General features: G+C 40.9%; 3 protein-coding genes across 5 annotated transcripts; 1 reads left to right on the top strand and 2 right to left on the bottom strand.

The window, feature by feature from the left end:
* Positions 1 to 11,093: 11,093 nt before the first annotated feature.
* sec14l1 (SEC14-like lipid binding 1) lies at positions 11,094 to 19,486 on the bottom strand. The gene is made up of 16 exons (XM_010739271.3): positions 19,313 to 19,486; positions 18,917 to 19,015; positions 16,426 to 16,575; positions 16,127 to 16,258; positions 15,652 to 15,780; positions 15,344 to 15,557; positions 14,960 to 15,069; positions 14,537 to 14,726; positions 13,956 to 14,044; positions 13,794 to 13,864; positions 13,529 to 13,700; positions 12,872 to 13,006; positions 12,566 to 12,700; positions 12,104 to 12,355; positions 11,828 to 12,006; positions 11,094 to 11,634 (listed from the first exon to the last, which is right to left on the bottom strand). Exons 2-16 carry the CDS (start codon positions 18,977 to 18,979, stop codon positions 11,529 to 11,531), a joined length of 2,127 nt encoding a protein of 708 aa, XP_010737573.2. The 5' UTR covers positions 18,980 to 19,015; positions 19,313 to 19,486; the 3' UTR covers positions 11,094 to 11,528.
* Positions 19,487 to 34,833: 15,347 nt separating this feature from the next.
* mgat5b (alpha-1,6-mannosylglycoprotein 6-beta-N-acetylglucosaminyltransferase B) lies at positions 34,834 to 93,332 on the bottom strand. Of its 3 annotated transcripts, none has more exons than XM_019262846.2 (19): positions 93,312 to 93,332; positions 89,472 to 89,793; positions 87,358 to 87,470; positions 77,076 to 77,220; positions 72,849 to 72,958; positions 71,313 to 71,386; positions 69,947 to 70,114; positions 68,462 to 68,626; positions 63,593 to 63,762; positions 51,714 to 51,845; positions 50,252 to 50,385; positions 49,431 to 49,561; positions 46,699 to 46,704; positions 45,579 to 45,734; positions 45,335 to 45,481; positions 45,099 to 45,215; positions 41,415 to 41,489; positions 36,343 to 36,614; positions 35,102 to 35,850 (listed from the first exon to the last, which is right to left on the bottom strand). In XM_019262846.2, exons 2-19 carry the CDS (start codon positions 89,537 to 89,539, stop codon positions 35,652 to 35,654), a joined length of 2,382 nt encoding a protein of 793 aa, XP_019118391.2. In that variant the 5' UTR covers positions 89,540 to 89,793; positions 93,312 to 93,332; the 3' UTR covers positions 35,102 to 35,651. The 3 variants fall into 3 exon arrangements, with proteins under 3 accessions (XP_027141762.1, XP_019118391.2, XP_010737572.3); XM_010739270.3 differs by lacking the exon at positions 93,312 to 93,332 and adding an exon at positions 92,532 to 92,782; XM_027285961.1 differs by lacking the exons at positions 46,699 to 46,704; positions 93,312 to 93,332 and having other exon boundaries at positions 34,834 to 35,850; positions 89,472 to 89,907.
* A 3,231-nt stretch (positions 93,333 to 96,563) lies between these two features.
* On the top strand, positions 96,564 to 99,132 carry LOC104925610 (uncharacterized). Its single transcript, XM_010739268.3, has 4 exons — positions 96,564 to 96,651; positions 96,744 to 96,825; positions 97,505 to 97,822; positions 97,898 to 99,132. Exons 1-4 carry the CDS (start codon positions 96,649 to 96,651, stop codon positions 98,260 to 98,262), a joined length of 768 nt encoding a protein of 255 aa, XP_010737570.3. The 5' UTR covers positions 96,564 to 96,648; the 3' UTR covers positions 98,263 to 99,132.
* Positions 99,133 to 106,250: the final 7,118 nt, after the last annotated feature.

The following is a 106,250-nucleotide window of genomic DNA, read 5'->3' as shown; positions in this document are numbered from 1 at the left end:
GAGCAGAGCTAAAATGAATGGCTCATCAATACATTTTTAGGTAGAGTAGTGTGGATCAGGACTACACCTTTTCAACAAAATTAGCTCTGGTTCTTGAAGCGTTTCTGTTCAGGTTTCAACAACAGTCAGTCTAAACAAATGATCTTATCAGGAATAAACCTGCCATCTTCATCTGCATGGCCTATATACACTACTTCATTTTAACGTCTACCTTAATGGTGGTACATGGGAAGCCTAATGTTTTCTGAGGCGGTACATGGTGTAAAAAGGTGGAGAAACTCTGCGTGAAACCGTATTTACTTTATAGTTTCCACAAATTTCAGTTCTGTACCCTGTCGGTCCCCAATATCAACAAAGAGTATAATTTATTTCTCCTTTCCTCTAAAATGTCCAATTGTTATTCCCTTGTGCCTCATAGTCTTGGTTTTTCTTCCACTGTGCCTACATTTAAGTGCCAGCAGGGACCACCGTGGACTTTATTGGTACTTGATTCATATAATGTAATAAAATGTTACAAAATGTGATGTGAAAACATCAATCAAAGTTTGTTCAATTGTAAAGTTCAATATGTTATTAATTAGGACTAAATGGTCTGGGTGTTATACCTTAAAGCAGAAAACACTGATGTTCAGTCACTCCAGGAAACCTGCGTAGGCATTCAGAGCACATGTTATATTTTATGAGACACTTGGGAAAGGAAAAACGCAAAGCAGAAGTAAACATTGCAAAACATTTACATTATAGAACACAACAACACAAAATCATCTCTCAGTTTGAATTAGAAATGGACTTGCACTCATGCAAGTCAAATCAAAAGCAACATTTTGTCGACTTAGTTGTAGCAAATGGCAATCTGCTGGTGTTAATCGCTCCAAGAAGCAACGTCTTACATAAGAAATGCTTTGAGTCGTATGGCTGAGAATCCCTTGCTGTTGTCTTCCTCACAACAAAACATGACAGCGGCAGCACGTGCTTTAATTGATTCGGTAAGGTGTAGACACGTGTACCGCAGAAAGTCCTCTGTTCCAGTTGACATCAAACAACTTTATGAAAGTGATATTTTTATAACACGGCAGCGATCTGAACAGGTTCAGTGTCACAGCAATATGTGGCTCGTTCTTATCAAACATGGCAGGCAAACAAAACGCTGCGGTGCAACCAAACACAACACAAGACATAATTGAGAAAACGCCGCCCGAGTCACATGTAACGGCGGAGTCACATCTTTCAGCATAAGGCAAAAAAAAACAACCTTGCAGCCCTCTGGAAAACTATTCAAAGTGATATTACATTTTAGTGGTGGAGCTCCTGGGAGGGTGAGAATGAAATTCTGCACATATCAAGCTCTCACCTAAGGCGAAACACTGTAATGAATTTTTATTGCTGCACAGGCAATGAGTGCTGAATTGAGAGAAGATACGAGCGGTTAAAACCCTAATGGGTAATTTCCAAATGTGTCAGAGAAGTGGGAAAGGTGAGAGAGGAGGTGTGTGGGGGGTCAAGCTTAAATGATCACAGGATGGAAGGATCATGAAAGGCATCAAATCACAGGTGCAATTGCGCTGACAGAATCAAGTGGTGCAACTTTGCAAATAATTTAATGTTAAGTAGACATCTAGTTTATCGTACACCAGATATTCAGTTAACGAGAAGCTGCCTTTTCAACACTCCGAGGTCTTCCTCTGTGACCCGGATCGGTCTGAGATAGTTGTTGCTTAAGTTCAAGGCCTCTAGATTCTTTTGTTACACCACTCCCAGCTGAATAACGCCGTCTCAGTCAGGAACCTTTGATCCACTGGCAGAAAGGGAATCTAAATTAAAATGTAAGAAAGTGTTTGATCCGGACATGATGACTCCTTTACTGCAGCTGACAGCGTGATCTGATCAGGTAGAGGCAAAGGGTGGAACAAAGGACTATCAACTCATGACACTGTATGATAACCGTCACTTTACAAGACACCTTACACATTTTGTGCTACCCAGGAGAGTTAAATAGACCTGAAGGCGCGGTTTAAAATATAATTATCATTTTAACGGCATGTCATCAGAGTTTACAGGGGTTGAGAACTACTCAATCAGCTCTACTGGGTGATCGGACGGACTTAAGGTCATCCTCTCATCGTGCTCTCACTCTTCCCCTCTCACATGTACTTTAAATAATAGAGCATGGCAGAATGTATCTGTTCAAATTAAGGTTATACAAAACAATATATATAATAATATTATTGTAATATCAGTCTTATATTACTGGCTGTAAATGTTTTAACTGCCATCTGTATTGTTTTGCAATTTGTGTGCCGTTCTTGCTCCTGTCTGTATGCTAAAATTTTAAAACTGGCACAGCTGCATTGTGGGAAATTGTTCTGTAAATAGTGTCATTAAGAAATGATGTTTTATATTTTGGATACCAGAAACACGAGTTGAGACACATAACAAGCACATCTCCATAGCTCAGTAATTCACGGGTGGCAACACACTGGAAGTTAAAATGCAGATGCAGATTGAAAAGGGAAGATTCTAAAAATGTCGAGAGGAACAGATAATATTATGTTTATGAATAAACTTCTCAAATGCACGGAAATAAATGTGGGGAAAAGGATTTAAAATCATAAGAGTAAGACTCTTTACAGCCTTCTGTAATATTTATGACAAGAACACGTTTGCGAGCCAAAAGTCATTAAACACAACAAAGGCACAACAAACTTGTCTTATAATAAATAAGATGCATCCTGAGAATTTAGCCGACGAGCCATTCCCACTTCTAACATAATACTCTGACTGTTATACCGCTGTTCGGACCGCATGTACTGAATAAGACATAAACAACAACAGATGCAAAACTCTGCAGGATTCCTTGTTTGATCATAGGACATGGCTCCAACTATACAAATAAAAGCACCGCCTCCACATATGGTGACTGCCACATACACCCACACACACACACACACACACACACACACACACACACACACACACCCACACACACGCACACACACACACACACACACACACACACCGATGTCTAAAACAAGTCAAGTTAGATACACATTACTAGCAAGTAAACATTTACTACACTCCAGCAGGTTGTATTTACTGCAGGGCCTAAAAAATATACAGCATGTTTTTTCTGTGTATTGTCTCGCTGCTAGTTCACATCTGCGTTGTTGTGGCAACAGAGCAGGGAGCAGCCTATCAATACTTTTTTTGAGAATAACCTCCAAGCATCCAAAGTGGATATGAGTGTCTCTAAAGCACCTTGTCTAGTTTCTGTCCTGTCTGGCAATCAAAGGATGTACAGTTGTGACGTTTTAGAGATGTCATACAAGTCTAAAAATATCCAAAACCTTCAGGTATTTTAGTAAAAACAAAACAAAACAGGACAACCAGACGATGGTTGACTGTGTCACAAATACAGCATGTCAGAACTTTCATTTATGTACAAGGTCACCGCTCACAGCTGTTTGAAACACGGGATCTTTACAAGCCAGTTCGCTATAGGTTTAATGCACTTGTAACCCCTGTCGGCTCTCTCTAACATTACTTCATGAGGAGAAGTTAAACTGACAAACCCACAGCTTCTTTACTAGGCTAATGATGGACTGCACATTTAACTGTGAATTGCCTCACACCAAGACGCCATAAATCTTGTGGGTGTACAAGGTAATGATGGGATGCCTTTAATGAACGTTGGTTCTTCAGGATTTTAATTACCGGTAGCTGAGGATATTTGTAACCGTGTCATGTTCTGTTTATCTTGTGAAAGACATTGTTCACTCACTGAATACCATCTAAGCCTACAAGCGTGTCAGTCTTTAGATGAGCTGTCTGAAGTGGGCAGGGAAACTGTCCAAACATATCCATCACCAGATTTTATCACAATGGATCAACCATCAGCCCTGTGTTTTTCCTAAATCCTACAATATTTATCCCCTGAACCATATGATCTACTTCTGTTGGTCTGAGAGTTTACTTTGAAAATATTTCTTAATAAAAGTGCCTGCAGCTTCAAAGTGGATGCATCTTCTGACACATCAGCTGTATTTCAATCCCACTAGTTTTAGTTGTTTGCCTGATCCTGCCCAGTAAGACCATTTCCACAACCGACTGGTTTTGACAATCAAAGACTTTTGAATTCATTGGATTGTCTTTTCTGTATTGAAGTGCTAATGATCCACAGAACAAAAGACTTGCACTATATTTCAGCACAGACGGGATGCGGTGATGCCAAAGCAAGTGGCACAAATTGGCTCTCACACAGTCCGCTTTCATCCACACAGGATTGTGGGTCTTCACGCAACAAGTATGTAATAGGCTTACCAGATCACAGCTGAAAGATCCTTGGTCTTCAGCTTAAGCCAGTCTTGAATGCAATTATAACCACAATGCCTTCACACCACGCAGCAGGAGGACAGACAGAAGATGAGCCATGGGCGGGGGGGAGTGACGGTAAAAGCCTTCATAGCTGTCACAAATTCTCTGGGACTCGCTGCGACTGTCAGCCTCATGTGACTGCGGTGATGGGAGATTGTTCCTTTCAATACCCAAACAAGGAATTGAAAGGCAACAAACATGGCTAACACACCAGCCTATAGCAATTTTGGCCCTGACAGGTGATGTGTTTCCCTCAGGTACATACAATAGGCACACCTGTCAAGGTCCATATCCCATCTCTGCTGCCTGTCAAAAACATTTTCCCCAACTGCCCAGCAGGAGAGTCAAAAACATTTTCTGCATCTGCATGTAGCACAGACCTGTCCCTAGAAATGGAAAACTGACTGCAGCAGCACAGTACACTGGGAGGCAGCCAGTAATAGTTGGGACATATATAGGTTTGATAAAGGAATAGTTCAAGAATTTGGGAAATCGAGCTTGATGAGATAACGCGGTGTAAACATGTCTGTACAGTGAACATGCAGGGGAAGCCAGCAGTTGTTTAGCTTTGCATCACGGTTATCTTGCCAAGAAATAGTCAGTCAGTTACACTTTGTTGTACAAATGAACAAAGGAGATATGACGTGTGAATTAAGAGGATGCTGGGAGATGTATTTTGTTTTCTCTGGACAGAGGCAGTTTAACCTTTTCTCCCTGTTCCCAGATCACACTTTAATCAGCACTGATGATATGTGGAAATAGCACATTTTGAGACTTTATATGGTCGTCATCTCCTGCACCATCCACACAGCATCTTTGTTGCAGGAGCTTTCCATTTTCTTCAATACTCGAGCCACACAGAGTTAAAGTGTGCCATTCGGTCTCCTCCACCAGCTTTAATGTTCTGCAATCAGACTCAACATGATAATGAACTTACTGTCAGCAGAGAGCAGAGGTATCCCTTTACGGTGAGAATAGTTTACTTTACACAGTGCAATGAGGCAGGTAGTTCAAACAAGGCGCAAAGACTCAGAGGCTACAAACAGAGTGGTGCAGTGCCAGCATGCATCTGGGGATCGCTTATGGGCCTGGCTTACAGTAACTACCTCATAATGTTAGAGACAGAAAGAGAGAGAGCAGCAGATAGCAGTGCCAGAAAAGGTCTTACACACACACACACACACACACACACACACACACACACACAGTTTGGCTGTGTTTCATCTGCTCCTGTTCTCTGCTTCACTGCATCAGTAAAAGATTATATAAAACAACAAGAGGCACAGACCAGGCTTGTTCTGGGTAGTAGGGATCATTTTTTAAATGCAGGACACGCCTGAATATCATCACTCCACTCAAATGCAAAATAAATCTACATTTATCAATTTTAGATGTTAAAATTTGGATATTTATCTTTATTATCTGCTGATGAAAATGACCACAACAGTCAATTTATTGATTAACGACTGACAGACTGGCAATTATTCTGATAAATGATTGACTCTTTAAATCATTTATCCAGCCATAAAACAAAACATTTTCTTTATTGTCTTTATCTTATTTGATAGCAGGTTTTTAAGTGCTTAAGGAAAAAACAGTAAGCTGGTGTCATCACCTTAGGTCTTGAATTGGATGGCGTGAAGAAACATGCAATGGAATTTTTCAGTATTTTATGACCTTTTACAATCTAAATGACTAACTGAGGAATCCCTAAAGTTAATTGTTAAAAATAAGATAACAGCAGGTGAGTAAGGCTGCATTACTGCCTGTTCTGTCTTATTTAAATAAGTACTGCAGTGGGAATTAAAGAGTTTTTGGGGCAAAGGGGCTCTGAAGCAGTTGCCTGATGGGAGCAGCTGAAAGGAGTGTGAATGGTCCTTAGTGATGCAGTCTGCCTTTCTTTTCTTGCTGCAGTTGGATCTGGTGATTTTGGTTGTATGCTGGATGATTCTTGTGAGTTTTATTTCTTGCTTTTCTCTGTGAGGAATAAAATGTTGAACCTTACATTAAAGCCTTTCAGCCACCCGAGGAGAAACATGCATTGTTTGACCTTTCTGTTGACCTGCACTTACAAATCAGCATGCAGTGTGAGGGATAGCTGGTGGGCGAGCTCAGTGCCTTATGGAGATGAAGGCCTGAAGTCTTTTATCGCTTCCAGGCAACACAATTTCTTCCAGGCCACTGTGATGCCTTCAACTTGCTTACCAACAGTCCAAAACTTTAATATATTGAATAAAATGTACTATATGACAACGAAAACAGCAAATTTGAGATGCTAAAACCAGAGATTGTTTTGCACTTTCGCTTGAGAAGTGCAGCTGTAGCATGCGAATACATGGAAAGGTGGCAGGATGGAGACAATGTTACACAGATACCAGTGCAAGACAGACACTAACAGCCCCCGCACACTTGAGTATACACACTCCTCTTCAGACTTTGAGTGGATGAAAAGGGACTAGCAGGCAAGATGGCAGACAGTCCCATGGGAAACCCAGGCGTGCTTCAAAATCTACACTTGCCTTCATCGCCCTACTCCACTTGTCCCTAATCTTACCTCTATGCCTTTATCTCACCCTCTCTACCTGTCCATGTCTCTCACACTCACTCTGCTCTTTATTCAGCAGACATCCACATCATTGAAGCAGATAGGGGACTCCTCCCAGCCCATCTGCCTGACAATAAGGCAAACCTGAGTTTATTGAGGGGTGGTGACACTTGGCAGATAGGAGGAGTAAAGATGGATTCTTGAAATGCCATGCTAAAATCTCTGCTGCAGAAACAGTCCTCAAACTTCCTGCATCTAACCTGAGCTAACAGACCCTTTTTTTTCACAGCAGACATTTTGACACAAAATAGCTGCTGTAGGTCTATACTGAGGCGGACCAGCAGGCAGGAGGAAGGTGTTACCTGTCACCCAGTATGTGGATGTGACAGTGTTTTTATAGAGTGGTTTAAATAAACAGTAATGAGCCTTTTTTCCACAGTAGATATTTGGAGTCATCATAGCAAAAAAGGTGCAGGTGCAACTAATACCATTAACTCCGGTCCATTAATCAGTCAGTCAGTGAGCCAAGGAGCACAATGGCAAGACCCTGAAACTGGTAAAGCCAAATGGAGAAGCAGATCTCATTAATGTTATTAATTTCATCTGAGCTTTTCCATGGGGAGCACAACTCTGCGGGTGAAAGGCCTGCCATGGAAAAGGTCCATTATTGGACTGTGTGAAAAATGTCATACACTGCCAACAAAAGAACAACATGGACTAAAATGGGCAGCCAAGCAATAAGCAGCTCTCTGTACACTCTGTTTGGTAAAGCTTGCATCTATTGTCATTGCATTAAGCATTTAGCATTTAATTTGGCCAGGTAAATACCTAGACAGCTACATCCTGTTTGTTTGTCATCTTTGTCATCAGCATTAGTGCCGCCAGCGACAGGTTTTTCTACAGGAAACGCCGCTTTGAAGCTGAAAATCTGTGACCACCTTGTTAATTCTGCATAACTTTAAGCCTTAATATAATTTGAAGGATGAGTTAAAAAATAAAAATCACAGTACAGTTGTCATGAATGGTGAAAGTAGCTGTTAAGACACAAACCGTTTTAGTTATTTCTGCTGTGGAGATGGATGTTTTAATACAGCGCTTATGGAGGTCCACTTGTTCTGTAGCTAGCCTCAAGCAACCGCTTGTGGAATTAAGAGTTTTTGACACTTCTGCATTGGCTTCACTTCCCAGACATAGATGTTACAGCTTAATGTTGGCTCACTGCAAAGGGTCTGCTGCAATAAAGGGAACTGAACCTATAACCTTTTTATCCTTATTAATCTTATCCAATAATTTAAACATTTAAACACACAGACCTTTTTGTGTGTTTGGCAGGCCGTGCATACAGAGTCAGATCCTTACAGAAACGTTACCCTCTGACAGTTTTGTATTTTTGTTTTCCCGTGAGAAATCTTGATTACAATAGAAACACTTGCATTCGGCAAAGTTTGGTATTCTGTCCAAATGACCCCGTGGATAAAAATGTAGTCCCAGTGTAACATTTAAGGAGGGCAGGATCAATTTGATCTGCACAGTTCAGTGCACATTTAGAGTGAGAGGAATGGAAATGTCAACTGTAGAAGTCAGCCAACCAACACCAGAGGAAAAAAAAAAAAAACAGGTCTGATGTTCAGGAAAAACCTGATGAAAACGACATACGACTTAAGCAGAACCTTGACAGTTCATTGCAAATGAGGGCAGTGCTCAGAAATTGGCCTAAATTGAAGCTAGATTGATGGTCTCTCTTGATGCAGAGAAAATCAATGTTAGAAAAGATATGAGAGCTAGTGTGAAGCATCAGAGATAAATAGACGTGACTGTATCTATTTGTTTGTGGACATATTAATCAGGCCCAGAAGTATATCAAGTCAGAAAATGAATTTCAACCTAGCCGATATGAGATTAGTTTAACAGACAGGTCCACAACTCAGATGGAAGAGGTATTAAACATTTACTGGTTTTCAGGTAGCAGCAGCACGGTAAAAGAAGGACTCGACTCAAGCTGCACATTTGTACACACAAACAATCTCGGACAAAGTTTCTCCTCCAGTGTGTCAAGCCTCTTAAAAATAATTTAGTGCACACTAATCTAGAGCTCTCCTTTTCAATTAGTGAGAAGGTCAGGATTGTCAGAAGGAAGTAAATGAAACGCAAGCTTAGGTTATAATGAGGATCTCCACTGCTGTGAGACTCAAGGATTTTCTTACTGTGAACAAATCAAGTTAGAAAAAAACTTTATTGCAGGATTTCAAGAGTAAATAGATGGTGTATAGTTTGTATTGTGTTAGGTGTAAACGACCTCTCTAGCTTTTTCCTTTTTATGAGATGTAAATTCAAAGACGCAATGCCACCAAAAATCAGCCCCATGCTGACTATTCCTGTGTTTGCCTGTGCTATTATTGAGAGAAGATGATTCATTATCATGTATTGCCAATGAAAGCTGGGTTGTTTATATCTGTAACAAGATGTCTGAGACTATTTCTGCAGCATATTATCAATGCAGCCCTCCTCCTTTGCTTCTTTGTCTGCTGTGCTCACCAAAGCGATCAACTCTTCCTGGTTGCACTATTACTGGAAATGGGATTTTAATTTGGATGTTCCTCCATCACTAGGTTAAAGAAAGAGATCAATTTCTTACAGGGACACAACTGGGATTGAATCTTCACGCCTGGTTCTTTTGAGACGGATTCAATTTTAATGTTGTTGTTATATCGTTGATACTCAGTGCAACCAAAGAAACCAGAATTGCAAATGATGAGTCTGGACGGAGATCATTTATTTTTCATTATTTGTGGTAAGCAACCCGAAATGTGACTTTTTAGAAGGTTAGAAATATTATGCAACAAAATGTAATCCACACAACTCTCATTAAACCAACCTGTGCACTATGTAGCAGGTTTTAAACAGGTTTGTCAAAGTAACACGAGGGTACATCCAGCTATTACAGCTCTAATGAGATGGTCTGTTATACTACTATCCACTAAGGAGAGAAAACTTGTCTAAACATAAGAAAAAAGTGTGAAAAACAAAGTCATTCGTGGTCCCCAGATGATGAATCTTAATGACTTAATCCTCTAAACTTTTCATCCAACATGTATACATGTCACAACTTCTATTGGACTGCAGGACGGAGCAGAATTGTAACAACCTTCAACTGTAACCTAGCTCCATCATCATCAGGTTGCAATTTCACACCAACATGTTCGATACTTTGGCTCATGACTAACTTCCTGACCATGGTTAATGTTACACTGCATGTTTGTAAGCTCTGTGCTGATGTTAGCTTTCATATTAAAGCACTGCTGTGCCTACATATCCGATGTTATTCTTATAACCGTTAATGATCTCAAAGCCTCCTTCACATGGTTGTCAGGTCAACTAAACAGGTGCATAGATTATAATGCCATACATTGTTAAGGAGTGTTCCATTTACTTACCAAACTAATGTTACCTGTGTAATAAACCTTGTGTTTTCGAGTCAATAAATGCCAATAAAATAACTCAGCCCTAAATCACATAACTGCTCACAAAGAAGAGGTTTTAGTAGCAAATTAGCCATATCCAGAAGAAAGAGGAGCTGCTGCTTGTGCGGACAATGTGTGTCTTGGGAGGTCATTAGAGCAAGCTGAGTAATTCAGTAAATAAGCTTCTGGCAAAGTCAGTACACTTCCTCTTTCTAACAACCCTGTCATGCCAGCAGGAAGTCAATCTTGTTCAATCAACCCCCTCAGAAAACTCAGTGCACCTGACTTTGAATTGTGCTGGGACGTGCAGCAACATGACATAAGTTTGTAAACAGAGAAAAAGAAAGAAAAAGAAACAACGCAGGGAAATTCGATTAAGTGTTAGCTGGAAGCATCTGATAAGTTTATGTAAATGAAAGTTTTATGTAAATCCGTTGTCTGCCTGGCCCTGCGCCAGATCACAAGGGGCCGCACTATATTGCATTCAAATTAGCTGCCTCGAAAAACTCAGCAGCTATGCCTAACAAGCCCAAAATCAACATGACATGAAATCTAGGGAGTGCGTTGCATATTTAAAAAAGAGATTTCACATTATCTTCTCACATATTGCCCTAAAAATGATTAATAATCTATGTCTACAATTACTACTCCTCTACTACTACAGTCACTGTTTTCTCGAAAATTCAGGATAAAGACACACAGGAGTCACATCAATATTAATTCTTGTGATAAAATCTTTATTTAAACTATTCTCCCTTCAGTTTCTTTGAAGGCCAGACAAAGTGTGTGAGTGAAACGGTGAGTGCTCGCAGATCTGAGAGCAGTTACAGTCACAGAGTACACTGACATCTTGTGGACGGTGAAAGCAACTTTCAGGGAAAGAAGCCACGTGTGCTGTGCATTCATTTAACCTCATGTAAAAACTACTCCTCTGTAATGGCACTTAAGGATACACATCTATTAAATGAGATTACTGTTATTAAAAAGAAAACATCACATGTGCAGGAAACAGACACTTTAAGTACAGAAACAAACATCAAATTTAAGTGTAAGAGTACAAACAGCTTCTTCTTGAAAGCATAAGGCACGGCTGGAGCAAAACGTCACTAGGTTTTAGGTCACTGCTGCTTGTGACACCTGCTGACCAGATGCTATCTTGAGATGGTGGAGCTGGCGTGTGATTGGCTAGAGGAAGTAGTGGCAGCACTGAGCTGAGAGAAACCACTATGACTGGACTCCAGGCTGGTCATGGATCCCCTGGAAATAACAGAAAAGACAAAAGAAGAAGAATTTCTCACATATGATTCCACAAAGTCCCGTAAAAACAAACATATGTGAAAAAAGATTGATTTTTCATAAACCCACACACTCTCTGAAAAAAACAGCTTCAGTAAGAAAACATGACACGTCCAGAGGTTCAAATAAGGCGCAGTGGAATAAATAAACTGACCTGAAGTCATGGGAGGCCAGCACCTCGGTGTAGTACATGATCTTACACTTGTGGGAGGAGACCTGGAGCGAGGCCAGCACGTCATCCACGCGAGGCAGGCTGGAGGCGGTGCAGGCCGGGGAGCTGTGAAAGCGCCATTGGAGGATGTAGAAGCCGTGCCAGCGTGTCACGTGGGAGCCCTGTTTGAACGGAGGGAATCCGCAGGATCAGTTCAACTGCTTTGACGCAACAGGCGGCAAACCGCAACAAAGTTTACTCAGCCGTCCTCTCTCTGACCTGCACGCTCTCTCCCTCCCTGCATGTGAGGGCTTTCTCCACCATGCTGTAGTCCTTCCCCAACACCCAGCTCTTGTCTATCAGCTGCGCGTTAACAACCCCGAGGGACGTGATGCCATGGGCTCCGAGAGCGTCTTTCTTGGGAGGCTGTGGGGCCCTTTTGGAGTGGTAGATTCTGAAAATCACATCTCCTTTAGACACGTCAAAGTCCCAGGTGATGACGGAGGACGCCTCTGTGATCTCAATTAACATCTGCAAGAGGATGTAGGGAGATTGGAAACACAGGAAGGTCATTAATCACTTTTCTCTCTTACTGCAATCTAGACTTCTCCCACCTGGTGGCACCCTAATCCACAATATGAAATCCAGCATAAGTTTATATTGGAAATTTAAATATTAACACATCATTAGCACAATGAAAGCAGCCTCACTCTTTGATACATAGATAAACAGATGCACTACCTCATACGGGGCTCCTTTGAAAATACTGGCACTCTTATAGATGGAGTCAGTCAACAGGCGGTTCTCCTCACTCTCCAGCTCCTCTGCAGTCCTGTACAGAGATTTGGGGACCGTACCTCCCTCAGGGATGTCGCACTGGAGAGAACAGAAGAAAAAAAAAATAAAGAAAAAAAGGCAACTCGCATGAATATATATATATATTTTTATGTGCTTATGTCTCTGCTTCTATGGGAACAGAAGTTCGGTACACAAACTAACATGAGAAATCAACACGTGCAAGTCGTACGCACAGGACTAAAACCTCACCATGCAGTCCCCGCCCAAGAAGTCGGGGATGATCTCTTTGTCAATGTAGTCCACCAGACCTCCTGGACCCTGGTAGTCATTTCCGGCGTAAACAAGGAACTTCTTACGGGTGTTCTCATCAATCAGGGGACTGACCTGATGACACCAAGAGTAATTAGAGAACATGAAAGGAACGACACGTTATGAAACGAAATGCACCAGAGAATATCTGAATTATTCATGTTTTAGGAAATAAACAGATTGGCTGGTTGACGGTGTTACTAAGCATCTGTATTTGCACTTTAGTGACATAATAACAGAATATTTTATTTGGATTAAACATCACAAGTAAAAGTTGTTGCAGCCCATTCTCACTGTGTACTGCTTTAATAACTTTTATTACTGTTTTGATTTATTTTCATATATTAGTGTACACATTACTACTTGTGTTTATTTCTTTGCTGAGTGCTATTACTCGCCTACAAACTACAGCATTGCATATTGCTGTAGCTGTAATCAAATTTCCCCCATGAGGATTTGCATATTGCATGGCTATGATTATCTTTTGCTCGTATTGATGATGTTGCATATTGTTTGTACAACTTAATCCATTCTTCCTCAATCAGATGATTAATTAAAGCCGCTTTAAAATGTAAGCGGCTGTTTTTTTTCTCTCACCAGCGTCCAGAGCACTGGAAAAACTCTGGGTGCCCTCAGGATGAGCAGGCGACCCAGAGTCTCGGGGTAGTTGGCCTCCACCACTTCGATGATCCTCAGCAGAGCCTTCACTCCTGGTCTCCACAGGTGACGCATGTTCAAACCCTCCAGATCCACCAGGCAAGTCCAGCAGCTGATGGACACATTGACATTAAACCATCACATGAATGCGTGTGACACACGTGACACACTGAAGAAGAAGATGGGTGAATTAATATTTGGGCACCTAATGGGTCGACCGAAGACTCTGGTGTTTTCCTCACAGCGCCTCAGTCCCTCCTCGTTGATGGACAGGACCTGAGTCATGTTCATGAAGTTAATGCATTAATGTAACTGAAAATATTTAAATGGGAATACTTATGAGTGTGTGTGTGTGTGTTCATGTCACCTGTCTCAGTAGCACCTCCTCTCCTAAGGCTCGTACCAAGCCCTTAGTGTCCATTTGTCCCAGACGCAAGATATACAGAGGACGGCCATCTAAACCACAAACACACACACAGAAATTTACATATTGTACAACACACACACAAGTACACAAGTAAAATCGACAGACAGAATGAGTCAGATCCATTTGTGGTGTCCCATTGCTTACATAAAGCTGGTATTTACCTCTATAACAGGTATTAAATTAAACTTTTTAACATTCAAATGTCACTTGCTCTGTTCAAGTTCTAATTCTCACCTGGCGGATCAGCTGTTAAAAGCAATGACTCATTTTTTCATACACGGGAGCTACGACAGATGGTGCTCAGACTTCACAGTCAATAATTAACAGGCCAGTTCAACCCGTGTGGACTTAAATATAGAAACCTAAACCCCCTCAGCCTCTTTATCTTCCCAGTCACTGATACGCTTTCGCTTTCACTGCAGACAAAGCACAGCACACTAACAGTAAGCAGTGAAATAAAGTGAAAATGAGATGAACTCGAGATAAAAACAGGCAGGTCGCCTGTATTACTCGTACACTACCTCTGTCATGGTGGTGCCAGCCGCCTGTGTAATAGTCCTGAAGCAGTTGTGGGCGCTCCCATGTGTCTAACAGGAAATCTACCTGGTGTTGCTTCCTCCAGGTAAGCGACTGGCACAAGAACTCCCTGGCCTTGTCAAGGTTGAAATCTCTGGCTCTCAGGAAACGCAGCACATGCTGATCCTTTGGAATCTGGACGACAACAAGCAGGGGTCAAAACTAAGCAGTTAAAGTTACTGATAAATAGTTTTAGCCAGTGAACGCTTGTTATTTTATATCTATAATCTACATTACATTACATGTATGCAGCAAACCCGACTTAAGTGTGGAAGCAAGACATGAGCAAAAGTCTATATTGTGCATCTAGAAATAAATATGCATTTTACGTAATTGTAGTGAAACAAAACTGTTAATATATATTCGACCTTGCCCTTGTGGTTTTCTTGGAGCCACTGGCGCAGTCGAATGAGACAGCTCTCCTGCAGAGGCGTTAAATCACCTAGGTAACGTCTGATGTAGTCGGCATCCAGCTTGTCTGCAGGCCAAAACATATGTACAGTGTAAAGTTAGCACGTACTGCATACATTAAACAGTGACATGAGCAAAGAATGACATATGTTGTTTGTTGCTTTCAACATTTGGCACTATTGTTGTTTTAAATCCTGCTAAAGCCGGTGCAATAAATATATATTTATCCTTTAAAATAGGAAAAGAATAATATGACTAATACACACTCTATCACTGCACTTTCATTTTGTGTGTTGGCTGCTATTCCACACAAAAAATGTGTTTAGTGGGTAAACACTGACCGTCAGGAGAGCCAACCACCAGCTCTGTGGGACCGGTTGGGTCTTTGCTGTCCAACCCATTCTTAGCACCTTTCAGTGGGATGGTTCTGGCAGTGGATGCCCGCAGCAGCTCAAGCCTAGAAGCACCAGAGGCAACCGGGGGTGTCCATCGAGGTATGTAAGTTACTCCTTCTTCCTCCAGTTCTCTGAGGTAGTACTCAATAATTTCTTTACCCTGCAACACAGGAAGGGGACAAGACTGTGGGTTAATGTGGCTGTGCATGTGACATCAATACATGTAAAGGAAGAACAGAAAGGAAGATACAAACCTTCTTAATGCTGCTGGCGTATTGTTTCATAGCTATCTTCTCTGCTGTGCTCTCGAATCCAAAGAAGGACTTCATATCGAGACTAGCTGTCTGCTCGAAGCACGTCCAGTCCTCGTTTTCCGGGTGAACCTATGAAAGGAGAAAATTAATCAAAATATATCTAAAGATTGTTCCACAACACTGAACTACTTTGAAATGACCCCGGCAAAGTAATGAAAGCATTTCATCAAAGTCACAATCAGATGTTCAGAGGGCATTAAGTACAAATGCTCTGGGTTGTTGCAAGTCAGGAAAAGTTTTAGTAAGGTAGATATTATTGGACTGAGACAAACTACAGTGACTTTAAAATCTGTGTGTATCACTTGAATGCACTGAATAGAGCAGTAGGAATGTTATCTGCGACTGTCTTACAGAAATAATAAAACAAGCACAACAACAAGGAAATAAAAAACTCTCACAGTGTTGTTGGACTCACCGTGTAATTGCAGCACTCGCGGACAATGACTCTGCTGGAAAAGGTCTCGTTGTGGACCTCAATGCGGAGCGTCCTGTCTCTGCGATTCAGAGTGTTCTTCTGGATAAAGTACAGGTAGTCTACACCGGCAATCTGCATGCAAAAAATAAACTTATTCAAGAAATCTAATGGAACATTGCCACAAAGTAGCACCTATAAAGTTGCCACTCTCTTGACAAACATTCCTCTTTCTACAGCCGATTGCTTCGATGCGTGTGTTTCATGGCCTTTGCTCCGTACAAAGTCAAAAGGAAAGTTACCCGCTTGAGAAGCCGCGGGGCATCGATGTCGATCACACAGCGCCTCTCAGTAACCAGCGTGGATCCATCCTGGCTTTGGTTCTCACTGATGATCTCACTGTCTACAAACACCGGGATGAGGGGGCACTTTGGGAACCTCCTCACGTAGGCCTGAAACCAACAAGAAAGAAATATATATAAGAAAGTGAATTTTCGTAGATTCTCTAGATTTGATGTTGGGGCAGGAAAGCTGCTTTGAATGGACCCATTACGAGAAGGTCACTTGAGAGTAAAATAAAACGAGAATAAACAGCGCAGCGTGTGATTTAGAGCACCTCATTTCTGTGTCAATAGCTTCAACACTTTATAAAAATGCATATCAAAATGTGATGTGTTTTTTTTGCACTGCAGTAGCCTGCAGCTGCGATAGCTTTTTACAAGCAGTAATTCCTTGTGTTTTACTGTCTATAACAACACCGTATGACCATCTGTCCAAGTTCCTTTCTCCGGGGCTCGCTTGTCAATATTGATTGAGTCGCTGAGTGTAGTTTCAGGATATGCAAAGAGCAGCACTGAGTTTTTTTTTTTTTTTGCTGATAAACTATTGACAGGTAACCAAGGGCACGGAAGGAACTAGACCATCGTGGTATAGACAGCTGCCCGTTAAAGACAAGATTCACACTTTAGGGCTTCACACACGCATCCTGCTCGTATTGATACAGCACAACACGAGTAGTCTGAATCAATAAGATGACATTATTCACTAAGTAAATTAATGGGAGAGCTTTCCTTCGGAAAATAAGCAGCATTGATTGATTTTCCGTTACCTAACAGGCACGCCGTGTAACAAAAACAACCTGTCTCACTGGCTGCAGACAAACTTAAATCGCTGTCCTGCCTTCTGCATAAAAACAGGTTTGAGCAGAGCTGTCAATGGCCAAAGACTTCACATTTCACATTAGTAAGCCAACAACAGCCCAATGACTCTGGAGCAAAAAGTGTTTTATTCATGTCCTTTGGGCAATACTGATTAAATGCAATTCTGCAGGTGTCAATCATGTGCAGGAGGCTCCGCGTATCTACATACAGCTGAACAAATCTATTACATAAACACCCAGGGAAGTCATAAAGACGTGTCATGAAAGGGACAACAATGAGATCACCGGTTAAACATTCAGTAATATCCAGGACATTAGCTGTACGTCAGTGGAGCGATCACCCGGGGACTAATGAGAAAGCACAGAGATAAATGGGAGCGGAGGAGGTGGCGGACTATTCACTCGAATCTCTCCTTTTTTGCTGTCGGGGCCTGAGATCTTTTCAGAGGGGCTGTTATTTATTTTTCACAAAAGGCTTATTTTTAAGATCCTTTTCAATAACGCGCAGCGATGCAAGAGAAATTTCTCCGAGCGATGTTTCATGTGGAAATGAAGCTTGTGTAGGTGTTGACTTGGAGTTAGGTGAAAGAGTTATGGTCTACAGAGCAAAAATCACTGCAGCATCACGGGCTTTAACCCCCGGTGAGGACATTGCATAAGGCTTTGGCTTAATATATAACTGCAGAGAACAAGAAAGAGACTGCAAAAGTGGGTGAAACCCCGCTGGTTCTCATGGAAATGCACACTTATTTTACTTTTGCCCTACTTTTACTTCACACACAGCTCCTGTCCTTATGTAAAGGCTAAGCATTGAGTTGTAGGCTGCAGGTGAAGAGAGTAATATATCAGCAGAATAAAGAGTTTTGCACTCAAGGGAAAAGCAAGTTAATCAAGTGGAAAGTAAATGCTTGGAAACTGGGCTCCCTGCTGCTAATTCAGTAGATTTCTCTGGTATGCATGCACGTACACAAATCTAAATATTGTGACGTCTAAATTCGGAAATATTGAGGAACAGTCAGCCTGAAGATCAAGTTTTATTACTAAGAACTCCTGACCTCTTCTAAGCATCGGATTATGCCGAAAAGTGGAAAAAACAGGACAATAGACACATTTCACGGGGGCTACAGATACTCCAATAATGTGTATATCTTTACCAATACTTTCTGCATAGATATCCAATATCTGGGCTAGTTAAATGGGCAGTCTGACTGCGAATAAAGTGGTTCTGCTAGGCGCTGTAGAAATGCAAAGTGTAATAAGCAGCTTTCTCACAGCAGATCACTGTATTTACCACAGCCTCAGCCGAGGAGACACATTTCTATATTTTGTCCAGACACTCAACAACATTCACTTTAGTTATATCAAGAGCGAGACAGACGACCCTGAGAGGCAGACAAAGCTACAGATGAGGTTTCTAAAAAGCAGCCGGTGTGATATCTTTGATTCTTTTCATGATTAATACTTTCATTTTTTCCCAACTAGAAGAGTGTGTTTAAAGAGTTCAAGGGGCAAAGCCACATAATGGAAACAGGCACACCTCGGTCACCACTTTGGTTATGTAAGATCCTACAAAGTACTCTGGATCATCACTTATCTTTATAATAGCACTGGACACACACACACACACTACTCACCGCCATTATTAACTCAAATGGATGCTTGTAGACCCGGACAGGGGACTGGTATTCCTGCACCATGGTTGATCCTGATCCACAGCCTCTACTTGCAAACCACTATCATGACACAGCAGAAAACACAGGGCAGCACTTCACATTGTGTTTGTGTGTCTCTATAGTAAAACCACACAGTGTGTCAGCTAAGCAAAGTGTCAACACCGGGGACAAATGCTGGTTAATCACACACTTTCACATGATTTGATGTTGTTAATCTTCATAATATTCATATATTTTTTTTTCCAGGAGTTGGCACTCTTACATAATTTCATCTGTTGATATAAAATGAGGTCATTGTTTGTTACATGTTGTTCCTTTTGGCCTAAACAGCGACAAAAGCAGAAAAGACGAACTTACAGCAGACTGTCTGTCCCTGCAGCTGTCAGACTGTCCGTGTGATGTCCATGCTGTCAGCTGACCGTGCAAACTTTCATTTCCCGCATGTTAAACTGTAAAAATAAAAACTAACAGCAGTGTCCGTCTCTCCGTCCGTCCGTCAGTCTCCTGCACACACACACTGTAAACTCCGCCTACTGCAGACAAACAGGAAGTCACTTCTTTTTTTTTTTTATTGTGAAAGGTCCACACACACACACACACACACACACACACACACACACACACACTATACACGCCTGTTTACATCCAGGAAAGACATTTAGGAAGTTTTTAATATGATCAGAATTAAATGCATTACATAATAAGTGTTTCTAATGAAGTGTTTATTTAATTCAGACTATAATAAACGATCTATCTAATGGCTCTTTTATATCTACAAGACAGTGAAAAACAGAGCATATACACACCACAGGCAGGCACAACACACACAAACAGATATAGGTGCACATATATAATAAATCAAAATAAACCAACATAAATTAAATAAAAATAAAATAGCTCAACATGTTTGATTTAAAGTCCAAATAATGCCAAGGAAGGCTCCTGTCCAGACTTCTCTGTGAACACCTGTTTATACACCATGTCACTGTCACAGTTTGACCATTGGACTCTTCAACAGATTATAACTGACAAAACTTATGATTAGTTGGAAAAGGTTTTTTTTTTTTAAATCGTCAGGCTCATTCCTCTAAAACACTGTACATTACCGCACAGAGCTCCAAACATTCTGAGCTCTGTAACATTGCATAGGTAGGTATGTTTCTGCATGTTTCTGCAGGTAATCTAAATACTGGTCTTTCAATCAGGGCAGTTATGCCACTAAATCCTACACACCGGCCCTTTAAAATAATTATTTTTATATGTTATTTTTAAACCCTATAGCAGTTTGCATAGAGGCTACAGTACACATGATAACTTAAAATTAGTAAAGCAATTTACAAAAAAACACATTTGAAAAATATGTTTGACAGCAGTTACCTCTGCTATAACCTGCATCAAAGGTTTATCTATGTCACATATAATATTTTGTATCGTCAAATAGAGTCACATTTATTTAAACAGCACAATAATAAATAGCACAATCTCCCTTAAGGGGCTTTACAATCTGACAAATAAACCGACAATCTGACAAAACTCACAGATCAAGATAAAGAAAAATGTGTCCTATTAAGGTTTGTATCATGAGGAAATGGTTGAGGCAGCCTCTCTACATTTTCACATTACTGAAGTCTAAATGTCATTTTAACAGCAGCATTGCACAGTTTCTGAAAAAGAGATAAAATATGTAACAGTAAGGTGAGCAGTGCTGTCTTCCAGCTATGGAGACGTTTCACATGTCTGTGCCCAGAGGCCCATTGTCTCATCATCTGTCCATGGACATCTTTAAAGAGACAGGCCCTTCCCTTTGTGCTACATTGTGTTAGTCATAGAATTACGTATTCCTACACAATGATGGCAAGGTAACGTGATGAGAATATGCTCACTATAACATTCACTTAAACACTATATTTTTGGACTTTTATTTGATAATGAATGTGTTCTGTCCTTCACCTTGCAGCTGCACTAACATAATGGCTTTCTTCTTTGCATCCTCTTTGTTCTTTGCCTGACTACGATCCTCTGTCATCAAAATGTTTTAGTCACTTTGTCACTGTTTTTCTTGCCATTCTGACCTTTACACAACGTTATTGTGAATACCGATAGACAGCATTGTAATACTGTACCAAGCTTCAACATTTTGTCAGTGTTCAGTGCCTCGCATTAGCTGTTCCAGGGAGATGCAGCTGGTCCCACATTGAGACTCTTGTCGCTGGCGTTGGTGGCATATTCAAAGCTTTTGGATCTGGCAGCCTATGAAAGGTACTGGAGTCCAGCAGGGGACATCCTGAGAGGGGGAAGTAGGGTTCAAAAAAGCTCTTTTTCTTAATCAGCCTCAGGCACAAAGACAAATGTTTCCATGAAGCAAGCTGCTCTCAGTCTATCCAGTTTTGTATATATATAAAAACAGACTTTTGTACATCATGCTGGTCTTTTGCTGAAAATATTACAAAAGTTTTAAAATTTTAGTTGAATATAGCTGCGACAAAAACCTTAGATAGATAGATAGATAGATAGATAGATAGATAGATAGATAGATAGATAGATAGATAGATAGATAGATAGATAGATAGATAGATAGATAGATAGTAGTCCAACAAAGTGAACGCTGAAGTTTAATGGCCGTCTCCTCTGAGCTTGGCTCATCACCTCTCTGACTGAGCTCATCATCCTTTTTATAAACCTCTTAGCTCTCATGTTTAATTAACTCTAATAATGACTAAAGCATATTGGATGCATTTTGCACCGAATTCACAGTGACTCCACACACCTCGGGCACTGTTGAGCTGAAACCTCTGGCAATAAATCTCTTGGAGTTTATGCAGCCAAACAGCAAGCTTTTTATTCATGCATTGGTATTCCAGAGCATAAATAAACCTCTTCATCAGCTGCCCAGATAAAGTAATAAAAGAATAATGTGAACAGACTGTACAATCAGTTAAATAATAAAAGACTGTGTGATCTCCAATCATTCCAAAATCAAGAAATATTACAGTTGTTTGTTTCCTCTTTGAATATGACTCTGAATTAAGGAGTAAAATGTGATGTTGTAATGCAGAAGAAACTTTTTTTTTCTCCTGCTCTGTCTCTTCAGGGCACAGGGGAGAGATTAGATCATTTAAAATTCAATTAAAGTCCATTGACCTATTCCTACCAACTTTCAGTAAAGTCTATGTGTGTGTGTGTGTGTGTCTGTGTGTGTGTCTGTGTGTGTGTGTGTGTGTGCTGTGCTGGTCCATTTATTCTGAGAAGATTACTGAAGGTTAGCCGGGACAGATTCCACCCAGGGCTAGATGTACTCCTGCAGTTACCAGAGGGTACAGTACAACTTGACTAAAGAGACCTAACACAGATTTACAAATTGTTATGGAGCTGATCGGAAAGATATAGTAATTTGACCATTGACCAGTTGTCACCTGTTGCAACTGATATTACAAACTAGCAAGAGTAGTAAACTAAAAGTAGGCTAATGGATGAAATGCTGTTATAGCTAAAGTTAAGGAAAAAACAGTCAAAATATTTAATATATTGAATATATGGTTGAAGCAGCGAGCTAAAACTAGGCCAATACCAGAAACACAAAAAAAAAGTCTTTCTTTTTTGTGTTTTTTTAGTTGTATCAGATTTCTTATTGTGTTAATATTAAATTGTCGCACTCACTCACAAAAAAAAAAAACATGACCAAAAAAATGAATAAATCTTTCATGCAACTATCTACAAAGAGAGAACCATCACATCTACCACTTCCAAGTTTTGGGCTTGGCTGATAAAAATAGATTGTTATTTGGTCTGGGCTTGCAGTAGATTCATGTTGGTGCAAGATAAATGTACTAATTTTTTGGTTAGGAAGAAATATCCTACTGTTTGTTTTACACAGGATACCCAGGCAGAACAGTAGAAAGAAGTTCATATAATCTCCAATAAGCTAACAAATGTGTCTACGTGTACAAAGAAAAGTATTGTAATAATGTGTTTTGTCTCGAAAGTGAAAAAAAAAGATGTCCAAAAAAATGAATAAATCTTTCATGCAACTATCTACAAAGAGAGAACCATCACATCTCCCACATGAAAACTCTCCCGTCTAATGAACGGTTGTTCTGAAGATTTGCCAGCTGGTCAGATGAGACACCAGCGACAGTGTAAAGGTCAAACTACAAGGAGCGAGAGGGGGGAGGCTTATTAGTGATTCAACCCCTGCAGCTCCTGTGAAGGATGGTTGGAAAATAGATCAGATGACAATGGCAGGGTAAGGTAAACACTATTAACAAGATACATAATGACTGATCTGTCAGATTCATTCAGATTCACATTTGTCTTTCTTATAAAGGGGTTGTTGTTCATTAACTGTCCACTTGAGGTCCTCAGTCCATTACCAATAACTGAAAAAATAAAAATAAAAACAGGATATGAAACATAATGTTATATGTGAAAATAACTTTTATTCAAAATGATGGGGGGCTGCTTTTACAAAATAAAATAGCTGACATGAACAGTGTCATATTGGTCAAAGCACACGAGCATTAAAGATGCCTTACATCTTATCTTCCCTCCCTGCAGGTGGGAATCAGCGCTGTAGGGCTGACACGCCAGACTAAAAACATCAACTCTTATGTTTCCTCCATGAATACAGTCAGCAGCTCCACCATGCTGTCCAACATCAGACTGAAATTAAAATTCAGAGCACCTCCAGAATGTCTGAAGTGCCATGTAGTGTAAGATACTGTGGTTACAGGTTCGGTTATTATTCAGGCAACCAGAGGGTGTAAAGACCTGTGGTAGATTGAAGGTCAAAACAAACCACTTAAACATTCATCGTATGTATATATGTTTGAATGAATCTGGAAAAATGAAAAAAATAAAAACGAATCAAACTATTCAATTCAACTGCAATACCCGAGATATTCTACTTGTGTGGTCTCCTCCACCCACACACACACTAACCCTGTGTATGTACCATGCTTTTTGCTCAGTACAGCAATGGCTCTAATATTAAAGCATGCTGGTTAGACAAACAGAGCAAGAAAGGAAAAACAAATCAGCATGAGGAGGAAGTTTTGGGCTTGGCTGATAAAAATAGATTGTTATTTGGTCTGGGCTTGCAGTAGATTCATGTTGGTGCAAGATAAATGTACTAATTTTTTGGTTAGGAAGAAATATCCTACTGTTTCTTTTACACAGGATACCCAGGCAGAACAGTAGAAAGAAGTTCATATAATCTCCAATAAGCTAACAAATGTGTCTACGTGTACAAAGAAAAGTATTGTAATAATGTGTTTTGTCTCGAAAGTGGCGTAATTGCTACCTCTTGTTGTCAGCTTGTGATAGTGTCAGATGTCCAGCGACGCCCCCCCAAAAAATCAGCTAGTCACGCTTTCCAATAACTGTGGCACTACAGCGCCCAATCAAAGGGTAATGAAATGCATCCCCTTTAACAAAAAAAAAACCCATCATGCAAGCGTCTAGTACACCCCTCAGGATCAAATTTGAAACAGAAGAAGAGAAATGAGGTGTGATTTATGAAATCCCATGCCTCTCATCTAAAAAGAAAAAGAGATTCTTGCAGCGCATACTCAAAGACACATCAAGCAGAGCCTGGGAACTTAAAATTAGCCTTCTAAAATCACAGTGAGACAGGAAAATCATGTTATTGCCTTGGAGCGGGGTAAAATAATTACATCTGAGAGCAATACATTCCAACATTGGATTAAAGGGGATATGGAGAACAGGAAACAGACCCAGCAGACAGTGAAACAAGATGAGGGAGGCGACTTGCTATAGCCCACACATACCACACTGTCCTGATAAAACTACAACAGATGCTATTTTCCAGCTGAGCAGGCATATTAACCCAGGAAGCATACTTCATCACAACACCTGTGACATGTTTAGCAAAAAAGGCTGCAGAGCTCAACGCACGGCCAAACTGTTGAGGTTACAAAATACTCCCCAGTTTGTCCACATAAAGCTGGCATGCTGCAATAGACACATGGCTAGAGGTGGGGTGCAGGTGTTGGCTTCAATCATAGAGGTGGTGTGCAGACAGCTGTGGCTGCCAAAAAAACACTCAGTAGCTATAGAGTAGACAGCTGCAGCCAGTTCTTATTCAGGTGTAATAATGAGATCAGAATGGCTAATTAGTAAATTTATAAGATGTTGGTCTTCTGATATCTAGACAGAGTGTAATGCTCTTGACTCTGAGGCAGGCACAATATTACAAATGATTTTTCCCACAATCTGCTCAGAATCAATCATCATGATGTATGCTACCAGTGCCCTTTCATATTCAAATGAGGAAGACTTTGGAGCGTACACAGTCCGGGCAGCTGTGGAAAGAACGAACCTATTCAGGAGATTTAAAGAAGGGATCATCTTCTCATATCAGTCATCTTGTCTTGGCTCTGTTGCTACGTCCCAATTCAGGCCCTCCGTACATTATCCAGTGTCAGTCAGTTGTTTTAAAGATTTTCAGCTTGTTAACTTGAGAAACATGATGTTAACATCATGTGGTCATGATCTGGTGGGCATCCGTTACTGGTCAGGAACAAGACTATCACAAGGTGTAATAAGTGATAACACCCTGGATGTCTTTATTAATGACATGGCATTATGGAGACATTTATTTAAAAATATAATTACAATTAGCCAGGAACCTTTTGGGAAATGTGCTTACTCGCTGTCTTGCAAGATTTAATAAGAAATTCCACATTGTTTGAATTGTACATCTTCGGCACTTCACAACAGAGTAACTACAGTGAGGTCATACTGTCAGTGATATCCAACTGCACATATGATAGGTAATAAGACGTTAACAAGATGAGAAGACTGATACCACTCTCATATCTGGGGAGACAGCCAGCAGCTGACAGATGAACTAAGTACAGAGAAGGTGAAAATAGCTAGCCTGCTCTGTCCAAGGTTTAACAAAAAACGCCTTCTAGTGCCTCTAAGGTTCACTGATTCCTGGGTTATAACTTTACTAGTAGTACGTAGTTGTTGTAGTCTTATAGGGGATTATGTGGTGGATCATTTCTTGGCTGCCCAAACCAACCTCCGTTCAAACTTTATGACTAAACGACTTAAAGATTGAATGTGAATTGTAGAAATTTGAGTTTGTTATGTGGAATTTCGAAAGCAGCTTTCTCTTACAACTGAACATAAATAATACAATTGTTGCATTATTTATTATATTAAATCGACTCACATTGAACTGAAAGACTGTGTACACAGACTTCTGTCTGTGTAAAGGCAATTTCAAGATTTCTTTCAAAATACATTAAATATGTTGGAAAATAGTTGCTGAAAAAAAGACTTTAAACGATATATTACTGAAATGTGGAGTCAGAGGTTAAAATAGTTTTTCACCAGTTTTCAGTCCAGAATTTTGTGGGCGGTCCTAAAGGGTGGCTCGATGACACGCTGAGGCCACCCTGAGCGTACCCCTGCCCCCCTAGCAGAGAGATAGAGATTAATTAATCTCTATCAGTGTTTCAAAGTTAGTCATGAAATTTTCTGAACTCATCTGACACGTTTCAGTCGCTTCAAAATTACTGCTTGACTCCTCGCATGAGTGGGCATGGCTTCAGCACATTCAGTGGACACACCCCCACAGTCCTGGAGCTGAGAGTACTGCTCATTTTTACCTGATTCTGACACCTAATATCATAAACTTGTCGATATTTTTAATCAGTCAAATTTGGCTGGGTGGTTAATAACACATTCTTCTTTGGTCTGATAAACTCAGAAGGCATATTGATTCTTACTTTACACCGAGGGTCTTGACATTATTATTCAGCTTCTCGACATGCATTTCTGGGTAGAAGTGTGTTTTATTCACTGTGTGGCGGCTTGAAAGCATCGCCTCCCCCATGACTGTGACTAGCAGGTTAACAGCCTTATTCTCTTTTCATACTCGGGCATTTTCACTAAAGATATCACCATGCATAATGTTGCATAAGACATCCACATATGCATCAACATTTATTCCTCTGTATGAACAAACAGCAGAGTGTGTGGGAGAAAATTCAACACGGCGTTCTGCCATCAAGCCTCAAGGTGATGTTAGACAAGAGAATACAGAAATCCACAGGTGTCCAGAAATTCACAAGTTCTCATTGTGTTGTGTTCCCAGAGGTAATTTGGTGTCACATGATGGCAGTGACATGTAATTAGTAAGCGGTGACACGTCAGGCAACAGCTGTGTCCATCAGCGCGGGGGGATGCCTTAACCAGCTCAAATGAGATCAATTGAGGCCACTCAAAGTGGGAGATTATAGCAGGGAGACGTGACAGCAACATGCCACTCTGATTTATTTTTTCACCCTGATGCTCTGCGAGCACCACACATGCACAAACACACTTATACACACACACACACACAAACCCCTGCATCATTTTAGTGTCACTCTGCGCTGCATTAAAGAACAATTATCTGGCCATTATGAAGATCTAGCAGCTCGGGAAAACAATTCTCCGTAATTATATTGTCGACCTGTATGAACTGATTTGTTTGTGCATTTGCTTAAGTGATTGGAATAAGTAACTCCTGCAGCTACAGCTAAAATAGCTGATACACCATGCAGATCATTTCTACCTGGCAAGACCTTTTTTTTTCCTCTTAAAGATGCAATACTGACAGAAAGTAAAATGAACTATGAGGAAGACCCAAAGAGATTAAAAATAATCACAAGTTCAACACTTTGCATGATATAGTGAGTCGAGAATCAATCCACAAAAACAAACAGGAAGTCAGAGGAACTGATTAGCCAAGTGTTGAATCATTTATCAAACATCGTCTTTCGCCTGCTAAACAGTGAGCTGAGGTACTCATCTGAAGCCTTCTAGGGATAAAGAACATCTTTAATCATGAATAAACATCTTAATGATTTACTACACAGGATGTGTTTTTTGGCACAAAGCCATTTACTGCTTAAAGGGATAGTTTAGGTATTTTAAAGTGTTGTTGTAAAGATACTTACCCATAATCAATGTGTTACAGTAGATGGCAGTCACCGTGCCCCCATGTTTGGAGAGGCAGGGACAGAAAAAAATCAACATCTGTTTAAGTGTATTGTTATGTATATATTAAGAATATTTCACCTGCTTTAACTTGACATCAGGCAGCCTTTTTCTTTTGCACTAGCTGTTTTCATTTCTAACTGATTTCAAAGTGTTTGGTTCAGAAAGTTGCAAGATCAGGCTGGAATCAAACTTCAGGTTTCTAAACTCTGTCCACAAATTCATCTTGTTAATCAGAATGTGACAGGTGGGTACCATTACAGGTGGCTTGTTTGAGCAACCAGGCGTCATCCAGCCCACGCCGGCTCCACCCACAAGGGCGTGCCCATTTTTAGATTAGCCGGAAGGCGGCAGATGCAGGACTGACAAGATGGCAGCAGTCAGATCCACCACACTCTGTCACAAATACGTGCATATTTTATACTGTCTATGATATCCACTGGCTACACTGGAAACCCTGAAACATTGGTCGTTACCCCCAGAGACTGAATCATCGTCAGACGATAACCAAAATTACCAGCTATGTTAAAAAACTGCATGTTTCAGGTTTTTTTTACCAATGGGAACATTTAAGCACAAACATTCGTAGACTTCACTTTTCTAGCTTCAGGGACAAACTACAACTTTAACTGCTAGTCCAGCAGTTTCTTAACTGTGTCTCTCTCTGCAGTTGATCACTAAGCACATACTGTACAGGACCTGTACTCCCACATTCGGTCTCTATCTTCTTCCCGTCTGCAGCCTTCTCACCTCCATACTTCACTAAATAACTCATAAGAACATACAGCATGCTGACTGTAAAACTGCAGGATACCTTTGATCTCTCCAAAGACTTTTACATCAAGGTCCTAACAACACTGATCCAAGAAAACATGTTTTTCTGTGATATCAGTTTGAGAGCTCTTACTGTATATCTTTGGTTCGGAGTTTGAAGAAGATCACTTTGAGGTTTCGCAGCGATGCCCTGATCTTAAAGGACACATATATCTCTCTCTCTCATTTCACTCCAGCCTCTAGCTTCAGATCCAACTGCTTCAATTCGTTTTCCCCCCTTTTAGTCTCATCTCTTCCCCTGCAAATTCCACTTCTCTCCTAGATGCCCAATTTCTCAATCACTTCTGTTACAGCTTGACAGTCCACTCAGACAACAGGGTAACCTTGGTGGATGGACTGTCTATAAGGGATGAGGGGATGAGGGGATGAGCCCCCCTACCTTATTTGTCAAGACTGAAGCCACCAAGCCTTTCTGATCTACCTAAAGGCTGTGCTGCAGACAGCCAGCCCGTCTCTTCTTTAAAAGCTGCTACTTCTTTTCCACACAAGACTGTGGAGGATTGGTTCATATATGTCTATTGTGCTACACACTGTATAGATTCAGCAATGGAGTGGCCATTGCAATTGTACAGAGGCTGACAGTGAGGCAGCTGTGACAGATGCAGTCTGGGTATCTGTTGCTGGAGCTGCCAGCTTTGCAGTGGGTGCCTTGGAAGAGGATGACTCGGTAACTGAGAGTGACTGCAGAGCAGCCTCTTGACTCCTCACTGTGCTCCAGACTGCCACACAGGGCATGCATTACTGTAGAAATACATACAGATAGGCTGAATGTGAAATGTGTGCATTTACTGTAAGAGGGTGGAATATCGAGCAGAATGAGGCGCGCTGCCTGGAGGCCATAACTCTGACAGCAGGAGGTTGCAAATGTAGCAGATACGGACATATGAAAAAATATTTCTCAGGACTCATAACTTTGACTCTCTTCACACTTGACAAAAAAATGAGTTTAAGTGGAACCATCACAGAATATTCTCCCACAAAATAAGTACCCTTGCCTGCTTTTCAGCCAAGCTTTGCTAGTGGAATAATTCAGCATTTTCAATTCATTGTCTTGCCAAGAGCTGGATAAGGAGGTCGACATCCGTTTCTGAAGAGCCGTTGAAGTTTAAAATGTGTGGCCACCACCGTGTTGTTTATTCCTGCTGTGAATTTGGACATCCTAATATGGGGGCTTATGGTGATTGACATGTTCTGTCGCCAGTTTCAAATGGCCATTTGAATAACTGCAAATGTTTTTACAGCCATGGAGGTTGCTGCTTGGGGAAAACATATCTCTAAAGCTAATACAATTAACATATATGTTATATATCATATATATCAAAACGCTGATTTTGTTTGTATAATCCAAACAAAAACCAACATCACTGCACCAGCCAACAAATAGTCCTGCAGCCTTATATTTACACATTCAGGTGTCCATCTTTTTTAGCTCCGTTTTGGGTCTCCACCAACTCCTAAAGGGGAATATCTGGCTGTTTTGCTGCTAAATGCTCCACTATATTCACTGGCCTGTTGGTATCTGTGTCTAGCTCACATTTGGTGCTGAGCAGGTACAGTGTACAGAGGATTTTTACAGCCTGAAACTCGCTATAAAGCTCCAAACGGGTGGATAAAACCTGAAGGTTTAAATAATTATGCCTACAGTTTGCACTAATGATGTGTTTTCTTTACCATCTTTTTTAGCGAGTGTACAGTGTATCAAGTAAAGCATGTGTGTGCTGGTTCTTCTCTGAGGGTGTGAAGCTGAAAACTCATGGACCTTTGTGATTCAGTATTTTCTCTGTTTGCGCTGCCCCCTCACACCTACCTGTGATGCCTCTGGTTGAGCTAAAATGAAGACGGGAGCGTCTTATCATACAGAGGCAGAGTTCTCTGTAAAGTGGTGAACAATCTGTTACCTCAGGCGCTGAATACTCATCCAACCCTGCAACACAGGCCTTGAGGAAGTTTCCATTGCACTTCTTCATTTTGTTGAAGTGCAATGGTAATATTAGCAGCAGTGATTGTTGTAGCTGAAGTGGGTTTTTGGCACTCGCCTCAAGTGGGTTTTAATTGACGCGGGGAATGTAAAAAGCACAAAAGAAGAGTGGAAATTGGGATTTTTTTTTAATACCAGCCAATTAATATGCATAATGAGCAAGAATGCAGTTACAAGAGCGTGTTTTCATAGAGTGAAGTGATAAGAAAACACAAGCAATCTGTTATCTTTAACGTCTGTTGAACTTTGCATTTTTGTTTTTATCCATATCTGATGAAGCTGAAAACAGGCAGAGATGGAGGAGGAGTGAAATAAACAGAAATTAGGTGGCAGACAGAGACATATGATCATTTTCTTCCCATCATTTCTAAGCTATCAAAAAAATGTATATATGACTGCATAGCTTTATTAGTAAGCTGCTGTAACTTCATCATTATAACTAATAAAACTACAGCATGTATTTGTAAAACCTACCCCGGATACACATCACTAACTCGGTGCACCAGAGTTTATAATAAAAGCTCTCTCACATTGACTAATGTATCTTCCTCTTTGCAGTTCTTTAGTAACATAACAGGCACACTCCATTAAATCCGCGAGACTGTCAGTTTTTCAGACACCTATTATTATTAGAGAAAGGCATCTGCATACAGTATGCACACATGCTCAAAGAGCAGGGCAGCGGAGTCATTATGTGATGCATTTATCTTTGTGGGAGGCAGTGGAGGGGAAGTGTGAGCATAAAGCAGCTAGCTTCCACTCTGTCACCCTAAGTAAAGACGCACAGCCGAACAAAAGAGAGGAGCGATTAGGACGGAGTATCAAATATACATCGTTAGCGTTAACGGTGGGTAATTGGTCATGGAGAAGTTTTCAGTACCTAAAAAAAAAAAGAGATTTAAAAGGAGAGAGAGGGAAAAGAAGGACCTGGATAAATTGAGAAACACTAGAGGGAGAGGCATTGAGGTGAGTGTGAGGCAGGGTGAATGAAGATGTCCATGTGGGGAAAAGTGATTAATCCTGGCCTGCATGACCGATCTCTTTCGAAAAAGGTGGCCTGCTGTGCGCCATGAATCACACTGTGTCCTGGGCACTGTCTAATTCACTAGTGAAGAAAACACTTTAACAGAGCTGTGAGAGTTGTTCTGTTGCAGGACTCATGGCAGGCACAAACAACACAGGCATACACACTGACGTTTGGGCGTGTTACATTAGGCAGCAAGTGAACATTTTGTCCTCAAAGTTGATGTTAAAAGCAGTCTGCAGTGGTCAATACCAATCGAAAGAACTGGGCGACATGGTCACGGACAACCAAGGCCCATTGACGCAGATCGTTGGTCCAGGCTGACCGTTGACTTGGCTTCCAATTCCCCAGATTTCAATTCAATCGAGCATATTTTGGATGTGCTGGACAAAAATCCAATCCATGGGGGTCCCACCGCACAACTTACAGGACTTAAAGGATCTCCTGCTACCAGAGCACACCTGCACAGGTATAGGAGTCTGTGTCTCGATGGGTCAGGGCTGTTTTAATGTTTTAATATGTACAATCCTTTCATTTATGTTAATGTGACCGGACCCAGTTATAATCCTGTTAAAAGCAGATTGTGTTAAGTGTCGTAGGATTGTTTAATGAAGCCCCACATTCAGTAGAAGGAAAATCAAAATAAATCTAATTAATCAGTTTTATTACCTGCAAAGTGAATTCTCAATACGCTGATGAATATGGTAAATTACAACCTGCAGCTTATTCTTAACTTTTGGCCATTATTCCTATTAGTAATTGCTGAGATCTGGGAACTTGGGAGAATCTTCACAACAAAGTATTTTTCGCCAATTAAAATAAAAACAAAATAAATAATAAAATCTCAAATAATTTGCATGTCACTGTGTTTTGCACACAATTACTGTGGTACGTTAGGTCGAAGATAATCCAGAAAGTTGGTCTGTTATCTGTGATTGATGTTTCTAATGAACTTCTTGGGTCATATAGTTAAAGTTTGGTTAATTGCTGTGTCTTGCACTGTCGGCCTTCTTTTTATATAACACAATTATCATCCCTGGTAAAGAACAATGGCTCCTGGCATTTTAAACTTTTAGGTTTTGAAACTCACTTCCTTTCTTTAGACTTTAGTGTTTGGCTAATATCAGGCAGGTGCAGGCGACCTCTCCAGAGGCTTTGACAGTACAAGAGTTCAGCAAAAGGCTGGGGAGTTTTGGTGTTCAATGCTGTACAGTGGTAAATCCTGAATCTCAGTCTGCATTGTCATTGTGGGAATGTTAGCACGATGATTTCGCTAAGTGCATAAGTACTCCATAAATACTCTTGCCATGCCCATCAGGTGTTGTAGGGACAATACCTGGACGAAGTTTCTTACATCTAGACGCTCTGATCACTCCTCCCCACAGTGGTGCTACATAAGAAGTTCGTCAGTGGGAACATGAACGTTGGTGGTAAATCTGCCAATAGTTGTCAGGACATTTCATCCCAAACCACCAAAGTTAAGTTGACGGTGGTGCTAGAGGAAAGGAATGTCAGTACCAAAGTCCACACCAATCCATCTAAAGACATTTCAATCTGGACCAAAGTGATTGACCAACTTACTGACATTGCAATAGAGCCATGCTGCTAAAGTGTTAAAAAACACATCCTACACTCATACAGCAGATTTTAGAGATGAGTTAAGTATAGCTGCAGTATTCCAAACGCCTGTGATAATAACTGTATAATTATAACACTTGCAGGCATAAAAAAATAATAAACTGGAGAGAAGTATCCAATTAAAACTGGTCACAGAAAGGAATCCTCTACTGGAACATTGGAAAGACTCAGCCGCTGCACACCAGACTGACTTCTGTCCTGCACATATAGGATCACTCTTTTCCTGTGAACCTTTATTTGTGTGCTATCTGCTATCTTTGGGCCAGTGCAGAGATAAAAGGGTTCCATAATAAACTTCCTTTCCACCTCAGTTCACTGCGTTACCTGAAATAGTCACAGCCGGACTGCGAGCTCGCAGGCAGGCAGTCTTTCTGGCACACAGAGTCCCAGATTGATCCACAGCAGGGTGTATGGAAGATCTATCTGAGGACGAAGTCAACAGGTTGTTCAGGACAAAACACACATTTTATCTGCAGGATGTAAAACCATTATTTCGTGGTCTCTGTAGTCTCTTGCTGTGGCACTTCTTTCTTGTCAGGAAATTAATTTAAAAAAAAAGAAAAACACTGTGGTGAAGAGCTAAAATGGAGGTAAGCTTTTTACTCTGTGTAACAGCAAAGTGGTGCAGTATCTCAGACAAATACCATTTTAAAAAACTGGTCTTATATTCCTCTTTCTGTATAACTTCATATCTCAATTGTTATTGTTCAACTGTTAAGCCCTCACCATTAAAGCCTCAAAAGATTCAAAGCCGTCCTCACGACTGCTGCCGGTTTTCCACAGATTTCTGAGAATCAAGAGAAAGTTCAATATTCGTTCAGAGATTATAAATTGGAGAGGAGAAATGGGCATATTGTGAAATGGTCCTTACTATCAGTCAAAGAGACACAAGCACCATCATTAAATGAAAACTGGCAAATTCCAACTCTGTCTTTTGACGATGTCTCATTAAAATCCTCTTATCTTGGCGGAGGAGTTTCGGCTTCAGTGGAGCAGCAGCGCTCGCGATAATGACTTTAGTGACATTGCAGCATATCTGCGCATATTATAAAGTCCATCTGTAAAGGTGATTTAAAATAGCTCTGAATATTCAGCTTCACTCAATGGTTTCATTCATGAAGCCCACACAAACAAAACCAAAGACGGGAGAGAAATGGATCACAGTGGAAATATACTTGGAAAGTTTTAATCTAAACTTAAAGAGTAGAACTGACACAACACACACACACACACACACACTCCATCTCACTTAAAGAAACTGGGAAGTTTACATACATATAAACTCATGAAGAGTGAGTACAGTGTGTGCTTTCACCAGCTGCTGGCAAAGGTCACTGTGCAGTAAATCTCTGCACCGTGCAGAAGGTTGAAAGTTTATCTTCATCGTGAAATAACAACACAGTGTGGGTTGGTGTGACGGTAAAAGAAAGTGCTGAAGAATATTGTATTATATATAAATATCTGCTTCCCGTAAGAATCTACAGAGTATTGTTATCTTGCATCCAAGGACTGTTGTATAAACTAATGAGTCTGAGTCATCACAGTTTGCATATAAATCACAGGCTGGATGAAGTCATTATGAGATTTCCCCACACGCTTTGTGAAATTAACCATAAATGATTGATTGGATCCTACTTTTTTAAAAGAAAATAAATAATTTCTACCCACATCCTGTTTTTTTTTTTTTGCCTCACCCGTGTTTTATTAAACAACACTTATGTACAAATATATTCATTACAGGACATGTAAAATAGTACATCTCAACATGGTGTAAATGGCTTTGGGTGCATCTAGTACAAATATCCAAACTCCACTATGATACTGTACATATTCACACAACACTAAGTAAACACACTTGTGAAATTCAAGCATCTGAAACATGTTTTTTTTTTGTTTTAAACAAAGCTTTCTCTTTGATTGCTTGTGATTTTTTATTTATTTTTATTTTTTTACTAATCTAACTGATCCATCACATGACACATTTCATCATGACCGTGTGGTCCTAAAGCAGCTTCAATCCCACCAGAATTCAAAGTACAATCATGCAGTTCCCTGAGAGGTAATACCAACTTTGGCAGCCAGTCCCTTGGTCAAAGGTAAGGGAGCTGAGTCACTGTGACAGCATTTCACTCTCCTTTTCAAAGAGAGTCTCATGGGACAGCCTGGATCTTGCCTTAGAAAAGAGTCTCGGTCCACAGGTCCTCCTCTGGTCATAGGCAGTCCCTGCACAGTGCCACCTGTCCGTTGCGATAGTCCCTGCAGGGACAAAGGCGTTGATATTTAGCACTGGAGCCGGCACAGCTGAACAGGAGCGGATCCTGCTGCAGGCCACATTCGGCATGCTCTGCCGAGAAAGCCGGGAAGAGGTGGTTCATCTCGGACTCCAATCCCTCACACTGGAAGTCCAGCCTAAAAAAACAGACGCAAATTTTAAGGGTATTAATTATTATCCTACTAAAACAACACACCAACATATTAAATATTAATGTAAGCAGGAGTGCCAGAGGGTATCAATGATTATTCCACTAATATATTCAATATTAATGTTACAGTGCTGCCTCTAGGACCTCAAGAAGTGAAATATTAAAAGGGAAAAGGTGAGCTGGTTTGTACTTTGTGCTGCTGAATAATTTTGAAACAAGTGCAGAGGAGGCACAACACTGCGGGGGGATAGTTAGTGAGTCAAATGTATTGGTGTTTCAAGATGAGCACCTTTGGGCTGCACGGTTCTGTTTTTAAGAAGGTCCTAACAAGGCATTTCACAAAATAATCAATAGTGTGGGTGGTGTATTGAGCAAGAATACAGTTCAGGTTTTGTATTTAAAGAAAGACAATGTAGTGGATATCACCACCATGAGTATAAAGTTGACATGCAATGTTCCCAATGAAGAATCATCTTACGCGCTGAAGGCCTCCTTAATGTTGATGAAACGATACAAGGCGGGTTCACAGATTAGTCCTGAACTCTGGCACGCCTCCACACACGACTGGCCCTCCAGTGAAGTCAAGAGCCTCAGTGCGCTGAGGGGCGGCCAGGACGTGTAGTAGCTGGCGTTGGAGGCCCAGGTTAGGATGCTGGAGTTGGGCAGGAGCATAAAAGGACTGGGAGGGCTGCCCAGCCAGGCCCCAGATGAGTTTACTGGAGGAAACGGAGCCTCGGGGGAACAAAAGTCCTGCAGGTGCACAGACAAAATGATCCACATCAGGAGTATTTTCAGTGCTGTAATGCAAACACTTTGACCTGTCAGCTAGAATAAATGCTCCACTGCAGAGCAGGGACAAATTATACATTCAGCAAAATATACAACATCTGGACCGCTGATACGGTGAGTTATAAAAGATCTGTTGCAATACAAAAGCTGCTCATCGGGACCGACAAATCCTCGTCAATCTTCCATGAAATAATATGAATGCAGTTATGCCACCCGATAACAAATGAGGTCTAGGAGCAGAATTAGACTCTGGTGAGAGCCCTGATTAGATTCCCCCTCCAGCTGGGGCTATTCATAAAACCCAGGTAATAAAATTTCTCTGACATGTCCCACTGGCCTCCAGACCCGTTTATTAAACTGGTTCCTTGTGCCCGGAGGCAATAACTAGGCTTCCAATCTCTCCATCTCAGCTGCACTTCCACTCCCAAACACAGACATCATGCGCGATACACACACACAAACACACACCTCATCGGTCATATAAGTAGATACGGAAAGAGACAGCAGAGTTGTGTCGAGATGCTACTATTTGTAATTATTTTATACTCAGTCAAACACTTTATTTTCATGTTTGCATGTATTTAGTTTTGAAAGTGACGGATTATGAGAAAATTCCCAGAATTCCTTGGTATATTTTTTTAACTTAAGAGCCACTGAAGTCACTGAAAAGAAATGTTACGGCATGTTATTTATGTTCTGATATCATTTATGTATAAAGTCAGTCTATGTGTTGAATAGTAAATGAAGCTCAGGTTATGTTTCTAGTTGCTGATGTTCTGTTTGGAGTTATTAAATACAGTTTGTTGCAGTTTATGAAGCAATTCTAATAAGCATGGTAATATATGCATAGAAGTCAGCAGAGTACCCGATCGTCAGTTTTTGACCATGTAAACCATGTGAAGTAGAGCATCAAGTGGGTAATGGGTTTGCATGACACTTAAAATAAATCATCGTTCAAGTTCCTTTCCTTGTTGCATCACGATTACACTGGGTTCAATTACAAGTCAAAATACTCTGCAGACTAAGTGGCCCTGGAACTTGGAGCTTGTGGTAAAACAGCCACTACAATCATCGTTGTTAAGGTACGTGTATTTCAGTATTAAGACCTTATGTGATTACTGCAACTTTAGAGATATGTCTTTTTGATTCTACCACTCATGTGTCATCAAAGTCAGAACATTCCCAATCCTACAGAGAGAGCATAAAAGAACATTTAAAATAAACCTGGCTGTTATTTATGTAGATTTCGCAGACTCATTAAATGTCAGAAAGAACTTTGTTTGACCCGGTCGTGCACTGTACACATTGCATACTTAGATTAGAACTTGCAGGAAAAAGTCTAAACTGAACTGTTTCATTAAAAAATGAGACCTTGCTGTGAACACATTTTCAATATAGTGACTATAATGAACTTTTTGAGTGTTTTCACTAGTTGTCTTCCAAACCTGGTTCAGACGACTGGATTAAACTGTTTATTTACAACCTGTGTGATCACCTGACCGGCCATGTTGCCTGACGTTGCTGCACTACCAGCTGTTGTTAAAGAAAGTTTCAGGAACACTACCACACCTTAACCGAGCCAAGTGTGACATTTCTATAAATACCCTCCTAACCCTCTCGTCTTCTTTTGCTCTCATATTCCGCACCTCACCTGCTCACCCAGTTTCCATCTCCAATATTTCTCCATCTCCTTCCTACTCTCCGTCACGATCCCCACCAAAGCTTCCCCACAACGCAGCACGAGAAGAAGTTCACTCTTCACTCACAATGTTTAGTTTTGTTAAATGATTAAAACGTATCTTGATGATGTTGTGATCCTCGCTAGTGAGTCACTAAAAATCAGCATTTCTCCTTTACATAACCTGGTTTCTAGACTCCATGAATCGTAGGTGGCTGTAGCGATTTATGTGTTTTGGTACTGACCTTCTCTGATGTGAGTTATTTAACAATCGCTGCATGTTCCAACAGTCTGAGCGATGTTAAATCAAGGTGTTACTAATAACATTAACAATGCTCTGTTCAGTTCAAGTGTCCCGGTGAAGCCGATGATAGTGAACCAGCATGCACAACACCAAGACCTGTGTTTTTCCTACTGTGACATGTTAAAATAAAATGTCCATTCAACCAGGTATCTCAGAGAAACTGCCACTCATTGTTTTATTATTTATTATATATGCACTACTCTGTATGATTAGTAGCCACAAAGTAAGAAACATCTCTGTAATGTTCCTCTAAATGTGTCTCTCTGTCGAGTGATCTTTCAGTTGAGTGCTCTAAATGTGTCTCTCTGTCGAGTGATCTTTCAGTTGAGTGCTTTCTACATAATTATACAGGATACAACAAAAATAATAACAGGACAGGTAAAAGTGTAAAAAAAATTACTTGTGCTTGGCTGTAACATCCCATCATACAATCTGACTGAAAATGTTCACAAGGGAAGAGACTCAGCTGCCAGTATATTGTATGAGAGGGTCACAGTGGAACTGGAGCTCTGACAGTGGACAGAGCCGAGAGGAAGATAACGAGGGAGAGAGACTCAGTCGGGGAGTAGAAAAAAAAAAAAAAACAAGTTGAGAAGTTGGAAATAAAATTGGAAAAGTCTGAAATGGGGGAAAAGAAGGTTAAGAAGAAAGTGGAAGAAAAGAAAGGGATGGAGAGTCTGATTGGGAGTCTGACCTTGTAGACGAAAGAAAGGGATGGAGAGTCTGATTGGGAGTCTGACCTTGTAGACGTCACGAGGGCAGTCACAGTCTCAGTTGGTCACGGCATGTTGAGAGAGAGAGAGAGTGTGTGTGTGTGTGTGTGTGTGTGTGTGTGTGTGTGTGTGTGTGTGACAGCCAGAGAGAGAGATGTGCCAGAGCAGAACATAGGCTTGTACATTTCCTTAACCCGCCACTACCACAGATTAAACCAACTCACAGCATGAAAGAAGTACTAGAGGATGACATGCATGTAAATATAGAGAGTATATTTATATGTGTATGTGTCGAGTGTTTAATTTTTCTGCCATTTCTTTTTTGGTTGTGTGTCCATGACAGCAATCCTGGATTTCATTTCAAATGAACAACAACAACAACATCTTCACTACTGATTGAATCTCATTTTGATGTGTTTTTAAGGCTAGAAAACAAGTTCATGAGTATTATTTTTCTCTTTGTTCACCGTCCTCCTCGAGGACAATCACTGAGAAATATTAGTCACTGTGCAAGTCTATTAAGCTTGCAGCTGGCGCCTGCTGCGAGTTTAATAGCTGACCCAGGCAGTGCACCCGAGAAATAAATATCGTGGCCAAGCAACTGAGAAATCCCAGAAAGGGAAATTCTTAAATAGAAGGTAAATGATTGTGCGGTTGGAGAAGTCCAATTGCTTGTGAAGAACCTTCTAACACATGATGAAATGAACACAGTCATCACCACACATATGACACAAAGATCGAGGTAAACAAGAGGAGGGACAAAGATTTAAACAAATATCGACTCGGAGCATGAAGACATGACACAATGTAGTTCAGGTGGTGTGCATCTGTTCCAAAAGAAAAAAAAAACTTCATAAACACTTGAAAATAAAATGAATTGGCGTCAGGAACAAGGCTCCAACATGCAACATAAAGCTCCTTCAAATCAGTTCAGTCTTCAGAAAAGAGCCAATTAAATCACCCCCCCACCACCACCTCCTTCCCGACCACCCTCCTGTCAACAAAGAAGCTCCGACGCCTCACAATGAAGACTGAGCTAATGAGCAGAGGCGACGTACACCTTTCCATTCTAATGCTGAGATGTTACGCCTCCTTCACACATTCATATTCTGTTGTGTTTGCAAGGCAGACACGTTCGTGAAATGAGGAGGCTGGAGGTGGTTGGAAAAGCTGATGTCTGCTTAGTGACCCGACCAGTTTCACCCGAAGTGTCTGAGCAACACTAGAAAGAGTCGAGGGAAGGAAGCCAGTACACCTTAAGGAAAAGAGTTTTAGGGAGATATTAGGAAAGAGATAGAGAGAGGAAGAGAGAGATAACCAACTTTTAAAAGCTGAAACTGCAGATGCATCACAATTTATTTAGATGAATACTCAAAGCAGAAGATATGATTTTATTATAAAACACTAAGCGCCCGAAAGCTTCCTCGAGAACCGTGCAGCTAAAGAATCTGCACAGCTTCCATTCGCCTCTAGTGTGGTCGCATTGCAAATGTTTAATTAAGAAAAAACTTTTTAGAGCTCAAGAACACACAATGCGTTATTGTTGAGCCACGCAGGAAAACACAGGTTACATTTGGCCAAACTCGACTCCACAGAGGCAGAGATGTTTGAACTTTTTTTAGTTAAAATGACTTGATCCTACATTTTCTACTCTGCAGCTCGATAGTATCTTCTTGTTATCCTCAGGATGCTGCTGAACTGTTTTCACATGCTGAGTAGTGTTTCTCGTCATGAGTAAACTGACTCTGATATTTCTTCAATTTGTCACGTGTACTACACACACAAGAAAAATTATGACAGTTAGAGGACACTAACCAACCAATGCAAGGTATATTAGATACTGTGATTGCCCCGCTCTATTATAAACACAGGCGTATGAGCTGCAGTAGTTTGAGCCAAAACAGGTTGAACAATTAATCTTACGGTTCCAGTTCACACTTACACCACTTACAAACTGTAACCGATCCAATCTGCTAGGAGACAACTCACGCACCAACAAATAACTTCTGTTACATCATAATGACCCTGACCAGCTGCCTGCTTTGAGTTTTTTGAGAGACACCCACCTGGTTCTGAATGTAGGCATTAACTCTTTCGAGCATCCCCTCGCAGGTGTACTCATAGGGCAGGAATGGCTCCACCTGCAAACACAGATGTGCACACAGATGAAGAAACAGTGTGGGGGGGTGTGTGTCCACAGAAGCCATTGTAATTACAGGAACTGAGCATCTGATAGTTAATCAAAGCTGACATATTCATTAGCGTAATTGTGAAAGGCTTATATCATGCCACAAGCCACACATTAAAATCAATGACCTAATACATCACAGGTGACAGCTTTGAAAAATTGATTTCATTATTTTTAGTGATGACCACATCAATATGTCAAACAATGGATTAAACTAACAGTGGAACCACCGGTCATCTAATCCTGAGGGGGCTCGTGTTTTTGTGCATTCTGGGTCCTTTGGGTGTAGTTATCGGTGTCGCTGTTTAAGCCCGGTCACTCATCGTTTGACTTTTGATGGATTAAAAACTCACTGACACAGATCACCGATCGATAGCTTCTCCTCTTCTTCTTTCTACGGTTTCGCACTAACAACAGCCTCGCCGAGAGCACGGCAGTGACAGGGAGAGCTAGGCGAACATTAATTACTGCATTTTGAAACCTATTGTGGTTTGATGGCACAAGTAATTATAAAAGATATCAGGATACATCCAGTGCAGAATCCCATCTGAATGTCTCCTGTGGTAGCTGAAGTGAGATGTCATTGTTTACTACGAGGCCTCCGAAGCAGTCGGGCTTTTAAATTGATAAATTGTTCCTCTTAGTGTTGTGTTCCTTTTAGCACTCTCTTATTACTTTATTTCATCTGAGTTTAATGAAATGTATCTGGCACTTCATCAGCTATTCCACAATGCAATTTGCCTTTTGGGCATCTTTATATAATAGAATCAGAGGAAGAGAGAGGAAAAAATGCTTCACACAGGGCGATTTGGACTCAGCGGCGGAATACATTTTTAAAATGACTGCGCGATTTATATACCTAAACTGATTGCATTGCTCGGCCACAGAAATACGTGAGCGACATTCATTATTTCATGCCATCATCTGTGACATAAAACGCACGTGCCTGTGGTAAGTTCTGCTGGGAGCGGCCTGTCGTCAACAGCAACAAACCCAGCTGGCGAGTACAATCGGGCAGGTGTCGGAGGCCTTTTAGTGCTTCTTTATCAGCTGCCTGTTTCCTCATTTCCATCATGCACTGTTGCCATGGTGCCATTAAAATTTGTGCAGCAGCGTTTCAGAGCTCTACCTCAACATCAACAACACGAGCGGCAGCACGACAAACAAACCTCACCCCAAAATCTGTTGAGTAAAGAAGGTTATGTGCTGAGCTGGCAGTAAACCCACGGCGTGGTACACCCAGACTACCAGTTGTGCTGAGCTAGCCTCCATTTACATATTATGTACATGATTCTATAGACAGATTCATCTCATTAAACATTGCATCAGATACTGTATACTGAACTACTGTTATAACAAAAATATAGTTCATAGTTCAACATTTTTGGAAATGTGTTTTCTTGTTGTTTTGCCAAGATTTAGATGAGAAAACCAACACCGCTGTTGTGTTTTGTTTTGTTGTTTCTCTTTATTTATTCAGGGGGGATTCACTGACTCCTCACTTTCACAGAGAGCATTGCTCTCGTAGGGCCACTTTCCACCGCAAGCTGCAGCACTGCAGTCGCCCTAGAGTAAATATGAAGCCTCAGCTAGCTGCTGGCCCGACTCTGAAGGTAATAAAGTCCACACACGTGCTCCTCTAAAGCTCACTAATTAACATGTTTTATCTTATTTGTTTAATCGCAAAATGACCAGTTGGCAGGCAACTAGCAGAGACTCCAGGAAGTCAATGCTTCAAGCCAAGCCAAGCGCCAACCACCGTGGGTATGAAGTGAAGCCAACATGAAGTGCCAAACACTGCAGTTCCTCAAAACGGTCAATTGAGGTTGGCTACAGAATCTCCATAAGTCCCCATGTTAAAGTGTCCTACTCCACAGCAGAAATAAACATGTTTACAGCCTGGTACAAAAAACTGTTTTGGTCTCTGTAGCTAATTTCCCTGTTCATGACATCTGTACTGAGGGTGAATTTTTATACAACTCACCTGTTCAAATTATAATTAAAGGTTCAGTCTGTGGGGCAGTCAGTAGCGTAGTGGGTTAAGCGGCCGCCCTGTGTGTGGAGGCTATAGTCCTTGCTGCAGCTGGCCCCGGTTCAAATCCCGCATCGGACGGCTTACTGCGTGTCACTCCCCCTCTCTCTGCCCCCTGCTTCCTGTCTATCTTCAGCTGTACTATCAATAAAGGCATAAAAAAGGCCCAAAAAAATAATCTTGAAAAAAAAAAAAGGTCCAGTCTGTAAGTATGTTCTTTGCAGGAATGGATTAGAATACTCATCAGTATGTTTTCATCAGTGTATAATAACCTAAATATAAGAATCGTTGTGTTTTCGTTGTCATAAAATGAGCCCTTCTTTGTACAGTAGCTCAGAACAGACAAACTTAACTCTGATCTAGATGCTGCCTTTTGCTTTTTATGTGAATTTCGCAGCCAGAGTTTTTCCTGCTTGAAAGGAGAGGGCGAGGGGTGGGAGAGTATTCATTTTGTTGCATTCTGCAACTTCACTACCATGTGCCACTAAATCCTACACACTAGACCTTTAAGGCTTAAAGTTATGGATAATTAACAGTGTCACCGCATTGATTGACATGTGGATATGCCATTACAGGCTTGCTTGAGCAAGGTCCGCTCACGCTCCATGTCTCCATTTTTAGATTAGTCTGGAAGTGGCAGAGGCAAGACTGCCAAGATGGCGACGGCCAGAGCCACCGCACTCCCATTGTTTTCAATCGTTGTGCTAAGCTTAATTAACCTGCTGCTTCTGATAGCTTCATAGTTACGTGCAGACATGAGTGTGGTATCAATGCCTCACACAACTAGCGAGTTCAGCTACGGTTCAACAGCAAATGCCAGTGACAAATGATACTCACTTTTATCTGCAACTTAAAATACACAAGCATGTAATCAGGTATGTTGGTCAGGATCATGGAAAATAAAGCTGCTCTTAGTTTAATTTAATCTCTTAAACGGAGGGTAAAACCTGCCCAGTCAGCCAGCCTTTTTCCTTCCCTCAGGATCCACTTTTGAAGCATTTACCAGAGCCACGACTAGTACTTAATTTTGCCTCTATCAGCAGGAAAACACAAGGCCTATTTAACACACCTGGCAGGTAGAGGCGCACGTGGATCTTGGCACTGCGAGAGGCTTGGCTGTGGGCTCCGCGTTGTTGTGGTGACAGATTGAGCACAGCGTGATTGATTAACATGATCTGCTGCGGATAATGCTCACTGCCTGTGAGGCTGGCCTCTGGAAAAGTGCCATGTAAACCCAGGTGTGTGCACAGTTTACCTACTGAGCCACTCAATATCTCAAGCAATTAGCAATGCGGAGAGCAGAGAGGGAGCCGGCTAAGCATTTTACTGTAATGTCAGATGCTATGATTAAGAACTCCATTAAAGGATGAGGGCTTCAAAAGTGGGTCAGGCCTGACTATAAATTGTGCAAGAGCAAATTAGTATTATTATTATCATTATGCAGCAGAGTAGAGTGTACTGTGGACTGTAGGCTATAATATTAGAAAAACATTATTTTGAATGAGTTTGGAAGGCGAAGACTTCACTTACATTGATCCTCATGATCTCACGGATGGTGGCATCAAACTCTTCGGAGTTATTGAAGTCGATAGTGATGACATGTGGCCGGCCTATATACTGCTCTGCATAGGGATGCTGAGAGGACACCTAAGACAGGAATAAATGGGATATATCAATAAAACACTAGTCCAAATCTGATCAGGAAAAAAAGTATGTGGATATGAAGATAAATGTTGTTAACCACCATAAAAGACAAGTGCATCTACCTTCCTTGAGGTGGGCTTTCCTCTGAAGAACTCATGATTGAGAGAGCTGTGAGGGGGATTGAACTTGGGTTGGAGGAAGATGCAGCCATTGGCTATGGCCTCCAGAGGGGCGGGACCTTCGTAGGGGAAGCCAAATCCAATGAATAGCTTGTTGAATGAAAAAGAAGATCATGACGTTATACCCTGAGCTTCTCATATTCAACCAGATGAGCTCATGAAAGCCTCAGTTATGTTCCTCTCCCACCTTGGCCTTTCTGAGCAGCTGCTGCAGCTCCTGCTGAGGCAGCAGACCGTGGTTCTTGACAAAGGCGGGCACCTCTGGGGGGCGCTGCGTCTCATAGTAAACGGTCCCATGGATCTCCATGTAGCGATGCAGAATTGCCAGAAACTTTTCCTTTCCCTTTTGAGACATAATGAGGTCAGGCAAAATGAGTTAAGCACAAGTAATTTATCATTGCAGGCACAGCTACAAAGGGAGGTCGTCTTCCCTCTGTCTCTTTGACAAATCAAATATTTTTTGACAGCTTGGACAGACTGTTTGGCAGCAGTTTTCTTATGAGTCATTTGAAGCAGAATTGCAATTTAATTCAAAGATAAACTCTCTTTTTATGAACTTACTGTATTAACATTAGTCTATTTGTCTCATTTGACTACACAGAGAATATCTGAGGATGTCAGCAATGCTTTTATGTGAACTTCATGCACCGGCACTGCGATGACCAGTTAAATGAATCGAACAGATTCATTAGTATAACACACAACCACTCTTGGAAAGGTGGTGGAGGAAAGCCCAGAGGTATTGGGGAGGGCAAGAGTATCACAGCAACCTGAGCAAAAGCACTGGTTAATGGAAATGAGGCAAGCAAGCCTAATGAGCCGAGTCTGCTCTTGTTAGCACTAACATCATCATTTTTGGAGCTGGTAACTATCCAGAACCTGTGAAGTTATGAAAGAAGACTGAAACTGATGTATAACTTGTGTGTCGTACCATGGAGACGATGTGTTCGAATCGTAAATCTGAATTAGTTTATCACAAAAAGAGCTTCTGGGTAATGTTCTGAAATATTCACTAATGTTTGAAGGCATAAATCATTAATAAATGTCATCTTACACTGAAAGTAATACCTCCCTGAAATCAATTATGAATTCATGTGACCACAAACTGCTTCAGCTTGTTTGAAACATTTTATATGACGTCCCATCAAGATCTAGATAAAATATATAAACTAGGCTCATATATGAATTCACAATAAAGCAGCTGAAGTGAAACATATTTTTAGGCAAGGAAAAGTCTAGAAAAACTTTTGGTTTGAGTTCTGGCATTCAGAGAATCATTGTTTTCTGTGAAAAGCTGGTGTACTTACTTGAAGCTGTGTGGATCCATCAATGATGCACCATGGGATGATGAATACAGAATAGTAAGAGGGTGAGAAGAGTATGAGTAAAGTATAAGAAGGAAAGAAAGTGAGCAGAGAGAGGCAGATGAAGAAGAAAAGAGAGAATATGACATGAAGTATTAGTCATTTTTTTTAGCTCTCATAAGACTTTTACAGGCCCAAAAACTCTTAATGCAAACCTTAAAACCGAGGTAGGGCTGCTCACAACAAGGGTGTACTCATTGTCTGGAGAGACTCTAACACTACAGGCTTTAACACTGCAATCTTTCAGACTCACAAATGTTATACTGCAGCTCATGCTGTTCTGAGAAACAGGGGATGTTATGGCAGTGTAAGAACAAAGCTGCCGTCAGATTCAAGTGAACCAAACCTTGGGGGAGGCTGCAGCACACTTCAAAAGATACAGTAGGAGAGAGAAACCTTGCCAGTAGCTCGAAGGGAAAATTTACTCTAAACAAAAACAATTGTTCCTCTACCATCACACTTCAGGCCAAATTCCTGGAGGAGTAACTTGTTTGCAGGAAATGTGAGCTCAAGTGGGTGTTTCACAGCGTATGTTGTGAAGGATTGAGGAGGGAAGTGATATTCAAAAGTTGTCAGGACGAGACATTTATCCTGATTTTATCAGATTCATAGAAGCTTGTGGATGCAAAAAGCATATCATAATGTTATATATGTTGATTCCCAATATTCCAATGGATGCACAGAATTTTTTTTTAAATGCTTCTCAGGCTAAGCGTCTCTCTTTCTCTGATTTCTCTAAATGCATTCATGGATACTTTACAGATGGAAATCAGACAGCCAAGATATCCTCGGGAGATGCACACATGGATTCTAAAATGGTGTGTATTTTTCATTACATTTGATCGGGTTATGACTCTACGGAGGAGTAAAATTTCGTACTCAAATTCACCTCCTGCAATATCTTCACCTCACGCCTCCTTTTCAACTCATGTTCCTCTCCGAGGGAGGAACGCCTTACGGTTTGAAAAACCTCTGACCTACACCATGGATCTATTGATACTTTGGTGGCGTCACAACTCAATACAGTCTTCTTTGTTTTTACATAAACAACCTACACTGCATCCTTACAAGCTTTTACAGAATTTGAATAAAACTATATTGTGCTTTGTGTTAATTCACCCAATGTACTGAACCGAGAGCTTTAGAGGGAATTATATAACATGATAAATCATGTATTGTTACTCCACACAGCATCTAGCAAGAGGAATGGCACTGACAGTGTAGCCTTAAAAACATTTATTGCCAATTTAAAAGGTTAAGTCTCTTGTTTGGAGACCCAAGAGGTGGTAGGAAGCCTCTCATATGAGTTGTGAAATGTTTTCAACACTACAGAGCAGGTCCTGTTGCTCCGATACTCGCTACAAGGTGGTAACACACTTAACAGGATTCATTGCGTCTTTGACTCGGTTGAATTATTTAATTCTTCATTGCAAAGCCACATAGAGGAAGTGTTGAGTTAAAGTAACTTAATTACACAGAAGAATTATATCATATGATCTCTGCCATAGTAATGTGCTCTTTGTTACCAGTTTATTAGGCAAACCTTTACTTGTATTAATCTAAATAACCATAAAGTAAAATCAAAAGAAAATGTTACAACCTTTATAAAGGATTTATAATGTTACCATGGCACCACTTACTTACTTACAGAAGCTTCAAACATGGACTTTGAACTAGGAGATGAGTTGTTTGCCTTTTTCTGTTATATGGATGACACAGATCTCTTGTTTAAAGAAAGACCAATGATCCAGACCGAAGTATGGAGAATGAGCCAGGGGTGCAGAGCTGGATCTGAGATGTTACAAATCAAGTGTACCGTCTGTTATCATGGGGAATGTAAAATCAATAATCTTCAATAAAATAGAGGAGCTAACGGTGCTAACCAGGTCACAGAGGGAGTATGACAGTGTAGCATCACAGACACGTGAATGGTGACTGTGGACGCCTTTCAAGTTGTGAGAGTGGACAGTTGTGCAAAGACCAATTTCTTATCCACCTTGTTGTTACAAGCTGTTGTAACAACTGAATTTCCCCTGTCTTGGATCAATAAAGTCTCTCTTATCTTATGAATGTAGGATTTATAATAGGCTGCCATCAGGGTGAATTAGTTTTAACTAGGTGTACATAATTAACTGGCAACTGCATGTTTGTAGCTATAGTAATAACCATTCACTCAATCAAACACTTGACACTACATTTACTAGCAGCTTTTGCCAAGAGATGCTGGCTGCAGACCTCCACTGTCAGGCCCGGAAATGAACGGGATACATTTAAAAAAAAAACTGCAGACCTCCACTGTCAGGCCCGGAAATGAACGGCATACATTTCAAAATAAAATTGTGAATTCGTGAATGCACTTCCAGTTGAATCATTTTCCTCACAAATGAATGAATTAGTAAGTCTTTTAGTAGTTAGTCTTTAAATTCCCGGTCTATTGCATATATTGTTTAAAATGTGTGTGTATATAATATATATATATATATGGACCAACCTGCTCAGTGAGGCATCTGAAAATCATTTTCATCTGAAAATGAAAATGATGACCCTCTCAAAATGTCCCCACCCCCCAAAAAACGTCATCACTTCCGGGTCCGACAGTGGAGGTAGGTGCCTGACAGTGGAGGTCTGCAGCCAGGTGCCTCTCGCTTTTGCAGTGGTTATTGTGCGATACTGACCTTCCACATGCTGGCCTCTTTACCGTACACAACGGCCATATTGTTGACCTTGTTCCGCTGAATGTTCAGCCTCTCAGTCTCATTCAGCTCCTCAGCCACAAAACCCATAAAAGAGTTATCAGGGGTGTGCGCTGCCAAGGACAAACAAAGAAAATTGGCAATACACTGTTACAAGTCCAATTTTATGTCTCCAAAAAATGTGATTAAACTTAAGGAGCTGTCGAGGAGATCCAGACTTCCGTTTGTGTAGCGAATACAGAACAAAAGGAGCATTGTGGGAATTGATAATGTTTTATTCTGAAAGATTATTTAATTCATTTGCAAAGCAGAATGTGGTAAAAACACATTTTCGCTGCTAACTTCATCAGTTAGATAAACAATACAGTGTCAAATCACCTGGCTGAGAAACAGCTTTCAGGACACAAAACAACACGATGAATTGTAGCACACACCAAACTAAATGTACTACAGCGGGGTGATGTCAAGTGGGAGCGAGATAGAAACGGTATTTTCAGGCTATTTTCAAACCTGAGATGAAAGCTGACGCCTTTCACAGTGTCAGGCTCTGTGACAACAGTAAGTAATTCACTGAATTAGCTGGTGGCTACACAAACAGCTCGAGTTTCTTCTGCCACCAGTTTCACCAAACGTGTATGGCTCTTGTTATACGGTCACGTTCTCTGCTCCGTTCGCGCCTCCCCAAAAGCCTCTCCTGTTACGGGTTGAGGACTTTATAAGCTTGTGTACACACATGCCTACATGCATTCATCACAAGGTTCAAATCCTCAGAAAGATGCAAAGAAATATAAAGACCAACATACGGAACATGGTCATGCACTGCTGGCCGTGAAGGTTCCAGTAGCCCCAGTTGGTTCTGTAGCCGTGCAGGGTGGCGTATTCCTCGTGGTTGTAAGCAGGCTCGGTGCCAAAGGTGTCAATCACTCGGATGTGGCACCTGGAACAAAGTATGAAATGGGCTGAGCAAAAATCAGAACAAAGGTGTCTCTTGCAGACCGACAAAATATTTCTATTAGCAGACATATGCATGAGAATGAGACTACTACAACAACATGACAGCCGTGTGAAAGCAAAGCACATTTTCTCATTTTGACTTATGAGAGCTCGTTTAAGCACTGAAGCTGTCTTGTTGTCTTGGTTTGTAAAGCAGTCAGCGGTGATGGATATCCATGTCCCTCCGCTGGTCCTCCCTCACTGAGCAGAGCTTACACGGGCCTCAAGGTGAGACGTCTGAGGTTTAAATCACATTCTTGTTTCGGAGCCGCCATAAGAAACAAGATTCAACATTTTTGCCATGCGCGAGTCTCTTTGGGTAGATTGGAAAATAGTTCCAATTCTTTCTGAGGAAACACTTCAATAGGGAATAGATTACACTCTTTCGACTGCACGAAAACATCTTGGAAATATGACGTTTTAATGTCCTCCCGGATCAAAACCAAACAGAAAAACCAGGATGGAACAGATGTTACGAGTTTAGAGAAGTTACATCAGCACTTTATCAGCAGTGAATATTCACATTGGAAAGGCAAAAATCAATTCATGTAATTTAATCTGAGAAGATTTATCAATGCACCTCTAATCAGTGTCAGGAGAAAAGAGGAAATTAAAGTATTGGCCTGTCACTTAGTGACAGCCGAGGAGTGTTGGTCGATCAGCTGACCTTGGACTGACGCTGATTGGAATCAGCGGAGGTTTTCACCGCCAAGCCTTCGTTTTAGAGATCCAAAATGCAGCAGAGAGTCAGCATGAATTACAGCAGATAAATGACTGCTGCTCGTTTATTTAATGAATGTAGCACCTGTCTGATCTTTTGCATTCAGAGTAAATGTGGAATGAAAACAAACTGAAACACAGCTACAAAATATGATTTAACAACAGTATTACACCCCACATGTGCATCATTTTATAAATATATTTTGTGTATCATGTTGGTTTGTTGAGTTTTTACCCTGCCCTCATGTACAGGCTAACTCATTATAAAGAGCAAAAAAAGAAAAAAGAAAAGGAAGTGACATCAACCCAGGAGGCCTGAACCTGGCTGATGGATCACAGAGTAAAGAGGCCAAATTGGATCCCCCCAAAAGGGAGAATTTTGCTGATGCACAGTGAATTCACAGGCCTGTAAGAGCAGCCAAGCCAATAAGCCAATAGTGAAGTATTTCATCAGAAAGGCAATTACGGGTAGCAGAAATGAATGCAACAAACAAACACTGCACTGTGCTTTTCTTGACACAGAAAGAGAGAGAGAGAGAACAAAAGACTGACTTGTGCTTCCTCAGTGACAGACCCATGTGCTGCTTCATCTGCTGCAAGCCGTGGTAGTCTGTGTAGATGAGATCGAAGGGCAGAGGTCCTGTCAGAGGGCAGCTTCCTCGTCCTGGAGGGACTCCTAAAAACCTGCAGACGAGACAGGCCAGATGTGCTTTTAGTTGTTGAACTCATGGGGGTGGATTTTAGTAGATGCTGGTACGTTTGTGTGATGATTTAGAAATTTGGAAAAAATAGCTGCTTGTCCTTGCACAGATGATTGAATTCTTGTAGTGGAGTCTTCCACTGGAGAAATATTTGTGATGACAGAGATGTGACAGTCATGACAGACTGCACACCATAAAATCAACTACCAAAACGGTGGCCGATTTCAATGGGACTGCCCGACTTTTCAGAGCTGCTCTGATTTCTCCCATTTCTCTGAAGTGTGTGCATGTATGTATTGAGTATTGTTTGGGAATGAGACAGACAGACAGACAAACAGACAGACAGAGAGAGAGGGAAAGCGTTGAAGACGGGAAGAATGAAGGAGCCCAATTGCATCGTGAAGCATGTCAGTGCTCTCACTGAGACGGCGGCGGAGCCATTCAACCGAACGATTCGCCGCTACAAGGCAGCGATGTCTCTCAACGGGGAGTCACCCACTTTATCCGCACAAACTGTTCCGACTAACAGACGAAAAACACACATATTATCTGAGAGATGCAGCATGTTCATTTGACCACACATCGTTAACAGATACAGAGACACGGCTGCTGCTTTCAAGTATTACGTGTGTGGTATGATGAGGCTGGCTGCCTCTCAGTTCCCACTGTTTTTTTCCTCGTGTATGTGTCTATCTCTCTGTTGTGTGTGTCGCTTCCTGACTCATTTCCAGACAGACTCTCCCCGTGCTCCAGGATATCCCCCTATCTTCCACCTGGCACACTCAGCTCCATCTTGTCTTTGTCTCTTGGTGTTTCCACCACCAGCTCTGCACCAGCCACTGGATTCCCTCTCACCTGGACCTCCACTTGCCCTCGCACATTTCTCCTCTATTGTTTCAAATAAATTCTCAAATTACAATTGGTCTGAGACTGGTGTTTGAATTTGGGTTCATCTTCATCAGTTTAGGCTGAATCTGCCTTTGTCGTGATGCCATCCAAGCACTTACTGCGCCACAGTAACGCATTTGGCGTTTTTCTTTTCTTTTGCATTATTTACTCTATACCCAGATCTTTTAGTCATACCAGCAGCACAACTTTAGGGATGGCTGTATGGGTCTGTTGATGCATCACTTTGTCCCCAGAGGATGAGTTGTATTCATTTTCATCTTTAGACTTTTCATTTTTTTTAAAACAGAGTTTGTAGCTGTATGTTAAGTTTCTAAAATCTCAGTCACTACTACATATATTTACTCCATAACAAACACTTAGTTTACTCAGTGGAGAGCAAGAAAATGATATTTCAGATATTATTTTGTGTCATCACCGAGAGCTGTTGGCTGCTGCACGTATTCATTTAGTTTTATATTATTTTCCACACAAGGTGTGACTGTAGTAGTAGTACTCTTACATATTTATTACTTACTGAAATTAAATTTTGTGAGATTGCAAGTCAGTGTTGTCTACATCTGCTGCCTGGAAAAAAAAAACCCAAGACATGAACTGTTACAAAATCCTCAAAACAGAAAAAGACAGGAGATATAAAAATGTTGTTTTCTGTGACAAAGTATAGTGCATCTTCAGAGTGCTCTGCTTTCAAGGTGGGGGCACTTTGTGGAAAAAAAAAAAAAAAGAAAGGCAATCAAGTGTGTCTGTTTTCATCACAAGAGAAAGTATTGCTTTGTCAAACTCCAGCAGCTCTCGAGAGCCACGGCACTGTACAAAAACAGCACAGCAGAAGAAGTGGATGTACTCTTCAGTGCTCTATATAGTAAATGCAGTTTACTGGATGATAATGAAACAGGTTTGTAAAGCAAGCAATCTAGATTTCTATAAATACAGTTATGTAGGGCCACTACAAACGCACACTGCTGTACTTGTGAGGACAGTACATTCAGCACCGAGGTTAAGAAAATGAATAGAGGCTAATTAACACAGCTAAGGCCAAACTAGGGCATACTGTATCTAAAGATTTTGAGTTTCCCATGGCTCTGAGTTTGTAGCTGCATCGACCATAACTTTCTCATGCAATGTCTAACTCTGCATTAAAGAGGCTATAAAATATATGCAGCCACATTACACACACACAAAAAAGACCGGATCTGAAATATGTAAAACTTACAAAATGTAAGTTAAAAAAGAAAAAAGAAAAAGAGCAGCATCAAGGCTTCAGTTTAAATATGAATGACAGCCTCATATTTCAAAGAAAATAGCAATGAAAGCATCTCTGTAAAGGAGAGAGATGATCAAAGGTGCACAGGAAATAATGAAGAAAAGGCCGTGTTCAGTCACTGCTGACTGGAAAATATGAAAGCTTGTTGTGCTGTCAAACTGCGACCACTTCATGTTTTTTTGGGGGGGTTTTTTTTGCTTGCAGCAGGAGTCACAGATCCATGACCTTACACTCTCACTTTCTCTCACCGCCTGGCTCAGAAACACATCGCGCACGACCCCACAAAACCACACACAAATACCTACAAAACAAGAGCCTATCGATCTTTCTTTGGACGTATTTAGTCGGCAGTGCAGCCTTGTGGAAACAGGCACATCGGCCAGTTCCCTTTACAGTAGATGGGATAATGAGCAAGAGCGTGGCAGCTTTATAAGCTGCGGTCACTGAGAACGGTACACACCCAAGCAATTCAGTGCTGGCACAAACAAAGGCTCTCTTCCCTGAAGCTGTATTTCTGTTCCCAATACTGTGTGTAATACACAGCCAGGTGGATACAATACACTCCATCTTATTACACTCAGGCAATAAAATAAACTTTATATTTATATAGTTTATAAATTGATTTATAGATGGCAAAAAGGAATGAGAACATTTATAAAGGCAGACAAGAAGGTAGAAAGTACAAAAAGAGCGTGTATATATAGAGAGACATGACACCGCTAACATCGCTAAAAACACTGAACACATCCTACTGAAATAGCCCTTTCATACATTTACCATAATTAGTATAAAACATAGATGGAATATGAAGTGTGGTGGCTCTGGCCGTCGATATCTTGCCAGTCCTGCCTCAGCTGCCTCCAGGCTAAATTTTTAAAAAATGGGCAAAGACATGGCTCATGGGTGTAGCTGAGGCAGGCTAAATGAAGCCTGGGTGGCTCAAGCCACCCACGTGTAATGGCACCCACCTGTCAATCAAAGCGGCTATGCTGTTAATTTTGCATAACATTACGCCTTAATATAATTTGAACGGGTGGGTTAATTGCAAATTCAGTCTCTGTACAGGTGTCATGAGCTATAGAGACCAAAACAATGTTTTGTACCAGGCTGTAAACATGTTTATTTCTGCTGTGAAGGACATTTTAATATGGGGGCTTACGGAGACTGACTTGTTCTGTGGCCAGCCTCAAGTGGACGTTTGAGGAACTGCAGCATTGGCTTCACTTCACAGCTAATGAGGTTCCCAATTGACATAATACTCACATGCTGAAGATGCATTTTGTGATACATTCAAAAGTGTACGTCGTATCTTTATTGTATTTAGTCAAGTGTGTCGTTTCACCTGCCGGTGACGTGTATGTGTAGTAATGATGATCTGCATGTGCTTTCGCTGGTACTGTATGCGTGAGGTTTCACTGTGTGAGTTGAAGTCTGAATTACGGCCTGTGTGGACCCTCATACTTTATTGCAGACGTGCATTAATGTGAGTGAGAAATATTACAGTGAATGAGTGTGCAGGACTGTACGTGACTCCGCTCGTCACAGATCCACTGAAGCTGTCGCCGTTCAGAGGTTTAATTGGATATATGCAAATCTGGGCACTTTAACTTTAAGGGAAGAGTAAAGGGATTAAAGTGCATTAAGGAGTTGGAAGTGTGGAAACTGGAGCACACACACACACACACACAAATACTGTACTGTTACACACATGACACACAACTCCATCTCTCTTTTTTGTCTTTATCTCCTCCACACATGCACGCTCTCTCTCACACACACACACACACACACACACACACACACACACACACACACACACACACACACACACACACACCCCACACACACCCCACACACACCCCACACACAGATTAAAGGATAAGGCTGGCATTTTATCTTTTTATCATCAACAAATCCCCTGAAAAGACCAAAACCAACAATGAATGTATCGTACTAACAAGTACCGTCTGTGCAGCCAAAACCTGACACAGCCTCTGCCTTCATGATTTACAACTCCACTGTCATCCAACAACTATTAAAAACCCATAAAAGAGCCATACAGTTTCATGCTTCAGTGTGATGAACACAGTAATTGTAGCTTATTTCTCTTAGCAGCATCAACACGAGGACACTGACACAGTGATGTCTACCAGACACAGAGCTACTCTTCAAACATTGAAAATGTAGTTACGAAGTTGGGTCAGAATAAATCACGCTGCCAGCGTTCATCATGACGAATAATATATGTCACTGTGTACAACTTTAAGTTTCCGACTTTGGTTTGGAGGACACCGGAGCTGGCACATACGCTCCATCAGGCTACACGGATGTCTGCGTAATCCTTCAAGACACACACGTGCAATCACCATATGAACTCTAATGACTCTCTCAGGCCTCAGAGAGGAGGAAAAAGCTGTGAGACAAAGACTGCAAAAAGGACAAAAGATGCAAGACTTCATTTCCGGACATCACTTGGGTACAATTACTCTGTTTCACAGCTGCCACTGGCACCATAGCAACTCAATAGTTTGGGGGAAACGATATAGAGAGAGAGAGACAGAGAAACAAACGAGCATAAGCGACTTCATGGTCACACTGCATTACTTTTTAAAAGCAGGGCAGCATATGTCCAACAGTGAGGGGAATTGGCTGAGGGAGATTTCCAGGGGGGCTGAGGGCAGGAGTTTACTGACGGCTGCAGGGTGGCTGCAGGGAGGGCTTGTAGTGAGAGTGGAATGACATGGGCAGAGAGGAGGGTTGACGTGCTGCTGTTGGAGGGAGCGGGGTCTGGCATGCTAATCGACCACTCGAGACAGCAGGATAGCAAGAGGAGACAAAAACTCAGAAGTTGCCGCTGTTATGATCAGACACAGCTGATGTGCCACTTTGATGTGCAGAATCTGGCTCAATTTTCACAGCAAAGGAGCAATGCTCTCTTATTCTGCTTTGAACAGCTGTGTACATGTATAAAGAGTAACTAGGGCTCATTATTTTTTAGCTTTTATTAACAAAAAAAAAGGAAACAGAAAATCTGAATTTTGGAGCGAAAACATCAATAATAAAACATAGTATATATAACGCGTCATATCTGGGATAAATTTTGTTTTTGCAGGTTTCAGGTTTTTTTTACTTGCTAAGAGGGACTGAAGTGCAAAATCAGCAGCTCATTTGTGTTTCCTCTCCACTTTTCCCTTCAGTTTCTACTCAGGAAGCACTTTCAGAGCTGTCAACATCACAAGAGGACCTAATTTTTTTTAAACTGCGGTGTCTTTATGCTGAAGAAAATATAACTGTTGAGAGGTGTAGGGCCAGGAAAACACTGGCTCCACCTGAAAACTTCCTCTCTCCAGTGGTCCAAAATGCCTGTGGTACGAACACTAACACCCCTCCTGGTGCTCTGAACTCACAATCTGGATAGCACAGCTAACAAACTGAGCTAACATTAGCTGACAGCAGCTACACTTTGCGGCAGTTTACTTCACTGTCCATCAGGAAACTCTGTAAATCACAGAGAGTTGGTGTGCAGCAGCTAGAGGACATCAGAGGGAAACCATAACAAGTTTTCTCCATAAAATATGATCCAGTTTCACAAAAATCAGTGAAATAGTTGATGGTGTGTGACCTAGTGTCGTAAAGTGTTACGTACGTATTTTCTCATAGTGAAAACGTTCACACACATGCACTGCACTGTTCACCTCAATTACCATTCCAACACCGTTGTACCGACGAGAAATTCTTATGTTATCTCGCTGATGGCTCACTTAACTTATTCTTAACAGTGCCTCTGTTTTGCTTTTCATCTCAATGCATAGAAGCAAAGAATCAATCAGAAGGCTGCGGGGTGAGACCGGCAGTATAATAACGCTCTTATTGTGAGTTCACATTTGCCCTACACATGTCATTACTTCCACTATTCAGGCCAGCACGGTTGATTACAGAAGCAGAAGTGATGTCCCATTTGACATTTGTTAAATCAGTTCTTAGGGTTACTCACACAGTCCAAGCACGTCTGAATGTTTGCAGGGAAAAACAAGGTGAAATGACCTAATGACTGTGTTAATGCATTCTGTCAACGACTGAAACGTACTTGACATAACTGATATAACAGCAAAATGTCCAGCAACATTATATATATAACATATGAGCTGCATAATGCTGGAGACAATAGTGTGTAAAAACAGTGAAAAACATGTGTGTGAGAGCAGTGTGGACCCATCCTGTATGAGGTCTGAGCACTAAAACACTGGTTTCTTTAGATTATCTCTGGATCACAACACTGCTGGGTGGCAGTGTGTGCGTATACTACCTCTCTGCTCCGCTGACAGAACCTGACAGGCTGCAGCTACGCCTCCACCCTCCTTATTCTCTCCCTCCTCCTGTTTTCTCGCTCCATCCTACCCGCCGGCATCCACTGCTCCTCAGGTGTTGAGACGCTATGCTCCGTTGCTGGCTAATTACCCGTGTCGCTCTAGGAGGAGATGAGGGGAGATCCCCGAGCGGAAGTGACAGCTGTCTTCGCTGCACTGCAAACTGCCGTAGGGCCCTCCCCTCAGTGTGCGACAAGTCCCGGTGTTACTGACAGAAATGATGTCACAACACTTCACTCTCCACCTCAATCACAGTAGACCCAGGAAAAGAAAAATGGCTGTACTACTTCTCTTGTTCTTCTATTACTAGCACTCTCCCTCTACATGCATCTGTCACTCTTCTTCTTCTCTTTGATAATGCTGTGAACACAGTACTGCAGTAGTGTATTTCTATTGTATCAGAATATAGTTCATATCAAAGCAAACTATAATCAAGTGATCTTTGCTTTCAAAATTGTCTCAAGGATTACATCTAATTTAAGAGCAGTGTTTTCAGCTAAATACTAACATTAGTACGCTTACATAAGTCACAGATCTCGGAAATTGGTTAATGATACATGGTATTTGTTTAGTCATGGATATTAACCCATCTAATATGGCGAGCGCGCAGGGACATACAGCAGACTTTTAGTAGATGGCAGCGAAGCTGATGAAAGCGGGCATTTCTTCATCTCGTACTCAGCCTAACTTTAGTCGATTACAACATATCAGGTATGAGATTAAGCTGACGTTGCTCCAGTTCAAGATGAAAGCAAATATGATTTTCAACATGAATGTTTTTATAGAGGTCAAAACAGACTAGGTAAGCCTAGCAGTTATTGATCACTCAAGGTCGCCATGGTAAAGGAGGAGTGAGGAGTCAGTTTGTATAAAACAGAGCAGCCAAAAGGAATAAAGTTACACTTCTCTTTAATATTTAGGATTCAGTAATGAGTATGGCTGAGAGGGAGAGCCAGTGATGAGTGATGAGCTATTTAATTATAATGGCTTCATGCACAAAACTTTGTCAATTATTTGGTTCATTTGAGTTTCAAGGACTTTTTAACGGAGACACATTATGTTCATTTTCAGGTTCATACTTCTATTTTAGGTGACTATTAGAACAGCTTTTCGTGATTTAATGTTCCTAATGTTCAAATGTTTAATGTTCTTTTATTGGCCATAGCTGCAGCACCTCTTTTCACCCTCAGTCTGAAAGGCTCCTGTGTCTTTAAGGCTGCTCCTCCAAAAAAAAAAGATCAATCCGCTCTGATTGGTTAGCTACCACAGGTGTGAGGAGACCCCGCCCACCAAGGTTCAGCATCAGTTCTGCAGGTGTTACAGATTTTTATGCAGCCAGGGAATCACTGTGACCGAGTTTAGCTCGCAACACGCTAACAGTGTTTAACAGGCTGACTTACAAAATACCCAGTAGAGCAACATAAAACGGGGCCAGCACCGATCCTTCCATGAGCTGGCCCTCCTTGAGAATGCCGATGCACAGTTCTCCAGTTCAACATTTTTTCTGCTTATTCAGATAAGGGAAGGACACGAATAGTTTGTGCTGATCTGTGCAGCTAACAGCAGAGCAGCTCTTAGTTTCGACATAATGCTAACTGTAAGGGCTTGCAGGGGGCAGAATTTTTATCATTTGAATCGGGCCCGGGCCGGGCTTGCGTTATGACTTGCACAGTAAATGAGCCATTATGTGATGCGTTTTGATCGGCGCGAGATTGCGATCATTCAGACATTTGTAGTCCTGAATAAAAAATTTTCAAAATGTACAGCACAAATTACTCATTCTTGACTGATATGCCATATGCGCACATTTGAATAACGTCGGGCTGCAAACGGGTTCAGGCTCTACAAAGCTGTCAATCAAAACAGGCCGGGATCGGGTCAGGCCTGACTTCTAAGGCCCGTTTCATGCTCTAGGTGGTACTCCTAGCCCTCAGAACACTGATTGAGTCATCTTATTTCATAGTTTTGGGGCTTGTAAGCACTTCATACACTCAAATTTATGTGCACACACATTGAAAAAGTGTTTTTTTTTTTCGTCTTGAGATGTGAGGCCAGTATGCCTCATAGATGATCGGCAATCGGAATCAGCAGCCACCCGTAACCAGAAGGCAAACCTGACACTGCTCCAGTTAAAATCATTTCTTGTGCTTCCACAGTGCTATGTCTGATGTCTGAACACTTATTTGAGAAATGTAATTTGAAGGAGAGAAAAATGCAATAGTCGCAATTCTATAATAATCACAATCACAAATACACCACTCCACTCCAAAACGGTATAATCAGTGCATCATGTGAGAACATTTTTCAGCCCATCAGAAGATTTCTTTTCTTTCAATTGAGAGAGAGAGAAAAAAAAAAGCCTCATGTTTTCTTTCTGTGGCTCGGCCAGTAGCAGACATCCGTTGCCTTCGCCTCCCAAAGTGGACAGAGAAAAGACTAGAAGATCGCTGTTCAGAGACGGCATCTCAGTGGAGCATCAGAAGGGATAGTAAGCTTGAAATCCTCTAGAGAAAAGACTGTGGCTGAAGGAAGGATATGTGAGCACGACTAAACAGCAAAGGGAAAGACGCCAGCCAAAGTGAGTACCCAAAGAAGCCACCAGAGAGCCTGAATGTTGCCAATTCGAGGCAATTATACGATGCAAAACCAACAACTTAGACTCCCGCGATAACTAAGCTCCCAGTGTGGCTAATCTGTCTATCGGAGAAAAAGGCTAAACATATCACCAATCTGGTCCACATAAGAACCACAGCGGGCTATCCAGTGATATTAAGCTCTTTTCCAATGCCTGGGTGGGAAAGTGAAGAGCAGGAAATGTAAATAGATATAAGCCTGAGGGAATCTGTGGGAGCGCAACCCACATAACAATCTGTCAATTTAATAGCGTGTGGGAGAGTACGAGTACGGGATGGAACGAAATGTTCCCATTTTTTGTTCATTAACAGTCACAGAAAGGGGGATTTACGGATGTTTGGCATCTGCCATTAACTGGCCAATTTCAGAGTCACATAAAAAACAAAAAGAGTGGGAAACGAACACCAGGGTGTCTTTTGTGGGACCGCGAACACCGAGGGAATATGGTCGATGCCTGATAAAACTACTTGACGTCAATTTCAGCCCACTGTTCTGTTTTCTCTAAAACTGAACGTTACATTTCTTCATGAACACTGGCGGAGGGGTGGGGAGGCCGTGGCATTTTGGCACGAAGGCGCCACTCAGTGCCAGCGGGGGTGTCCAAATGCGACCGAACGATAATCACAGGTAAGCAATAATATCAGTGGCGAGATTCACGTTATAACGCAAGTATAAGCACTTCTTTATGCATCGGTGAAGTCATCCTTAAACTGCTAAGTACTCATTTTAACTAAAGTCACATTACCTGAATCATTTTAATAATAGGGAAATTGACTAGCGTCTTTGTCGGTGCATGTTTTTAATGTTAGACAACTCCCCCAAATAAGTTCAATCAAACATAATACATATGTGATAGTTTGATAAGTTGGGCTGTCAATTTTATTGATGTATTTGTTTAGTTAACTTTGCTAGTAGCAGGACTTGACATTAAGGGTAATACTTAAATGCTGAGTGGCTAGTAACTCTGGGAAACCATTATCCACAGTGGCTGGTGAGCAAAATAGTAAATGTCAAGATATAAGCTATAATGATGGTGGTACTGTTGATATGTTCTGCATTTAGCACTGGTGTATTATGTCAGAGTAGCACAGACATGAAGAGAAAAACAGCAGACATAGCTTCCTTCTTCAGCAAGGGAGCAGTCAGGAAGGAGAAGCCAGCTGAGGCACAGAACGATCAGACAGGGTGAGCAGAGAGATGAGACAGATTCAGAGAGTGAGAGAGAGGAGTGCCCAGTGAGTGAAGTGGTCCCAAGTCAGCTTCCAGCTATACAAACCCTCTCACACATGCACTTGGTCATACAGTAGTGTTACCCTCTTTGACAATGTCCAAATCTAAAAAGTTAGATACGCTGAACATTATTTGATCTTTTCCACCATGACCTGCGTTCCAAATATTGTGGAGGTGTGTGGTTTATATTTTCCAGTGAGACATTGCCACCCCAAAATGATCACATAACCATCCTGGCCACCCGACAGAAAATTTCCTGGCTCCGCCGCTGTTCATGAATAGAGACCAATATCTATAGCTATTATGGATCTCCGCCACGTCGCACTTGTATAAATGTACATCCTATACCAATAAAATCTCAGCTCACACATACACACACTTTGAATAGTCAGCGCTGACCTTGGCAGATGCTTCTTTGTGAGTCTCTGTCGAATTTTTCTAAACATTTCTGCCAACGTTCCCAACGGACTGCAGTGATTCAATACACCATGACACCAATTAGTGAGGTAAATAATAGCACGGCCGGAAGAAGCATTTCCACCGAGGCATCTCCCCCACCTGATCTCTGTAGTCTGTTCTTATCAAAGCAGCTTTTCTTCTCAGCCCGAAATTTAAGATCAAAGGCCAGCTCTAACCCATCAATGCCCTTGCCTCTTCCCTGCGGCAATGGATACATACAGTGCTCGATAACAAGCGCACATTATCAGCCTTGTCTGCTCTGGCTTCACGCCACCCACTGTCAGAAAAGAACTGACAGCTTGTACTCGGTCATTTTCTTGACCAGCCAGCGTGAAGCCTGAGCAGCTCTGAAAGATCGCAGAGAAAAAAAAAGTCCAAAGCAGGTCTGAACCTGTCTGCTTTCTGATCATGCTGCGGTGACAATCAATAATCTTATATTTTCAGATGAAACCGTGTCTGACTGTAAGCCACGTCGTGTATATACGTATATGTGGGTGTGTGTGTGTGTCCGCTGGCATAAATACTTGTTGTGTTTGTGATGATGAGCGACAAGGCCGTTATCACTCTGAAGTCAGCGAGCTGCGACAGGAAGGAGGTGTGCAAACTGTAGAGATGCTGTCAAGCCTTCAGGCTGAAATGGCACTCAGCAAAGAGAGATGGCTTATCTCTGTGTGCCCAAAGCCGATTGCAAACAGTGCGTTGGGCAACTGGGTCGCTCATTGCTTGCAGAACATGCAGAACGCACAACAAAGCATTTTCATGGAATAAAATACGCTGCAAAGAAGAAGATGATTCCTGCAAAGATGCATCAAACATCGACTGCAGCAGTTTTGCCTACAGCTTGAAAATAACAGGGTGAGAGAGACTTACCCGTGCAGCTCTTTGAGAGAAACTGAAATCTTGAGGTCGTGTCCCAACACATAGAGGGCTGTGAGGATGTCGGCCCATTGCACCATCTCACCCAGAGGACCCCCCTTCAGCACCTTGGGACTGAAGACGTCCCCAGACTCCTCTGTTAGAAAGCCCACGTGGACTAGAATCTGAAAGCAAAAGCAAAAAGAGTCAAGGCTAGAGAAGACAACACAGTGTTTTGTTGACTCAATGTAATTTTTTTTTTTTTGTTAAAGCATTTCTACGTTGATATTACTGTAAAGAATGAGCTGTTAATATCCAGCAATTCTAGACTTTTAGATTCAGGCACTCCACTCTTTTATGAGAGCAATTTTCACCAAACGCTTCAAAGATTCATATATGAATAAATTCAAATATTTGGCACGGATCAGTGCTGTCGAATTTTAAATGAGATTGAGTATCTAATGAAAGCGAGCGAGCAGAGTGACAGCATATTCACACCGACGTAACTCCTAAGAAATATAATCAACTGTGCGCGGAGTTGAAAATCGACCTAATTGATATGCAGAACGATACACGGGCGGTTTAATTGCCGATGGGAAGAGATGGAATTTCCAGGCTGTTAAATATGTAATGAAATTAGATTTTTCAACAGATGGCATTTACTCAATTACTTACTTTGACTTGGAAAAACTTTCAAAGACAATTTGATTTGTCTAGTAGACATTTATTTACATATTTGTTTTGGGGAGGAGATATCAACATGGACTCTTTCGATGCCTGTTTGGTGTGTTGGTCACGCCGTCCTTACTCTTTGCTTCCAATTGGCAGAAATGTTTACAAATTTGCTTCCAAAATGAATTTCTGAATGATTTCGAAGAAGACTAATGACTACGACCGTACAGCGGTGGATCCATATTTTATAGTTTCAAAAGATGTTTTTTAAGTGGTGTCAAGTTTTATTAGCATCTAGACTTTCTCGTGTTTCACTGGCTGGTTTGATATGGATCTGGTTTTGGGTTGCTTTTCAGATTTAAATCTTCTAATTATAGCATGTACCAATCCAATTCAAAATGTCATCTCCTACAGTGCTGACACAATGGATTTTGCCCATGTGTGAGCCGCAAAGCTGTTCAGCCTGCAGTCCACACGTATGAGCACCACATGTCACCGCCGCAACAACAATGCCAAGTTTGGTCGAGCAGAAATCTCCATTTGGTGGAGAAGGGGGATGATGAATTCACAGAGGAAACTTTCGTATTTGGATCATTTCAAAAATACAGGGCTCACATTTTTGGATCGTGAGAAAACTCCAAAGTCCAAAGGAATTCAGGTTGAATCGTCCCCTTTTTTGCAGCTGTTTGTAGTGCAGTGTTTTTTCTTTTCTTTTTTATTGGCAACATTGGTTTTCTTCTGATGTTGTATTGTTGAAAGCAAGAAAAAAAATAAGTCGTTGGGGAAATATTAAAAATGCTCCTTTTGCTCTCAGTCAACTGGAGTGCGTTTGATTGACAGCAGCTGGCAGGCCGAGAACAAGTGTGGTGTGTGTTTCCCCTTCAAGTTAAAATGATGTCTCCCGTAGCACCCATCTTCGTGGCTCGGGTTAGGCGTAATGGAGACGAATGATTGGGTTTAGTCAAGCATCGAAGAAGAGCCGCAGTTAGAGATGAAGTTAGGATCAGGTTTAGGTAAAGGAAAGCAGGAAAACAAGAAATACTGCCCTGTAACTTATACACGCCATGAACAGACTGTATGTTTTCTACTGTGGTACTGAAGAGTAAAGTGGAATTTGTTGGTACGTTTACAGTGCAGGATGTTTAATGTGATGCAGAGGAGCAGCTAATTAGCTATCCAGCCTGGAAAATGAGTTAGCAGTGCTCTTTTCCCCTGTGAACGTTTGTTTGGTGCAGGACAAGGCGTAAATTAGATAAGGAGACTTAAGCAGGAGAATTAATGTGGTTGTTGTTCAGAGCCTGCTGAACAACAAAGGCTGCTGTCTAGCTGATAGTCAGCCTAAAATCAAATGATTTGCCTGTATGGAAAACAAGCTCTCCATCTACACAAGCACAGAACTTCATTCAAAGATAGAGGCGCTCAGAAAACATACAAAAACTGAATCAAGTTCTCCCCTGTGGTTTCTGATATTTATGTGATTTACAAAGCAGATAAGTACAGAATAAACAAACTCTTGTTATCACATTCTAGACACATCAAGTTTAAGTCATTGTGCTTCCATTTAGTACAACCTGACTGAACATAACAAATGATTCATCCCTCGTGACGCTCATCACATCACGTGGGTACCAAGATCCAAGATATGTTGGCGAGACGCCTCATAAAACATCTTGTCACTGCAAATCTGTCTATGTCCATTTTCTCAACAGCACTCAGTGCTTCAGTGACAAAAGACAAGCCTGCAGGGGCTGGTTAATGGACAGTAACCATTACTGTCAAACACACCATTACAATAAACAAAGCCCTCTCCCCAGTGTGAAAGAAGCAGGCGTTTGGGAAGAGCGTTATTTACAGAACGGGCTTTGATTTATCCAGCTGAAAACTGGCCGATGAAAGAAACTGATTAAACTACACACACACACACAGAACGCCAGGATGCTGTCAGCTCACTTACAGACACCAAAACACTACAAATAAATTTCTTCTATGTCGTTCATTTAAGTTATTTGCTGCTGAGGGATTTGCAGAGAGCTGTCCACGCAAGTCAAAAGATTTGGTGAAACCTGACATCTACATTTCAAATGCTCAGCCACAACCTATGTGCACTGTACTGTTTTAATGTGGTACTCCATACAGACGTGCACATAGCATGCACGCTAAAAAAAAAGGTCAGAGGTCAAGGCTTCAGGAAAAATTCACTTGAAAATGCGCTGGCTGAGGTTGTTTTTTGTCCTCTTGATGAAACATTTTATTCTCATGCAAATGAAGGAAAATAAATGGTAATAAAGTCAAGTTATTAAAAGGAAGAGAAAAAAGATTTGCATCCACTTTTTTAGCATAAGGTGCAATATTTCCAATGTTTGATTCAAAAGTAATTCAAAAAGACTCAGATTATATATTCTATATTTTTTGTAATCCAATGGAATTACGTTACTAATTACAAGAATGGCCATGTGATTTGTATTCAGTAACTGACTACATTTGTTCTATAGGGTTTTAACTTTGACAGATTTAATGTTAAAAAAGTGACTTAACCATAAAAATACAGATTTTTTCCAATGATTTTACTCAATAACGCAATTTAGTATAGTATTCACACAAGAGACAGTTTAAAAAAAGAATGGTCAAAAACTAAAAGAAGAAGTGATATCCTGACTCTTCTCTCAAAATCCTACACTTCCCAAAATGCAACTGGATAATGAGTACCATTAGGCTTTTTATTTGTTTGATTGTTTTAGATTGTGTGTGCCACGATTTCATAGAGTTAGTCACGTGTTTGTCAGGGTAAAGGATCCCACGTGTCGGCTGTGATTGTGGTGGAGTTTCTCTGTTTTGAAAGTGAGATATTAATATGGATGACGATGTTTTGAATGTTTCATACTCTTATAGTCTAAACACAAAGTGAACTGACTGACATTGTTGAATTACTGACTGTGTAAAACACCACTTGTTTATTTTCACCACGATGTTCTGGACCACAAACTGAGCAGTTCAAGGCAAAAAAAAATCCCCCCCAAAAAATAAACAAGACTGATGGCAGCAATAGAAGAACATTTCAACAGCAAAGAAATCGCAGCATCATCAGCACATCAAACGATGACGATCAAAGGATGAAACGGTAGCAGTGTGGACTGACACTGACTCTGCACTATTCTGACTGTGGGATGATCTGAAAGACATAAAATATCTCATGTAACATACACCGACATAGGCATAGAACATTTACTGTGTATTTCCTAATATGAGAGCCAAATTGCCCAGCCGGAGGGCACTTTTCTGCATTAATCACTCACCAGTTATAATGGTTTAACATTAAAAATCGAGACCAAGTCATAAGCAAGTGTTTTAAGGCAGAGACAAGACCAAGATTAGAGAGTAAAATGGCCACTTAGGTTGCTGATATGTAGCTAATATTTAAAAAAATCTTTGGTTCCAGTTGTGTCAGGCGTTGTGTAATAAAATGCAGCTCAGACACAACTAAACTAAACACACAAGGCACCATATCTGGCTGATACAGAAAGCCCTTTCACAACTGTGATCCTGACCGGTCATAAAATAAAATCCTAAATCCTCTTTGCCCCAAGATCGAGAAAAGACTGAGTAAAAATGTGGTCGATGCTGAGACGAGACGAAAGACCTTCCAAAATTGATCTTGAGGCCCGGCCTCGAGTACTACGACCCCGCCAGGGGAGATCTAATGTCATTCCCATTTCATCATTTGTGTGTTCCGGCAGGCAGCACTCTTTGACACTTTGCAGAAATGTCCCTGTAAATGTCAGTGGGGAAAGTGCACCCAAGCCAATCAGTGCCTGCTAGGAGTTACTCTGGATCATTATCTACTTATGTGTGTTACTCAACATTCTACAATTCACACAGAGGAGCCCGTGATAAAAGAAAATGTCACAGCTGTTCTGGTAACTTAGCATCCTAGTGGGCATTAAAGGACTTTTGGGCTTCTCAGAACTGTTTGATCCTTTTTTTTTTTTTTTTGCTTTAATCCTTAAACAAATGGATTTCCATCAAATTAGGAGCTGAGGAATATATTTCCCGAGCCACAGGAAGGTTTCTGTTGAAACCGAGCAACGCATCTTTCACTGGCTCATCGTCTGTAGCCAGACACAACACTGTGAAAAGATGAAACCACAACACAGACTTGTTCTCTTCTCCTCCCACTTTCATCTTCCAGTCTGTGCATAAGCGCCTCATATTCACCCTTTGCTGCTCCCTCCACTGGTTGCGGAGTTTGTCATCCAGCCGTCGAGCAGCCGTGGCCCACTGCACCGCCAGCCTTCGGATTCGCCTCTTCATGAAGCTCAGCGACTCCTTCCCGGTGCCAACTCGCTCCAGCAGAGTCCCGATGTCGGACTGAAAAATAGCCTGGATGACAGAAGCAATAAAAATAAAAATAAAAATAAAAAAATCACTGGAAAGGCTCCAGAGTGTAGAGTGTACGTGAGCCTCATGTGGACCTTGTGCGGATGTTCTCCACCAGAAAGTACTCGAGAACGAGCTGGTATTCAGATTTATAACTTGGCCTGGAGTAAAAGGTGGGATACTAAAAAAAGGACTACACTATAGACATTATAGGACTGGGTTTTTTATGTTTTCACTGGGGTGGTTTAGACTGTACTGTCTTTTTCTGTTATCTGCTCGTGCCCTGGGGCTAGGAGCTCTCAGACAGGTTGCCTGAGGGACTCTTGGATGATCCTCATAAATTGTCTGCTCTCATTTTACATCTCCTCCTCTACCCACTATAATCACTGCATCACAGCACTATACCAGCATGCGGGTATTAATCAATGGAGTAACTGCATGGGGGAGGCACAGAGGACTTATAAAAATACAGAAGAGAAACCGTCTGTCTCTCAAACACGCGGACACTATAAACGAAACCGAGATTCTCTCAAAGACAGAATCAATATGCAGAGCCGTACTGTACTCTCACAATGCAGGTGAATTATTGCTCTCAGGAGAAACTTGTGTACGGCACAGCAAAATGCAGAGTACCCGAGGGAAGTCTCGGGATTAGTCTCAGGGAATACAGGCTGGCAATTAGGTGCAGAATGAATTCACATCAGGGACTCGCTGATGCTGGCTGCAAATTACTCTGGTGGGGGGGACAGAGGGGAACGGTGGGATAGACTCTGGAGGAGAGAGTGGCATATCGTGTGCGTGGTGCTGAAATTAAAAAATGAATTGATGCAGGGAGGCAAACAGGAATGAAAACTGGGAGTGACAGCCAGCGGTGTGCAGTTGGGTATTCAGATTCTCTCAGGAGCTTTTGATCAAAAAAATGAAGAAATAAAGGCTCTGCCTGAACTCGGAAAATAAGTAACTCCACGGCATCAGTGTCAAGATACCAAATTCACAGTAGCAGTAATTTCTACAGCACCTTGATGTTTAGCATTCTGCTCTATTTATTCTTCCTCTTTCAGATTCCTTGTCACTTCTAAATTCTTGACACCTTTGTTGGCATGTGAGAAGTGTAGACTACTATCTGCCTCCTCAGTTGAGTCATCACCGCTTCTTTTCACCTCCAGCAAAAAAACTGAAACTTTCATTCGCAGGGATCTCGTGACACTGAGCAGATGTGAGGAACAGACTGGCTGCTTGTGCTTTCGAGGAAAACCGCACAAGTGAGAGTTTCTTACTTCCGTGTCAGACTCTTGGATTGAAGTGATTAAAATGGTGTGTTACCTGTCTCTTGGGTGGAGGCTTCAAGGTGGGTGTAGTGGTTTGATTCCTCCAGGGCAAAGGGGGGCAGAACCACTCCACCTCGCTCAGGTAGGAGAGGAAGGAGCAATCGGAGCCGTCCACGCCGTAAAAGGCATAGCACGGGTCAGAGGTCCAACGAGCACGCATCCACTAGAAAGCAAAGACCCAAATGAATTTCTGCTTTCAGAAAATGTGAAGTGAACTCCTTCAGGGCACTAATTAGACAACTCTTTAATTAAATATGTAAAAAGGTGTCAGTAGAGGCCAGTTTTAAACCCATCCCTTACGTCCTCTCATCATTTTGAAACCGACAAAAGTCTATTGTGTACCAGCCTGTGGGAACTTTGCTGTCACATTTTAACTTCAACTACGATTTGATGCTCTTGGTCCTTTATTGTCAGCCTTGGCTTCATTAATAGGTTAACTTTAATGCTCCCCAGATATTCCCCAGATATTTGAATGAGACAGATAAAAGAGAGAGAGAAAGGGCAGATCTCGCCTTTTGCTTGTTCGTTTGAGGTCGTGGACATCCAAGTGAAGGAAGCAGATGGGATAGTTAAATAGTAAAAATGTCTACTTTTGTTATTAGGCTGAACTAACATTGGGCTAGATGTCTTTCATGAGGTGTCAGCTTTTATGGGGAGCGAGGACACGTCCCATTCTTTCTTTGGCGAGCTAAAGGAACATCCATCTTACTCCCCGGGCGTGTGGTGTCTTCTAATTTTCTGCTGACAGAACTAAAACCGTCTTTTTGTTCCAAAATGTTTGAAACTTTGAGGTTACACTGAAGCAGGAGGGCCTGTACACCCCACACAGACTCTAACTGTCTCTAATTAATACATATGCCTTCATATGGTGCTGACCATATGTACGATGGCTTACTTCATCCATAAACATGGATGTTTTTCTATGCATACACGTGACATTTGTCTACATGTGAGGTAGACTGGTAATGCACACCTCTTAGCTGCAACAGATGGTGAATATTTTTCACGTTTAGTCTTCAAACCGAGATATTTCCTTACGTTTAATCACTCAGAGGTGTTAATAGAAAGAAGCATGTATTGGACATGTTTATATTAGACACACTGCACTGATACATGGACTCCTCATACTTTATGCAGGTACAAATTATTTATGAAACCTTGTTTGCTCTTTCCTATTCTACTTGTGCAGCACTAAGTTACAGCAACAGACAACTCGGTATCTCTACGGCGAGCCTTAATACATCCTCTTATCTTATTATACAAAATGTATGTTGTGCCAAGGTGAGTCACCAAGAGAGGACAACGGGATATTTGCTCTGTGTGTGAAATAGTTTGGACTTAAGTGAGATATGAGGACTTACATCCATCTTGTTGGGACAGTCCGGATAACGGGGGTCTTTAGGAGTCTCACATTGTCCTAATGCTCCATCCCTAACTGGAGAAAAGAAAAATGCAGGGTATTTATCAAAGACTACACACACAGACACACACACAGGTCACACGATTCAGCAGAAATAAAAAGCTGCATTGTTTGGATTTTTTTTTTTTTTGTCGGTACAGAGACACAAAAGTCAAAGAGGAAGGTGAAAGAAATATGCTGGCATTGTCTTATCTGCTTTGTATTTCTGTCATAAATACCGCACCCTCGACCTTCATTTTATTGTACAGAAGTTCTCTCAATATGTTTGATTTTATGTACGGTTTTATTTTAAAGTACAACATCCGGTTTTATGCATCTTTATAAACAGATTCACCAAGCTCTGGGCTTTCCAATTCATCCTTGATCAAACCGATCTTTGCAGCATTTCCCCTTGAGCCTCGAGTCTGTTTGTCTTTTGCATTACGGCATATGAACAGAGATAAATTAAGAGGTAGAGCTCGCGAACGAGCTCCTGCAAAAAGCTTGGCCTCCTCTGCCGAACGGCTGAAGTCTCTGTTCCACCCCACTCACTGGATTTACTATAGATAGATTGCATTAGTGTGATTCATAAAAATCATAATCTCCGTCCCCCTTTTTCCTTCTCAGCCCGTCTTTTCTGCCTCTTTCTGCTGCTCGCTCTTCCCCTTTTTCCACTGCTTCTTCTTCCTTGAAGCCCGGCACTAGCAGACCTAATTAAAGAAGCAGTCGCAGCTCCTCCATCAGCATCCTGCCAAGCGTCGAAGAGCACAATCACAGACAAATAATTGCCAGCCATTCTGTCTGATTAGCATGATAACGACAGGCCTCTCACGATGAAAAGTGCCACTGCCTGCCACTGTCAAAACTTAGCTGGCTTCAGATCAGCCTTATTTAAATGATAACAGACATTATGACAACAGACAAATCATCTGACTGCATTTTAATGAGACTGTAAGCTAGATAGTTTTCAGTGGATACAGGAGAGGAATTATAGTGTGAATTAAATCACGCTGTCCGTTTTCTATTCGTGACCAATAAAGAAAATTGAGAATGAAGGCTAATAAAATACGCAGACAGGCCCGGATCCTATTAACAAGGCAGTAATTCATCATCGTGATTTAAACATGCTGCAGTCGTGTAGTTATGATACGGCAACAACAAAAGGAGCGCACTGTGCTGCAGGGGAGCTCTTCCACCCTAACACAAACAGTGGCTTGCTATGTCAGCGGTTAATGTGGCATGAATAATATCTGTCATGTTCTATATGATCAACCAGCAAGTGTACGTTAGACAGAAAACTGTGCATTCAAGTGCACTGGATCCAGACTTGATCCAGACGGGCTTATGTGGGCCGAGAGGAAAAGTGCCTCCAGATTGGATGGATTTGAAATAGACGAGTGGTGGGTGGGTGAAGGAAGGGGAGGGGGGGCTACAGCTATATTTGGTATTCTCCAGGTGTGTGTAGGCAGTGTGCATTTGTGTGTGTTTTATATCATACCTCTGTTGCTGGCCATGCTGCGCTGTAGGATCTGCTCCACCCTCACTGCCATGTCAGACATGTTCTGGGCGATGGCCTGAATCCGCTCCACTAGCCCTATAGGCTGTATCCTGATCATGCATGTCACACACACACACACACACACAGACAGAAACAAAGAGTAAGAGATTATTTATTAAATGTGCCAACAACAACCACGTTCATCTCTTCAAACTGCAATCAGGCACCTTCAAAAGAAACACTTCATTCCTTTTGTATCTTCCTTCATTCGGCCGTATCTGTCGTTGTCCTTCACAGTGAGTGTGAAGTAGTGGAAGAAATGCTAATTGTCGAGAACTTGAGGCGTGAAATCGAAAAAGCTTTTAAACACCGACAGATAATTTATTTGTTGAGAGCTTTAAAAAAGAAAAAAAGAAAAAAAAGTGACTCTGCATATTAAAACACGTCCGCAGGGGAAATAAAAACAGAAGACAATTAGGTTGTTAGCGAACGTGTTTCACTGCACTTGACCTCTGCGGCCTAAAAGCTGTTGGCAAAACAATCAAGAACCAATATTTACAATGCAGGAGGATGTGAAACACAGAGGGAATAAAGAGAGGATGATGCTTTGCAATATTGATTACAGTCCAGTGTTATAGAGATATTTGGAAATCTGTATTATGTTTATCAGAAACGGGGCCACAGCAAGTGATCTAAAACTTTCAGTCCAGAATCTCAGCTTTAGTAAAAGTTTCATTTTACTCCAGAGTCTAATTTAATCAAAATATATCAAAAGGATCTGCTACTCTATGTGCAGTCTTATCAGAGGCGAGCCCATGACAAATGAACTGCTCTACACAGGTGCAAAGACCAAAGGAGGAGAGACATCTTACTAAATTTGATCTATCTGCGTAACAATGAACCTTCAAAGGGAAGAGGTCTGAGGAATGCACCGCGGTTACCTCCATAAACAGTTAATTGATTTATACAATGAATAATAAAACATTCCAGAGACTCACCTCTGTGCTCGCTCAGCTGAAATAATAAAAATCAGTGAGTTCCTACTGTATCGGTGTCAGGCTACCTGTCAGATATCTACTGTATGTGGAGGAGTGTGAAGTTGGTGCTGCTTATGAAACTAATAGTGCCAAAATCAGGGCTGTTCCGCAGATTGTTTTCTAAATTCATTTTATTTTATATTATTTGGTCCATAAAATGTCAGTGAATGTGGCATTTTTACTTGAAATAATTCGGATTGGTTGCTAACTGAATTTCTATTCGACTAACAGCTGAACTGACTAACAGTTATTTTGATTATGAACTGATTTGTTGTTTATTTTTTGTTGAATTGTTTCAGCTTGCTTGTTCTCCAAGAAAGGTTTCATTTCAAATGAAAGGAAATCTTTTTTCCTGATAAACATTTGATTTTTTTAATTGTTGGCGATTCATTTTAATCAACTAATTATTTCAGGACTACAATCTAAGGTTGTAAGTTTCTGTAAAATCCTTATGTTGGTACATTTGGGTGATTTTATTATGTTATATTGTCATAGAGTATGGGTACTTTCCCTCCAAGTAAATGTTTAGTAGTTATCGTTTTAATTTTAAACTGTGTGTGCTGCACTTGCTAGTTAAACTTTGCAGAGAGTATTTTGCAAGCTTGTAAATATTTTGTTTGCAGTTACTGGTGGATCCCATTAAAATGGTAAAAAGTCCTTTACGATGTGACCCCCTCCTCTACACAACTCGGCACACATTCAGACCCACTGGATAACTTCAGACGAGCAGCAACTTCAGAGAAAAGTAATTCTTAACCTCTGAAACTTTTGCACATCAACAGATGACTTTAATCACGTTTGCTGCTGTTATAAACAACCGACATTAATTTGTGGAAAGGATTTCTATGCCCTGTTTTACATGAAAACAAACACTTAAATGAATAATTTTAATGAGCTTCTCTTGTTGTTGTAGTAGTGTTTCTGGGATTTACATTTCTCATTAAACGGCTCTGAATATGTAAACGCTGGAAACTCACACCAATGACAGCAACAGCGGTTCGGATGCAGATCAAGAAGTATAACTCTGATTTCATTGAGGCAGCATGTATTTCTGTGCGGGGGCCAGGGGAAAGCAATCTAACTGTGCTTATATGCATAATTTAACATAATCCCAAACCCCAATTTCATTTTTCCACGTCGTGCCCAGGAGGGAAGTGGTGGCCAAACCTTCTCTTCTAGGTTTTAGTCTCGCAGGTCAGCACAAATTAATTGCCAATTACACAGACACACTGACAGACAGTACAGTAAAAGACACACACGCAGAAAAAATGATGTGTTACTGCAGACAGACACCCGTGGTCACATGCAGAGCAATCTCATGCTTACACTGCAGGGACTCCAGACCCAAGAGAGGCAATCTGCTGTTAGACAGTAAATGGACAAGATAATTACTTTTTAGCAGTAGCAGTATACAAAGCAAAGTTTTTTCCTCTGTGAAGAGCTTGTTCTCATCTCTAGGGTCATCCCTCAGCCATACAGTTTTTTTTAATCAGCTGAGTGATAACAAATAAAACCAAGAATTATAAGCATCTTCACCACTAAGTTGGTTTTTAAACTATTTGGCCTTTGTCACTGTAGCATTTCCAGTTTAGTCCCTGAGAGGCCAATTAAATAATTGTTAGAACTACATTACTGAGAGTATATCTGCAGGGCAGGGTAGAGAAAATTAAATTCTGTGCAATATGCAACGTCCAATATCAAACTGCAGATAAAAATAATCATATGCAGAGATTTGCCAGCAATAAATATTTCCCCCCAGGCTTTTGACAAGTCGGGTCAGGTTAGGCGTTGCACCTCTTCTGTCATTGTTCATTATTCACAGTTACACAGAGACCAGACATAAATCGCAAATATCACTACAATGCCTTTTTAATTTATCACAGCAGGTGGTTACCCCACTATTGTGTGTGTGTGTGTGTGTGTGTGGCAGTGCGGGATCAATTGAAGTGGATTTTAGATCAGATACTTCCCGGCCTGCGAGGAAGAGGGCGGTGATGACCACGAGGCAAACAAAACAGTGAAGGCAGAAACAGGAGGGAGCTTCCTCTCCTCAAACCCTGAGCAGGTGCAGGCAGGAGGAAAAAAGGTCTGTTGCCACGGCAACTGCAGAGAAACCACAACTCAGAGCTGGCAGCTTTAACTTGTCCAGCAAGACCTCTGCTCTTCCTTTTTCTTTATATATATATATATATATATATGAATGACAGTCTCTTTTATTTCTCCAGCTGCCCAGGGAGAGGGATCAGGTTTGTTGTTTCCGAGGTATTTCCTATTTCCACAGCATGCCCCTCCTCTACTGGGATGCCCCAGGGCTTCATACTTGGCCCGCCTCATTTCTTTACACTATCTCTCAGGTGCTCTTCAGCTTCCATGTTTTCATCTTATCATCAATAAAATTGACCTTTAGCACGCAGGTTTGGCTGAACAGCTAAGCAGAATGTTGTGCAGACCACCTCAAGTTCAGCCTTGACAGCTTTGAGCTGCTGCTTGCTCTTTTCTGACACCATCTCCATCCTTTGTTAGTATAATATGTACAAGGTATACTATGTAACATTACATAACATTCATGCATTCCAATGTCTCAAGACATGTCAACCTATGTTATTTACTTTAGTTATATTTATATCTCCAACAAAACCAGAGAAATGCTTCATTTTATTCACAGTTATTTTAATGTCAGTGGCATCATATCGCCTTTACCCATTCTAGTTTCGGGCAAACACATGATGCATCAGAGAGTGAGTAAATTGACCTTGTGATGGGATTATGTTTTCAACCATTGCTTTAAAAGTCAGGAATCAACTTCAAGCACAACAATAATAAGGATAACAATAATAGCTTTGGTGCAGTGTCATGAGATTTTGCTGCATGACCCCCTCGAGTGCAGCCTGAGGTTCACACTGATATTGAAGACACACACTCCCTCGCCATACTTCTGGTGTACCTCTTTTACTCACTCTGCCTGACGTACTGTTCTGCTTAGACAGAGACAAGCTGAAAAAGTGAGTGCCATTACGCGTAAAGAATGACAGGAACGCAGTACTTTCTTCACCAGTCTACTGCAATTTCCTAAGTTTTGTGCACATAACATTCTGCCTTTCTCAGACACCAACCCGACATGACAGCTGTATCTAATGTAAAACACATCTGACAGGCATTAGAAACCAAGAAGACATTAGAAAACTTGTACCTGTCCAAGGCCGAGCTGAGCTCATCCAGCCTGTGGGTGTCTGTGGTGTTACTCAGTTTAGACAGAGCATCCATCCTCTTCATAATTATCTCCAGCATGTCACTGATTTTCCGCAGCACCCCACGAGATTCTTGGCCGCCAAGCACTGAAAAACACAGACAGGCAGTGTAAGACAAATATTACTAAATTAAATCATGGAGATAGGAAAGAGTTATGATGACGGATAAAGGTGGGAGAAAAGAAAAGAGCAAAGTGACAAGCACAAACTAGAAAAGGGTATGATAGATAGAAGATAGAAGTAAGAACTTATGGCATGGAAAAACAGTCAACACCTTTATTTATAAAGCATTTAAGGTATATTAAAATAGTGTTTTAAATGATGCTGTTAATTGTGCAGTAAATATTTTGTTATATTTATTGGCAAAACGTTTGTTTTATTCGGCCTTATATGGTATTTTCATGTTAATTATTTGGTAAAACAGCATTTTAATGGTAAAAACATGTAATTTTATGGTAAAATATGGAATAAAACACCAACCTCAGGTCAAATCAACAGTACTAATATCCTTAAAATAATGTATTAGAAAAAGTTTTAGTTTTTTACAGTGCATGATGTGTTTCTGTTCGCCTAAGTCACACTTTATGACCACTTTTGGCTTCATGTAACTTAGAAATCAAGGTCACAGGATGAGAATTGTTTGTTATAATGATTTCAAACACAATATAAATATATATTTTTCTCTCTAAAATGATTTACTGTACCACCAGACTGACTCAAGGTCACCTTTTAAATCCATTTATTTTATGTACCATTTTACTGTCAGTTTTCTCCCCAGTTTCTATTTTCTTTTGTCCTTCATCATTAAACTCACTGGTGGCCAGCTTTCCAGGAAAACACAGAAACGGCCAAATTAGTCTGGCGGTATCGGTTTTGTCTTGCTGCTTGTCTCAGATTATTAACGACCTGACAGGTGGTAAACCAGAATGATGCTGTTAACAAAAACCTTGTCAATTAACGAGCCTGCAGCTACAGACAACAAGGTCAGAGAGGTCTCGGACTGCATCGTCATGGAGTCAAGGTCCTCCTGACCCTGCACTGGCCACATTAAGCACACACCGGATGCACAGCGTAATTATTAACATGTAACTGCATCACAGTTCAAAATCACCACAGGAAAACAATTCTTTGCGGCAAAAAGTCAAAGAATCAAGATAAATAACGGCACTCGTGGGACTTGGGAGTGAATTTGTGGTTTCAACCCCTGAGAAATATAGCTAGAAACTAACAACAGGCTCATATTGTTCTCAGGGACTGTGAGTGAAAACAAAGTCTCACCTCTCAGTGTTCTCTCATCAATTGCATTAGACTTGAGAAACTGCATTGTGCGCACACTCACTTCTCCTGTCAGAGTTCATTTATCACTGCCCAGGTTAAAGTCACCTTTCTCTGAAAATAAATCCTATTACATCACCAGTAAATAAAATAAGGACAGAGAGAGACAATCTCCCACTTCTCTTGGTCTGTGTGCATGCGTGCTTATATGTGTTGCTGAGGTTCATAAAAAGATGAAAAAGCACCCGGCATCAGAAACGCGAATTACAGGAAAAGTTGCAGTGGTATGCTTGAGCTCAAAGGTGAATCATAAAAGGGAGAGCCCAGATATCCACCTCAATCTTTTCCCCCTTATATGCCCGTATATATTTTCTGCTTTGACTTAGCAGACTTAGAGTCACTCCTAGAATCTCGTCAGTAAAACTGGCCTAAAGATGCCTCGCTCTGAATAATTCAGCAGTTAGGCAACAATTTTTTTTTCTTCCACAGACAGCAAGAGAGAGACTAAACGAATTCCCATTCAGAGTAGCAGCTTTATAGCTGCAGTTTATCAATAGATTTTAAAAGAAGAATGATACAGGATAGGAAAGGAGGTGAGATTTAAGAAGCACTGCAGAGTAATATATTACAATATTGTCCAAATAAACACTGCGCTCGCCAACTGTATGAAGCCTGCACATGCAACTCCAAGACCAAACCCTGAGCACCAAGACCTAAACAATTCTTAAACGATTATTTTACCATTCTTCTTTACACGTGATGATCTTTGTGGACTTTCAGAATATTTGCTTAGTTCAGAGGATCCTCCATCAGCTGCAGTGTGCTCGCTGCACTAAATCTAAACAAAGCCTCTGGGCTAAAGTGTGGGAAGGACTCACATTTCTTCACAGTAACGCTCCTTACACACATTGTGCTCGTAAATCACCATTACTGAGACCGAACAGCCTTCCTACGCAGTACATTTTTAGAACTGAACCTTATATATGTTTGCAATCAACTGTTCATCAGGCTGCCTTTTACTCTTGTTTCCTGACACCTCTCGGGAAACATTGGCTAATGTGTTTACTTCCCATGAACAGTCCGTGATGCTGATAGTAGCAGGATGTTGATGGTATCTATGTGCTAATGTAGGGGCCTCCCTGTGTCGTTCCTCATCTGCTGGTTAATAAAGGGCCGATTTAGCGGTGGCTAATCTCCTTTAACGACTCAATTTCAGAAGTGCCACAGTACAATCGATACTATGAACAAATTCCAATTAGATCACCATTTGTATTGTAGCCTGCACTAAGAAACACTGGCCAACCAGCTATAAACAACTGCCCTTAGAGAGACTCACTGGCTACATGCATTGACAAAATCAAAGAATGGAGGTTCACTGACAAGAATGAAGGAAGTGGATTCATTTTGAATGCAGGGATACACAACAGCAAAGCATTTCTTAGATAACTTCAGTCATATCTACCTTTTACTTTAACCGCTTTGCACACTCTAGTGTTACCATAGCCTTATTCAACTCCTGCAGTAATTCAAATTATGGCAAGAACTGCTCAAGTGAATAAAGAGAAATGACGGTTAATCATTACTTCAAGACATGGAGGTCAGTCAATTCAGAAAGTTTCAAGAATTCTGAATGTCTCAAGTGCCGTCGATGAAAGTGACTCTCATGAGGGGCGCCTCAGGAGAGGAAGACCAAGCTGCAGAGGATAAGTTCATTACAGTTACCAGCCTCGGAAATGGCCAATTAACAGCACCTCAGATTAGAGCCCGCATAAAAGCTTCTCAGCGTTCAAGAAGCAGACACATTTCAACTGTTCGGAGGAGACTGTGTGAATCAGGCCTTAACGGCTGAATTGCTGCAAAGAAACCACGTCTGAGGAAGACCAACAAGAAGAAGAGAACTGCTTGGGCCAGGAAAAACAAGGAATAGACATCTGTACTTTGGTTTGATGAGTCAAATTTCAGTTTTTTTGTGCCAATCACCATGTCTTTGTAAAATGCAAAGGTGAGCAGATGGTTTCTACATGTGTGAAGCATGGATGAGGTGTAAAGGTGCATTTGCTGGTGACACTGTTGGTGAGGCACACTTAATCACCATTACTACCATAGCATTTTGCAGCAACATGCCAAGTCTTCTGGTTTGTACTTACTGGGACCATAATTTGTTTTTTGATATGACAATGACCCAAAACATACCTCAAGGTTATGTAAGGAATAACTGACCTAGAGTGATGAGCCGACTTACCCCATTTGAGATGGTTAGGGATAGGTTGGACTGCAGAGTGAAGGTAAAGCAGCCAACAAGTGCTCAACATATGCGAGTCATTTAATTCTTCGATTAACTGCTTTTAAGGCAAGTCCCTTTTCATCGGCACCCTATGAAACCTGGTCTTATGTTCATACCTCACTGCCACAGCTAATTGGACACTCAATCAGCTTCCCCACCTATGGTCCTCCTCTCCTGCTGTTGTTAGTGCTAAATCCAAGCTTTGCGACCTGTGCTCACAATCCTAACCAGCTATTATTTTATGAAAAACATTAACTGAAGCTGCTGTAAAACAAGACAAAAGACTGAACATCTTTCTTCAGTCATCCCAGATTTTATTTTTATTAAGTCCTTCAGTTGGAGGTTGGAGAGTTTTTTTTTTTAGATGTTCAAACAGTGACGCACAATTGGTTTACAGAGTAAACAGAGCTACAGTATAATCACTTCCAACAAAGTCATATTTAGAAGAAAGGGGAGCACCACCTTGGCCTTCACGCAGAGTGTGGATTTAGATACTGCCTGACATCTCAGAGGGAGACTCTGAACATCGAGTCTCACAACACGGGGCGAATTTTACAAGCAACAGAAGCCTCAATATTCAGAGCATCTGTGTATGTAAGTGTCTCAACACATTGTGGGTAGGTACACGGGTATTGTAGCATGTTGGTTAAACACTTTAAATGTTTAGGACTTAACTTAAAGGACAATGTGACAGCATTTAATGGGAAAGCTCATTCAAGTCAAAGGCCACAAACACACACCACACACACACAAAATAATGAATACAAGAAAGAAGCAATAACCTCGCTGCAATAAGTCTTACCTTATTCCTGCAGGAAAATGAAATGACCAACATCGCCAGAGCAAGACTCATAGTAAGCCCACACTTAAATTAACACGAAGAGCACTTAAGAGCTGCTGTTCAGCACTTTCATTACCCAGTACAACAAAAACTACATGTTGCCGACGGGGAAGAATCTCCCACTACTTTTATTAGATGTTTTGGAGGATGTAGCTTGTAAAAGTTCAGTTGTTGGCTCAGATGGAGGCGTTGAGCAGTGTGTGGAAAGCATGATATAATTATTGTGTTTTTCTTTTTTTGTTTAGTTTTTTCTTGTTTCCTACCACAGGTTGACCATTTAACAGTAGAGACTCGCACAATAGCTCGTCAACAGAATCAAGTAATAGTATAATATAAAACTGTATTCTCCAATGGGCTCAATAAAACGCAGATCAATGTTTCTACATTTAACGTATTCATCATAAAACTCATTACAGCAGTGTGTCATGCTCGATTTATATCAAAAAATTTGTTCTCCTCCCCATTGGCACAACCGAGAGCCACATAAATAAATCCTGTCATCTCTTATGAGTATTACTGGCCGCCTAGTTTTCCTAGTAAAGGAAATGAGGGTCAGATCCCTCCATCTCACCTGTCACCAGGATAAATTCATACATTCCCTCCTGCTCTGCACTCATACGCACACATGCACAGATAGACCTTTCCCTGTCCTCTCACTCCTAATTCAAATATTCATTACAGAAAAGGTTGATTGAGATTGAGTTGCTCTCTTCTATTTGGCACCTATGGTGGTGGTGGTGGTGGTGGTGGTTGGGGGGGGGAGCTGCCACATCCATAACCTATTAGAGTCGAGAACCTCTGTCACTTATCCTCTGTGCGGCTCCGGCCTCTTATTGTGCCTGACAGCCTGGAAAATACCTGCACTCTTTCTTCTAAATGTGAATCTCTGCAGCTTTAATTAAAACCTCCTCTGACCCCTCTCGCAGTATGTAGATGTAGTTAGAAGCATGGCGAGGTTTTCCTAAACTGCGCACGCCGCAGCCTTGCGTTTATTGATTTCCCACAGCTTTAAAACCAGACTGTCATTTGATGTTTGATACATGGACGGTGTTTTTCAGTGAAAACAATAAAGCGCACCTGGCGACTTTGAAGGTTGAGGAAAGGCTGAATTTAGACACCAGCGTCCAACATCTGCTAATATACCTGTATCAAAAACACACACTGCTCGATTCATCCAGAAACACAGTGGTGTCACAGCATGCACTCATTTTCCAGGATGGGAGTTTAGCCAGTTTTATTCCCTTTTATGCTCCGGCTGCTCAGATTGGGCATGAAAATATGATGAGCATTTGCATAAACATATTTCCTGTTTTCACAGAGAAAATAAATTCTCGCATGAATGCGAGAGAAACAACAAGAATAGAAACCTAATGCTACCTAAACCAACTCTGGAAGTGAACTTCCTGACCCAGTTCGCGGAGCGTGATCAACAATAAATGTTGTAAACAACCTGCCTACCACGTTCACTTTAAAAAAGGTCCAGGGTGGAAGATTTCGGTTCTGTTTATAGAATATGGCAGTGTCTAAAAAACATTATTCTATTAAAAATACGACAAAATAAACTATGGGATCTCTGGAAAGTTATTCAAAATAAGTTTTGCATTCCCTGATGTGACTGATGTGTAGTTACATACATGAACATAGTGAATAGTCATGAGTTAAATAATGACGTTAGATTGAAAGCAAAGGTCGACAATCATTTTATACAATGATGGCATGTTGTCACTATTCAACAGTTCAAAAAGGGTAACAAGAAACACGAGGACTATGACCCGAAGGCAAACTCTGGTGTTATTATTGCAAAAAACAACAACTAATGTACAAAAGCAGACTGTCAGGCAGGCATGGTTTAAAAATGGTAAAGTCTGTCCAAACAAGCGAACAAATCCGTAAAGTAATAGCTAGGCTAAATCCACAGAACTGGCAAGGTCCAATACAAGGCATGGCTGGAACGCTTGAACAGAAAGAAGACAAACCAACAATGAAACACTAAAGACTAAACACACAAGTGAAGGCAGGGTAACAAGACACAGGTGAAACAACAATCAAAACTCAACGACGGAGGTTACAGACACGAGGTCAGGGAAGAATAACTGTATGTATGAGCACTGGCGTATCCTTGTGCATGCACATACTGCGTGACTACACTAAAGAGGTAATAATGTTGCAGCAGGAAGAGTCGCAATCAAGACTACTTGTTGTAGTACTTAATTTTCCCACCGCTTCCCCCCCAGGAGACAATTTAATCAAGTGATGGGTCTGCACCGACACGTCTACACACAAAATTAAACCAACACAAACTGTTGACGATGCTACAAAAGACTAATAAGCAGCAGTTGTGACAACAGAAATGTGACCATCGTGATTAAAAAAAAGCAAAAAACTGAAAACTGGGTCATAGTTCAGCCTCCTGCCTAAATTTCTAGCATCTTTTATTTAAAGCACAATAAAGATGCTGAATGCCACGACAACAAAGCAATCGGAGACACAGACAACATGTTCGCAGTCGATTTCTTAAAGTGTCGCTGCTCGTCTGAAACAACAATCAGTTCAACCTCTGCTGTCGTACCTGCTTCGCAATCCAAGAGAAAATAACAGGTCTTTTCACCAGATGACAGGAGCTAGTGACAGAGTGAACAATGAGCATTTATTCCTCATTCACACTTCTTTTTTTTCTTTTTTGTCAGCTGCGCATTCATTTCCAGTTATTTCAAAACTACCTAAAGGTCAGTTTGTTCTGCACACGCTGGAGGGGAACGCCTCTATTTCAAGCAGATTAGTTACCCCATATTTCATTTCGACCCAAGTACTGAAGTTCAAAGCTTCGATAGACCTGCAAATACCACACCCTTACCCGAAGAGAAGACTGGTTTTCATGCACGACGTAGTGAAGACTGCTGAGACAGGAGATAAAAAAGTTCTGTCGGTGTGTGGAGAAAAGGATTTCAACAACAGAAGAGAGAACATGATGCGCCCTGCACACCTGATGCTCCAACTTTGTGGAAAAGGAATTTTCTCTTTTACATTTAATCCCTTTCAGTAGTCCAGCCACCAAAATAAAGCAGTCGAATTATTATTCTTATATTCGACATATTTAGGTGGCGTATGCATTCAGCATGATGAACATAAAAGGGGAAAATGATTCAAACACAAGAAGTGTAGAAAGAAATCATTTGCCTTCGTTTGGGAGATGTAACATTCTGTTTGCCTGCAGCAAAATTGATTTTTTCCATCGCTTAAGGGATTGGAAATTTAATAGAAATCTCAGGTCATGGAGTTTGCAGGTAGGAATAGAAGACGCATTAACATCTGAACCATTTAGACTTGCTCTGACCGGGTTAAAGCTTGAAAGTGTCATAGGCCCGTTTCTTCCTTTGTGGCAAAGATGCATTAAGACCTCTGTGGTTTAAAGGACACACTGTGAAGGTGGTCTTCAAAGAGCCTATTAGAAAGCTACAGTACACCTCTGGAGCCTTTAAGATATCTAGGATCAAATGCCTCCTCCTTTCATGCCACTCTAATAGAAATAGTCTCCCCCTGTTCCTCCCTTACTTCTTTTCCACATCATTAGTTTCCTGTACCTTCAAAGGGACGTAATGAAGGAAACGCATGCATTTTAAAATCTGGATATAGCTTGGTATGCAAATGCAACCCGGTGGTATTCTGGCTGTCTGGCTCTGGGGTGCTAAAGAATGCAACGCTTTCATACATCACTCAGTCATTTTACAGTATACACAGCAGAGAGGAATATAACTGCACGAAATTGCTTCTTTTTTAACTGGGGAAACCTGAAAAGAGAGCGCGAGAGTCTCGGCGCATCTTAGGTGAGATAATAGCGCAAAAGCAGGTAAGAGAGACAGGCCTGGAGAGAAACATTTAAAAGAAAGAGGTGGAGAGAGACAGAAAAGCAAAGAGAGAGAGAGAGGAAGGGAGAAACACAAGGCAGCAAGGCAAGACAATAACTACATATTTTCTTTCTCTTCAGGCAATTGTTGCCATTCACAAGACGAGCAATAAACGAGGCAGCGGTTCCTCTCAGCTATTGTTTACCCTTTCAGATTCAAAAACACTATGAATGTTAAAGGTGCCCCCGCTGCTTCTCTGACATTTTTACGATTTTCCTGCGCGTGTGTATCGTGCACCCATGTTGTTGGCGTAAAGAAAAGAGGCGCAGTTTGTATCCTGTAGCTCTCTCCACAGCGTCCAGCAGCAGAGGTCAGATGGGTGCGTACAGTTAGGTGCTATCAAGTTACCGCTTCACTGAACAACTCATTCATATCACTCCCCGTGCAGCTAATCCTCATTCCCAAGCATGCGCAAGTACACAAACGAGCACACACACACACACACCAGAGGTGAGAATTTACGCAGGCTGGTTAGCGGCGTGGCGGTGTTTAATGAGCTTGAGGCAGATGCTTTCCCTTGACGGCAGCCTATGAGTGGTTAATTAATCAGACGGCTCTCCTGTCGACCTCTCACCTCTCGTCTCTTTCCCTCTCCTTCAACCTGTGCCAGCTCTACGTCCATATAATAAATATGTGAAATCCTTAAAATTGTCTCCCATGATGCCCCGGACATTACCACACTTTGACACCTAAACAGATTTTCCCAGAGTCCCTCCGATTATGAGTCAATTTTAACGCTTTCGTAACCAAGTACAGCCATTCAAGTGAGTCAGCCGACAACACCTTACACAACGTTGCGACATGCTGCTCACTGACGGGGCCAAAGACGAACTGCATTATTAAAGAGGGATGAACTGTTGCCTCATTTAAATGTTGAAATAAATCAGTGTAAGATTTTTTTTTTTCTTTTACAAACTGCAAACAACTGGTGTCCTTGGATGGGTTGCATTGCTTCTCCCCGTGCCAGCTGGTACCTGTCACAGAGGGTGACATGCAGTGTCAACATTGTACCAGGCGGTGATAAAAAAAAAGAAAAGGAAAAAAAGGTGAGAGACAATAGACCAAAAGCTAACACTTTCCCTCCCAAAAGGCTAGTGCTGTAGTGGTTTATATGCAGAGGCACATAGTGCAAACACAGAGAACGTGCTGAGAAAGATAACAGCTTTCTCTCAGGGATGGTGTCTCTGAAATAATTTGGATTATTATTTTTTTTTTCTACCGTGGCTTTGATTTGTTTCTCTGGGAGGGCAAGGTCAACGTTGCTACATTCGAGTGGCCATTTGGACTTTTTGAGATAAGGTTAAATTTGTCTAAAGGAAGTTGTCGGTGAGCTGGTTTTATATCCAAGACATGACAGAAACAAGTGCATCACTGTCCCATGATTACATCACATTTAACATCTCTAGGACTAGTCTTAAAACATCATATATATATATTATGAATACTATTACAACTATTTCTTTCTGTTGGAGTAATTCATGTTTGCAATAACTTATTTTTGCTTCATTGAGCCTACAAGAGGAATCCCACTTGTGGACTACTTCCTCTGCATAATAAATGTATCTGCTCTGTTCGCCTAAACGAGGACAACCAGAAAACCAACATAAATGTTTACAAATCTCACCTCTGCCACCGCACATTTACTGCTATCAGGACGAGGTCATGTGGGCACTGAGATGAGATCAAAGTGGGTCTGAACAAGGATGGAGGTGTAGATGAGAGAAGAAAGGAGCTTCTCTGGGCGAAGCACTCCCACGACACACTCCCGATGAGCAAAGCGAGCAGGTCTGTCAGCCTGCTGGTGGTAATCAAGGAAACCCCACAAAGCTCTCAGCATGTTCCCAGCCTGTTCATTACCAGCACAGAGCGCAGCCACTGTAGTCATGGGCGACCAAGCGACAATGCAACCGCAGGCTTACCTTCGGCTCGCACAGTGAAGGGAGAATCTCCGGGTCTCTTAGCTGTGAACTGGCCCCCGAGAGAGGTCATTAGAAAGCACAGGCTGAAGAATCCAATCCCCACCACAAAGATCCTGCAGGAGAGACAGAGACCGAACAGAGTGATTACGTGACACAAGAGCACGACAAGGACAGAGCTCATGAGACAGATACATTGAGGGTGTACAGGACGGATGTACAAAAATAAAACTTTGAAACAAGGCATGTGAGTTCTCAAGCTCCCTGAGACAACATCACTTCAAGTCTTTGCGAGGCTTTGTGGAGTGTGGACAGAGTTCCTATTGCACTAGTAAACCCACAGATTGTGTACTCGCTCGACTGTGTCGCCTCAAATGAACTATCAACACAGACGGGCTTTCTGCATCACACTAGCTAACATCCAGAACAAAAGCATTAAGTTACGGGCGACTGGCTGCATTTTGGAGAGAGCAGTCAACATTTCACGAGTTCTCGAGCTCTGAAAAACAATTGCTACGGACCGATTAGTTCAGAGCTGTCTGCTTGTCTGCACGCTTCAGAGGTCGTGCTCAGAAAATGTTAGGGAGGGGACTGCAGGACAGATTGTCACTCATCTCACCCTTTCCCGAGCTTGCTTTCTTAAATTTGTATAAGGCAATAAAAAAACAGGGAGGCTTGCTGACACTCAGCTAGAGCCCGGGTGAGTGATGGGGCCATAAATGTTATCCAATATATGAGATAATGGTGAAAAACTGAGATTTGTTGTTCAGGCAAGCATGCACACAAGTATTGTGTTTATGATTCTGCAGTGAGACCTCCTCTCTGTGTACCAGCCACTCAGCTGTAGAGTGTGAGTTGACCATTGGCATGTTAAATCCGGTCTGGAGCCCCCGGCTCAGCATCACCGTTTTCACCCAGAAAGCTGTAAAAACACCAGGGAACTTTACGGCTGAAAGAGTTACCAGCCGGGACACCTACACCCCCTACAGCATTTTAACGCCAATGAGTCTTTTAGCTTGTGTACGACCTACCTGGTCAAACTTGGGGAGTTTTAATGAGTTTATGCTTGATTTGCTTTAACTTGTCTCCAGCTGGCGGTGGTGAAACTTTCAGCTGTCTGAGCAAACATTGCTAATGGCACAGAGGGCACCCTGTTGTTCAAATTAATGCCAGTGGTGGAAAGTAACTGAGTATTGCGGTACTTGTACTTGCAAACACTGTCATTTGTACTTCACTACATTTGAGCTTTAGTTACTTGTTACAGATTACAGCTTTTCACGTCCTTTCTGTCCCTAAAAAGCAAATATGCATCTCCAAATTTGGTAATTTTGAATTTTTCCTGATAAGCTGAACATTTCTTAAATGTTAAGAAAATTCTCAGGCTTCTGAAGCTGAATGAACTATTTCAAAAAATCTTCTATGATGAGCAGGAACAAAGCTGAAAACAGGTCTGCTTTTTCTGAACTCAGGAAAAGTTGAAAGAGACGCTACAAACGTAAAATATGATGCATTGAACTACCCAACAGTGTAAAGTAGTTATCTACAGCTGTATACTGCAGCATACAAATGAATGCAGCAGGAATATGAATCCAAAGACTCAAAAACTCAAAGATCTGATTTCTTTGAATGCTTTCAAATCCATATCGAAAGACCTGGACTTTGAATCATTGGGGTGTTGTTGCTAAATTCATGGCTTGTATTGTACTTTTATTATTTTTCTAGACTGCTACGTGTTGTCATATCGTCTGTGTGTCTTGTATCTGTTTTGATTTCATTTCATTTGTCTTGCTGCCTGTCTTGGTCAGGACTCCCTTGAAAAAAAAACAGGTTTTGAATCTTCTTGTTAGAATGAAGATTAAATAAAACAATAAAGATATAATAGTAAAACACACAGGGAACATTTTACTGCATGGCTTTTATTTATAGTATCACAGTGTGATATGATTACTTTACCTGACATCATGCATTAGATGTTTACATGGCAACTTGCTAGTATCATTTTTTTCTGTATTTCTTTCAATTTCATCTTATAATTTAGAATCTTTCACGATGTAAAACAAAAAATAAACATGCATGAAATCAGTCGAACTGATGTAAACTGAGAAAAGGTTTCTTACCTGAACGGTTTGAAAGTGAGAAGACATCTCCTCACCATAATGAAAAGCTCGGTGCTGGTTGCAATCATTTTCCACACACGTACAAAGCTCCGGGTCTCCTTAGCATGGTGCAAGTCGGTGTGACACCCAGCGTCAGGAGCATAACTTTGGAGCAGAGTCCTGCAGCTTCACTGGGCGTGTGATGAGAACAAAAAAAAAAAAGAAAGAGTCTCAACTTCCAGGCAGACAGCTGTCCGTGATGTGCTGCGTGTCAACAACTTCAGCGGGAATCCAGCCGGTGCGTCCTGCAGCAGCTGCTCGGTCGATGATCCTCCTTCAGATTCTGCAATAAATAGGAATAAAAGATTCTCCTTTAATCGGACTGATTTATTGTATCTCTGCTCAAAGTCATGGAGCGCTGCAACACAGGACTGCCGAGTTCCTTGAATTCCTTGAAACTGACTCTCTCTTCTCTTTCACTGCGGCTCGTTTAGTGATAGCGCCATCTATTGACTCAGAAGAGAAAGCTAAATGTATTGATTATTGAAAGAAAACATCATGGATGAAGAGCCAAACAATAATAAAAGCCTCTCAATCTAGTATAATTAATTAATTTAATTTGTTCTTATAGGCTACTGGAAACAGATCAAATCATTGTAAGTGGTAACTGCTAACAGGCTTTATATGCAATAAATCCCTCTCAGGGATAGATTAACGACTCAACTATTCATCATGACATGAACTGTGAGTGCAGAAATCTGATCCAATGGCAGATTAACTCAGATCTCTATATAAAATCAATCAAATCATCCATAAGTGATGGGCAACATAAAAGTTCTGCACATAAAAAAAAACATTATTTCTCATTAATTGTGTAAGAAAAAAAAAAAAAAGACGTTTCAGCACCGCGGACAGCTCCTGACAGACTGCGGCTCAGCAGCGACACCCAGCGGACAAACCGCGACACTGCTCAATTCAAAGTGGAAAAATGTCTGTTAAAGAAATGTCTGTTTCTTTAATATTTATTTATGTTTTTAAGACATTTAAGTTAGAGATAAAATACTTGTGAAACGTAAAGACAAACTGACAAGATAGACACATCGCAAGTGGTTATCGTTCATGATCTATTGTGACTGTCACAGTTTTATGCTCAGTTTTGATCAATTTAAATAGATTTACACGGACATGTCTTGTGCTCAGTTTTGATCAATTTAAATAGATTTACACGGACATGTCTTGACGGTACTCACAGATTAACACAATGTGAAATTTAGGACATAATACAGCAACAATTTAATGAAATCTAGAGCAACCACAATATATATATATATATATATATATATATATATATATATATATACACACACGCACGACCTGACCTCAGTGCACTCTGTGGTCAATCCAGTGAACATCAGCTGATAAAGAAATTAAAACAAAAAGTCATCCAGGTCCACATTCAGAGTCGGGGGGCAGCGACAGCAGCATCCTCTGTTGCCATGGTAACTGTTTTCACTCTTACTATGTCGGGCCTCGGCTCTGCCTGTTGCTGCTGTCGCCTCTTGGCTCGCAGTCCACTGCGCAGTCCGCAGTCAGCTCTTGCTGACATTACGAGGCCGGGCTGAGATTTAAAATGCACCTCTGGGCAGGTCGCGTTCGCTTACTGTCAAACGACAACATGACAGGTCTGCAGACACCTGACGGGCTGCAGGGCTTCTTCAGTGCAGGGACTGAATATCAGCAAGTAAAGTATCAGTTAAAGAAAGCAGATTATGCGTGAGTGTGCTGACTGACGAAAATATTCCAGTTATTTGAAAGCGGTGTCTAACTTTAGCTGAGTGAGTGCTCGATGAATCGGAGATATTCCAAGGACTCCACTAGCATCACTCTCAGAATAGTTTTTAAACTTTTTCTCTTTCACATCCTCTTTTTCATTTCTTTCCCTCCACATCTCGTTTAGTATTCATGTCCTGCTCCATGTTGACCTCCCCTTCACTGCATTATACACTTATTTTGTCATCTCAATGAAATACACTGCCTCACTGCCTCTATCTTTCTCTCCGTCTGTCTACTTATCTCTTGAGTGTCTACTTCCACTGCAGTTTCTCTCTCCTTCCCACTGTTTGATTTGGACTCTCTGCTTTACTTATTCACTGAAGCGGACGCCCGAGGACAAAGAAGTCTTAAAGCATCTCTTTTATTTGAAAGCACAGTATTTGTATTTAATACAGACATATACTGTACATCTGGGGGCTCGCGTTACAAAGTGGGAGGAAAATTAAATGCACTGTAATCTTTATCACAGTGGAAATAAAACAGACTCACTGAATCTTTAGAACATTTCACATTGTTTGTCTGCCAGGAATCTGGAAGAAAATCAGGAGCTGAATCTTAAGCAGGGCAGTTCACAGTAGTCTGCTTCAACCCACATAACTTTCTTTTTCATTTTCAAAAAAGAATGAAACCAGACCGCAGCAAAGTTAGAATAATTAGTATGCCATGAGTTAACACAGAGTGTTTCTGATCTTTTAGGACAAGGAAAGTCTTCCATACAGTTGCATAATATGCTAACAATGATGGGAAATAGCAATTTAACTTAATGCAGAGTGTTTGAAATTGAGTTAGTGCAAGAATAACTCTTCAATTTTCATATTCACTCAGTGAAAAACTCAGTTTGCTTCAGAAAGATTGGATATGTTTGAAAGAAAATAGCACTAAAAGAGAGATGAGATTAATCATTATTATAGTTAGTTCAGTTAGAGCTGCTGTAGTTTAGTGGATTACAGTTTCTAACATGCCCCCGCAGCCCCTCACGTGAACCTAAGCGCCCCTTTTCTGATTATTTGCCTGTATGATGCAACTATGAGCCACCGTGCAGACTAAAGTTGATGTTTTTAACATATCAGAACACAAAGCAGACTATTCTTTCAAAATTCAGTGCACAAAATCAAAATAAACGGAGTTAAGGGTTAATGCGAAGCACCAACAGTTTTACATTTACTAATCTGCTTTAGCTAAACTCTGCTCTGCTTAATGGATCTGTGTTGAGGCTCTAAAGCGGTTCTGTAGACTTTACCTACATACCTGTTACAGCAAACATTGAGCCACAACACAGAGAGGGCGAACCAGGTGAAGGCCCGCAGGTGCCTCATATAATCTGAGCCTGATTGGAGAAGTGGTTGGGGGGAGGAGTCAGGCTGCGTTCACTAACACTTCACTCTACTTTGAGTCTTCTGTTTCATTCTTTAAGCTTCTTATTTCAGCCATGCGTCACATGTAACTGAGGGGAAGGTGATTTCATTACATCACATACGAAAAATCTGCTAAACTGAAAAGAACTGAACAAACTCTGCTGTCAAACATCATCATTCAACATGTTTCGGGTAGAAAAACCATCAGGTACCTTTTTTTTTTTTTTGGAACTGCAATTTTTTGGCATTGACTGAATCCAACCATCGACACTTGAGAGACACATTTCTATTTAAAGACTTCATTTCCCCTCTCTCCAGCCTGCCTCACTCACTAGCAACCCATGATGAGTCGTTTCTCACAGAGGAGCTCTCGCTGTCTACTGATCGATCACCTGCTCATAACAGCCGCATAACAGCCATTAATGTAACTAAGAGCACTAAGCAGTGATGCTTTAATATTGGTGCTCATACTAAGCACCATCAAGATTGAAATCCATTAAGTCTTAATGGCTGTGCCTGTCATAGCACCTAAAAGATGTGCGCTTGCAAACCTCAGGGTCCAGCAGAGAGAGGATCTAAAGTCTTACTCAGCTCTCCTCCCTCTGCAGAAGCTTTCACACACTTAAACAATCAAACATACACTGGCAGACTAATTCATATTTAAAATGTGTACCTGTGTGAGATCCTGGGTACGGAGCAGCGCCTCACACGTCAGAGTTTCAGGGATTTTCTTTGTCATCTTCTCGCCGTACTGCATGAAAAGAGATCTGCCACAATGCAGGACTTGACTCACTCCCAATGGTCTGTGTGTGTGTGTATATATAAACAGATAAGAATTGTATAAATGGCAAACTTCCCAGAAAAGTCACTTCACTTCACTTCACTTCACTTCTTGGAAGACTGGAGAGTTTTGTTTGGGGGAAATATTGGTTACATAAAAACACAAGCAGTGTGCACTCATATCCAAGCTGTTGTTGTCAATCATCTTTATAAGGAACATCTTTGTAATTAAATGTAGTGACGTGCCGCTGTGTTCATTAATGATGACGACTGGAGCATTAGCTGTGAGGATTATAAACAGAACACAATCACTACTAACACTTTTAACAAACCTTCATATTTTATAGTGATAAACACAATCTCTTGTTTCTGAAAAGAAAATAACGGAGAAGTAAAGAAGTTCTCAGTTGACATTTCTCAGTACATCACTGTTTGTTGTGTCACCACAAGCCAAGTGGCAAGTGATGAAAGAAACTGGAGCCTTACATCCAATTAGTATGGTGGCTTGACCTTTAGGGCGTGCATCATTGGTCCCAAAGTGAAACGTGAGGAAGATGTCCTCTTCCAAATGCAAAGTCACTGCACACTGGATGAGCCTGGATTCCTTGAATTGTGTTCATCTGCCATCACATAGTTTAATCTCAAAGATGAAATGAGGAAATGTTTATAGATTAAAGGCTTCTGTGCTGCAACATAGTTCATACCAGCGTGATATTCTAGCAGGCGGGCATAAAACCGCAGACAGCTCCGTACAAATGCGAAGCGATATCTTCAGGTTTGCAAAAAACCTTTGAGGCAAAAACTCTAAAGTAGCTTTGAACTTTTAAAAAGAACTCACGTGAAATGAAAAGCGCTTAGAGGAATATGATGATTGTAAGACTGAACCTGTTTGTTCAGCCTCCGTGCTGCGCTGCACAGTGGAAGTACAAATCAGTTTCCATTCATTTCGCAGAGCAGCACTGGCAGACTCAAATTGTACTCATCAGTTCTTTTGCACAAATACAGTAGGAATGTTTCTCGGTAGTTCAGCATTTTGTTTTCTACTCGACTTGTCTGTCTTTTACCTGAGGGGAACAGATTGACAATGACCCAACACTTTTTAGACTGTCTGAAAAACCGTTGCTTTTTCTGTTTGTTTTGGTTCCTTGGGAACAGAAACAGAAACAGTATCCGTCTCCCTCACCTTTCCTAAGAATCCGTGCTTGCCTCTGCCTGCAAATGTTCTAATATTTAATAACATACTGTAAATGTGCTGCATGTTCAGGTAATCAAGCTGCTTAAAAATGCCTGAACAGTTACGTTAGTTCAACCTAATGACCACCTTTGAACTGTTTCCCAACTCTAGCATTTTATGTAAAGTCCAGACTCATCTTCATAGCAATTTTTATGCTGTACTTTGGTGTCACGCTGCTTAAAACCATAAGGTGTTACATATAATTTTGTATTGTTGTATAAAATAAATAACGCCTCACAATATAATGTAATACAAAAAAGGCATTTCTTGCTTTATATGTGATTGTTAACACTGATGTAGAGGGATCTTTACTGTAGACTTGTGGGGGGTCGAGGTTTGTTAATGTTATGTTAATGCCATTCACACATGGCATTACCATGAAAACTGTATCTAAATATCATATCTGGATAAGAAAAGGGACATGTTAATGCCAAGTCTGAATGGACAGCAGAAAGCATTGTGAGTAGATCGATCAGACCACGTCTCACATTGTTGGCAGTGTGAATGACACTGTGAAAAAAACCCACCTGGCAAATTGAAATGTCACCTAACTGCACCTCTTCTTTCTAGTTTAAACAACCTTGACCCGACGTAATGAATGTGCATTGTAAAATCGAATCATAATCCGAGCCAAAATCAAAAAAACAATTATTAACATGAGGCGTAAATGTTGGATTTGATTGTATCCAAATAATGTATGCAAATACAGATCAGATTTTATTATAAGGTGTAAATAGAACCGTTTACTCATCGAAACTTTTCCTCATTAATCAGAGGTGTAACTTGTCGAATCTCGTTTGCCTTCTTTCATCGCTGTGGTATGTGAAGATGTCTGGACAGATATTTCACTGAATTAGTCACCGGTTGAGACCCACTAAGAGAAAATGAAACTGGTGAATGTGAGTGGGATGTTTGTGGTTTTCAAAATGTAGCGGCTGAAACTAAAACAGTATCGATTGATCTTGAGTGCTGCGATCTACAGGTCTATAATGTTTCCTATAAATTATTTACAGGGGGGTAAAAACTGATTTACTCTCAGCAGAACAACAAAATAACTTGTAGACGGTGAATTCAACCTGTTATTGTTGAATTTTATTCATTTAATCGCAGCCTGTTTGTTCTTTTGGCCTTACAGCTACATTCCTGACCAAGCTGCGACAGCTCAACAAAATTCAGTTACACTGAAAAACAAAAATCTTTGAATTTAATTGTCTACTCCCTAAAGAGAAAGTCAGTACCCAGCAAACAGCATCCAATCCCTGGATAGCAGAGGAAATTTAGTGTTGCAGAGATTTAAATCTAAACTCAAATACCATGTTGCTAGAACTGTCATGAAACTTTCCCGGAATGGCCCTGAAGTAAAATGACTTTTTGTCATCTCCTTCCAATGATAATGATCCACTTCTAACTGTAAACTGGTTTATTTGTTTAATCAGAGGGCAGACATTTCTGTTTTTTTCTTTGTCTTCCATACAGCACAATCTACTTAAATGTTGCCATTTGATGTAAAGTATAATTGCAGAGTAAATATCTATAAAAGAAGTGAAATGCATTTTTTTAGAACTGGCTGGTCCAAAAGAAACATTTCTAATACTGTAGTCAAGTCAATATACAAGCAGTAACTTCAGGGACAAATGTGTGGAGGAGGAGAGGAGAAAAAGAAGGAGAACACCACAAACAATAACCCAGGCCAGCGGTCGTAACATGAATGAAAATAAATTGTCATCAAATATGACAGAATATCTGAAGTGAAGCCTGAAAAAAGATCAATTCATTATCCTTAGGTTATAATAAAATGATTAGTTCTTTTGTTTTCCTGTCACGCTCTCCCTCATGCTGCTCGGCAGTATTTCATTCCACAGCATGTCTGCTCATGTTAGAACCTGACACCAAACCTGATCGGGACTTTCTATTAGACTGCTGAGGGTGATTTACAGCCTTCAGAAAAGAAGCAGACCTACACACGACAAAAATCTACACTGCATGCTCGAGCACCATGGTGAGTACAGACAAGCTTCTTCGTGTGGTAGCTCTCTTTGTTTGGCTTTTATCTGGTTCTGGTAATGAGATACATATTGATTTTTAATACAGATCAAAGTGATGAGTTTCTGCGCTGGCCTGAAGACACGGCATGTTTCCATCATCTGCTTCGCTTTGGCAGTCAGCGCTGTCGGTGAGGCTTCGTTTTTGTGCATGAAAAGAGCTGGGTATTAGAACATCTTTTATCAACTCATCTAAAAGGCAAAATATGTTTAGCATGCATGAGAATGCTACAGTTTTTAAGGAAAAATACAAGTTGTAACTCTTAAAGGTCCGGTGTGTCAGGGGCTCTATTCACAGAATATGTCAGAAATAAAAGATATTATAATTAGACAGTCTACTGATCCATTAAAGAGCCCTCCAGTTGTGATTTTTCAGTCAGATGATCTTGTATTTTTGGTTAAATCGCCTTTCTATAAACAAATTTTGCTAAGAGTTATATGAACTCACCTGAAGTTGTGAGTTCAGAGGTGCCGGAAGGTGAATTTTGTTGAATCTGGACAGATCCAAGCTTGGTGTTTTTTTTTTTAGTTTTTGTGCTAAGCTAAGCTCATTTCCTGCTGGCTGTAGCCACATATCATACATATCTAACTTCCAGCAATAGCAATAGTTAAACAAAAAGTCTAACTATTACTTTAAGAAGTATTTTACCCAACCAAAGTGTAGAAGCAGCACCAAACCTAAATCAGCTGCAACTCAGAGACTGATTATATACAGACTACTCTCATAGAATAATAACTACTCTTTAGTGTCACTCATACAGTTTCAGTCATCAGACTGTGTTCTTGTGATCCCTCTCTCTGATGATTCAGTCTGTGAAGGTATGGAGCTGAAGACCGCTCCTCTGAAAGTGGCACGGTGTGGAGAAAATGTGACACTGACATGTGAGGCCACCATCAAGAAATCAGATATTGTCTTATTATCTTTTGCCTGGGGTGAAAATAAAACATGTAAATGTGAAGACAGCCAAACTAACCCTGAGGTTCAGTGTGAAAGCACAGATGAGTCTCCCCACCACAGACTGAATCTGACTCTCATCAACGTGATGCCCGTCAATCAGGGGAACTACACCTGCAAACTACGCTCCACAAAGGGGGTAAAGGCTGACAAAACTCATGTTGCAGTAAAAGGTTAGTTCACCTTTAATATTTTTAATATGCTTTGTTGTTTTCTCTAATCTTTCTAAAAGTCTTGAATCTCTACAGAATGCCTTGGAAGTTCTAATTCGTCCACCAACCAGTCTGATGTTACGTGCTGGTTCGATGGAGTTTACCCCATTGGCATCATCCACTGGTTCCGGGGAGATGTTAACTTAACGGACTCTACCACCACACGAAAAGAACAGGACCAATATGGACGGTACAATGTCTCGAGCACAATAGGTGTGCAGGAAAGAAACCTGAACCAGTCGTATAGATGCTCACTGTGGATACCTTCGGACGGGAAGTATCTCTTTAGTCATGACACACGTGTCTCTCTAGGCATGACACGGCAGGCATCAGGAAGCGCGAACAGACTGCAGTGTATCTGGATCATGGTGGAAATCATGATGGTGAAATTCATATTATAAAGGAACCAAACAAATTCAGGTTTTTACCTGAACATTTGTTTCCGGTTTTGTCCAACCTAATGCACGCTGTTTGTAAAAGGCATACAAAGCTGCCACTGAGTGGGTAAGTTTTGTTTTCAACATACTCTGCATCTGTCCTCTCTGGAAAGGTTCTCGCTCCAAAAATTGAATATTTCACTGATTAATAAATACTTCACTGGAAAGGAGGAAGTCAGCCAATTATTTTAGTAAAAAAAATCTGAAAATGTATTTTGGCACCCGTGTCAAAGATGTTTGAAAACACACTTCACACCTGATGGCAGCACAACATTCATCATATCATTTAAATCTTTTCTACAGAAGCTTACTAATGACAGTTGTACAGTTTTCCTGAAAATAAGCTTTGCAGATAGAGTATTTCTGTTTTCAAATTTCATTTTCAATCATGTTTAACTAGTAGTTTAACCCCTTAACCGGGAAATAACTTTTTTAAACCTTTACTTTTAGCTGCCAGAGGGAGGCAGTCTTCCCATGCAAGAATAAGAGAAGCAGATTTACTGCTTTCAGATACATCTTGTATATTGTAAATTTATTGCAAAAGCACCAAAGGACTACAGTAAAGGAGAAAACATGATTCATGTGCATGGCTTACAGTACCTGAAGGTCAAAATATGATGTAACAAGAAATCTTTTTTTCCTTTTAACCTGTATGAGAAAAGATGTTTTAAGACAGTTTTTTATTCATATTTAGCTCATGTGACTTTAGTGGACGCTAATCTGAAATATACCACCGATGATGCAAATCTTGTCTACATAAAATGTTGTTGAAGAATGTTTTTATATGTTCTTTGTGAAGTAAAAGTGTGAAATGTGATACATTTCAAAGCAGGTGTCCTTTGTGAGTGTATGTCATCTTAACCCCTCCCACAATGAAAGTGCCCGGCGGTGAACATTTCTTCTTTTGTTCCTCATTCAAGTCGTGCAGCCTCTTTCTAGGGGGTTCGCACGTTGTGTGACTCAAAGCTAAGTTTGTTCTCCTGTGAATGAGTAAACACCTGATGTCCTCATGGGATGTGTTTGCTCATGTGAGACAATGTGTCTGCATAAAAGTTTGTTTAGCTGTGCAAGTTTGGGCTCGTGTGAACTCCTCGCTGCACTACACTGCAAATGTAGTCTGGTGTGCAGCCTTGCAGGTAAAATTCAGTAAGCGTTGCTTCAGTGTGTCTCCAGGCTTGAAAAATACAAAAATGTTGCACTTTGCACAAATCCTACTGTACTTTTTAAGACCTGTTAACATCAACAGTCAGTCCTGCAAGAAAGGGCATGTGCAGGCATTATGTTGCACGATTATGCTCTCACATTGCTTTTAGAGGCAAGTGCATTAAATTATATGTTTAGATGTAAGTATATAAGACACGCTTTTCTAACTGACTGCTGCTCCACAGAGTCAGGAAGACAAAAGACACTATTGTCAGGACCTTTGACTCGGTAAACCAAGCTACTGGAGCAGCAGAGGCAGTAAAGACGCGAGATAACATGACCTGAGGAGACCCCGCGGAGAGCAGATCACACATTTGTTACTAGGGACAGAACACGCAGACTGGATTGTTTTGCTCTACTAGAGCAATAACCAAATTGATTAAATCTCATTGGGGATCAATAGACAGAAAAAGCAGCAGATATTTTCAATAAATACCAATCTAAGTGCAGTGTGCAGCGTGTATATGTGTGTAGATGGATGGTGTTTGTCATGGATCACAGCGTGCTTGAGCCAGCACCCTCACAATTAGAAAACAAATTCAATAACATATATATCATATATAGGCATATATGTCAATGGCAGATCCATACTATATCAGCAATGCACATATATTAGTATAGGAGCATCATTACCCACCTTAAATTTAGACAGTAGATTGTGTTACTATTGGACGGAGCTCACGGGATGAGTTTGCTCATGTGAGACCATGTGTCGGTGAAAAGTTTGTTTGGTTAAGCGAGTTTAGGCTCGTGTGAACTCCTCACCGCGCTTCACTGAATACAAAAAAACAGTTACTTTCATTAGCAGGATTAATATTCATATGCTGTAGGAAGCAGAAAGTTTTGTGTTGATTACAGAGGCCGAATGCAAACAGTTAATAGACACCCACTGTTATTAAAAAAAAAAAAGTCTAATCAGTGATATTTATATGCAAATAACTGTTTCAAGTGGAGAATGCTCTTGTCTGGTGATTCATCTCCTGATTTGTCAGAGACAATGAAATATTCTGTAAATTACAGAAGCCATGTGTATGTGTGTGTGTTTACAAAGCACTATTATACAAAACTGATTATTGGTGAAACATAAGAGGTCTTAAATTATCTTTCAGAAAAAGTTTTTCTTTCCTTTTCCACGGACCGTGGAACATTATAAACCCTCGGGATGTTTCCAGGCTTTACTGTACCTCCACCTTTGGGTCTGCAAAAACAGCACCGAGGAGATGTTCACCCATCTCGATAAAACACTGTTGCCATGGTGAACTGAAGCTGCTGCTGAAGGTGTGTTGGCCTCATTTTAATTTGCTGTTTTCCTTCTTGCCTTTGCTATAACATGTCATTTTTTATTTCATAACACCTGAACTTTAAAGTAGACATTATGTCATCTATGTGTTATTTTTCAGAGGAAACAGTGCGAAAATAAACAATTCAAATCTTGCACGCACACGTACATATACACCTGTCTATACTGTTGGGTAGGTGCACGTTATCTTGAGTGACAATTCATTATGGACACCCGTGCGGAGCTTGACTGACACAATAAATATGACTTAGAATCATGTGGCTGATTAAAAAAATAAGACTGCACAGTGCACACAGTAGAGTCAATATCTCACCAGGTGTGTCCCAGCTGCTTTGCGAAACCACATTGTGTGAAGACCAAGCAACAACTTGGTCACAGGCGGCTGTGAAATTAAGCCAATGCAGAAGTGCTAAAAAACATGCAGTTCCTTAATCGACCACTTGAGGCTGGCTGCAGAACGAGTCAATCTCTATAACTTCACAGCAGAAATAAAAATGTTTACAGCCTGGTACAAAAAATTTTTTTGGTTTCTATAGCTAATGACAACAGTATTGAGACTAATTTTTCTATTTAACTCACCAAATTATATTAAGACTTTAAATTATGCATACATATTTATTTCATTTACAGGTGGATTATTTAAACTCCCAGGCGTCATTCAGCTCCATGTCTTTGACCATTATTTGGTGAACAATAATGTGTCCTTTACTGGCACCTTTACCGTCAAAAAGACGGAGAATAGTGGTGACTATAATTAAAATTCTCATATTGCGTGTAACTTAAGTGGATTTAGAAAATTATCAGGTATGAAACTGATCTACAGATTCTCTAGTTCAAGATTAGATCAAACGTTTGTGTGAATAAAGTCTCTGAGCCACAACAAAGGTGGTAAATTATTAACAATCAACTTGCTACTTCCCACATCCCCCTGGTAATCACACATTCTTTCAAGTTTAGACTCATACAGGCAGCTCAGGGGCACGTGCACGTACAACAAGTGGCAACATTTGATGACATGATGACGGTCACAGGACTGGATGAACCCAGACCTGAGTTCACACCTGCTCCTTACACTTATTACCTCACGTGGACTCTCTAGTAGGTCTTTCACTGGAGCTCTTACCCATCCCTCCATTAGCTCTCTCACAGTATATATATATATATAGGCTCTGCACATGTTCTAGGAAAGTTAAATCTTCTTAAGTGGCAGAAACTTCGTCACACACAAACATCACTCTCTCCTGACAACCAAACACTAAGCACTAACAAAGACACCAATTAACCTGTGCGACATAACATGAAGACAGACATGTGACTCTGTACCGTGCTTTATAGAAGAACAGTGACAGCTATTGCAACTCTCGACACATAGTGCACACACAAGTGCCACTAATGAAATTTGATCACTGAATGCTGCAAACAGCAAATGTACTAACTGGCTATCTTATAAATAACCAGCTAAGCTCTAATCATGCAGCTGATTGAGAGAAAGAAAGCTGCCATCAAAGCAAAAGGTGACTTGGAAGAAATATATAAAAAAAATTTGTTTACCACAAAATTCCATATGTTAAGTAGGTGTGTCCAAACTTTTGACTGGTACTGCATGAGTTTCAGAGTAAGTAGTATCCATACAGTTTATAGTCTAATGAGTATTTAAAGGTCCAGTGTGTAAAATTTTAGGGAATCTACTGCCAGAAATAAAATATGATAAGCATAACTAATACTATAAGTCAATATTAGCTTGAGCCTTTTGTATCTACAGATGGTTGTATCTTCTTCATGGTTGGAATGGGAGGTTGAGGCGAGCGGTCTTCAGTTGTTTACAATCTGCAACTCTCCACTAGATGTCACTAAATCCTACACACTGCACCTTTAAGTTAAATACTAAAATGTCCTTGGCGTAACGTTTCCTAATTTGAGGTATAATGTAATTTGAGATATCTGAAGTTTAGATTGTTATCAAACGGCATTTATGAAGTGCGGATACGAAATGTTCATATCACCTCTTATACTTCACTTCACTTTGTGAGAAAGGTCTAGGATTCATTGACAAGGCGAAACTTTTTAATCAAATCGTGTTTATGCTTTAACGCGTCTGCTTCTTTAACCCCCATTCAGCTGAAGAAACCTGTCATGTCACTTCAGCTGGTACCTGAAATAAACCCGATGTCACGGGGACATTTCAGACATGTAAGTGGGAAGATGAAATGTAACCTGCAATCAGTAAATGTTTATAATTGACAGCAAACGTCAAGCTCTGGGAGCGCCATCAAATAAAAATGAAAAATCTAACATCAAACCTTGAACAGTTATATAACCTTCCAATTATTTTATGTAACTGTGGATGTTCAGACCCTTCCCTTTCACTCCTCCCTGGTATTCTTCTTCTATCTGTAGATATTGAGCACCTTCAAAATGTACAGTAAATCCAACTACATTTGCTGTGCACACACACAAGATCTGCAGCTACGTGCAAGACATGGCAACGCCGGCAAACTTAATATAGAAGGCGATATCTAATAAAGAGCTGCATTAAACAGGATTAGAAGGTTTTTTTTAATGTTTGTTGATTCTTGCAAAGATGATACGGGAACATTAAAGAATAATCTGTCAATTTAATTGGCTTGCTTGGGCAATACTGTGTTATTACCATGAGCTCGAAAAGATTTCATTCGTTTTAAAGTACTACATCCTTCTAGTACTTTTAAATATAGAAACTGGAGAGTTGAAAAAGTATTATTAAGTATGTATTAAAACATAAATATGAGTAACATATATTGAGTTTGAGTATGTTCTTTAAGTTTTAAATGTTTTATTTATTTTTTAACTTTCATTTGTTTAGTTTTACATATTTTTTTATTAACTTTTAACATATAATATTATGTATTTCTAACTATATATATATGGTACATGCACACGGTGTGTAGCTGTTGCCAAGGTGACAACTAATAAAGGATCCAAATAAACAATTATTTGTGTGTTGAAGCAATTTTAATCTTTATTAAAGACCTTTCATCGCGTCTCCGTCTGTTTGTTGTGATGAGTACAATACATGACAGACCTTTCATTTGTTTTAGCAACAGTTTGTTTTCTTTTTGCCACACTGAGATGTCAGTCAGCTCAGTGGCCATAGTCGTATAAAGCATACGCCAGATGAATGGGTGTTTCCAAATAGAAGTGATCTGACAGACAATTTAATATGCCTCCCACACTGAGCTGCTGTCAGTTGCAGAGCAGTAACAATGAGAGGAAAATTAAGATATCAAAACAGAAAGGTGACAGCTCAGGCCTGTTTGTCTTAAAACACCCGCAGAATTTAAACATCATCATTTGTCGTACCTTTTATTTGGAATATTTCTACATATAAAAACTAAACTGCTGCTTCACTCTGACTAACACCATAGGATAAAAACCAGGTGTTCTAGGTGGTCCACTGTAATCTCCAGTCATCACACTGGTAGACATGCCTGGTCACATTACTATCCATTATCTCGCTGCATTACACAGTCAAACAAAGCCTCGGGTCATGTGCCTCGGAACCCAAACACAGAAACCAACCACTACGTCTCCTCAATGAGGTTCATGACACTTAAGAGTTTTCACACTTCCGCCTTAGGAGACAGAGTGCAGTCTGTGTGTGTGTGTGTGCATCAGTGTGTGTTTGCAGTAGCTGGTCGCCCGCTAACATTAGGACCTTCACAAATCAGGCGGGAGTTCAGCATAGTTGAACTCACTGACTGATGATGATCGAGGAACATGTCATAGTTCATTCTGCACCATCAGCTCTGTGTACAAACAGTGGGGTGCTCCGCTTCATCATTGCATCGTTGTATCATTTTCAAGTATGTTTCTATTGATATGTTTCATTTTATTTCAAGACAACGCTGTTGTCTGTGTCGTCTGGTGTTGCCACCTCACTTTCAACCAATCACGTATGCTACCCACTGCCAAATTTAGATTTAGTTTATCCAAAAGCTTAGTTGATGTGGAGCAGCCGGACGATATCAGAGGCAAAGCCAAAAAAACATTTTCGCCATTCTGATTGAGTCAATGTTCACCTGATTACACATTGGTATATCATCAGGATCATTTTAAATCTGTTATTTTATGGTACAAAAGTTATGCAATGGAGCTTTAATTATTTCATTATCTTGATCAAACAAGCTTTGCTGTCTTGAGATTGAGAAACCACAGGCCATTAATCCTACAAATGAAGCGTGCAGGAGTATTTATAGTACGGGTCTCTGATGTATGTAGGCTCAATTAAAAATATTATGCCATAGGAAAAATAATGAGACGGAAAAAAGATTACAGTATTGGTAGAGCTTTTTTTTCCCCCCCCATTTCAGCCACGCTGATGGAAATGTCCCCGAGGTTGCTTGAAGTTATCTACAGCTCTTGAGAGGGACGACAAAAACTCAAGACCTTCAACACAACTGATGAGAAGGTGTTTACTTTGCACAGGGCACAATGTGCTTGAAGGTTCTCCTAAGATAGCATGTTACATAAGTTGTAACCGGAGAGTGAGTTGGTCATTGACAACACTTTTGTCAATCCGTCTTAACGAGCTGCATTGCAAAAGTAGCATCTATAGTCTCCATGGGAATGATCGGCCCCCAGGAGGTAACCAAGGTAATAAAACGTGTCTCCTTGGACCGTCAAGCTGTAGATTTGTACAAAAAGATGTTTGTGGTGATTGAATGACCTTGCAGCGTGATCGTCCTGTGCCAGCACTCCTGCCTGTTTCAGGTTTAAACCGAGATCAGAAAAAAAAAAAAAAAAAAACCCAGGACATGCAATTCTGCCATTTTAAATACTTCTTTCGTCAGTGAACTCGGTCACCGCACACCAAATATAGAGCAGCTGAAAACCTGTTTTGTGTGCACTCGACAATCTGAATTTGAACTGTCTCCGAGGTTAGCTCGGCTTGGCCTTGTTACACAAGACAGCTTCTAACATTCTTAAGCATTAGTGTCACACAGCGATGCAACACACTGGTCATTACAGTCTTTTTTAAAGGGTGAGCTACATACAGTACCAATGCAGGAACCCAGGAAATTAACTTCCCTTATTATTATATTTTCCTGGCAGAACTAAAGGTCAGGTGGATCTTTGTAGATCAGATCTTCTGTTAAGTGCAGACTGCCTCATTCATGACAGAATAACACATGAATTAAACTTTAGCCCTCCTTGGATATTTCTGTCCTGAGAGGCGGCGATGTAGACCCAATGGTATTATGTGGTTCAGTATATCGAGTCCTTTCACGGTCATATCTTTGGAAAATATACTTAACTAGACACAGATGTCAGGGAGCATGTGTACAATGTCTATGAGCTCACATTAATCATGTGAATAAAAAACAGCATTTGTTCTTTCCCTTCTTTCTATCAAACGTTTCTAGACTCTCTGTATAAGACAAGCACCAACAATAGTTGTAAGAACCATAAG

This window comes from Larimichthys crocea, chromosome XII (assembly GCF_000972845.2).
Source record: "Larimichthys crocea isolate SSNF chromosome XII, L_crocea_2.0, whole genome shotgun sequence".
Lineage (NCBI taxonomy): Eukaryota > Metazoa > Chordata > Actinopteri > Sciaenidae > Larimichthys > Larimichthys crocea.
Note: the sequence above shows the minus strand (reverse complement) of the source record. Positions and strands in the feature narration are given on the sequence as shown.

What these genes read in the sequence shown, in the direction of transcription:
- sec14l1 (XM_010739271.3), bottom strand. Translation starts at nt 18,979, where the DNA reads ATGGTGCAGGAATACCAGTCCCCTGTCCGGGTCTACAAGCATCCATTT. An exon ending in GCGAGTGCTGCAATTACACG is followed by an intron (nt 15,781 to 16,126) that starts GTGAGTCCAACA and finishes CTCCTTTCATAG; the next exon opens with GTTCACCCGGAAAACGAGGA. An exon ending in CTGGCCTCCCATGACTTCAG is followed by an intron (nt 11,635 to 11,827) that starts GTCAGTTTATTT and finishes TGTTATTTCCAG; the next exon opens with GGGATCCATGACCAGCCTGG.
- mgat5b (XM_019262846.2), bottom strand. Translation starts at nt 89,539, where the DNA reads ATGATTGCAACCAGCACCGAGCTTTTCATTATGGTGAGGAGATGTCTT. An exon ending in AGCTGCTCAGAAAGGCCAAG is followed by an intron (nt 45,482 to 45,578) that starts GTGGGAGAGGAA and finishes TCATTCAACAAG; the next exon opens with CTATTCATTGGATTTGGCTT. An exon ending in ATTAAGGAGGCCTTCAGCGC is followed by an intron (nt 35,851 to 36,342) that starts GTAAGATGATTC and finishes CTGTTTTTTTAG; the next exon opens with GCTGGACTTCCAGTGTGAGG.
- LOC104925610 (XM_010739268.3), top strand. An exon ending in TTTGGCAGTCAGCGCTGTCG is followed by an intron (nt 96,826 to 97,504) that starts GTGAGGCTTCGT and finishes CTGATGATTCAG; the next exon opens with TCTGTGAAGGTATGGAGCTG. An exon ending in AACTCATGTTGCAGTAAAAG is followed by an intron (nt 97,823 to 97,897) that starts GTTAGTTCACCT and finishes GAATCTCTACAG; the next exon opens with AATGCCTTGGAAGTTCTAAT.